The 144,179-nt window shown below is 36.1% G+C and overlaps 12 protein-coding genes across 13 annotated transcripts; 8 read left to right on the forward strand and 4 right to left on the reverse strand.

Annotated features, from left to right (window-relative positions):
• Positions 1-10,461: 10,461 nt before the first annotated feature.
• On the reverse strand, positions 10,462-19,212 carry LOC101888075 (juvenile hormone acid O-methyltransferase). The gene is made up of 3 exons (XM_005184491.4): positions 18,559-19,212; positions 11,259-11,536; positions 10,462-11,184 (listed from the first exon to the last, which is right to left on the reverse strand). Exons 1-3 carry the CDS (start codon positions 18,930-18,932, stop codon positions 10,991-10,993), a joined length of 846 nt encoding a protein of 281 aa, XP_005184548.1. The 5' UTR covers positions 18,933-19,212; the 3' UTR covers positions 10,462-10,990.
• A 17,478-nt stretch (positions 19,213-36,690) lies between these two features.
• On the forward strand, positions 36,691-37,899 carry LOC101894744 (juvenile hormone acid O-methyltransferase-like). The gene is made up of 3 exons (XM_005179511.3): positions 36,691-37,265; positions 37,324-37,607; positions 37,667-37,899. The coding sequence occupies exons 1-3, from the start codon at positions 36,892-36,894 to the stop codon at positions 37,897-37,899; spliced, it is 891 nt and encodes a 296-aa protein (XP_005179568.1). The 5' UTR covers positions 36,691-36,891.
• Positions 37,900-40,321: 2,422 nt separating this feature from the next.
• On the forward strand, positions 40,322-41,641 carry LOC131803426 (uncharacterized). Its single transcript, XM_059124718.1, has 3 exons — positions 40,322-40,759; positions 41,038-41,168; positions 41,228-41,641. The coding sequence occupies exons 1-3, from the start codon at positions 40,626-40,628 to the stop codon at positions 41,530-41,532; spliced, it is 570 nt and encodes a 189-aa protein (XP_058980701.1). The 5' UTR covers positions 40,322-40,625; the 3' UTR covers positions 41,533-41,641.
• A 302-nt stretch (positions 41,642-41,943) lies between these two features.
• Positions 41,944-44,178, reverse strand: LOC101899534 (putative nuclease HARBI1). Its single transcript, XM_059124689.1, has 6 exons — positions 43,885-44,178; positions 43,653-43,829; positions 43,149-43,548; positions 42,990-43,092; positions 42,188-42,732; positions 41,944-42,074 (listed from the first exon to the last, which is right to left on the reverse strand). Exons 2-6 carry the CDS (start codon positions 43,818-43,820, stop codon positions 41,944-41,946), a joined length of 1,347 nt encoding a protein of 448 aa, XP_058980672.1. The 5' UTR covers positions 43,821-43,829; positions 43,885-44,178.
• Positions 44,179-47,607: 3,429 nt separating this feature from the next.
• Positions 47,608-51,893, reverse strand: LOC101891045 (juvenile hormone acid O-methyltransferase-like). The gene is made up of 4 exons (XM_005179488.4): positions 51,788-51,893; positions 48,363-48,836; positions 48,015-48,298; positions 47,608-47,948 (listed from the first exon to the last, which is right to left on the reverse strand). The coding sequence occupies exons 2-4, from the start codon at positions 48,734-48,736 to the stop codon at positions 47,704-47,706; spliced, it is 903 nt and encodes a 300-aa protein (XP_005179545.1). The 5' UTR covers positions 48,737-48,836; positions 51,788-51,893; the 3' UTR covers positions 47,608-47,703.
• Positions 51,894-57,040: 5,147 nt separating this feature from the next.
• LOC101894582 (juvenile hormone acid O-methyltransferase) lies at positions 57,041-58,240 on the reverse strand. The gene is made up of 3 exons (XM_005179510.4): positions 57,781-58,240; positions 57,417-57,703; positions 57,041-57,360 (listed from the first exon to the last, which is right to left on the reverse strand). Exons 1-3 carry the CDS (start codon positions 58,146-58,148, stop codon positions 57,161-57,163), a joined length of 855 nt encoding a protein of 284 aa, XP_005179567.1. The 5' UTR covers positions 58,149-58,240; the 3' UTR covers positions 57,041-57,160.
• A 3,770-nt stretch (positions 58,241-62,010) lies between these two features.
• LOC101894420 (juvenile hormone acid O-methyltransferase-like) lies at positions 62,011-64,627 on the forward strand. Its single transcript, XM_005179509.3, has 3 exons — positions 62,011-62,507; positions 64,044-64,327; positions 64,394-64,627. The coding sequence occupies exons 1-3, from the start codon at positions 62,134-62,136 to the stop codon at positions 64,585-64,587; spliced, it is 852 nt and encodes a 283-aa protein (XP_005179566.1). The 5' UTR covers positions 62,011-62,133; the 3' UTR covers positions 64,588-64,627.
• Positions 64,628-69,295: 4,668 nt separating this feature from the next.
• Positions 69,296-70,849, forward strand: LOC101890875 (juvenile hormone acid O-methyltransferase-like). 2 transcript variants are annotated; one of them, XR_009342553.1, is made up of 4 exons: positions 69,296-69,899; positions 69,954-70,237; positions 70,322-70,609; positions 70,677-70,847. XR_009342553.1 is itself a non-coding variant. In XM_005179487.4 (3 exons), the coding sequence occupies exons 1-3, from the start codon at positions 69,523-69,525 to the stop codon at positions 70,513-70,515; spliced, it is 855 nt and encodes a 284-aa protein (XP_005179544.1). In that variant the 5' UTR covers positions 69,296-69,522; the 3' UTR covers positions 70,516-70,849. The 2 variants fall into 2 exon arrangements, 1 of the variants encoding a protein (XP_005179544.1); XM_005179487.4 differs by having other exon boundaries at positions 70,322-70,849.
• Positions 70,850-77,813: 6,964 nt separating this feature from the next.
• On the forward strand, positions 77,814-81,414 carry LOC101894256 (juvenile hormone acid O-methyltransferase-like). Its single transcript, XM_005179508.3, has 3 exons — positions 77,814-78,334; positions 78,396-78,679; positions 81,138-81,414. Exons 1-3 carry the CDS (start codon positions 77,961-77,963, stop codon positions 81,338-81,340), a joined length of 861 nt encoding a protein of 286 aa, XP_005179565.1. The 5' UTR covers positions 77,814-77,960; the 3' UTR covers positions 81,341-81,414.
• Positions 81,415-84,770: 3,356 nt separating this feature from the next.
• On the forward strand, positions 84,771-85,777 carry LOC101894087 (juvenile hormone acid O-methyltransferase-like). Its single transcript, XM_005179507.4, has 3 exons — positions 84,771-85,170; positions 85,233-85,516; positions 85,587-85,777. The coding sequence occupies exons 1-3, from the start codon at positions 84,794-84,796 to the stop codon at positions 85,775-85,777; spliced, it is 852 nt and encodes a 283-aa protein (XP_005179564.1). The 5' UTR covers positions 84,771-84,793.
• Positions 85,778-91,973: 6,196 nt separating this feature from the next.
• Positions 91,974-110,705, forward strand: LOC101893577 (juvenile hormone acid O-methyltransferase). Its single transcript, XM_005179504.4, has 6 exons — positions 91,974-92,402; positions 96,257-96,537; positions 96,717-96,896; positions 105,289-105,688; positions 110,001-110,284; positions 110,345-110,705. The coding sequence occupies exons 1-6, from the start codon at positions 92,029-92,031 to the stop codon at positions 110,524-110,526; spliced, it is 1,701 nt and encodes a 566-aa protein (XP_005179561.2). The 5' UTR covers positions 91,974-92,028; the 3' UTR covers positions 110,527-110,705.
• Positions 110,706-114,643: 3,938 nt separating this feature from the next.
• LOC101893410 (juvenile hormone acid O-methyltransferase-like) lies at positions 114,644-115,974 on the forward strand. Its single transcript, XM_005179503.4, has 3 exons — positions 114,644-115,176; positions 115,244-115,527; positions 115,593-115,974. The coding sequence occupies exons 1-3, from the start codon at positions 114,803-114,805 to the stop codon at positions 115,859-115,861; spliced, it is 927 nt and encodes a 308-aa protein (XP_005179560.1). The 5' UTR covers positions 114,644-114,802; the 3' UTR covers positions 115,862-115,974.
• The last annotated feature ends 28,205 nt before the right edge of the window (positions 115,975-144,179 follow it).

Raw genomic sequence — 144,179 nt, forward strand, 5'->3', positions numbered from 1 at the left:
CAATATAAACGTGGATTTTTTAAAGAATATTTTTTCAAGGACCAATATAAACGTGGATTTTTTAAGGAATATTTTTTCAAGGACCAATACAAACGTGGATTTTTTAAAGAACATTTTTTCAAGGACCAATACAAACGTGGATTTTTTAAAGAATATTTTTTCAAGGACCAATACAAACGTGGATTTTTTAAAGAATATTTTTTCAAGGACCAATACAAACGTGGATTTTTTAAAGAATATTTCTTTGATAAAAATTGTTTAAAAAATCAACGATTACGGGTTTGTTTGTTCTTGAAAAAAAATGTTAAAAAATCCACGATTATGGCCTTGTTAGTCCTTGATAAAAGTTATTAAGAAATCCACGATTGTGGCCTTGTTGGTCCTTGTTAAAAATTGTTTAAAAAATCCCTTGTCAGTCCTTGATAAAAATTGTTTAAAAAATTCACAATTATAGCCTTGTTAGTCCTTGAAAAAAATTATTTAGAAATCGACGATTATGGCCTTGTTGGTTCTTGTTAAAAATTTTTTGAAAAATCCCCGATTCTAGGCCTGAGAAATGCTAAAAAACCTCGACATTACGCCGAAAAAAATCTAAAAAATAGTCGACTATGATTTTGTTAGTCCCTGAAAAATAATTTTAAAAAATCCATGATTGTATCCTCGTATGTCCTTGAGGATCATGTATAGACCTCTTTCTTTTTTAAAATACCAAATACAGTTTACATTTTTTTCCTTACCAATCCCTCTACTCCTCTTGTTTTTCTTACTGGTCCCGGGGCAACTTAAAGAAGGGTTTAAGAATGTCCTGCATTGTTTACTCATTAATATTTTTTCGTCCTTGTTTTCTGTTTTGCATCGCTTATCCTGGCATTAAAAAGGAATATTGGAAAATTTTTTTTCTCACTGACTGGCTGCTGGATGTGAGTGTGCTGCGCTTAGGGGCTCATTATCCATCCATTATTTATAAAATAATGAAACAAAATTTTTTAATTAATTTTTTTTTCTTCGGCTGGGCCACATCTTTCCCTGCAAACCTGCAAAGGAATAGCAGAGGAACTGGAAGCAAAAAAAATTGGAAAATGTGAATGATATGAAAAACCCTAAAGAAAAAAAAAATTAGAACAGAAATAAGTTTGAGAAGGGGTAAGGAGAGGTGGGGGGGGGGAGTATTGGTGTTGTTTGGATGGGTCAAAATTGTTATTTTTTAATTTTTATATGGATTTGAGTATCGTGTTTTTCCCTCCAACATTGCTTGTCTTCTGGCAAAAAAAAAACAGAAAACTGGATTTTTCCTCCGTTCATGAAAAATTGAATGCTGATGAAAAACAAAAAAACAAAAAAACACATTGGAAAATCTTTTACTTGGATAATTACTTTGTTTCCTCTTTCGTTGCCAGCTATTTGTTCAGCTCTTTTTTTGTTGTTGTGGTTGTTTGATTTTCCTTTTGCTGTGGTAAAATTAAGGTGGTAAGCAGTTTGGTGGGGGATGGGGTTGGTGTACTTTGTGGCTTTACTTATCAGGTGCAATACCGGGCATTAAAGGGAGGGGGCTTTGTTGCCGTTGAAGATTTAATTATTTTCCCACATTCATGGATTGTTGGGTTTTCGGGGGTTCTCTTTGTTTTTTGGTCCCGAATAAAAGTGAACAACAACTTGGTGGTGGGGGGTTGTCGTAGCTGGAAAAACAATTGGCAAACTTTAAAAAACTCATTAATTGATTTTGTTTTTAATATTTTCAGGGGATTCCATGTTATTCTATCTATTGTGGAAAAATATCTGTGAGCTTTTGTTCAGATTGTTATTTTTTTCGAATTTTGTTTCCTCTTCCATTTTAGGAAAAAAAAAAAAACAAAACGAAGGAATTTATAATGGAAGAGAGTTTTTATAAACGAGCCGAAGGGATTCTCTTTAAACGAGCTGAAACTCGTATCTATGGGGACGGAGGTGGTCTAGAGAGAGAAAGAGAGAGAGAGAGGGAGAGAGAGAGGGAGAGAGAGAGACGAGCTGCGATGTTGTCTTTATAGACGAGCATCGAGTTTGTCTTTATAGGCGAGTCAAGGAAAATGTTTATAGACAAGCTGAGGGGAGTCTTTATAGACGAGTCGGAGGGAGTCTTTATAGACGAGTCGAACGGAGTCTTTATAGACGAGTCGAAAAGAGTCTTTATAGACGAGTCGAAGAGAGTCTTTATAGACGAGTCGAAGAGGGTCTTTTTATATGAGCTTCGAGGTCGTCTTTATAGACGAGCTGTGGAGGTCGTCTTTATAGAAGACGTGCTGGAGGTCGTTTTATAGAAGACGTGCTGGAGGTCGTCTTTATACAAGACGTGCTGCAGGTCGTCTTTATAGAAGACCTGCTGGAGGTCGTCTTTATAGAAGACGTGCTGGAGGTCGTCTTTATAGAAGACGTGCTGGAAGTCGTCTTTATAGAAGACGTGCTGGAAGTCGTCTTTATAGAAGACGTGCTGGAGGTCGTCTTTATAGAAGACGAGCTGAAGGTTGTCTTTATAGAAGACGAGCTGGAGGTCGTCTCATATAGCCGAAGAGCTGAAGGTCGTCTCTTATAGCCAAAGAGCTGGAGGTCGTCTCCCATAGAAGAGTCGGAGGTCGTCTTCCATAGACGAGCCGGAGGTCGTCTATTATAGCTAGGGGTCGCCTTTTATGGACGAGCTGGAGGTCGTCTTTATAGACGGAGGTCGTCTTTATAGACGGAGGTCGTCTTTATAGACGGAGGTCGTCTTTATAGACGGAGGTCGTCTTTATAGAGGGAGGTCGTCTTTATAGACGGAGGTCGTCTTTATAGACGGAGGTCGTCTTTATAGACGGAGGTCGTCTTTATAGACGGAGGTCGTCTTTATAGACGGAGGTCGTCTTTATAGACGGAGGTCGTCTTTATAGACGGAGGTCGTCTTTATAGACGGAGGTCGTCTTTATAGACGGAGGTCGTCTTTATAGACGGAGGTCGTCTTTATAGACGGAGGTCGCCTTTATAGACGGAGGTCGTCTTTATAGACGGAGGTCGTCTTTATAGACGGAGGTCGTCTTTATAGACGGAGGTCGTCTTTATAGACGGAGGTCGTCTTTATAGACGGAGGTCGTCTTTATAGACGGAGGTCGTCTTTATAGACGGAGGTCGTCTTTATAGACGAGCCTGAGGCGTTTACGGACTGAAGGCCGTCTCTATAAATGAACTGAAAGAAGTTTCTCTCTGGATGAGCTGAAAGCATTCTCCCTCTTTTCTTCTCTCAATCGGGAGACTTTCTATCTTTCTCTCTGGATGAGCTGAAAGGAGTTTCTCTCTCTCTCTTCTTCTCTCAATCCTGAGACTTTCTGTCTTCCTCTCTCGAAGAGCTGAATGGATTCTATCTCTGGTCGAGGTTCTCCCTAGAGTTGAAAAGATAGAAAGTCTCCTGAGAGAGACTCCCTTCAGCTCGCGTAGAGAAAGAGAGAATCTCCTTTCAACTCGTCTAAAGGAATATCTTTTCGGCAACGGTGACCCGGTCTTTATGGTCTAGCTTCGGCAGCTACTTTTCAACTACTCGCCACTCACACGCTCATATACCCGTGCTTGGGGAGGCGAGTAGTCTCAAAATTATAAGAAGCATAACAAAAGTGATTTTTAATGGATTCACACCCGACTCAACTCAAAAACTACCTCTAAGAACAACAACTCTCCTCATGAAATACATATTTACTCTTCCATATATCACGCTTAACTAGCTAACGGTTGCGAATTGAATGGGTTGGTCGGTAAGCAAATTATTTCAAGTTTATCTATTTACATTTCTTGTTGACGGAGCACGGTTGGGCTATTCACCCAGCTGGATGGATGGGCGGACGGACGGACGTCCTCACAATTGATGCGTGGCAGCAGTTCAGTTAGTTTGTTGAGAAAACAATGTGAAATGCAAAAACTTGGCATATGTTTAAATAAAAATTGAAAATTTTTAGTAAACACAATCCAAAGGGGTGGGTGGAAACTATGGACAAAGAATAACATTGCCTACAACAACAAGTACAACAACTACAACTACTGACAAAGGGGCTTAGTCAAATCTTAGAAAAGATTTCATAACAATCCACAAGGATATGGCAAATATACACTCTAGCAAAATATGTGAGACTAGTGGGACAGTGGGAGGAGATTATTTTTTAAGGACTTAAAAGGATCAATAAACCTGGATTTTTAAAGGAACAATAAACGTGGACTTCTTAAAGAATATTTTTTCAAGGACCAATAAACGTGGGTTTTTTAAAGATTATTTTTTCAAGGACCAAAAGACCAATAAACGTGGATTTTTTAAAGATTATTTTTTCAAGGACCAAAGGACCAATAAACGTGGCTTTATTTAAGTATATTTTTTCAAGGACCAAAAGACTAATAAACGTGTTATTTTAAATATTTTTTTTACGGACCAACAGACCAATAAACCTGGCTTCTTTTAAGAATATTTTTTCAAGGACCTAAGGACCAATGAACGTGGATTTTTTTAAAAACATATTTTTTCAAGGACCAAATGACCAATAAACGTGGATTTTTTAAAGAATATTTTTTCAAGGACCAAATGACCAATAAACGTGGATTTTTTAAAGAATATTTTTTAAGGACAAAATAACCAATAAACGTGGATTTTTTAAAGAATATTTTTTCAAGGACCAAATAAACAATAAACGTGGATTTTTTAAAGAATATTTTTTCAAGGACCAATACATACGTGGATTTTTTAAAGAACTTTTTTTCAAGGACCAATAAACGTGGATTTTTTAAAGAATATTTTTTAAAGGACCAATAAAACGTGGATTTTTTAAAGAGTATTTTTTCAAGGACCAATAAACGTGGTTTTTTTAAAGAATATTTTTTAAAGGACCAATAAAACGTGGATTTTTTAAAGAGTATTTTTTCAAGGACCAATAAACGTGGATTTTTTAAAGAATATTTTTTCAAGGACCAATACATACGTGGATTTTTTAAAGAATATTTTTTCAAGGACCAATACAAACGTGGATTTTTTAAAGAATATTTTTTCAAGGACCAATACAAACGTGGATTTTTTAAAGAATATTTTTTCAAGGACCAATACAAACGTGGATTTTTTAAAGAATATTTATTCAAGGACTAAAGGAACAATATTAGTTGATTTTTTAAAGATTTTTTTTTCAAGGACCAAAGGACCAATAAAAGTAGATTTTTTTTAAATATTTTTTTCAAAGATAAGTAAACGTGGATATTTTAAAGAATATTTTTTCAAGGACCAATGAACTTGGATTTGTTAAAGAATATTTTTTCAAGGACCAATGAACTTGGATTTGTTAAAGAATATTTTTTCAAGGATCAAAGGACCAATGAACTTGGATTTGTTAAAGAATATTTTTTCAAGGACCAATGAACTTGGATTTGTTAAAGAATATTTTTTCAAGGACCAATGAACTTGGATTTGTTAAAGAATATATTTTCAAGGACTAACAAACTGTTTTTAAAAAAAAAATATTTTTCAAGTACCAATAAACGTGGATTTGTAAAAAAAAATCCAAGAAGATTGGTTAGTTAAAAATCTTTTTTTAAGGACCAAAGGACCAAAAAACCTGGATTGTTTTAAAATATTATTTCCAGGACTAACAAGGATAGGTGAGGATGGATTAGTTAAAAATATTTTTTGTTGTCATTTATTGTTGACCAGACAAAAAAAAATTTTCGGGACCAACAAGGATCAATAAATGTGGATTTTTTATTTTTTTTTTTATTTTAAACATAGTTTTTAAATATGTAACAAGGATCAATAAACCTATATTTTTTAAAAATATTTTTTTCAAGCATCAGTAGAGTTGAACTATTTAAAAATATTTTTTCAAATGGATAAAAGTCGATTTATTCAAAGGCCAAAATGTCAATAAAATTGGGTGTTTTCAAAAATGTTTCTCAAAACATTTTTTTAAGAATTTTGTTTTAGGACTAACTTACCCTTGAATTTTTAAAAAACTATTTCTTATGGATTAGAGATAAATTTTCCTTACAAAAATATGACCTTTTTCAGCCACTGTAAATTTCCAACAATAGACCAATTCCACTCCAAACTACCACACCTCAGTCCATACTCAAAGGCCAATGGTTTCCTTCATATGTAAATATACGAAACAAAAAGGATATGCATTTTCTTTGGAAATAAATAAGGAAATGAGTTTTTAATGTCCCAAAAGGGAATTGCCTCAAAAAGTTTAGCATTAGCTGAAGAACTGAAGCATGGGCAGCAAGGTGTAATGGCAGGAAACCGTAATCATGGATGGGATTTTAATTGGAGGATTTTAAAATAAACCGATGATTTGTTGTTATTGATTAGAATGGACAAAGAAGTTCTGGGGAGGTCATACCCTGACTTGGGATAAGATACAAAAGGACATGTGAAATTACCTTCAAGATAATAAACTTTTAATGATAGTGTGGAAAAGGTGAGGAGCATATCTGTGCGTGTGTGTAGATTCTAGATAAGTTTGCTTCAATATTCGTTTTCTTTCAAAAAGGAGCATTAAGTTTGTCGGCTATACTTGAGTTACCCTTAAACGAATCTTCGGCTGCGAAAAGATTTCCAATAAAATCTTATGTTTTAAGTAAACATGAGGAAGGAAGGTTGGTGATGGGTAAAGGTTTTGGCCGAACCCGTTTCGCTTGCACGTACTGGGTGTGGGTAATGATGTTGGTGGTTGCATCCTGATGAGTATTTAAAAAGTTTTCTTTTGTGTTTGATGAATATTTAATTAAGCATAAGACAGTCTTTCCCCGGGCATTGTTGTTTTATCGATAACCTTTTTCAGCAGCAGCAACAAGAAGAAGAAGGAATAACGCGTATGTGGAAAACATACACACAAACATTCATACAGATAATTAAATGTTTTGATGTAGCAATCGCAGATTTTCAAATTAATTTTTAAAATATTTTTGAAGGACCAAACGTGGATTTTAAAGAATATTTTTTTCAAGAACCATCTGACCAAAAATCTTCTATATTAATGCAAGGACCATCGGATCAATAATCGTGAATTATTTTAAAAATATTTTTTTTCAAGGACCATCTAAAAAATAATCATAGTTTTTTGAGATTATTTTTTCAAGGACAATTTGTTTAATAATCATGGATTTTTGAGAGAATTTCTTCAAGGACCAACTGACCAATAATCATGGATTTTTTTTTTAAATTTTTCCACTAATCGTGGATTTTTAAAAATATTAAAGTATATCTTTTTAGGATTTTTTGAGAATATGTTTTAAAAACAATCTGACCAATATTCATGTGGTATTGAAGAATTTTTTTCAAGGACAATTTGACCAATATTCCTGGGGTTTTTAAGAATATTTTTTAAGGACCAACAAGGATTAATACCATAGATTTTTTTAAGAACTTAGTTCCAAGGACTATTTGACCAATGGTTGTGATTTTTTTAGAATATTTTTTTTAAGGACCTTCTGAGCAATAATCGTCGATATTTTAAGATGTTTTTTGTCAAGCATAAGAATTGTTTTCCAAGGGCAACTTGACCAATAGTCGTGGACTTCTTAAGAATATTTTTTCTGAACCAAAAAGGATCAAAAAAGTGGATTTTTAAAGATTATCTTTTCAATAATCGTCTGACCAATAACCATAGATTTTTTGATTTTTTTTAAGACAATCTGACCAATAATTGTGGAGTTTTGAGGATTATTTATTCAAGGACCATCCGACCTATAATCGTCCACTTTTTAGGAATATTTTCCCATGTACCATGTGAGCAATAATCGTCGATATTTTTAGAAGTTTTATAGGGATCATATGAACAATAATCGTGTAGTTTTGAAGAATATATTTTCGAGTACCATCTGACTCTACGACTTTTAGTCAGAATATTTGTTTAAAGAACATCAGACCACTATTCATGTTTTTTTAAATAATTTTCCAAGGACCAACAAGGATCAAAAAACTTAGATTTTTTAAGAGTACTTTTTAAAGGACCATCTGACCAATTGTCCTCGATTTTTGAGAATTTTTTTTTAGAGACAATCTGACCAAAAATTGTGGAATTTTGGAGAATATTTTGTAAAGGACCATCATACCAATAATCCTGGGTTTTTTATGAATTTATATCCAAGGACAATTTTACCAATAGTCGTGGACTTTTAAAACCATCATACCAATAATAATGTTTTAAGAATATTATTCAAAAACCATCTGATCAAAAATCTCCAATTTTTAAAGCCTATTTTTTCAAGGATCACCATACCAACAACCGTCGATTTTTTTTGGAAAAAATTCAAGGACTTAAAGTCGTAGACATTTTAAGAATATTTTTTTAAGGACCATCCGGCCAACAATTGTTGATTTTTAGGATTTTTTTCAAGGCTCATCTGATCGATCTTCATGGACTTTTTTAGAATATTATTTCAAGGACCACTTGACCAAAAATCCTTGTTTTTTAAGGATTTTTTAAAGCACCATCCAACCAATGATTGTGGATTTTTTTAGAAATGTTTTTTATGATTTTTAAGAATATTTTTTTTCCAGGACCATGTGACCAATAAATTTGGATTGTTTCAGAATATTTTTGAAGGACTAAATGTGGATTATTTTTTATTTTCTTAAAGATCATCTACCAAAAATAAAGTGTTTTTATACCCTTATCCGTATGGCTAGAGAGGGTATATATCATTTGATACGGCCAAAACGTGCTTCATCGAAATAATGGTGTTAGACCCTAGGTCTCTGGACCAAATCCGTTTCAGGACATTTGGAGTCGATCTGGCGATGTCCGTCCGTTCGTGTGTCTGGGTGCCTGTTGCGCACGATAACTCTAGAATGGAGTATTCGATTTGGTCCAATCGTGGTACATCATAATACAGGGTGAGATGAAAAAAGTGCAACTAACTTCAGACTGCTGTCATTTCGAGGTAACTCGTCCGACAGCTTTTAAAATTATTCCAGTGACACCTCATTATATTGTTTACAAGCGTACAAAATCATTTTGGTGAGAATTTTCCAGAAAAAAAGTTATTCGCCATGGAATTTAAGCATGATGGTGTGATTTCTTTATATTTGGCTGGAAAACCAAAAGTGGTTATCGTAAGAGCACTCCAGCATTTAAATGTGAATAAATCTTTTGTGTCTCGTACCATCGCTCGTTACCGTGAAACCAGCGTCGCAGTGGCCGAAAAATGGCTCGTGAGCTGAACATATCGCAATATTCTTTTCGGCGAATATAAAAAAGGAGCTCCAGGTAAAGCGATTTAAATTCCAAAAATTGCTAGAACTTACACTGCAGCTGAAAGAAAATAGACTCAAAAGAGCTAAAGAGTTGCTTCGTTGTTGCTTGGCCGAAAGTGGTGAACTGCCGAATTTGATTTTCTCCGATGAGAAAACATTCGTTGTCCAGCAAAAAAATGTAAAAATTATGGCGTTTGACTTTGTTGCAGTTTTTTTTTGTCTCGCCCTGTATTATTTAGATCGAGTTCGGAGATGGGCAATATCGAGTTCGGAGATGGGAAATATTGATTAACTCCTTCTTGTACCTCCCCCACAAAGGGTCAAAATGTTGAATATCCATGGAGCTCATAAAACACGAAATTAACATCCGATTCCATTCAGACTTTGCACATCTCAATATTTCCATAAACACAAGATCTGTTAAAAAGGTGGTACAGAGCGGAACATTTCTTCTGGTACTTTCCCACCAAAGATTTTGAATAACCGAATCGATCATAGACGTTTGGTGTACAATAAAAGGTAAGTCGGACGAAGGTATATATGGATGCTATATCCAAATCCGAACCGATCTCGATAAAATTTAGCAAAGGTATTTCTGAGCTGCATTTGATACATTTCCCCAAATATAGTTGTTACAGAGTGCATATTGCGGCAGCGGAGGACAAAAATAACAAATCGGATGAACAATATATATGGGAGCTACAGCTATATCTGAACCGATTTCGATAAAATTTGTCATACTTATTTTCAGGCCTAATTTGGTTGTATGTGCAAAATTCCATACTATTCTGGCTGATAATACACGTTTGGTGCACAATAAAAGGCAAATCGGACGAAGATTTTTATGGGAGCTATATCCAATTTTTTACCGATTATCTCCAATTTCAATAGGGTTCATCCTTGGGCCAAACAAATGTTGTGTGGAAAAGTTCATCTCAATTGGATAATAAATGCGACCTGCTTTTTTTCACAAGAATACATGCACAGACGGATGGAAGGACGGACTGCCATGCATAAATCAACTCAGAAAGTGATTCTAAGGAGATCCTCAAAAGTAACTATGGGTCTGTCTCGCTCCCTTCTCCATGTTACAAACAAATGCACAAAGACTAATACCCTTACCACTATGTGGTGTAGGGTATGAAAATTGGCTGGGGGTGGAAAGTGGGCTTTTTAGGAATATTTTCTTAAGCATTGTCGGTACATAAACATTTTGGAAAAATACAAATACGAGTATATTTATATTTCAGTTCCTCACATTTTTATTGCACGTTGGGTATCAAAATTTCCATATAACAAAAATTTAAACCTAAATACATACACTATTATTATTAGAATTATGTTAAGTATATATGGCATACAAGTAATATAAGATTAGTTAAAGCTTAATATTGCAATTCTTAATAATAATAGATAAATATTGATTTCTTTTTGCAAACAATTTCTTTGCTGTATCTTATCTAAAATCTAAGTTAGGAAAATAAAAAATGCAATTGAAAATAATTCTATGTTTGATTTTTTTTTAACAAATTCGCTTATCATATGGAGGGTTACGGGAGACTAGTTATTAATAATTTTTTTTGAATGTTTGAGAGAAATGTTTTTCACTCTCTCTTTCTCGTCAAATGCCTCTGCGAATATTCTCCACTATTCCGTTCCCTTAACTAACTTATCTTTAATAAAATTTCTGTTGTTGCTTTAGTTAATCTCTTGCATCAGTGTCACTACTGATTTCACTTATCAGTGCCATGTTACTGTGAGTCCAAACTATCTACGCTGGGGAAGTTTTTTGGCATAGACCACGGCATTGGTGAAATTTAGAGAAAATTTACATTTGGTACCACAGGCACTGGATGCCCGGCAGCCCAGTCTTCGGGCCACTTCCAGGAAGTCAACCATTAGCTTCTCGTGCATTGAGGCGGGGACATGTTTCAAAAATAAGCTACTGGCAGCCATTTGATCTGTAAAAGAAAAAAAAAATGTGATTAGACCATTTGAAAATTAGGGAAAGGAAAGGAGATATTCCTTGACTCACCTGAAAACTCCTGAGGACTATCATAGTTGTACACGTCATAGTTAAACTGCACATGAACATTATAGAAACCAATATCCTGTAGTAATTTCACCAAAGCAAATTCCTCAATTCGCTGTAGAGGACCATTGAAATAATCGGTGTGTCCCAGATAAGGTGCCCAGGTGGCTGAATCTCTTAACGATTCATAAATATCCATAATGGGTACATAGGGGGCAAACGATAGCAAGCAGTCACCACCCTCGGGCCTTATCAGATCGTAAATGTTACGCAAAGCTTGTCTGGAAATAAAAATTGACAAAAAAGATAAAAATTTTAAATTGGGTCAGGTATCTTTTATAAAAAATTATTATCAACTTTCAAAAATATTCTAAACGAGCAAAATAGTATCAGTCGGTTTTGTCGATAGACATATACCCCCAGCCTTGTGTTATGATAATACAAACTGTTGACCCTTTATAGGGGAAGTTCCGAAGCAGTTGGCCAATTCGTATCTGACCTATACTATACCTTTACTTTATATGAAATATGTGCAAATTGTTGGAAAATGTGGATATATGCGTTAGGTAACATATACAGGGTGAGATAGAAAAACTGCAACAAAGTCAAACGCCATAATTTTTACATTTTTTTAATTTTATTGAATAAAAGCAAAAAATGTCGGAAATAGCATTAAATTTTAGAATAACTTTAGATTTGTTCGAATTGGTCATCTTTGGCCAGAATTATGGTCTTCAAACGGCCGATGAAACCGTCACACGCTGCCCGAATGTTGCTCTGTGGTATTTTGGCCCATTCCCACCGAAGCGCTTCCCTGAGGTGATCGAAATCTTGGTATTTTTAGTGCAGTTTTTTCATCTCACCCTGTATGGCTGACTGTCCTTGAAAAAATATTCTTAAAAATCCACAGTTATTGATCGGATGGCCTTGAAAAATAAACCGTTGTTGGCTAGATAGTCCTTGTAAAAACATCCTTCGAAAATTCACGTTTACTAATAACATGATCCCTGAAAAAAATCTTGAAAAATACCCGTGTACTGGTCAGATGGTCCTTGAAAAAATATTCTAAAAATATGACGTTTATTGGTCAGATGGTCCTTGCAAATTATTCTTCAAAAGTTTATTATTTTGTTGGTCAGATTTACCTGAAAAATAATCTTTAAAAATCCACGTTTATTAGTCTTCAAAAAAATATTCTTTAAAAAGTCCTCGCTTATAGGTCCTCTTATCTTTGAAAAACTATTCTTTAAAAAATCCAAGTTTATTAATCCTTTGTTCCTTAAAAAATATTCTTTAAAAAATCCAAGTTTATTAATCCTTTGTTCCTTAAAAAATATTCTTTAAAAAATCCACGTTTATTGGTCCTGTGGTCCTTGAAAAAATATTCTTTAAAAAATCCACGTTTATTGGTCCTGTGGTCCTTGAAAAAATATTCTTTAAAAAATCCACGTTTATTGGTCCTGTGGTCCTTGAAAAAATATTCTTTAAAAAATCCACGTTTATTGGTCCTGTGGTCCTTGAAAAAATATTCTTTAAAAAATCCACGTTTATTGGTCCTGTGGTCCTTGAAAAAATATTCTTTAAAAAATCCACGTTTATTGGTCCTGTGGTCCTTGAAAAAATATTCTTTAAAAAATCCACGTTTATTGGTCCTGTGGTCCTTGAAAAAATATTCTTTAAAAAATCCACGTTTATTGGTCCTTTGGTCCTTGAAAAAATATTCTTTAAAAAATCCAAGTTTATTGGTCCTGTGGTCCTTGAAAAAATATTCTTTAAAAAATCCACGTTTATTGGTCCTGTGGTCCTTGAAAAAATATTCTTTAAAAAATCCACGTTTATTGGTCCTGTGGTCCTTGAAAAAATATTCTTTAAAAAATCCACGTTTATTGGTCCTGTGGTCCTTGAAAAAATATTCTTTAAAAAATCCACGTTTATTGGTCCTGTGGTCCTTGAAAAAATATTCTTTAAAAAATCCACGTTTATTGGTCCTGTGGTCCTTGAAAAAATATTCTTTAAAAAATCCACGTTTATTGGTCCTGTGGTCCTTGAAAAAATATTCTTTAAAAAATCCACGTTTATTGGTCCTGTGGTCCTTGAAAAAATATTCTTTAAAAAATCCACGTTTATTGGTCCTGTGGTCCTTGAAAAAATATTCTTTAAAAAATCCACGTTTATTGGTCCTGTGGTCCTTGAAAAAATATTCTTTAAAAAATCCACGTTGGAAAAAAATATTCTTTAAAAAATCCACGTTTATTGGTCCTGTGGTCCTTGAAAAAATATTCTTTAAAAAATCCACGTTTATTGGTCCTGTGGTCCTTGAAAAAATATTCTTTAAAAAATCCACGTTGGAAAAAAATATTCTTTAAAAAATCCACGTTTATTGGTCCTGTGGTCCTTGAAAAAATATTCTTTAAAAAATCCACGTTTATTGGTCCTGTGGTCCTTGAAAAAATATTCTTTAAAAAATCCACGTTGGAAAAAAATATTCTTTAAAAAATCCACGTTTATTGGTCCTGTGGTCCTTGAAAAAATATTCTTTAAAAAATCCACGTTTATTGGTCCTGTGGTCCTTGAAAAAATATTCTTTAAAAAATCCACGTTGGAAAAAAATATTCTTTAAAAAATCCACGTTTATTGGTCCTGTGGTCCTTGAAAAAATATTCTTTAAAAAATCCACGTTTATTGGTCCTGTGGTCCTTGAAAAAATATTCTTTAAAAAATCCACGTTGGAAAAAAATATTCTTTAAAAAATCCACGTTTATTGGTCCTGTGGTCCTTGAAAAAATATTCTTTAAAAAATCCACGTTTATTGGTCCTGTGGTCCTTGAAAAAATATTCTTTAAAAAATCCACGTTGGAAAAAAATATTCTTTAAAAAATCCACGTTTATTGGTCCTGTGGTCCTTGAAAAAATATTCTTTAAAAAATCCACGTTTATTGGTCCTGTGGTCCTTGAAAAAATATTCTTTAAAAAATCCACGTTTATTGGTCCTGTGGTCCTTGAAAAAATATTCTTTAAAAAATCCACGTTTATTGGTCCTGTGGTCCTTGAAAAAATATTCTTTAAAAAATCCACGTTTATTGGTCCTGTGGTCCTTGAAAAAATATTCTTTAAAAAATCCACGTTTATTGGTCCTGTGGTCCTTGAAAAAATATTCTTTAAAAAATCCACGTTTATTGGTCCTTTGGTCCTTGAAAAAATATTCTTTAAAAAATCCAAGTTTATTGGTCCTGTGGTCCTTGAAAAAATATTCTTTAAAAAATCCACGTTTATTGGTCCTGTGGTCCTTGAAAAAATATTCTTTAAAAAATCCACGTTTATTGGTCCTGTGGTCCTTGAAAAAATATTCTTTAAAAAATCCACGTTTATTGGTCCTGTGGTCCTTGAAAAAATATTCTTTAAAAAATCCACGTTTATTGGTCCTGTGGTCCTTGAAAAAATATTCTTTAAAAAATCCACGTTTATTGGTCCTGTGGTCCTTGAAAAAATATTCTTTAAAAAATCCACGTTTATTGGTCCTGTGGTCCTTGAAAAAATATTCTTTAAAAAATCCACGTTTATTGGTCCTGTGGTCCTTGAAAAAATATTCTTTAAAAAATCCACGTTTATTGGTCCTGTGGTCCTTGAAAAAATATTCTTTAAAAAATCCACGTTTATTGGTCCTGTGGTCCTTGAAAAAATATTCTTTAAAAAATCCACGTTGGAAAAAAATATTCTTTAAAAAATCCACGTTTATTGGTCCTGTGGTCCTTGAAAAAATATTCTTTAAAAAATCCACGTTTATTGGTCCTGTGGTCCTTGAAAAAATATTCTTTAAAAAATCCACGTTTATTGGTCCTGTGGTCCTTGAAAAAATATTCTTTAAAAAATCCACGTTTATTGGTCCTGTGGTCCTTGAAAAAATATTCTTTAAAAAATCCACGTTGGAAAAAAATATTCTTTAAAAAATCCACGTTGGAAAAAAATATTCTTTAAAAAATCCACGTTTATTGGTCCTGTGGTCCTTGAAAAAATATTCTTTAAAAAATCCACGTTGGAAAAAAATATTCTTTAAAAAATCCACGTTGGAAAAAAATATTCTTTAAAAAATCCACGTTTATTGGTCCTGTGGTCCTTGAAAAAATATTCTTTAAAAAATCCACGTTGGAAAAAAATATTCTTTAAAAAAACCACGTTTATTGGTCCTGTGGTCCTTGAAAAAATATTCTTTAAAAAATCCACGTTGGAAAAAAATATTCTTTAAAAAATCCACGTTTATTGGTCCTGTGGTCCTTGAAAAAATATTCTTTAAAAAATCCACGTTTATTGGTCCTGTGGTCCTTGAAAAAATATTCTTTAAAAAATCCACGTTGGAAAAAAATATTCTTTAAAAAATCCACGTTTATTGGTCCTGTGGTCCTTGAAAAAATATTCTTTAAAAAATCCACGTTGGAAAAAAATATTCTTTAAAAAATCCACGTTTATTGGTCCTGTGGTCCTTGAAAAAATATTCTTTAAAAAATCCACGTTGGAAAAAAATATTCTTTAAAAAATCCACGTTTATTGGTCCTGTGGTCCTTGAAAAAATATTCTTTAAAAAATCCACGTTGGAAAAAAATATTCTTTAAAAAATCCACGTTTATTGGTCCTGTGGTCCTTGAAAAAATATTCTTTAAAAAATCCACGTTGGAAAAAAATATTCTTTAAAAAATCCACGTTTATTGGTCCTGTGGTCCTTGAAAAAATATTCTTTAAAAAATCCACGTTGGAAAAAAATATTCTTTAAAAAATCCACGTTTATTGGTCCTGTGGTCCTTGAAAAAATATTCTTTAAAAAATCCACGTTGGAAAAAAATATTCTTTAAAAAATCCACGTTTATTGGTCCTGTGGTCCTTGAAAAAATATTCTTTAAAAAATCCACGTTGGAAAAAAATATTCTTTAAAAAATCCACGTTTATTGGTCCTGTGGTCCTTGAAAAAATATTCTTTAAAAAATCCACGTTGGAAAAAAATATTCTTTAAAAAATCCACGTTTATTGGTCCTGTGGTCCTTGAAAAAATATTCTTTAAAAAATCCACGTTGGAAAAAAATATTCTTTAAAAAATCCACGTTTATTGGTCCTGTGGTCCTTGAAAAAATATTCTTTAAAAAATCCACGTTGGAAAAAAATATTCTTTAAAAAATCCACGTTTATTGGTCCTGTGGTCCTTGAAAAAATATTCTTTAAAAAATCCACGTTTATTGGTCCTGTGGTCCTTGAAAAAATATTCTTTAAAAAATCCACGTTTATTGGTCCTGTGGTCCTTGAAAAAATATTCTTTAAAAAATCCACGTTTATTGGTCCTGTGGTCCTTGAAAAAATATTCTTTAAAAAATCCACGTTTATTGGTCCTGTGGTCCTTGAAAAAATATTCTTTAAAAAATCCACGTTGGAAAAAAATATTCTTTAAAAAATCCACGTTGGAAAAAAATACTCTTTAAAAAATCCACGTTGGAAAAAAATATTCTTTAAAAAATCCACGTTGGAAAAAAATATTCTTTAAAAAATCCACGTTGGAAAAAAATATTCTTTAAAAAATCCACGTTGGAAAAAAATATTCTTTAAAAAATCCACGTTTATTGGTCCTGTGGTCCTTGAAAAAATATTATTTAAAAATCCACGTTTATTGGTCTGTTGGTCCTTGAAAAAATATTCTTTAAGAAATCCACGTTTATTGGTCATTTGGTCCTTGAAAAAATATTCTTTAAAAAATCCACGTTTATTGGTTTGTTGGTCCTTGTAAAAATATTCTTTAAAAAATCCACGTTTATTGGTCATTTGGTCCTTAAAAAAATATTCTTTAAAAAATCCACGTTTATTGGTCATTTGGTCCTTAAAAAAATATTATTTAAAAATCCACGTTTATTGGTCTGTTGGTCCTTGAAAAAATATTCTTTAAAAAATCCACTTTTATTGGTCCTATGGTCCTTGGAAAAAATTACTTTAAAAAATCCACGTTTATTGGTCCTGTGGTCCTTGAAAAAATATTCTTTAAAAAATCCACGTTTATTGGTCCTGTGGTCCTTGAAAAAATATTCTTTAAAAAATCCACGTTTATTGGTCCTGTGGTCCTTGAAAAAATATTCTTTAAAAATCCACGTTTATTGGTCCTGTGGTCCTTGAAAAAATATTCTTTAAAAAATCCACGTTTATTGGTCCTGCGGTCCTTGAAAAAATATTCTTTAAAAAATCCACGTTTATTGGTCCTCTGGTCCTTGAAAAAATATTCTTTAAAAAAATCCATGTTTATTGGTAATTTGGTCCTTAAGAAAATATTCTTTAAAAAATCCACGTTTATTGGTCATTTGGTCTTTAAGAAAATATTCTTTAAAAAATCCACGTTTATTGGTCCTTGAAAAAATATTGTTTAAAAAATCCACGTTTATTGGTCTGTTGGTCCTTGAAAAAATATTGTTTAAAAAATCCACGTTTATTGGTCTGTTGGTCCTTGAAAAAATATTGTTTAAAAAATCCACGTTTATTGGTCTGTTGGTCCTTGAAAAAATATTGTTTAAAAAATCCACGTTTATTGGTCTGTTGGTCCTTGAAAAAATATTGTTTAAAAAATCCACGTTTATTGGTCTGTTGGTCCTTGAAAATATATTGTTTAAAAAATCCACGTTTATTGGTCCTTGAAAAAATATTCTTTAAAAAATCCACGTTTATTGGTCCTTGAAAAAATTATTCTTTAAAAAATCCACGTTTATTGGTCCCTGAAAAAATATTCTTTAAGAAATCCAGGTTTATTGGTCCTTGAAAAAATATTCTATAAAAAATCTACGTTTATTGGACCTTTGGTCTTTGAAGAAAATCTTCTTTAAAAAATCCACCTTTGTCCCACTGTACCAAATTATTTCCCCATCATAATCAAAATAGTAAATTTACTATAAAAATTATTTTCAAATGAGACCAATACCATCACCAACGCCCGTTTTATTTGTTTATTTTTTATTTAAAGACAACACTTGAAAATTGTTGTTAGTTTAGGCATAGAACGTGACTGGGTGGCTCTTTTCAATCGTCAGTTCTCTGTCTCTACCCCCCTCGTTGGTCAGCCTGATTTGTTGACAAACCTTGAACTACGGCGACTCTGCCTCTGACTTTTCTGCGGCTGCTGTCGCTGTAAATGGTCTAATATATATTTAACATGCAAATACGAAACGTTCACACTGGCTGTTGAATTTTTAATGTCTTCCAGATTTGTTTTTGTTTTGTTTCATATATTTTTTGTTTTTGTATTTTTTTTCCATTTCGAATCGCCACTGATAACAACAAAACTTACTCTTGATTCTTTAGCCAATGTAGGCAATTAAACGATGTGACATGATCGAATTGCCCCAAAAGATCGTGTGGCAGTGGCTGTTCGGTGCAGATGTTCAAAACGCGAAATTCACATTTCTTTGGCGAACGATAATAGTTTTGGGCGAATTCAATAACTTCGGGAGCAACATCGGTGCCGACAATTTTCCGATATGTTTTGGCGATGCGGGGTTTAACGATTTCCATTAGGACATTACCGGTCCCTGTGCCCACATCCAGCAGGGTGTCTTGGCCATCGTGGCGCCACTGCAGCCATTTGGAATATTTGCTCCATACCTTGTCGGCAATGTACCTTTGGACTTCGTTATGTTGGTGATACTGGGCCGGGCGATTCATGTTGAGATAGTTTTGAAAGGAATATTTTCTTTTTTTTAAATTTTTTATTCTAACCGCAAATAGATAAGTGGGTGTGTTCGCGCGTTCTATTCTTGTATTACGTTACGTTGGCCCACTCCCGCGTGCTACGTTTCACTTTATAACCCGGTTGAAAACTGGTTAGCTTTTCAATCTGGGTTGGTTGGTTGGTAGGTTGTTTGAATAGTTGTTGGTCGTTCTCCCAGTTGTGTTGATATGAATGCGTTCCACTCGCCAGCCGGTATTGAACTATTACAACAGCAATGCATTCCAGCCTGTTGAACGTGGATCACTTGGTTGTTTGTCGGCCTATCTGCTTAGCCGCTCTCTCTCTCTCTCATTTCTCAAACAAAGCAAACAACGATCGTCTTATCAACAAATGTTTTTCTTTTTGGCTGCTCATTTGTTCTCGTTGGATTTGTTGTTATTCTCTGTTGGTTCTCCGGTTGAGTTTTGATGAGAGGTGTATAGGAAAATTATCATATTCAAATCAGTAATACCCAGCATAGATTTTATTAGAAGAAAAGATAAGTATTTATAAAAGCATGAAGTAAAGGCCAATGTCGGACAGGGCCAACAATTTCATGCTAATAAACGTTTATATTGGAAATTTATGAACCGATTTTTAAAGAATTTGGCAGAGGTAGAGCTGTTTTTGATATGTTTTAGCGACTGACATTACTATGGAGTGCATTGCACGACTTTGGGCGTCATAAATGTCAAATCGAATGAAACATTTGTATGGAAATTATATCTATCTATATCTGAACCCATTAATTAAATTCAAATTCGACGTACTTGGTTCTAGACTATGTTCGGCGTAGTTGCCAAAGGTAGTCTCATTTGGGCCGATTTTGCACATTTGGTGCACAATGAACCAGAAATGGTTTTATGGGAGCTAAAAACTGAAAGTCGTCGGTTTTGGTCAGAAGGTCCTTGAAAATGTTTTCCAAAAAATCTGGATTTTTGGTTAGATGGTTCTTGAAAACCAATTTTAAAGACCCACAATTTTTGCCCAGATGGTTCTTAAAAAAATATTCTTAAAAAATCCCCGATTACTGTCTATGCACTTGCATTGGTCATTTGGGCCGCAAAACCTCTAGATTGTGGGTTAGATGATCCTTGACATAATTTTCTTAAAAATTCCACGGAGATCATACCTACTATGATCGTTTTTTTGAATGCATATTATGACTATGAGGAGCAGTTTAGAGTGGAAGGTATATCCTACTGTGAATCGGCTTCCACTAAATTAGAGAAAAGCATTTGTGACCGAACCGATTTTCACCAAATTTGATTTATTTGCTTTTAGACTGAATTCGGTGGTGTCGGTGCCAAGATTTACTCAAAGTGGGCTGATATTAACCATTTGCTGCACAATAAACCTGGAATCGGATAATAGTATATATGGGAGCTATATCCAAATCTGAACCGATCTTGATAAAATTTGGTATATATATTTCTGGGCTGTATCTGATTTCTGGTAACAAATATCAATCTTGTGGAGTGCATATTACGAGTGTGAGGGATTTAAACACCAAATCGGATGAAATATATATATGGAAGCTATAGCTATATCTAAGCCGATTCTCATCAAATTTGATGTACTTGCTTCCAGACTGAATTCGGTTTTTGGATTGATATTGGTCATTTGGATTGATATTGGCCATTTGATGCACAATAACCCGAAATCGGTTGAAGATAAATATGGGAGCTATATCTTAATTTGAATCGATTCGCACCATTTTCTATATGGTTCGTCCTTGCGCCAAACAAATACTTTTTGGAAACTTTCATCTCAATCGAAAAATAAATACGACGTTCATTTTGTTCACAAAAATTCATGGAAGGACGGAAGGATCATTGAAGGAATTTTCTGAAAAAAAAAACCTTTTGAAGCGAAAAAATTCTGAAGGTCTTTAAACTGAATTTTTTGATGACGCTCGAATAGGAGTGAGCATATTTTCCTCGTTTTTGAGTGGGGTTTTACTCTTGCCTAGCACTCTTTTTTCTCTCTTGTTCTATTTTAAGCGATCCTGCTTCCACCCTTTTATTTCAAACAGGAGTGACTTGATAGCGATGACCCACAAAACAAAAGAGTGAAGAATAGACTCCGTAAATTCCACTCTTCGAGCAATCCTGCTTCCGGGCATATTTCGCTCTCGAGTGAAAACGATCAAATCTGTGCTATGTTATAGACAGAAGATTTCTTTAAGGTCTTTCATACAAAAATACAAAAATAATATTTCATGTATTTTACAACCTGAGGACGATTTACAAGTCTTCTATGGTCAGAAACCCTCATTTCGATCTTCTACAGACTCCTAACTCGTTCTGGTTTTCTATTGACAAAAGTTCTTCTACAGACAGAAGACTTCTTGCAGGTCTACTGTAAAAAAACATATTTCAGGTCTTCTAAGACATAAGACCTTTTCTCGGCCTACTATAAAAAATAGAGCTTTTTTTGACCTCTTGGGGCAGAGGAGTCGTTTTATTTCTTGTAGTGGTGAACTAACTCCTTCAGGTCTAATATATGTAGAAGGATTTTTCCAGATCTTCTTCAGAGAGAAGACTTTTTGAAGTTGATGTTTTTTAAAAATTCACACTTTTAGCTCAAATTATCGTTTAAAAAATCCATGTCTTCGGTTCATAGGTCCCTCAAATATTGGGACTCCAGCGCTATAAATTCAATCAAAACCAAATTTAGTACTTTTCATACAATTAAAGTAGGCAAAATCACCTCAATATCTCAATTGCAGATACTAATAGAGGCCTCAACTTCAAATTTCGTGATTCCAGCCATATCCCTTCATCCAATACCCAATTTATTACCACTTAGTACTTTTTGAACAATTTCCAAAAAACCTCCATATTTTAATTCCAGATACCAACAGAGACCTCAATACCAAAATTGAGGATTCCAGCCCAATCCCTTCACCCAATACAAAATTTCGTACCACTTCAGGACTTTTCGTACAATTATAGGACGCATTTTCGAACCCACCTCCATATCTCAATCCCAGATAACAAGTAAGACCTCAATATTCGGGATTCCAGTTTTATCTCTTCACCTAATAGCCATTTTAGTAGCACTTAGTACTTTTCGTACAATTATAGTACACATTTCCAAAATCACTGTCATATCTTAACCACAGACCAACAGTAAAATATGTATTAAATTTTATGATTTCAGTTCTATTCCTTAGTCAAAGGCCAAATTTAGTACCACTTAGTACTTTTCGTACAATTATAGTACATATTTCCGAAACAACCTTCATATGTCCAGGCTACACATGGACAGCGACCCTAATACCAAATATTTCAAGCAGCCAATGCCAAATTGTAACAAATCTTGTACTATTTAGTTCTGTTCGTACAATTATAGAACACATTTCCAACCCACCTCTTTATCACGAACCTACCATCAACAATGACTCCAATAAAAATTTTCAAAATTCCAGCTTCATCAATTAGCGCTAAACTAAACTGTTCCTAATTTAGTACCATTTAGTACAGTTCGCACACTTGGTACATATTTCCGAAACCATCTTCATATATCAAACTTACTTTCCAGCCTTGATTGTCATACCAAATTTTAAGTTCACATAACATTCGAATTTCCGAAACCCCTTTGGTACATCTGTCCTGCACTCCATCAGGGACTCCATGCAAATCTCAGAATTCTAGCTCATTTGCCCAATACAAGCTATTAAATTTCAGTGCATTAAAGTACTTTTCGTACCCTTCCAGTACGAATTTTCAAAAAACCCAGCCATATCACACGCCTACGTACCTAGACTGATCCGTGTGCAAAATTTCAAGATTCTACCTTCAGTTATTTTACTACTCTTTTATATATGAATATTGGTCTTCTGTAGGGACACGAATTTTAAAAGACCAACTGAAGAGTGTTTTCCGTCTCCAAAGTACATTATTTACAAACATTTCACTGTGTTATAACATACTTCTTCGAGACACACAAAGTTATTCATAATTATACATACATACATACATCTGGATGTAGAACAACGCATGTTGTTCATAGTCTTATCGCCAACATAAGAAACAAAACAATTCTAAATCTGGTGCCGGTAGACATTCCAACTCTTCACTCTTAACATAGAGGGAGAAAAGAAAAAAGAGAGTGGAAGATTCTCTCAGTTGTCCCACATTTATTTCAAAACAAAAAAAGACATTCGGAGAGTTTTCAAAATGCAATGAAAATGCATTTTGTTTGCATTTAACCGATACCTACGAGACGAGAGCGCCTTTTTAGGTTGCATTCAAAAGAAGGTCTATTGTGTTGCTAGACATATGTGAATCTGTAGGTTTGTCCTAATAAGTCGTGATGCGTTTGTGTGTGCGTGTTGGTTCTAAAGATTATTTAAATTTGTTGTTGTTAATCCTTGTATTGTTTAACAACTACCTGCTATGGCTTATCAATGCATTTGGATTTCTGCTACGATTTTGGATTTTCAATCGACGGGTGTCAATAGGTTGTCCCACACACATATGTTTTGAATATTAATTTGGAATTTTTTTTATTGACTTTATGAAACCTACGACAACATGGACAATACCAATTTTAAAGTATTACAATAGGTCTTTTATCTATAGAAAGTCTTCTAATAACTATAGAAGAACTTTAATGTCGTTCGCCTCAAAAAAATAGTCTACAATTAAAGTAGCAGGTTTTGTAACTATATAATAGAAGAAGTTCTTATAAAGAAGATCTTTAACAGTGCGAGATTTGTTAACCTTTAACTAAAGAGGTGGTGATTTTACCCTCTCTTCACATTTTGTTGAGGTTCTCCCTTCCATTGCGATGAATAAAATTACATGCATTGATTAAATGAAAAATAATCTATTTTTATACCCTCTTTGTATTAACTTTGTCATTTTGTTCGTAAAATCCCTAAATATTTGTCGTAGACCCCATAAAGTATATTTATTCACGCTCAGTATAAAATTCTGTCTGTTTGTTGATTACACGATACAACCCACATTATTTGACTTAGAGCTAGACCCGATAATCGATTTTTTGGTGATTTTCAACAATTTTTTTCACGAATTTGTCTAAAAATTGGTATTTGTTGGTCATAATGCTCCGGTGGCGCAGCTTTGTATGTATAGGTAGGTATAGGTTTTCATATAGTCCCCATTAAATGGTGCCTTTGTATATTCAGTATTTTTATTATTTTTGCCAATTTTTTCCACGGATTTGTCAAAAGATTGTTATTTGTAGTTCGTAATGGGCTCTAGCTCCGGTGGCGAAACATAGTATAGCCAAATATAACGGTTTTATGATTTTTGCCAAATTTTTCCACGGATTTCTTCAAAAATTGGTATTACTAGTTGGTGATGGATTCTAGCTCTTGTGGCGGAACATAGTATGTATAGGTCCAGGCTTTAGTATAGCGCACATATAACGATACCCACCGATATTCGGTATTTTGATAATCCCACTCACATTTACCCATGAAATTTTTTAAAATTTGGCATTTAGGAAGATTTGGTAGATGACAATCCTTGAAGTTAAAAATTGTCTATAGAGGTTCCCGTTTTGGTATTGCCTCCATATTACGGCCTCAAGTTTTTACTCATGAAAGCAAACAATTATCAAAAAATATTTTTAAATAAACTTTTTTTATAAAATTAAGAGGGGTAAAATTTTCCAGCACGTAATAAAATACGTCCTAAAATTTCACCTTGACAGTTAAAGGTCGTTGGTCTGAAGAGACGTGTAAAAGGTCTTCTGTCCACGGAAGGACTGTTTCATCTTTAAAATCTTTGGAAGTCCTATCAAAGATATACTGTCTGCAGATGGTTCCAAAATAGTTTCAAACTTTTTTATAAAATCTCTTGAAGGACTTCCCGTTACATACCGTTGGTCTGCAGAAGACATGTGCAAGGTTACATGTTTATGAAAATACTTGCTCAAGATCTTCTGACTCTTGATGACTTGTTAAAGTTTTTCTGCCAATAGAATATCTGTTAAATATCTTTATATTAAAGACCTGACGCAAATATCTTTATATTAAAGACCCGAGAGTCTCTGTTTGTCAAGTTACGTCTTGAGTTATCTTCATCTTCCTTTTATTTTCATTAAATTGAAATATGGATTTTGTACAATTTCAATTTCTCTTCGGACTGTAATTTGAAAGATTTTTAAGGGAACGACATTGGGCGCCATTTTTATACCATTCACCATAGATAGTATGGAGGGTGTATTAAGTTCGTCATTCTGTTTAGAACTCATCGAAATAGTAGTTTTAGACATAAAAAATCAGCGTAAAATTCTAAGACGATTTAGCCATGTCCGTCCGTCCGTCCGTCTGTTGTAATCACGCTAAAATCAAAACGAATAAAGGCAGGAAGCTAAAATTTTTTCAAAGACCTGTCTTTTGTCTGCAGGGAAGTCAAGTTCGAAGTCCACGATATCGTAAGGCCTGTAAAATTCTAAGACGTTTTAGTCCTGCCAATTCGTCCGCCTTTGTAATCACGCTGGAGTCAAAACAAATAATGATAGGAAGCTAAAACTTTGCACAGACCAGTCTATTGTCTGCAGGCAGATCAAGTTCGAAGATGGGCTATATCTGTCCAGGATATTGTATATCCCCCATATCCCACCGGATATTCGATATTTTGATGATTGTAGCTACAGTTTTTAATGGAATTGTCTGGGAATCCACACCTGGAGTTGCTTCGGAGTACTTCACCCTCTGGAAGACAATTTTCTATATTGGTACACGATATCGTATATCCCCCATATAACGGTACCTCCCTGGATTCGGCATTTTCGTGATTTTAGCCACATTTTCAATGGAATTGTCTAAAAATCCATACTAGAAGTTTTTTCTTAGCACTTTACCCTCTGGAAGAGAAATGCCTATATAGGTCCACGATATCGTATAGCCCACATATAAAGGCACCACCCGATATTCGGTATTTCGACGATTTTAGGGACATTTTCACCAGAGTTGTTTCAAATTTCGTAATTAGAATTCGTAATGGGTACTACAGCTTATGACAAAAAATTACGTGTGCAGGCCAACGTCTTCGTATAGCCTCCATGTAATTGTACCTTGTAACGACACGTTTCCCGCCTCCTGCTGGGGTATACTCAGGGTGGCAGGGTTCGTCACAGAAATTTATATTTTGCAGTGACGGAGAGGGAAGAAAATCAAGTTTTTTTTCTATTTTACAAATTCAATGGGTTTCTTTTATTATTATTTTTACTATATATACACACAATGTAGTTCGTCTAAGGACTACTGCTCGTGGTCATCGAAAGCCTCTCTGGCGACAGGTTGTTGCGTGTTGATACCTTCCCCGGATTGCATTCCTCTGTCCAGGCCCCTCGATGGCAAAAGTCGTCAGAACTGGTATGCAGGGAAACCTTTCGATACTTCTAAAAGGGGTTCGGGAGACCTTTCAGCCCTCTAGGTCGTAAGATTTCGAATATTGTAGTCGGGAGACTTCCCTCTCGTATATTATAGTCTCGAGACTTTCGATCCGGAAAACACTAATTTTGATATTCGGGAGACCTTTCGGCCCTCTCAATCATACAAATCTTCAAATGTTAGAGTCGGGAGACCTTTCGGCCCTCTCGATTGCAAGACACGCTAAATTGTATAGTCGGGAGACCTTTCGGCCCTCTCGATCGGAAAACACTAGTTTTATATTCCTGAGACCTTTCGGCCCTCTGGTTTATAAAAAGCTTCCAATGTTAAAGTCGGGAGACCTTTCGGCCCTCTCGATCGGAAAACACTAATTTTTATATTCGTGAGACCTTTCGGCCCTCTCGATCATAAAAATCTTCAATCGTTTAAGCCAGGAGACCTTTCGGCCCTCTCGATTGAAAAAAAACACTAATTTTTATATTCGTGAGACCTTTCGGCCCTCTCGATCATAAAAATCTTCAAAGGTTAAAATCGGGAGACCTTTCGGCCCTCTCGATTGAAGGAAACACTAAGTTTTATCGTCGGGAGACCTGTCGGCCCTCTCGATCGGAAAAAAAAACACTAATTTTTATATTCGTGAGACCTTTCGGCCCTCTCGATCATAAAAATCTTCAAATGTTAAAATCGGGAGACCTTTCGGCCCTCTCGATCGAAAGAAACACTAAATTTTATAGTCAGGAGACCTTTCGGCCCTCTCGATCAAAAAAAGGCACTAATTTTTAGATTCGTGAGACCTTTTCGGCCCTCTCGATAGAAAAAACACTAATTTTTAGATTCGCGAGACCTTTTCGGCCCTCTCGATCAAAAAACACTAATTTTTAGATTCGTGAGACCTTTTCGGCCCTCTCGATAGAAAAAACACTAATTTTTAGATTCGTGAGACCTTTTCGGCCCTCTCGATCACAAAACACTAATTTTTAGATTCGTGAGACCTTTTCGGCCCTCTCGATAGAAAAAACACAAATTTTTAGATTCGTGAGACCTTTCCGGCCCTCTCGATCATAAAAATCTTCATATATTAATCTTCACTTGCACTTTAGGACAGGTAGGGAATTGGATTGGGGTTATTAGTTCCTTAGTAAATTAACTTACCCCAAGATTTTTTTCCACCTGCTTCCAGCACGTTGCTTGGCTTCACCTTTTCCTTGTTTTTTTTTTACCCCGAGTCTTTGGTATCGCAGTCCTGATGTTCTGTCCGCGCGCGATCGACGTTCTTCACTGACTGCCCCCCAATTCGCTCAGCACATCCCCTTTAAAGACTGGGTTCTGCCACGGCGAATTGGTGGCATCGCTGCCATCTCCAATTTTCTCTGCAGTGATCGCCTGACTGCCCATTGGTTACCGTCGTCGAACAACGGTACCTTGTTTACCAACTTTTGATTCTCTCTCTCCCTTTCTCTGCCTCATTCCAAGTGACCGCTGTCCTGACCACTGCCTACCGTCGTCGGACAACGGTACCTTGTTTACACATTTTGCATTCCCCATGACTATTTTGTTGCCTACTGTACCCCAAAAATTATCACTCGAATGCAATTTATATTCTCTGTATTTTACAAGTTGGAAAAAAACAAAAGATAAAAAAAAATAGATTTAAAGGAGGGGAAAAAAAAACAAAAATATAAAAAAACAAAATACCATCCTGGCATTACACTTCTGTGTGGGGGAAAACGAGGTTTAGCGACTTTCCCCCCTCACACTGCTCTCCTCTCCCGGGGAATGACGATAGCGTCCCCCCTTCTATTGATATAAATGCGGAACGCCTGCCCGTCTGGTAAGAACACCACTCTCTTATATCGGCTATGTGGACGGTGGACGGCTAAGGCTTGTTGCACAAAAGGCTCCAACTGCGCGACTGTTCCTGCCGACAGTTGCGTTCTGAATTGGAATAGTGTACCTAAAGGGACGAAAATTTCGTCCTCGTTCTGGGCTTTTCCTGGACTTGTCATCTCGCTCGGGTTCCTTGTTGATGTGCTTGAGGCAGCCGACGGTGAGGTTGTATACAGCGACATCTCCGATGTGAGGGACTGAGAGCTCGACTCGGGTAGAACTCGTCCAACTATCGACTCGGAGCTTATGGGTGAGTAGGGTGGGATGTGTGAGGGTTGGCTTGCATCCGCCACCTCTAGCGCCGAGGTGTGGAATTGCGACACGGGCTCCCCCAGCAATGAGGACGAAGTCTGCAGCACTTCAGGATAAATAGGTGGGCTTGTGGGGGCGAGAACATATTCTTCCACTGACACAATTGGGGAAGGTGTGGTAGGATTCGAGGAACAGCGTGGCGGCGGGGCCTCACATTCCTCATCGCTCGATATCTCTATGACAGAGGAAATCGGCGATGTGATGGGGCAATAACGTTCCCTTTCGGTCTGACGCTGATGTCGGGCTATATCCTCCTCCGTCAGCCGTTCGACCATAACGAAACATGGAGGAAGAGCCTTTCCCATTGGGCAGGTCACATTGTCGGTGTTAGAGGTCACCCGTTGCAACCTGATTTTTAGGCCACTGGCCTCCAACTGGCGCCAGCGTTCTTTGTAGTACGCCTTGGTGTGTGGGGCGGCCTTCATCTGCACTTAATTTTTTTTCGTCACCTACAAATAAACAAAAAGGTCATAACAAGTGGAAAGATCAATTGGGAAGGGTTGGTGGGGTTGGATTTCCAGAGGGGAAGTAGGGCTTGAGTTCGCTTAGGTGGACACTACGAAGTTCTCCTGTTTTCAATTCCTTAACCCTCGCGATAACTGGAGATGGAAAGCTGACCACTTCATATGGCCCTCCAAATTTGGGCGCCAATTTTGCTGCGAAACTCTCCACGGATTTGGATTGTGGATGTTGTTTAACAAGTACCAGATCCCCAATCTGCGGCTTCCACGGACGTCGTCGCAAATTATAATATCGGCGTTGGTCCTCTCCGGCTCTACCCAAATGATGTCGTACAATTTTGAATATTTCTTTCAGCTCCCTTTCCTTGGACGCCGGGTCACGGTGAGTCTCCCCCGTCCCCAATACAACTTCATCAAAAAGTGCACTTGGTAGTCGTGGTTCTCGCCCTTGAACCAGGTACGCTGGACTGTACCCAGTCGTTTCCGAAGTGCTAGTGTTCAATGCCAGTATAATTTCTGGAATACATTCATCCCATCGGTTATGGTGTTTCCCGGCCAGCTGGGCCATCATGGTTTTAATTGTCCTATTTACACGTTCTGTCGGGTTTTCCTGTGGAGTGTATGGAGCAGTGAACTGGTGCCGTACGCCGATGCCCTTCAGAAACTTCCTCACTGTATTGCTGGTAAATTGACTGCCATTATCAGTTATGAAAATCTTTGGGGTTCCGAAGCGGGATAATATTCTTTCCCTGAACGATTTCACCACTCCTTCAGCTGTAGCCTTCCGCAAGGGAACCAGTTCCGTCCACTTTGAGAATCTGTCGAACAATACTAATAGCACGCTGTTCCCGTGTTTTGTTCTAGGCAACGGACCTACGAAATCTGCGCAGACCGATGCCCACGGTTCTTCTGGCACGGTAATTAACATCTGTCCAGCTGGAGCTACTTGATTCGGCTTGAATTCCTGACACAACTTGCAACTCCGGACAAAGTTTGCAACATCCCTGACCATACCGGGCCAGTAGTACCTGTTACACACACGATTAAACGTCTTTCTGATCCCCAAGTGCCCAGCTGCTGGTTGGCAATGATTTTCATTTAGTACTCGCTCTCTAAGGTAAGTTGGCACGCACAGCTTCCATGGCGTGGAGTCATCATCATTAGGGTGCCTAGCAATGTGTCGGAACAATTGATCGCCTATAATTGAATAATCCGAGAACTTTTGTGGGTTTTTCCTGACCTCCTCCATCCTTTTCCGCACCCAAGGACAAACTTCCTTGGCATCGACCACCGCCCGTTGTAGCAACTGTAATGGTTGTCTAGATAGCGCGTCCGCAACGACGTTCTGCTTCCCTTTCCTGTAATGAACCGTAAATTTGTGTTGTTGTAACTCTAAGGCCCATCGCGCCAATCTTCCGGTAGGGTTATCTATAGAGTTCAGCCATTTAAGGGATAGGTGATCGGTTACCACTAAGAACTCGTACCCTTCCAGGTAAGGTCTCATCTTCCGGATGCCCCACACTATGGCCAAACATTCCTTCTCGGTGGCCGAGTAGTTCCTCTCCGCACCGTTCAACGTCCTACTGGCATATGCTATTACGCGCTCCCCCTCTTCGAAATCCTGCGTTAAAACGGCACCTAGTCCATGCTCACTGGCGTCTGTTTGCAACTTAAACATCCTTGCAAAATCCGGGCAAGCCAGGACCGGGGCCTGGGTGAGTCTCATCTTCAATATCTCGAAAACAGTGTGATGATCCTCCGTCCACTTCCAGTGCTTTCCCTTTTTAAGTTGCGAAGTAAGAGGATATGCCAGTGTGGCAAATTCTGGTACAAAGCGCCGATACCACGATACGACTCCTAGAAATCTTCGCAACTCTCTTAAATTAGTGGGAGCTGGAATCTCTTGAATAGCAGCCACTTTATCGGGATCGGTATGTATGCCTTCTCCACTGACGACGTGGCCTAGATACCTAGTCTCACTTTTAAAAAACTCGCATTTTTCCGGATTTATCTTTAAATTGGCAGCCCTTAATCTGCGAAACACTTCACCTAAATTCTTCAGATGCTCCTCTAGTGTTTTCCCCGTCACAATAATATCGTCCAAATACGCAAAGGCGTGTGGTTCCAAATCCGGACCAATGACTCTATCGAGGGCTCTCTGAAATGTTGCCGGTGCCGAATGCAGCCCAAACGGCATAACTCTCCACTGATAAAGACCCCTCCCTGCAACTGTAAATGCCGTGTGCTTTTTGCTACTCTCTTCCATCGGGATCTGCCAATACCCGTCTTTCAAGTCCAAACTACTGACGTATCGGGCTTCCCGTAGCCTATCCAGTATCGCGGAAATTCGGGGTAGTGGGTAGGCATCCGGGTCGGACTTGCTATTTAAGTGTCGGTAATCCATGCACAGACGCCACGTACCATTCTTCTTTTTCGCTAACGTTATCGGAGAGCTGTAGGCACTTGCAGATGGTTCTATGTATCCATTGGCTAGCAGTTCATTGATTTTCCCATCAATAATTGCCTGCATTGCCGGATTTCGGGAGGCGTACCGCAGCTTAAAAGGCCGATCATCGTTGAGTACGATTTTATGTCTGGCCACCGTTGATAATCCATGTAAATCCCTAAACTTCTGCAACTCCTCCTCCAAAAACGTTCGTATCCTCCGTTGCTCTTCTGAATCATGGTCACACATCATAATGTTCCCACCCGAGCTGTTCCTTTCTGTTACATTCGACGTTTTACGGACCTCCGAATCTCCGCCTTGCCCAGCTGTCAACTGTCGATTGATTTCTTCCATATTATGTTGTTCCGCCTCTTTAGTTTCAAACCTGCATGTCAATCCCGCACAGGTGATTTCTGCGTCACACTTCGCAAGGCAATCCAATCCGAGGAGCACATCTTCCGTCGCATTAGGCATCACCAGCAACTTTTCTCGAATATTCCTATTACCAATCCAAATCTCTGCTTCCAATGCGTGATTAATGTGTCGCTGTGATCCATCCGCCAAGGTAACTACCAATCTCTCCGGCATCCACTTGCTCCCATCCGATATCAAACGGGCAAACTCCTCACTGACAAAACATCGAGTGGCTCCCGTGTCAACTGTCGCCTCTGCCTTTCGGCCTCCGATGTTAATCGTAGCAACTAGGCGTGTGGTGTCGAGGTCGAGGAACGATTTCATTGTTGAGTCTGGCTCTCTCCGGGACTCGTAACCCCCCTTTGCATACGAGTCCGATCGCCGTTTCCCGATCGGCGGCGGCAGCATTGGTCTGACCTCAAGTCGCTCTGTCCACATACCCAGCAGAATATGACTGGTTCTCGTTGGCAGTTATATGCGAAATGACCGTCTTGCCCGCAGCGTCTACATGCAGTTCTAGGGTTAATCCGGGGTAACTGCTGTTGCTGCCTTTCTTCCGGGTGCATCCTGCGATGCTGTTCCCGGGGCTGAGTCGTCAGAGGGGGTATGCTCTCCATGTCCTCCGCCATTTCCAACAGGTCGCTTAAGGTGAGGAAATCACGTCTCCTTATATACCATTGATATTCTGCCAATGCATTTCTAAAAATTCGATCCAGTTTTTGTTCCTCACTCAGGTCGCTATGCCTCATTAGATTTTGCATGTGCAGTGTATAATTTTTAAATGTTTCGCGAGGCTTCTGTCTCCTTTTCCGTATTTCGTCGTCCAAATGTTCATAATACCTTCGAGGCAGGAAGAATTTCAACAGATCCTGCTTAAAACCCGGCCATGATTTCCAATTCCGATTGTTGTTCCGGAACCAAATGAGGGCCCTTCCCACGAGGACTTCTGGCATTACGGCAGGTAGTAAATCCTGTTCTATCTCATGCATGGTGGTGAGTTCTTCAAGCCTCTCGATAAATTCCCATGGTTCCCGTTCACCTTCGTATGACACATTCCATTTACGAATTTGCTCTGCTATTCCTTTCATTACCGATCCGTGTGGCGACAGTGAGGCTCCGCTAGATGGGGCCCCCCGGCGTTGATCCGTCATCTCTTCATTGTGGTGTGGGCAACGTTCCCCTATGAATCTTGTATTCTGTTCATTCTGCAAATTCAAAGTTTCCATTTGATGCTCGACTTTTGTGGGAGATAACTCCACCCCCTCGGCCGTAGTCAGAGTGACCACGGGTAAAGTCCTAGGAGACTTAGACCTGGGAGAGGAAGTCGCTGCTTCGTGCTTTTCCTGCAGAATAAGGAGGTTCCGCAGGGTCTTCGGAGAATGTTCTTCCCCAAGAAATTGAGCGAATCTCCTCCTCAGTTCCTCCACCGTACCACTGGTGTCCCGGTCGTATTCACTCAAATAAGTAATAAGTTCTTCCTTGCGAAGGCTGTAAGCCCAGGACAATCGCAACGCACTTTCCATTTGGTAGTACCCTTTATGAATTTGTAAACACTGTTATAACAGTTTATTTCACCTCTCGTGTCCCTGCTCGGGCGCCACTGTAACGACACGTTTCCCGCCTCCTGCTGGGGTATACTCAGGGTGGCAGGGTTCGTCACAGAAATTTATATTTTGCAGTGACGGAGAGGGAAGAAAATCAAGTTTTTTTTTCTATTTTACAAATTCAATGGGTTTCTTTTATTATTATTTTTACTATATATACACACAATGTAGTTCGTCTAAGGACTACTGCTCGTGGTCATCGAAAGCCTCTCTGGCGACAGGTTGTTGCGTGTTGATACCTTCCCCGGATTGCATTCCTCTGTCCAGGCCCCTCGATGGCAAAAGTCGTCAGAACTGGTATGCAGGGAAACCTTTCGATACTTCTAAAAGGGGTTCGGGAGACCTTTCAGCCCTCTAGGTCGTAAGATTTCGAATATTGTAGTCGGGAGACTTCCCTCTCGTATATTATAGTCTCGAGACTTTCGATCCGGAAAACACTAATTTTGATATTCGGGAGACCTTTCGGCCCTCTCAATCATACAAATCTTCAAATGTTAGAGTCGGGAGACCTTTCGGCCCTCTCGATTGCAAGACACGCTAAATTGTATAGTCGGGAGACCTTTCGGCCCTCTCGATCGGAAAACACTAGTTTTATATTCCTGAGACCTTTCGGCCCTCTCGTTTATAAAAAGCTTCCAATGTTAAAGTCGGGAGACCTTTCGGCCCTCTCGATCGGAAAACACTAATTTTTATATTCGTGAGACCTTTCGGCCCTCTCGATCATAAAAATCTTCAATCGTTTAAGCCAGGAGACCTTTCGGCTCTCTCGATTGAAAAAAAACACTAATTTTTATATTCGTGAGACCTTTCGGCCCTCTCGATCATAAAAATCTTCAAAGGTTAAAATCGGGAGACCTTTCGGCCCTCTCGATTGAAGGAAACACTAAGTTTTATCGTCGGGAGACCTGTCGGCCCTCTCGATCGGAAAAAAAACACTAATTTTTATATTCGTGAGACCTTTCGGCCCTCTCGATCATAAAAATCTTCAAATGTTAAAATCGGGAGACCTTTCGGCCCTCTCGATCGAAAGAAACACTAAATTTTATAGTCGGGAGACCTTTCGGCCCTCTCGATCGAAAAAACACTATTTTTTAGATTTGTGAGACCGTTTCGGCCCTCTCGATCAAAAAAAGGCACTAATTTTTAGATTCGTGAGACCTTTTCGGCCCTCTCGATAGAAAAAACACTAATTTTTAGATTCGCGAGACCTTTTCGGCCCTCTCGATCAAAAAACACTAATTTTTAGATTCGTGAGACCTTTTCGGCCCTCTCGATCACAAAACACTAATTTTTAGATTCGTGAGACCTTTTCGGCCCTCTCGATAGAAAAAACACTAATTTTTAGATTCGTGAGACCTTTCCGGCCCTCTCGATCATAAAAATCTTCATATATTAATCTTCACTTGCACTTTAGGACAGGTAGGGAATTGGATTGGGGTTATTAGTTCCTTAGTAAATTAACTTACCCCAAGATTTTTTTCCACCTGCTTCCAGCACGTTGCTTGGCTTCACCTTTTCCTTGTTTTTTTTTTTTACCCCGAGTCTTTGGTATCGCAGTCCTGATGTTCTGTCCGCGCGCGATCGACGTTCTTCACTGACTGCCCCCCAATTCGCTCAGCACATCCCCTTTAAAGACTGGGTTCTGCCACGGCGAATTGGTGGCTTCGCTGCCATCTCCAATTTTCTCTGCAGTGATCGCCTGACTGCCCATTGGTTACCGTCGTCGAACAACGGTACCTTGTTTACCAACTTTTGATTCTCTCTCTCCCTTTCTCTGCCTCATTCCAAGTGACCGCTGTCCTGACCACTGCCTACCGTCGTCGGACAACGGTACCTTGTTTACACATTTTGCATTTCCCATGACTATGTTGTTGCCTACTGTACCCCAAAAATTATCACTCGAATGCAATTTATATTCTCTGTATTTTACAAGTTGGAAAAAAACAAAAGATAAAAAAAAAAATAGATTTAAAGGAGGGGGAAAAAAAAACAAAAATATAAAAAAACAAAATACCATCCTGGCATTACACTTCTGTGTGGGGGAAAACGAGGTTTAGCGACTTTCCCCCCTCACAACCTCCCAATATTCGTTATTTTGATGATTTTAACGACATTATTCAGCGGAATCGTTTCAAATTTCGTATTTAGAGTTCGTTATGAGTAGTACAGCCTGTGACCGAATTTTTTCTATGCAGGTTCAGGTCTTCGTATAGGCCCCATATATCAGTACCTCCCTTTATTCGGTACTTTGACGATTTTAGGAACAATATTCGCCGAAATTGTTTGAAATTTCGAATTTAAAGTTTCTAGTAGGTACGACAGCTTGTGACAGAAAATTGTCTATGCAAGTCCAGGTCTTCGTATAGCCTCCATATAACGGTACTTCCCAATATTCGGTATTTTGATGATTTTAGCGATATTATTCACCGGAGCTGTTTCAAATTTCGTTTTTAGAGTTAGTAATGGGAACTACAGTCTATGCTAGAAAATTGTATATGGAGGTCCAGGTCTTCGTATAGGCCTCATATATCAGTACCTCCCTATATTCGGCATTATGACGATTTTAGGTATAATATTCACCCAATTTTTTTTTTTTTTGAAATTTCTTATTCGAAGTTCTTAATAGGTACAACACCGTGTGACCGAAAATTGTGTATGCAGGTTCAGGTCTTCGTACAGCTCCGATATAAAGGTACCTCCCTGAATTCGCCATGTTGACGATTTTAGGTACAATATTTAACGAAATTGTTTAAAATTTCGTATTTGAAGTTCCTAACGGGTACTAAATCCTGTGACAGAAAATTGTCTATGCAGGACCACATCTTCGTATAACCTCCATATAACGTTACCTATCAATATTCGGTATTTTGATGGTTTTAGCTACTTTATTTACCGACCTTTTTTTTCAAGTTTCGTATTTGAATATTGAATATAACAAAAGTTTCCTGGTCTACGTCTTCGTAGAGACTCCAATAAAACGGCGACATCCTATATTCGGTATTTTTAAGATTTTAACAGAATTTTTAACGAATTTTATTTTTTTAAATTTCCAAATGCGTTTCAAATGGTGGGGGTATTCAAAGTTCGACCCGGTCGAGCTTACTGCTTTTTTACTTGTTTTAATTAAATTATATACCGAAAAAAATAATGACATCTTCTACATAATTTTGCGATTATCTTGAAGTAAAGCTCAATAATAAGTACGACCTTAAAAATAAAATGCCCCCTTCCCATCCTTATCACCATTGAAATCGTTTCCTATTTTTATGAAAAAATTATTTTCATAATTTTTGGAAAAATAACTCTCGAATTAATTAATTGGGGGCACAGTCCCGAATCAGAGCTGGTAATATAAACAATAACAATTTTAATTTAAACTCCTTAAAAATAAAAAAATAATTCATAGCTGAAACTATGAATCATCCTGATTGGTATGACAAGGCCAATGCTGCTCAACGACATGATTCTTCGGAGATTTTTCGCGAATATTACAAACAATTTCAATGGCGTTACGATGGTCGAGATTCGTTGATTGATGTTGGTTCCGGTAGTGGTGATGTTCTAATGGACTTTGTTTATCCTTGTGTACCGTGGAATTTTCAACGTCTTGTTTGTTCTGATATAAATTCCATAATGGTGGATTATGCTAAGCGAAAGTATGGTCAGCTGGCAAAGGTGGAATTTAAAGTTTTGGATATTGGTACGTGTAAAGAGTTGCCCAAGGATTTGAAACATCAATTCGATCATGTTACCTCGTTTTACACCCTAATGTGGGTGCAAAATCATAGGTGGGTGTAATAGGAACTTTCCCTTAAACATGTTTTTAAAATATTTGAGATTTTTCAGACAATGCCTTAAGAATATTTACAATCTGTTGCGAAGAGAGGGCGGAGATTGCCTTTTAGTATTCCTGGCCTCAAATCCAATATATGATGCCTATATGATGACAAGCCGTATAAATAAGTGGTCTAAATATATGTTTGATGTGGAATCTAAAATCTCACCTTTGCAATATGTGGAGAATCCTGATCAAAAATTTGCAGAAATTATGTCAGAAGTTGGGTTTTCCCAATTCGAGGTTAAGTTGCTGCACAAAAATTTCGAATATGATAATTTTGAGGTGTATAGAGGTAAGTAAAATGTAATCACTAATTACATTCTGTAGATTAATAATTTATTGATTTTTTAGCCAATATGAGAGCTGTCAATCCATTTATAGATCGAATACCTGCAACAATGCATGACGAGTATATGGACGATGTGATGTTAATGGTTCTAAAACTTAGGGGCTGGAAACCCCAAAAGTTGGATTTCAAGGCAAAATTCTCAATACCTTACGATCTAATTGTAGCTTCTGGTCGAAAATCTCCATGTTCTGTATATCAACAAATAAAAAAGAATCTATTGGGAAAATGTCCCTAAGATCAAAAATGTGATAATAAAATTATAGATGAAGTGAAACATTATAGTAAAAGTAACGATTGTAAAGGACCACTAATATTATTAAGCCGGAATATAGTCGACTCTGATTCAAGCTATAGATTCAATAGAGAACTTGAACACCAAAGCCGTACGTTCTCTGAGAAGAACTGAGTATGTTCTAAAACAAGTCAGTCGGCTTTGCCGACAGATGTATACCCTCAGCCAAAGTCGATTATTCAAATATATTTTGACTTCTTTTATGATTATTCAAATTGAAGTCGGTTCCAAAGGAATGGACCAATATCGTCCATTTCGCATCGGGCCTAAATAAATATCATATAAATATTACGATGCGCCACTATATTGGTTACTTCCTTCACTTTATATGAGAATTTTGAGAAAATGTTAAAAGGTGCGTGAGTGTAAAAGTCGACCGAAGTATTTCATTCTCATGCTTCATTTAATACAGATAAAAATACAGGGTGAGATAAAAAACTGCAAAAAAGTCAAACGCCATAATTTTTTCCTTTTTTTTATAGTTTTATTAAATGAAAGCAAAAAATGTCGGAAATAGCATTACATTTTAGAATAAGTTAAGATTTGTTCGAACTGGCCACCTTTGGCACGAATTTTGGCCTTCAAACGGTCAATGAAACCGTCACACGCTACCCGAATGTTTTTCTGCAGTATTTTGGCCCATTTCCGGCGAAGCGCTTGCTTGAGGTAATCGACACTTTGGTATTTTTTAGTGCCAACCTTGCTTTCCAAAATACTCCAGACATAATAGTCCAGCGGATAGGTATCCGGAGATTTTGTGTGCTGGAAATGAAGCGAGTCCTGTTGGAATGTCCAAGGTCTGCGACCAAAATGTTTGCGTGCCCAAGGCTTTAATATGCTCTTGAGAACATTTTCGCAATAATATTCGGCATTTATTCTGATGCCACGGTCGATTAATACGAGCGGAGAGCGATCATTGGTTGTTATGTCGGCCCACACCATCACCATGGCCGGCGCTTGAGTTCTGGTGGCCAACCGAAGGTGCACATTTTCAGCTGACCTCTTTGGCAGGAAAACACGATGATTTTGTTTGTTTACAAACTGCTGGGCAACAAATGTTTTCTCATCGGCGGAAACCAAATTCGGCAGTTCACCACTTTCGGCCAATCGAAGCAACTCTTTAGCTCTTTTGAGTCTATTTCTTTTCTGATGCGGTGTAAGTTCTTGCACTTTTTGGAATTTCAATGGTTTTACACCGAGCTCTTTTTCAATATTTGCCGAATGGAGTATTCAAAATGTTGATCCTTTGTGGGGGAGTTACCAGAAGGATTGGACCGATATATATCATCTTCACAGCAGATGTTGTGTTTGTAGAAATATTGGGATGTAAAAAATATGAAGATAGCCGGATGCTTATTTCGGATTTTTTAATTGTTTTAGTTATTCAAAATGTTGACCCTTTGTGGTGGAGGTACCAGAAGAAATGGTCCGATCTTCATCATCTTTTAAACAGATCTTGTGTTGATGGAAATATTGATATGTGCCAAGTGTGAATGAAATCGGATGTAAATTTCGAGTTTTATGAGCTTCATGGATATTTAAAATATTGACCCGTTGTGGGGGAGGTACCAGATGGAGTGGACCGATATATGTCATCTTCACAATGGATCTCGTGTAACTAGGAATAGAAAAACTAGGGGAGGTACTTGACGGAGTGAACTGATATTTTCCATTTTCGCACCTGACCTAGCACTGTTGCAAATATCAGGACTTGCAAAGTAAAAGCAAGATTGGATGATCCTTTCTTGTTCTATGACGTAAATTACTTTCTATAAAAATGTTGACCTTTTGTAGGGAGATATCAGAAGCAGTGGACCGATATTGTCTATCTCCGAACTTGACCTAATTCGATGCAATTTTATACAAGGTTGATATAGACAAACACATGTGTTGCAATTGGCGAAGATGAACTTATAAACACCCTTTTAAATACTTAAAATAAGGGATATTGTTCCCTCCCAAAAAATATATATCAACATGACTAAATGCATACATACCAAATGCATTTCAAAATCGACATACGTGCATACGTAGATATATATGAATGAAGAATTATTCCCCACATGTGAACACTTGCTCGACAAAAATATAGCAAATGCGTACCGACTGCAGTCAATTGCAACGAAAATGAATAAAAATAAACAGCAGACTGCATAGAATATAGAAAATAATGAAACACATTTTTAGTCTAATGAGACCGAAGATCTCGACGCTGAGGCCAATGACCGATTTTGTTGCGAAATGTATATTTATATGTAAATGGTATTTTGTATTGTTTTTATTGTTGTATCAGCTGGCAATCGAGAAAAGTGAAAAAAAATCGAATCGAAAAGACGCAATGTCTACGACCATGTCGTCTCCTTATAGCATGTTCACACGGTAAATTGAATGACGTTGTTTGCTCTCAGAATCACGTACACGAACTAACCTGTTCCCACGATACGTTCGTAGTTACATCTGACAACTTCATTTATGGTTATACACAATTTTTCGTTTTTTTTTTTTAATTTAAAGAAAAATTAATAAAAATGGCTCAATTCGAAAAAAAATGTGAGTAAAAATACTAATATAACCAAGAATAATGTTTTATTGTTTTAGGTATCCGAAAAACTCCCAACAAATGGAGTATAATAAGTGAACGGGCTTTGTTGGAAGTGTGGGGATTATTTATGAGCCAGCTACGTGGATGCCGAAAAAATAGCCACATTCTTCAAGAAATGGCATCCGAACTCGGGAAACATGGGTTTTCGTATACATCCCACGAAATAAAAACCAAGATGCACAACATGGCTGCGAGATTTAGGTATGTTTTTGAACATTTCAATTTGCATGAAGTTTCATTGCCTCCGACTTCGATCATGGTGGGAGGAGCTTATGCGGATGTGTTTCGTTCGATATTATCCAAGGATAGGTACAATATTCTCGGAACTTGTCATTTTAAGTTAAGAATGACAGAAAGTTTGTCTTCCAACACTCTTGTTGTAGATACATAATGCAAGATGATAGCTTCTTTACTTTTGAATATTTACAATCTGTAACGTATGTTTTTATTTACTTTATAAAAACCATGTCTTTTTATAGGAAGGAAAAGCGCCTAGTTGGTACAACCGGAGGTTCACCATCAGATTGGGATCTATATAAAGAAATGGAAATGTTGCTAGCACCTTGCAAGACCTACAATACTGAGTTCCTTGTTTTGGACAGTGTCAATGGTAAGAATCAAATTAATAAAAAATATATATTTGTTATTCTCACGTTGTATATTGCACAGATATTGATGCCATATTGACATGCGAAATGTCCAACTCCCCACCCTCTTCACCAATCATTCCTAGTTCCTCTTCACAATTAAATACAACTGACCTATCGTCGGAATTACCATTCACATCATCATCGAAAAAGAGAAAAAGGGAAAAAGAGCATGCTGAAAAGGTGGAAAGAAAAATTGATATTTTAATAGAGATAGAACAAAGAAAGGAGGCTATAGAAGAGAAGAAAGAGGCTTTGTTGAGAAGCTTTGTGGAAAGGGAAGCGGAAGTACAAAAGGCTTTGGTAGATTTTTTAAGAAATGCTTAAAATTGAATATATATTTATGATATGTAACGACTTTTCTTTTAAACTGCTTATATTTCCTTTAATTATAGTTTGCTCTTACTATCTTAATTAAATACTTTGATTAGTTTTAATTTTTATCGTTTCAATGTTATGCATTTTATTTATCATTCAATGTAACATTTGGTTTTTTCTAAAATTAAAAATATATACAAAAATTATTTTGAGTATGTATGGGCGGAATGCTAGTAGATATGAAAAAAAAATGTATATATATATATATACATATACCTTTTTTTCATTTTCAAAAACAATTAAACAAAATCTTCAAAATGCAGCTTACATATGTATATAGTTATCTAAAAATAACATAAACTATATTAATGAAACATAATGAATTCTGACGAAATAAATGAAAAATGAAAATGAATAATACTAATTTATATCTTGAAAATTACAGGCGGTTTCTCCAGAAGGGAACGTATATTCTTCCTCCACATTTAAAAATGAATTAGCTTCATCAATATTGTACAAGTTATCCTCTTCGTTACAACAATTTTTTTGCGCTTAAAAAATAGTAAAGAATATATATTTAAAAAATGAATGCCAACATATATTTAATGTGCTTATGTCAACTCTTGTTTGACAATAGCATTTTACTAAGAACAATAATACGTACATAAATATATTGAAATAGCATTTCGTATTTCTTCGCCATTATGACCGCTGCTTTGATCTGCAAGAATTGTTATTTCTTCAGGATAGGATCTATTTGCCTCAACTGATTGTAATGCTTTCAACCACTTGTCGTTAACAGCATCATTGTGCTCGCTGAGAAAATTATGAAGAGCACAACAAGATAATATGACTGCATTGGCATACTTTAGAGCATTATCTATGCCTTTTCCGATTCGTCGGAAACGTGCCTTAAGGTGGCCAAAGGCATTTTCAACTACTCTGCGTGATTTTGACAATGCGTAATTAAAGCATTTTTGCTCGAGATCTTGTGATAGTTGAAATGGATAAGGTTTCATCAACTTGTCGCTTAATTTGAATGCCGAATCGCCGATTATAAGGGCAGGAACCTCAACGCCCAAAATATTTCGTTTTACTTCCTTTAAATGACTGCATTCGTTAAGCTGCTGTTTGAGGGAAGAACCTTCAAAGATCTGAGAATCGTTGCAACGTCCTGGACTCCCACAACTAACATAAATGAAACGACATCTAAAATAAAAAAGTATGTAGAAAGCAGTTATAAAAGGATAAAAGTCGGACCGGTCGACTTTATGATACGTTACAATACTGTTGTTATGTGCACCAAATATAATAGGTTTACTTTTTGGCTTAATTCGGCCACTTGTGTCAAATTTCATCCCATTTGATGCACACACAAGTAGACGTCTATCTCACGACACAATACCCTGCACCATAGTGAGGCGTAAGATATAAAAAGTAAAGAAAATGTAAGTGTTAGTACTTACCTCGCATCTACCAATGCAAGGAGTACGACTGAGTACCATCCCTTGTAGTTGTAGTAATCTGTAGCGTCTTCCTTGGATGGATGAACCTCAATGTGGCAACCGTCTGCAAACGTTAACATAATAATAATAATAATTTAAATACAACTTTTCAAAACTCACCCAGAGCACCTATACATTGCGGAAACCCTAGTATTTCAAATTCTTGACAGAGTACTTCTATCTTTTCTCTTGTTAAGGGGAAATTTTTTAAATAAATTGGAGCAAGAATTCTCCAGACCTCATTACAAAACTGCAAGAGTATTTTACACACTGTACTTTTTCCAACTCCAAACATGTTTGCTATTGTGCGGTACTCGGCAGAAGATCCCAAGGTATATAAACCTATTGCAACTCTTTTTTCCAATGGTATTGCCTCTCGCATATTTGTATTAGATTTTTGTAGCCCATTTAGCAATTCACACAATTTATTGAAAACCTCTCTGCTGACCCGAAAGTTATTTTTGAAGCATTTCTCATCTGCTTTTTGGCAATCTATTTCCCAAAAGTATTGAGATCGAAACTGAAAAGATTGCAAAAACTCAATGGTCAAATATTTACAATTCGCAGTTCTCTCAAGAAATACGGATTAATCTTGTTCCGTTGTATCGGACAGACACACATTACCCTTTGCCAACACAATCGTTCCGATTCATACAATGTGTGGAATTCCAAGGCATTCACCAGAGTTAGCAGCTTCCTTACATCGCAACTGTCTTTTTCAAACAAGGTGAAAGACGCGAGCCTTCTTCGACTTATAATTAGTTTTTTCACAAATTTCTTTTTTTTCTCCATTGTACACTCCTATGAAAAAATAACTAATATAGGTTATATGAAAAACGCGTTTTTGTTCGCTCACATTTAATTTATCGTTTCCATTGAATTCACACACATTTTTATTAATTAAAAATTCTTCAATTACTTTCGCAACGGACACAATAATTTGTTTATTTTTTTACAAGCGGTTGACAAATATGACACATTTTCGATAAATGCTCTCATTTTTTAGTGATGGGACATATTTTTTCGTTGTTCTGAGAGTGATTTGATTTGAACAATGTAAAAATATGAGTGTTCGCTCAGGAAATTTTGTGTGGAGAATTAAGTAGTTTTTCCGTAGTTTAGGGCCAAACAACGAATAGAGAGCGAATCAAGTGCCGTGGAAACGCCACATTACATGACTGCATTTGTACATTGTGGTATTCGAAATTCAGGGTTGCGTTATGGCATGATGACTTTTTTGATTGTCAAATTCAGTTATACTTATGGCTACGGGAAAATTATACCCCCCACCACTATCTTTATCAAAGTAAAATACAGAGTAGAATATGTAAGCTTAGAATATCAAAATATTTTAATAATTTAAAATAAAAACGTAACCCAAAAATCGAAACCCATATTATAATCTTCCGAAATTCTGACGGTATCGTTATATTGGGGCTATATTAATTAATAAAATTTCAGCTGATTTGGTTAAAATTGTGGCATAAGCCTCAAACATATCGAAAATCGGGAGGAACCGTTACACCAATTAGTGGACCTGAATCGAATATTTTTTGCTAAAAGACATGAACTTCAAATGAAAAGCTAATTAGGTTGGAAATGCTAGCAAAAACCTTCAAAATACCGTAAATCGAGATGTACCGTTATATGGAGGCTATACCTAAACGTGGACCAATATTCAATACCAATCAGACCGCATAAAATTGTGCCAAATTTCAATGCTCTAATTTAAATAAAGAGGACTTTATCGTGATTTCAAAAGACGGACGCTAAATCGACTTACATTTTTCTGATCAAGATTATATAAATTTTTTGGGGAGACTACGAGAGGATTTTTGTAGGAGACTACGACCATTTCGGTCACTATTTAGATATAGCTTCCATATATATATATATATTCGTCCGATTTGCTTTTTATTGAGCTTTTTATTTGTCACGAGTAGCTCCACTGAATATGAATAGTGGTATCGTAAAGTCCGCCTTACCTGAAAGAAAGTTTTTTTAAGAACCTCTGCACCAAACAATGTATATTTAAAAACAAATTTTTAAGAAATTTTTATGATTTCGTGACCAAAAAGACTGGATTCTCTTTAAATTTTGTGAGGAATTCGTAACCAAAAAATAAGATGTTTTTATTTATTTATTATTATTATTTTTTTTTGAAGAACCTCCCTAAATTTTATATGTTTTTACCTTGAAAAGGAGGGTATATTCATGGTACAATGGTATCAAGGTAGGGCTATGATACCATATGATTTTAATTTTTTTATTTCCTTGGCCTAATATGTCGTCTTTATTTGTTTATGTATGTGTTTTCTTTTCAATAACAAAAAAATTGTTCAGAAAATATTCAAATTCGGGTGTTTTCAAAATGTTTATTTCAACGTATGCATCGACAAAATCTAGAGTTTTTGTAGCGAAATAATCCTTTAGAGATATATAGTACATGATTTTGAAAAGAAGTATTGACCTTTCATTCAGTTATCGCGGTTTTCAATTATTTATTCAAAATAAATGCAACAAGTTGTTTGATTTTTTATTTTTTTGATACTAATTCTGACATTACAAGCCAAACAGGTAGACCTCTATACTTGCAATTTTTTCAAAGTTGACCTACCTTCTCTTTATTGTTCAATGGGTATATTTACTTTGTCATTCCGTTTGTAGACCCATAAAGTATACAGGGTTAGATAAAAAACTGCAACAAAGTCAAACGCCATACTTTTTACATTTTTTTTTTAATTTTATTGACTGAAAGCATTTTGTAACCATTCTTGGGTGGCGCGTGCTGAGTGCGATGGTGCTGAGTCCTGTTGCAATGTCCAAGGTCTGCGGCCAAAATGTTTGCGTGCCCATGCCTTTAATACACCCTCCAAAATATTTTCGCGATAATATTCGGCATTTATTCTGATGCCATGGTTGATTAATACGAGCTGAGAGCGACCATCGGCTGTTATGGCGGCCCGCAACATCACCATGGCCGGCGCTTGAGTTCTGGTGCCCAACCGAAGGTCCACATTTTCAGCTGACCTCTTTGGCAAGTAAACACGATCATTTTGTTTTTTAACAAACTGCTGGATAATGAATGTTTTCTCATCGGAGATGGGAGAAAACCAAATTCGGCAGTTCACCACTTTCGGCCAAGCGAAGCAGCTCTGTAGCTCTTTTTTATTTTTTTTCTGTTGCGGTGTAAGTTCTTGCACTTTTTGGAATTTCAAATGCTTTACCCCGAGCTCATTTTTCAATATTTGCCGAATGGAATATTGCGATATGTTCAGCTCAAGAGTCATTTATCGGCCACAGCGACGGAGGTTTCGATCAAGTCGTTCTTTACTTTTCAAACCATTTCTGCTGATGTTGCTCTTTTATTTTTCGTCCGTTTCCTTGACGTCGGGCTACGCTACCAGTATCACGGTAAAGAGCGATGATACGAGACACAAAAGATTTATTCACATTTAAATGCTGGAGTGCTCTAACGATAGCCACTTGTGGTTTCCAGCGGTACCTCCCGATATTCGGTATTTTGATGATTTTTGTCGCTTTTTTCCACGTATTTGTCTAAAAATTGGTATTTGTTGGTCATAATGGGTTCTAGCTCCGGTGGCAGAACATTGAATATTTAGGTCCACTTAACGATGCCCACCGATATTCGGTATTTTGATAATCCTAGTCACATTTACCCACGACATTTTTTTCGAATTTGGTATTTTAGAAGATTTGGTAGATGACAATCCTTGAAGTATAAAATAGAGGTTCCCTTTTTGTATAGCCCCCATATAACGGCCACCCACTTTATAGTTTTTTGATAAGTTTAACAGCATTATCCAAACGGTCTTACGGGCTTCGTTCAAAGTGGAACACGTTTGAATTCAGATACTTTTATACTTTACCCAATGGTAGAGGGTATTAAAAGTTCGGCCCGCCCGAACTTAATGTTTTTACTTGATTAACAGAAAAAATTTTGAAGGACTTTCTGCTTAAAAGTTATAAATTTTTTAAGAAGATTTCCGGTCAAAAATTTGTGTTTTTAAGAACAGTTTTTACGATGAATAAAAAATTATGATATTTTAAAAATTTTAGGATTAGGATTTCCTTCAAAACTGAGTTAAAATTGTAATTTCCTCCTAGCCGAAATAATGGCTTTGTGAAGACACTCCTGAACAAAAAGTAGTTTTTCAGAGAACATTTGTGGCTTTTTTGGATACTTTTAAGGAATAAACGTATAGTTTTGGACTTGGTCCTGGAAAAAATTGTGGATTTTTAAGAATATTTTTTGTAAATTTTCGTTCTTTGGCACATTTTCTTCCAAAACATTGGGACTCTGATGGAATTCAAAAACTCGCAGCCAAAAAGTTTGTGAATTTTGATTCAAAATATATTTTCGAGGACTTTGTGAAATCAAATTCCATTTGAATAAATAAATAAATGACCCACCCATTTTCAATCTTCTTTTAGGGAAATATAACCAAGCTCCATCTACTTTTCTATAAAATATAAGAATGGCGCATAGTTTTAGGCGTGAAACGAATGGGAAATTTTAAATGTTTTTCTAATATTTAGATGCATTGAAAAATATTAACGGATATATTGCGTAATGTTCTCTCCAAAGAGATGGAAGAATGTATTTTTCTTGCCTCCAGTATTTTTTTCCAATTTTGTTAAATCTAAATATCTTTTATTTATTTTCCGGGCGACACATTCCTAAAACATTCTTTTTAAAACTCTGATACATGGAACATGACGGTTTTCGACCAAAAACCACAATTAACCCATAGGGTATTGAGATTTTTGCCTTGGCATCCTGTTGCTGGGGTGTCAAGCCCTTAAGTTTTAAAACCATTAGCATCAAATCGTCCATGTACTCGTCATGTAATGACACAGGTATTCGTGGCAAAAATGGATTGACGGCTTTCATGTTGGCTGGAAAAGCAATAGACAATTATTTTTTCAACTTTGGAGATATATATAACAATTAGCTCTGCCTACCTTTAAAAACCTCCAAACTATCATAATCAAAACTTTTCTGCAACAGCTTGACCTCGAATTTACAAAATCCTACATCTGTCATTATGGCGGCAATTTTTTCATCCGGATTTTTGACATGATGTAGGGGTGAGATAATGGTATCCACATCCGACATGTAATTGTGCCACTTATCCATTTGACTCAACATCTTGTAGGCATCATAGATAATGTGGGTAGCCAAGAAAACCAAAAGGCAGTCGCCGCCATTCGGCCTCAGAAGATTAAAAATATTCTTAAAGCCTTGTCTAAAAAAATAACAAAAATATTCTGAATTTATTTTCCAAAAAAATGATCTGCCATCGTACTCACCTTTGATTCTGTAGCCACATTAGGGCATAAAATGAGACAACATGATCGAATTGTTGTTCCAAATCTTTGGGTAACTCTTTGTTGGTGGCAATATCTAAAACTTTAAATTCCACCTTGGGCAGATGGCCATACTGGCGCTCGGCATAGTCCACATATTTAGGATTTATATCGGAACAAACGAGACGTTGAAAATTCATTGGCATGTTGGGATAAATAAAGTCCATTAGAACATCACCATTACCGGAACCAATATCGAGTAGGGAATCACGACCATCATAGCGCCATTGAAATTGTTTGTAATATTCGCGAAAAATCTCCGAGGCATCATGACGTTGAACATCATTGAATTTGACATACCAATCTGGTTCATTCATAATTCAGGTTTTCTTAATTTTCAATGGCACAGCGTTATTCTTTATTCGCAAATTGTTTTTTCGGGACTGTGCAAACAAATTTTGAATTGAGGTCTATTCGCTAAAAAATAAAATTAAAAATAAAAACAAAAAACCCGTATGATTATTGATAACAAATTCAAATTATATTTTTTTAAAGGTCATTCTCGGGCCTTTCAAACAAAAAAAAAAAATGACCATTCATATTCAAAGATAATACCTTCATTGTAGAAAAAACGTCAATTCGTGAGATCAGATTTTGGGGAAAAAATTCCACAGGACCTAAAATTGTGAATCTAAGAATATGACAAAAACCTCTCATATATTTGACTTTGATAAGATAAGGGAGAATTTTTGTAAAAAAAATATTGGTCGCAAAATTTGGCAAAAACAAAAAATTTATAAAAATGGAATGTATCGGTCCACCCCACCTTCACCACAAAGGATCGAAATTTTCAATAAATGTGAATTTCCTTACCATTATTTTGTAAAAAGGGCGTATTTCAATAATTCTGTTAATACTAGATATACAATAAAGATGGGACAAGTTTTCCTAGAACACAGCAAAAATGTAGGTAGGGTAGAGGGTATATAGTAGTCAAATGTGCCACTAATCGTAATGACTACCCTCTACACTACCAGTAGGCCAAAAATAATGAGTTATGTGTTTGTTTTTCTCTTTCGAGACGAGCTTAATGATCTGAAATTTGCAGTGAAAAGGAAAGCCAGATAGACACTATCACACACTCACCACTATGCGACGCGTTTCGCCGTTGGTTAAGCGGCTCATCAGGCATATTTGGTGTGGGATGATGGCTTACAAGGGCCGTTCTCTGGAAAGTAGTATATATTTCGAACTTATTGCAAATTAGCATATGCGAATTATACACTAGAAACTCTCCAGGTTCGACTCAAGTTCTATTGGCAGATCTTTTTTTCACAGCAAAGTTTTGTTTTTTTTTATGTTATGCCAAACGATTACTAATATAATAACTTACATTCTTCTTACCGAGTAAGTGGCAGCACAGGCCATGAACAGATCCGAATGCAAAACCTAAGGCTACTGCTCTAAATCTCCAAAATAAGAAAAAATAAGACTTTACCAACACTCTTGCGACTTCGTAACGGAGTATGGGTTGATGGCGTGGCCAATTACCAATCGGCAGATCGTCACACCATAAGGCAGATTTACTTTAAACTTCGAATAAAAATTATATCAAATTTTCAGTCAAGTGCGAAAATATTAGCAAAAACGCCCCCCCCCCCCCCCCCCCCCCCCCCCCCTTTTTTCTGGTAACTCAGCCACAAACTGTCGAATTTTTGAATAATCAAAACACTGTGCAATACATTTCAATTTTTTCACAATTGAAGGAAAAACCCAGTAGATTATGAAAATAGAGATAACCACTAAACAAAAGTCAAAGGTCGGGCGGGATCCTATATGATACCCTACATCACTATGCTTATTTAGCAGAACCACCCGTAACAAATAATCGTTTAGATCTACCAATATAAATAAGCATAGTGATGTAGTTTACATGTAGGAACCTTTAGGAACCTCTTTTGAATGGGTATTGTGGCTTCAAAACAATTATAATCTGGAATCGGAGAAAACTATTTTATGGGTTTCCTCCAGATTTGACAGAAGCATTTGGACTTCTCGTATCAAACAACATTGCTATAGAGTTCATGATATGACTTCGAAAAGGGTTATATAAAAACAAGTAAGCAAAGGCTATAGTAGGACGGACCTACCATCTACTACCCTACAACACTACAATTTGTGCTAAAGTTATTGAGACCCGTATGCTCAAGTGAATCTTTCCCTAAGAAATATCCCCACATCAAATCATCGTAGATGCTCCTCTTTCCTTATAATCATCATAGATCTGGAACGAAGCATATGTTCCTATTACGTCGAATAGCTTATTAGCTCTTTCGGAAATAACAAACATTTCACATTCAAAAATTGTTTTCCATGTTTATTAAAAATTGTATTATGGCTGAGGGCATATGGCTAGAGAGGGTATACATCATTTAATGCGGCCAAAACGTGCCTCATCGAAATATCAGTTTTAGACCCTAGTTCCCTTTGGACCAAATCAGTTTCAAGACATTTGGAGTCGATTTAAGGGTTTTCGTCCGTCTGTATGGCTGGCAGGTGTACACGATAACTCTTGAAGATAGTATCCAATTCGCTCAAAATATCAAAATATTTTTATTAACCCAAAGTCTGGTGTGAAGATGGAATATATTGGTTTACTCCTTCTCGTACGCCCCCCCCCCCCCCCCCACAAAGGGTCAACATTTTTAATACCGATTTATAAAACCCGAAATTAACATCCGATTCCATTCGGACTTTGTACATCTCATTACTTCCATTAACACAAGATATCTTAAAAAGATGGTAGAGATCGGATCATTCCTTCTGGTACCTCCCCCAGAAGGGGTCAAAATTTTGAATAACCAAAGCGATCATAAAATCCGAAAAAAGCATCAGGTTCATGATTTTGAAAAACAAAACGTACATAAAACGGGAAATAAGCATCCAACTCTCTTCAAATTTCATACATCCAAAAATTTTTGCTAACGCGAGATATGTTGTAAAGATGACATATATCTAGCAACCCCTTTTGGTACTTCACCCACAAAGCCTCACAATATGTGCCATAATTTGAGTAACAAGTTGGCGATTCTATACAACTTGCCAGAAATCTGATATGAATATGTGACATATATTTTTATTATCGAACATTGGCTGAGGATAAAATTTTGCACCGATTCTCTTCAAACTTTAAATATTACTGCAGGATATTCGGTTGAAATATGTCTAAAATTGAGGGACAAATGTTTTATGAATCTAACCTATAATTAAAATTGTCACTATTTCTTTTCACAAGTATATATATTTCACTGATTATTTAAAATTTAGAATGGATTGATGGATCAAGCGTCATCAGCATCAAATGTTCCTTCTCTGTATTATTTCACAATGCTTCTGCCATTTATATTTTCATACCAGTTTTTACTTACCCCGTGATATTTTAAGCTTAAACTTCCAAAATATCGGGGAATAATCCTTCGCGTTGCTTGGACTCCAATTAAAAAATTGTGTGTGGCTAGATTCAAAATGGAATAAGCTTTCGCCAAGAAGTTCAAGTTTGACTACCGAAATTAAGCGAAACAAGAAGACAGAATTTTCTTAATTTTAGCAATTTAAGACTGACTTGTTTGTTTAAAAAAGTAATGGCCCAAGGTGGGGATTTCAATCCATGCACAGTGATTCAGAACTCAATATTTTTTGGCCAAAATGTCATTTTTTGTTATCATATTAAATATTTACGGCACTCGATATTGAACATATTATAGTAAATTTAGTAAAAATTAGTAAAAAAACAAGTAAAACAATATCAGTCAGTTTTGCCGACTGATTTTGTCAGATTTGGGCTATATCGACTACTTCCTGTGTGTGCCAATCTTTGGACAATGTGGGAATAGCGTGCGGTAACAGATATAGCGGACCGAAATATTCCATTTTTATATTTCATCTAATACATATAAAAATATTGGCATGTGCAAAATTTGAAGGAAATCGAACATTTATATTTATTTTTATGCGAAATCATAAATTTCGATTAATTACATATTCATATCAGATTTCTGGTTAAGAGAAACATTTAGATCCAGCAAGTTGTAAAAAATCGCCGACTTGTTTTGCAAGTTATAACAGATATAAGTATTGGAAATTGTAACTCTTTGTGGGTGAGGTACAAGAAGGGGTTGGCAGATATACATCATCTTGAATGCTTGTCTCGTCTTCTTTGAGCGTTTTGTTTTTCAAAAAACTTCAACCCTATGTGGGGGAGGTAATAGAAGAAATGGTACGACCTCTAACATATGTATAATAGATCTTTCGTTGATAGAAATATTAGAACGTTAATTTCGGGTTTTAAGAGTTTCATGGATATTCAAAATGTTGACCCTTTGTGTGGGAGGTACCAAAAGGAGTGGACCGCTATATCCCAATTTAACAGCAGATCTTGTGTTAGTAGAAATAATGTGATGTGTGTAATTTAAAGAGAACCGCGTGGTTATTTCGGATTTTATGATCCTTTTTGGTTATTCAATACTTTGACCCTTTGTGAGGCAGATATCAGAAGGAATGGAGCGGTCTCTAACATTTTTATAAAAGATCTTGTGTTTATGGAAATATTGAGATGTGTCAAGTCTATATCGCGTTTTATGAGCTTCATGGATATTCAAATTTTTTACTCTTTGTGGGGGAAGTACCAGAAGGAGTGTACGATCTTCTGTGTTTAATTTGAAGACAATCTAACACTCACATCATACTTTATAAGAGTTATAATTATTCAAAATTTTGTGGGGGAGGTTCCAAAAGGAGTGGACCGATATTGCCCACCTCCGAACTCGATCTAAGTTTGACAATAATATTTCGATGTACCAAGTTTGGATCAAATTGGATACTCCCTTCGAGAGTTATCGTGCGCACCAACCAGACAGACAGACGGAGGGACGGACGGACATCGCTAGATCGGTTCTAAATATCCTGAAACTGATTTGGGCGAAAGAGACCTAGGGTCTAAAAGCATTATTTCGATGAGGCACGTTTTGGCCGTATCAAATGATATATACCCTCTCCAGCCATATGGCTGAGGGTATAACTATCCCACTAAAATCTCATAAGACTTATAGACATAATATGACATAAGTTTATCCCTTCAAAAGCTGGCTTTATTCTCACAGTTGCTACCGAGGCGTTTGTGATCGATTCTGAAGCACGGTGCCATGCGTACGACACAACGTTTAATAAATATTTTTAATTTTTTTTGTTTAATAGTTTCTGTCATAATAATAATAATACTTAACAAACAGCCCATCTGAATCATTAATATAGCGATCACCTGTTTAAATTCGGTTGTTGTTTGTTCAACCTCGCCATCTATTAGTACCTAACATTCCGCGCTGTGATAAAAGTCTTCTGTTCTTGATAACTACTTTGTTTACCATACATAGAAGATATTTCAAAAGCCGTCAGTTGAATTGTTAACATTTTAGAAGCTAACATTTTAGAAGCTAAGTTCGGCCGGGCCGAACTTTTAATACCTTCCACCATTTGGAAGGAACTTGAAAATTTTCAAAAAAGACTTTCGGAAACTACCACTTAAATGAAAACAGTTATATGGAGACTATACGAAGACGTGCTTACGAAATTTTTTTGTCATATGCTGTAGTGCCCATTACGAACGTCAAATACTAAATTTGACAAAATTCCGTTGTACCGTTATATGGGGAAATACGAAAACATTAACCTACATTCGATTTTTTTGTCATAGGCGGTAGTAACCAATACGAACCTTAAATACGAAATTTGTTCAATTCCGGTGGATAATGTCGCAGAAATCATAAAAATACCGAGAATCGCGAGGTACCATTATATAGGGGCTATACGAAGACGTGGACCTGCATAAGAAATTTTTTCCTTAGGTTGTAGTAACCATTAAGATCTTCCAATAAAAAATTTGAAACAATTCCGGTGACGTGGACCTGCATACAACAATATTTGTAATAGGCTGTAGTACCCATTACGAACTTTAAGTATGAAATTTGAAATAATTCCGGTAAATACTGTCGCTGAAATCATGAAAATACTGAATATTGGGAGGTACCGTTATATAGGGGCTATACGAAAACGTGGACCGACATGGCCCATTTGCGAACTTAACCTGCCTATGGTAAGCTATGATGTATGCCAGATTTTAGCTTTCTATCTCAATTCGTTCGATAAATAGCGTGATTACAACAGACAGACAGACATGGCTAGATCGTCTTAGAATTTAACGTTTAATTGCAAGTTTTTGGGGGATAACTCGCAAAAAGTGTGTTTTCAGAAATGCAAGTCGACTTGTACAAACAAAATATGTATTGTTGTATGTACCTATAATAATGATACGAATTTCATAATTAACCACGATTTTTCATTGAATAAATTTGGTTAATAATAACAAATATAAGACATCTGTTTCGATCATATTTGCATACATTATGGAAATTATGTACTCTGCGTTTATTTGGTCTCGTTCTATGCACTCGAAGTGTTCCATCGACAAAGTAAATATTAGTTTGAGAGGTGTTTGTACCCAAAATATGTTTTATTTTTCTTCTTTTCATTGAATCATTGATTGTATTCAATGGCGAAGTATGTTTGCATATCCTCCATGTACCATCCACCATACATAGTGTGGTGGAGTTTTTAGTTCGTCATACCGTTTGCAACTCATCGAAGTAATAATTTTGCTTATAACAATTAAAGAAGCAGAATACCACCAACCATTTGCAACAAATTAGGAAAATTCCACAAAAAATTAGATCCATTCTGTAAAAGTCTTAAAACTACCGAATATCGGAAGGTGCCGATATATGGCGGAATATACGATATTGTGGACCTATACAGACAAATCTATGTCTGGGGGTAAAGTACTCACAAAGAACTCCTTGTGTAGATTTTAAGACAATTCCGTTGAAAAATGTGGCTAAAATCATCAAAATACCCCATATCGGGGGGTACCGTTACATGCGGTCTATATGATATCATGGACCTATATAGATAATTCTCTTCCAGGGGTTAGAGTACCCAGAAGGAACTCCTTGTGTGGATTTTCATACAATTCCGTTGAAAAATTTGGATAAAATCATCAAAATACCGAATATTGGGGGGTACCGAACGTGACCTGCCTACAGACAAAATACATATCTGTGCAAATTTTTCGCTTCCTATCTTAATTCGTTTTTAATGTAGTGAGATTATAACCGACGGAGGGGGCAGGGGGAGATTAACCCAAAAATATATTTTCCTTGTAAAATATGCATAAATATCAGAAAAAATTGATATTTGGGGGGAGACCCGCCCTTATCCTGTGTTCGTTTCTGACCTATTTTATCGTTAGAACTAGTACCTTCAAGACTAGTTTGCAGTATTTAACATATTTGCATATTTAACAGTACAGCCATATGGCTACGGAGGGTATATAACATATGATGCGTCCAAGACGTGCCTCATCGAAATAACAGTTTTAGACCTTAGGTCTCTTTGGACCAAATCCGGTTCAGGACATTCGGAGTTCATCTAGGGATGTCCGTCTGTCTGTCTGGCCGGCTGGGAGTACTCGATTTGGTCCAAACTTGGTATATCGTTATATCGAGAAAGAGAAAGGATAATCCGATTTTCCTCCAACTTTGCTAATCCTTAAATTTACATCAGTGCTAGGTCAGGTACGAAAATGGATACCACGAAATATACATTTTACACCCCACAAAGTATATATAATTTTGATCATAAAATTCTATGTCGATTTTACGATGACCGTCCGTCTGTGTCCGTCTGTGTCTGTCTGTTCGGCTGTGGAAATCACTCTAGCTTCCGAATAAATTGAAATAGGTTTATAAAATATTACTTATATGTGTGTTTGACCTGCAGGACTTTTGGTATTAAAAATGGGCTATATAGGTCCAAGCATAGGTATAGCCCCCATATAACTGTACCTCCCTATATTTGGTATTTTGTTGACATTATTCACCGGAATTGTTTCAAACTTTGTATTTAAAGTTCTTCATGGGTACTACAGCCTATGACAGACAATTGTATATGCAAGTCCAGGTCTTCGTATAGGCCCTAAATATCGGTATCTCCCCATATTCGGTATGTTGGTGTTTTCAGCGACATTATTTAACGGAATTGTTTCAAATTTCGTATTTGAAGTTCTTAATGTGTACTACAGCCTATGACAGAGAATTGTATATGCAGTTTCAGGTCATTATATAGCCCCCCTATATCGGTGCCTCCCTATATTCGGTATTTTGCTAATTTCAGCGACATTATTCACCGGAATTGTTTCATATTTCATATTTGAACTTTGTAATGGGTGCTACAGCTTACGATAAAAAAATTATCTGTGCAGGTCCAGGTCTTTGTACGACTCCCATATATCGGTATCTCCCTATATTTGGTATTTTGCTAATTTCAGCGACATTATTCACCGGAATTGTTTCAAATTTCGTATTTGAAGTACCTAATGGGTACTACAAAATGTGACAGAAAATTGCCCTTTGCAGGTCTACGATTTCTTGTAGACGCTAAAATAATAGCAATTTCTTATTATTTTTAAGATTTTAAAAGAATTTTTAACGGATTATACCTTTTGTTTTTTTATTTTATTTTTTTTTTTTGGAAATTAACAAATTTGTTTTAAATGGTGGAGGGTATTCAAAGTTCGGCCCGGCCGAACTTACTGCTTTTTAACTTGTTTTTAATAGAAAAATTTCCAAATTACCAACAGTAAAGAATTTCTTAATTCTCCCTACAGATTTATGGTCCACTGTAACTGCTGCTTATTTCAGCCCTATTTGTCCCAATTTTCTGGCATATATCACTGCCACCCTATGTGGTATTGGAGATATGGCACGTCGATTCATAGTGTAATAATTTATGCCAATGATTTGAAAGGAATGATACATCAAGTCGTCCATAAACTCGGATTGTAGCGTTTGTGGAATGCGTGGTAGAAATGGACATACCGCTTCCATGTTTGCTTAAAAAAATTATATTAAAAAAAAAACAATTAAAAACTATAAAGGAAAATATTACTTCTGAACACCTCCACATTGTCGTAGGTGAATATTTTCGATTGTATATCCACGTGGCATTCTGAAAATCCACTGCCAAACATTAAATTTTCAAATTTATGCATGGGATTTTTCCAATAAATTTGTGGTGGTATATATGAGTCCATGTTGTACATGTATTTCCACCATTTATCCATGGCTGCCAGAATTTTATACGAAAGATACACGTGATGGTGTATTAGAGTCAAAAGCAAGCAATCACCTCCCGCATCTGGGCGTAAGAGATCCAAAATATTCGAAAGAGTTTGTCTTGAAAAAATTAATCAAATTAATAATTTAAACGTAAACGGAAAATGATTTAGAATTCTGCTCTACATCTTTCCTACCTTAAATCCGATGCATACATCAGAGCATAAAAGGAGGTGACATGGTCAAATTGTCCCCTCAAATCGATGGGTAAATTCTTCCGTGTAGCCATGTCCAAAATACGAAACTCCACATTCTTATGATGACCATATTCATGCTGGGCATAATCAACCATTTTGGGATTGATGTCGCTACCCACTAGCCTTTGAAAATTACACGGCAATGAAGGGTGCACAAAATCCATGAGTACATCACCGGACCCAGTACCCAAATCTATGAGAGAATCCTTGCCATTCCAGTTCAGTTGGGGGAAATATTCTTTGATTATCTGCTGGGCATCGCATCGTTGACAGGCATTTGCTTTGCGATACAGCTCGGGATTATTCATGTTTTGGAAAAAAAAAAATTATTGAGACAAAATATATATTAACTCTATGAATAACGATTCGAAAATGTCGGTAAATAATCTGAGCTTTGAATGTAGACTTTCGATTTTTATAGCTCAACTACATATATATGGTTGATAATTATGTATTAAAAATTATGTGAAAAGCAAAGGTTCCTAGTATGTATTAATTATTGCTTAATTAATTTACAACAATTAAAAAAGGCGATAAACTCTGCCGTCCGAACTTTTGAAGCCATGCATTACGGCGTAATGAAATTTGGGAAAACACATAGTGAGATTTCTAAGCCAATCCTCCGACAGCTGTTGAATTTATTCCAGTGACAGCTCATTATATTGTTTACAAGCGTACAAAAGCATTTTGGTGAGAATTTTTCAGAAAAAAATTATTCGTGATGAAATTCAAGCGTGATAGTGTGACTTCTTTATATTTGGCTGGAGAACCACAAGTGGCTATCATTAGAGCACTCCAGCATTTAAATGTGAATAAATCTTTTGTATCTCCATCAACATCGCTCGTTACCGTGATACTGGTAGCGTAGCCTGGCGTCAAGAAACAAAGCAGCAACATCAGCAGTCAGCAGAAATGGTTCAAAAAGTAAAGAAGCGACTTGATCGAAACCCGCGTCGCAGTGACTGAAAAATGGATCCTGAGCTGAACATATCGCAATATTCCATTCGGCAGATATTGAAAAATGAGCTCGGGGTAAAGCCATTGAAATTCCGAAAAGTGCAAGAACTTACACCGCAACAGAAAGAAAATAAACTCAAAAGAGCTAAAGAGTTGCATCGCTTTGTGAACTGCCGAATTTGATTTTCTCCGATCTCCGATGAGAAAACATTCGTTGTCCAGCAGTTTGAAAACAAAAAAAATTTACTTGCCAAAGAAGTCAGCTGGAAATGTGCACCTTGGGTTGGCCACCAGAACTTAAGCGCCGGCCGTGGTGATAGTGTGGGCCGCCATAACAGCCGATGGTCGCATTCCGCTTGTATTAATCGGCCGTGGCATCAGAATAACTGCGAAAAAATCAGAAATATCGCGAAAATATTCTGGAGGGTGTATTGGGCACGCAAACAATTTGCAGACCTTGAACATTCCAACAGGATTCAACACCATTGCACTCAGAACGCGCCACCTAAGAATGGTTACAAAATGAGGTTCCTCGCTTCATTTCGAGAGCACAATGGCCACCAAAATCTCCGGATACCAATTCGTTGGACTATTGTGTCTGGAGTATTTTGGAAAGCAAAGTTGGCACTAAAACATAGCAAAGTGTCGATCACCTCAAGAAAGCGCTTCGCCGGAAATGGACCAAAATATCGCAGAGCAACATTCGGGCAGCGTGTGACGGATTCATTGGCCGTTTGAAGACCATAATTCGTGCCAAAGGTGACCAGTTTGAACAAATCTAAACTTATTCTAAAAGTTGATGCTATTTCTGAAATTTTTTGCTTTCATTCAATAAAATTAAAAAAAGAAAAACAAACAAAAAGTTCAGCCGGGTCGAAATTTGAATACCCTCCACCATTTGGAACGAATTTGGCAATTCTCAAAAACAAGAAAATCCGTTATAAATTCTGCTAAAATCTTAAAAATGCAGGATGTAACTGTAATATTAGGGTATTTGCGTCCACATGGACCTGCATAGGTAACATTTGTCACTAGCCATTACAATATTCAAATGCGAAACTTAAAAAAAAAAAAAAAACTTGGTGAATAATGTAGCTAAAATCATCAAAATACCGAATATCGGGAGGTACCATTATATTGGACCTGCACAGACAATTTTCTGGCATAGGCTGTAGTATCCATTACGAACTTCAAATGCCAAATTTGAAACAATTCCGGTGAATAATGTCGCTAAAATCAACAAAGCACCGAATTTCGGGAGATACCGTTTTATGGAGGCTATACGAAGACGTAGACCTGCACAGACAATTTTCTGTCTTAGGCTGTAGTATCCATTACGAACTTCAAATGTCAAATTTGAAACAATTCTGGTGAATAATGTCGCTGAAATAATCAAAATACCGAATATCGGGATGTACCGTTATTTGGGGGCTATACCAAAACGTGGACCTGCATGGCCCATTTTCACTACCAAAAGTCCTGCAGACTTAACATACATCTGAGTATAATGTTATCAATATATTTCATTTCGTTCGGATAGATTGATTTCCACAGACAGACACACAGACGGACATCGCTAAATTGACATAATCTAATTTTATTCTGACCAAGAATTTATATAATTTGTTGAGTCTCAAATCTATGTTTCGAGGTTTTACAAACGGAATGACTAACTTAATATGCCTTCCAACCAAACGTTGGAGTTTATAAAAATAACTAAAAATTTCGTTTAGGTGATTAGCTCGTGGCTTAAAATTATATAATCCTCGTCTTGTTATCTGAAACTTGGCCGAAGACATTATATACCTAAATCTAAGAATTCCAAGGAATCTTCATCGGAAATTTTCAAAATATGTTGAAGAAGAGAGAACTTGTCCCCTCTATTTAGTTTACTTTACTCAGCAGATCTACTGAAAGAAGTTTTGCACAGTGTAATTTTCTTGGAAATTTTAATTTTTTTTCTTGGAGAGGTACAAGAAGCCGTGTTCCAAATTTTCCGGCCTCGAAACTCGTGCTAACTTGTATAGAAGTACTTTGTACGTGTGTTGGTGTATCTATCTCCACATTGATAGTAAGGGATAAAACTGCCCACAGACTATCACAAACTCGCAATAAATTAACATCAATTTTGATTTATGCATTGACAAGTGTGCCGTTATAACTAAATGCCGAAAAAGAAAAAAAAGTAAATCCCAAAAAAACCATGCCCAGACAAAATAAGCAAATCGAAACAAAAACAATTCTCAGGGGTCATCATTCTCCAGACACTTTTGTTATCAGAAATATTTCAATAAATATTAAGTCTAAACGATTTTCATTAAAAAAACACAAATTATGCGAATCGAATAAAATATGGAATATTACGAAGACGAATAATAAATGCAGGCGGGCTTCTGTTTACGTTTTTTGCTGCCTTTTCTACATTTTTCTTTGGGTGGACGAGATTGGTGACGAATTGAACAAAAAAAAGGTAATTTAGAACAAAAAACATGTGTTTTGGAAAGAAAAAGAAATTTATTGGAGGGGAGGGTATTTTAAACCTGTTACAAATCGAAGAGCCTAGTCGCTGCTTAACCTGATGCCTTGTCTTGGTAGTGTTAGTAGGGTATGGCCTAATGTCAATAAAGCCTTTCAATTTATTTTTGGAAAATTCGCTCATTCCTTTAGAGTGACAGTTTGAAAGAAACCGAAAAAGAAAAAAAAAATAAATTCCAAAAAAACCATGACTAGACAAAATAAGCAAATCGAAACAAAAACAATTTCCAGGGGTCGTCATTCTCCAGACACTTTTGTTATCAGAAATATTTCAATAAATATTAAGTCTAAACGATTTTCATTAAAAAAACACAAATTATGCGAATCGAATAAAATATGGAATATTACGGAGACGAATAATAAATGCAGGCGGGCTTCTGTTTACGTTTTTTGCTGCCTTTTCTACATTTTTCTTTGGGTGGACGAGATTGGTGACGAATTGAACAAAAAAAAGGTAATTTAGAACAAAAAACATGTGTTTTGGAAAGAAAAAGAAATTTATTGGAGGGGAGGGTATTTTAAACCTGTTACAAATCGAAGAGCCTAGTCGCTGCTTAACCTGATGCCTTGTCTTGGTAGTGTTAGTAGGGTATGGCCTAATGTCAATAAGGCCTTTCAATTTATTTTTGGAAAATTCGCTCATTCCTTTAGAGTGACAGTTTGAAGGCAGGCACGCGAGGTTGTATAAAACCTTTGCCAGGCGAAATAATTCGAAACAAACGCTAATTGGAGTACGAAGCTAACGCAGGTTCTGAAAATAAATAGTTTGAAGTTCGAGTATTTTTTTTTTTCACCGACAAAATGAATCATCCGGAATGGTATCACAGGGCAAACGATGTCCAACGTTACGATGCTGAGTGTATTATGGCCGAATATGCCCCAAAATTGCAATGGCTGCCACAGGGAGGAGATTCCCTAATCGATTTGGGTTCAGGATCCGGTGATGTTTTCTTTGATTTTATTTATCCACAAATGCCGGAGAATTTTCAACGGATGGTGTGTTCCGATATCAGTGCAAAAATGGTGAATTTCGCCCGCAATCAATATGGCCACTTTAAGGGAGTGGAATTCAAAGTTTTCGACATGGGTTCGGAGAGGGGAGTGCCATTGAATATGAAGGGACAATTCGATCATGTGACATCGTTTTATGCCATGATGTACCCGAGGAGTTTGAGGTGAGTGAAGGATCTCAAAAATAATATTTTTGAGGGTCTATCGGGGTTATGAATCGTGAAGTTTTAAAAAAATATTTCCAAAGGACTAGCAAAGCCATTAAACTCCGGTTTAAAAAAAAATATTTTTAAGGACTAACAGAGCTATTAAACTTGGATTAAAAAAACATTTTTTTCCAAAGGACTATCAGAGCCATTAAACGTGGATTTTTAAAAAATATTTTTAAAGGACTATCAGACGTGGAATTTTAAAAAATATTTCTAAAGGACTATCAGACGTGTATTTTTAAAAAATATTTCTAAAAGGACTGTCACACGTGGACTTTTAAAAAAATATTTCTAAAGGACTATCAGACGTGAATTTTTAAAAAATATTTCTAAAGGACTATCAGACGTTAATTTAAAAAAAATATTTCTAAAGGACTGTTAGACGTGGATTTAAAAAATATATATTTCTAAAGGACTATCAGACGTGGATTTTTAAAAAAAATATTTCTAAAGGACTATCAGACGTGGATTTTTAAAAAAATATTTCTAAAGGATTATCAGACGTGGATTTTTAAAAAAAATATTTCAAAGGACTATCAGACGTGGATTTTTAAAAAATATTTCAAAGGACTATCAGACGTGGATTTTTAAAAAAATATTTCTAAAAGACTATCAGACGTGGATTTTTAAAAAATATTTCTAAAAGACTATCAGACGTGGATTTTTAAAAAAATATTTCTAAAGGACTATCAGACGTGGATTTTTAAAAAAATATTTCTAAAGGACTATCAGACGTGGATTTTTAAAAAATATTTCTAAAGGACTATCAGACGTGGACTTTTAAAAAAATATTTCTAAAGGACTATCAGACGTGGATTTTTAAAAAAATATTTCTAAAGGACCATCAGACGTGGATTTTTAAAAAAATATTTCAAAAGGACTATCATACGTGAATTTTTCAAAAAATTTTCTAAAAGACTATCAGACGTGGATTTTTTAAAAAATATTTCTAAAAGAATATCAGACGTGGACTTTTAAAAAAATATTTCTAAAGGACTATCAGGTGTGGATTTTTAAAAAATATTTCTAAAGGACTATCAGGTGTGGCTTTTTTAAAAATATTACTAAAGGACTATCAGTTGTGGATTTTTTTTAAAAATATTACTAAAGGACTATCAGACGTGGATTTTTTAAAGAAAATATTTCTAAAGGACTATCAGACGTGGATTTTTAAAAAATATTTCTAAAGGACTGTCAGACGTGGATTTTTAAAAAATATTTCTAAAGGACTATCAGACGTGGATTTTTAAAAAATATTTCTAAAGGACTGTCAGACGTGGATTTTTAAAAAATATTTCTAAAGGACTGTCAGACGTGGATTTTTAAAAAAATATTTCAAAAATGTATATTTCGAGGTTTACAAACGGAATGACAAACTTAATATACCCTCCATACTATGGTGGAGGGTATAAAAAGTCCAAACACTTGCAATTTCAAATACGTTACAAGTGCAAAATTTTTATGTTATTGATTTTTTTCTTGTCTTTCCAGACAAACATTCCGCAACATATATGATTTCCTAAAGCCCCAAGGTGGAGATTGCCTTTTGGTTACCGTAACATATCATCCCACATTTGAGGCCTATAGGCGGCTAAGTCAAATTGAGAAATGGTCTCAATATATGATTGATGTTGAATCATTTATGCCACAACAAATGTTTTCACCAGATCCAAAACGCGATTTCATAGATTTTCTACAAGAGGCTGGATTTACTGACTATCAGGTGGATATACGAAATAAAATTTTCCCCTACAAAAGCTTGAATGTTTTTCGAAGTAAGAATGAGTTTAAAAATTTTAACTTTATTTCACCATTTAAAAAAAAAAATCATTCTCTTGCAGATAACATGGTTGCTGTGAATCCCTTTATCGATCGAATACCCACAGATTTACAAAGTGATTTTATCAATGACTTTTTGTCCTGTGTCTGTGAAATTTTGGGTTTGAACATAGAAGAAGTGGATTTTAATGACACATTTCCAATACCATATGCATTAGCCGTGATATATGCTAAGAAATCAAATAATATTTGCTGAGTTTTTTAAGAATAAATTTAATTGTGAGATGTACTATTTATTATATATTAACATATTTAAAGATATTTTTTTGATAAAATTTAAGAAGGCGAAATCGTGTATTTATTAGCCCAATTATTTTTATATTGGGTGAAGGATGAGGCTGTTATACATAGGTTTGCGAGGTGAGATTTGTTCTATTTAGTAGCCAAATAGTAAACATCAAAAAATAACATCGATTGACGATTTCTGGCTCTGCTCGTTAAACTAATTCCAGTGGTACCTTCACTTCTGATAAATTTAAGTATCTTACCTATTTACCTATATAATCACAACGTTATACAAAATTTAGTAAATTTGTCTATATAATATCAATACATTTTCTCACCCTACTTCATCAGTCGGTTTTGCCGACAGATGTACACCCTCAGCCAATGTTCGATTATTTAAATATATTTTGACTTGTGTTATAACTATTCTAACAGTTGACCCTCAATGGAGTGGGTTCTGAAGGAATCGTATCGGTCCTAAATAAATATGATATAAATATTCCGACGTACCAGATATGACCGATCGAAGCATTCCATTTTCATACTTCATGTAATACAGATAAAAATATTGACATGGGCAAAATTATAAGAAAATCGAACATTGATGTTCAATTTTATGCGAAATCATATTTTGATATAGCAAGTTGTAAAGAATCGATGACTTGTTATGACCGATAAAAGTATTGCCAATTGTGACCCTTTGTAGACGAGGTACCAGAAGTGTGTCGCAAATAGCAAAAATAAACCCTTAATTTGTCGTTTTTAATTCAAAATTTTGACCATTTGTTGGGGAGGATCAAGGGAAGGTTATAAAGTGGGGCTATATAAAAAGTGTACTTAAACTTAGTTTTCATACCCTATACCACAAAGTGGTAAGAGTATTATGTCTTTGTGTATTTGTTTGTTACTTTTGAGTATCTTCATAGAATCACTTTCTTAGTCGATTTATGCATGTCAGTCCATCCGTCGACCGTCTGTCCAAATATTTTTGTGAACAAAATTCAGGTCGCATTTATTATCCGATTGAGATTAAATTTTCCAAACAATATTTGTTTGGCTCAAGGACGAACCCTATTGAAATTGGTGGTGAGAATCGGTTCAAATTTAGATGTAGCTCCCATATATATTACCAACCGATTTAAGGTTAATTGGGCACTAAATGGCCAATATCAGTCCAAATGACCTGAATTTGGCACATCCCACCAACTTAGGTCTAGAAGCAAGTACATTAAATTTTGTGAAAATCAGTTCAGATATAACTATAACTCCCATATATAGGTTTCATCCGATTTGGTATATAAGTCCCTCACATGCGCAACAATGATCTTTGGTACCAGATATCAGATACAGCCCAGAAATTCCTCTGCCAAACTTTAGCAATATCGGTTCAGATTTGGATATAGCTCCCACATATATCTTCAACCGGTTTCGGGTTAATTGTGCACCCAATGGCCAATATTAATCCAAAAGTCCTAAATTTTGGTACACCCGACCGAATTCTGCCTAGAAGCAAGTACATCGAATTCGGAGAAAATCGGTTCAGATATAGCTATAGCCCCATATATATGTTTCATAAGGTTTGGAGTTTAAGTCCCTCACATTCGTAATATCCATTCGACAACAATGATATTTGGTACAGATATATTATAGAGCTTATCGAGATCGGCTTGTATTTGGATATAATCATGTATATCCTTAATCCATCAGTCCAAATAATTTTTTTAAATAATCCTTCTCGAAGTGATATCATGCACTCTATAGCAATGCTATTTGATATAAAAGATTAAACTGTCTCCGTCTAATTTATTGAAAATCGTTTCAGAATTGGATATGCCTCCCTAGTTCCATCTGAAACCAAAACTATAACTGCTCTAAAGCCCAAGATTGATAGAAGGTATGATCTACTTAAAATAAATGCTTTTGTAATGTGAGCTCTACTAAATATGTATAGTTGTGTAGGGTATCATATAGTCGGCCTCGCCTGACTTTTGATTTTTCCTTGCTGGTTTTTTATAAGGAGTTTACCACACAATTCGTTCAGTTTGTCAACCATTTTTAATCAAAACTTCATACTTTGGACAAAATTTTAAGAGTTTGTACACCAACAATTTTTCAAAATCTGTCGGGAGGAAATTAGCAAAACCATTGCACAATGGACTCACATCCAATTTTTGTGTTCAAAACTATTTCAACGTCTCCATTTGTAAGCCCCAGGTAACAACCGTGACTTCAATATCAAATTTCTGAATTGCATCTCAATCCCAACACCCAACGGCACATTTTGTTGCTAATTATGTTCGAAATTGTGGCAGAAACCTTAAAAATGGTGAAAATCGGGAGGTACCGTTATATAGTACCATTTAGTGGACCTGCAGCGAATATTTTATTGCAGGGAGAGAACAGCTCTACTAAGAATCCCAGATACAAAGTTTCACACAATTTGGTAGGACGTGGCAGAAACTTTAAAATTCAATCTGGAGGTACCATTATATGTGGGCCTTAACGTGGACCCATGTAGCCCATTTTCAATATCAATCAGACTGCATATAATATAAGTCTTTATGCCAGATTTCAGCTCTACATTAAATAATCTGGATTCTATGGCGATTTCAATAGACGGACGGAGAGTCATACTTTTTGGGGTCTCCAAAGAATATTTCGAGGTGTTGCAAAGGGAATGACAAATGTAATAAAGCCTTCATAGTATGGTGAATGGTATCCAAATTTTGTAGAGCATCCTAAAATTGTGCTACAAAAATAAGAAAGAACAAGTTAAAAAGTATCTGCCCGTTTTTTCCGACAGATGTATACCATCAGCCAATGTACGATTTTTAAAAATATTTTGACTTTTGTTATGATTATTCAAATGTTTAACCCCTTATGCAGTACGTTCCGAAGCAATGGGAATCGGATGTTAATTTTGCGTGTTATGAGCTTAATGGATATTCAGAAATTCGACCTGTTTCTGTGCAAATTTTTTTTTTTTTAATTTGGACCTTTTGTGGGGAAGGTACCAGAAGGAGTGGACCGATATATTCCATCTTATAGCCAGACCTTAGGTTGATATTGGGATCTGTGAAATTTAAAAACAATCATCACATTTGATAAAAGTGGTAATTTTTCAAAATTTTGAACCTTTGTGGGGGGGGGGGGGTTGTACCTGATGGAGTTCGCCGATATTATAGCACTGATGAAAATATTAGGATTTACAAAGTACGGGCAAAATCGGACAAACGCTCTTTCTGTGCAGGAAATAAATTTATTTGAAAATTTCGACATTTTGTGGGGAAGGTTGCCCATTTCCGAACTCAATCTAAGTTTGACAAAAATATTACGATGTACCAAGTTTGAACCAAATCGGATACTCCCTTCGAGATTTATCGTGCGCACTAGCCAGACAGACAGACGGACGAAGATCGCTAGATCGACTCCAAATATCCTAAAACGGATTTGGTTCAAAGAGACCTATGGTCTAAAACCGTTATTTCGACTAGGCACGTGTTGACCGTATCAAATGATATATACCCTCTCTAGCTATATGGCTGAGGGTATAACTAGCCATATGGCTGAGGGTATAAAAATGTGGAATAAGTCGCTTAACATGTGACTTTATCATGAAAAAAAACCAGAATTTTGAAAACATTGTCCGGTCCGGGCGTTGACTGCAGCTTAAATGCTGGCCTTTTGAAAGCAACAACATTAAATATTAGGAAAAATTACTAATAAATATATACCTGCATAGAAATCAGACAGGTTAAAAAGCAGTAAGTTCGGCCGGGCCGAACTTTAAATACCCTACACCATTTGGAACGAATTTGGAAATTTTCAAAAAATAAAGTCCTTAAAAAATTCTGTTAAAATTTTAAAATTACCGAATACAGCCTACATAGGCCTTGTCTGTTAGAAGCCATTACCATATTCAAATTCGAAACTTGAAGTAAGCGGTGAATAATGTAGCTAAAATCATCAAAATATAGTATATAGGGAGGTACCGTTATATCGGAGCTGTGGACGAAGACCTGGACCAGCATAGACAATTTTCTGTCACATCCATTACGAACGTCAAATACGACATCTCAAAAAATTTCGGTGGGTATTGTAACAACCGAATATAGGGGGGTACTGATATATGGGGCCTATACGAAGACCTGTACCTGCATAGACAATTTTCTGTCATATGCTGTAGTATCCATTACAAATCTCAAATACTAAATTTGAAACAATTCCGGTGAATAATGTCGCTAACATGATCAAAATACCGAATATCGGGAGGTACCGTTATATGGGGGCTATACGAAGTCGTGGACCTGCACAGACCCAATACCAAATTTGAAACAATTCCGGTGAATTATATCGCTAAAATCATCAAAATACCGAATATCGGGAGGTACGGACAGTCAGACGGACATGGCTAAATCGACTTAGAATTTTACGCTGATCAAGAATATATATACTTTGTTGGGTCTGACATGAGTATTTCGAGGAGTTACAAACAGAATGACAAAGTTAATATACCCTCCATAGTATGGTGGAGGGTATAAAAAACACGTTTTATTTATCTTACGCGTTTTATAGTATCTTATTCCGGTTTGAAATCTATTTCTCCGACACAAAACACGTTTTCCCATTTAAAAAAAAAAAGCATATATAATTATCTAGATACGCGCACAATGGGGTTAACTAGTTCAAACAAATATTTACTGCTAAGATTGATACAGCTATCAAATGCTAATGAAAGGGGATGCGGAATGCTTTCATTTATTGAATTAATGGAACACTAAAACAATTAATGGAACCCGTTTGCATTTGCTGGAAGTTCTATAAAATGAATGGATTGGCGAAACAAGATTGATTTAGTCACAATCTTCATCTAACTGTGTGATCGCTGAGAAATTAATCGTTAGAAATGAATCAGCCTGCATTATACCACAAATCACATCGGGCTCTCAAAGCAGACATTGGAGAAATTATTGCAAAAAGTTTTGAGAAATTTCAATGGAGGGTGGATGGAAAAGATGCATTGCTGGATATAGGTTCGGGTCCGGGAGATGTCTTGATGGAACATATTCTACCCCTTATGCCAAGTGAATTTTCGAGAGTCGTTTGTTCTGATTTATCTGAGGATATGGTGGATTTTGCAAGATCGTATTATGGTCATGAAGATGAGAGATGTGAATTTGAAGTTTTGGATATTGCCATGAAAGTGGGACTTCCCGGTAACTTGCTGGGCCGATTTGATCATATAACATCGGCTTTGTGTTTGCATTGGGTTCAGGATTATAAGTAAGTGGACTTTGCTATATCTTCCATGACTTTATTAAAGTTCTCTCTTTGTAGAACCGCTTTGAAAAACATTTACAATTTTATACGCCCCGAGGGAGGTGATTGTCTGCTGATTTTCATGTCCACCCACAACATTTTCGATGCCTACAATTACACGAGTCAATTTTCCCGTTGGTCGGAATACATGAAAGATTCAAATCGTTGCATATCACCATTGCATTATTCCAACGATCCCAAGGGAGATTTTAGCCAGCTGATGGCGGAGAGTGGATTTTGCGACATTGCAATTGATATTAAATCGAGAATATTTGACTATGGCAATATGGAGAATTTAAAAGGTAGGTTTTGAATATTTTTGCCGCAGTCTTTTTGATTGGGCGCCATATTTAAATTTTAATTTCTATTTTTTTATTTCTTCACAGAAAATGTCAAATCCGTTTGTGGTACCTTAGATCACATTCCGATTTCGTGTCATTCGGAATTTTTAAATGATTTTGTTGCCGTTATGGTAGAATATGCAGCAAATGCCAAGAGAAGCGAAGCCCAAACAAAATATATAATGAAATATGACCTAATTGTAGCCTATGGTCGAAAACCGCCAACTGAAACTAAATAAAATTAATTAAACTATCTAAAAGTAAGAATGGCCTTAATTAAATTCAGGACGAGCAGTTGATACTCTCCACCATGAAGGAATGTAAGCAGTAAGAGTAAGTTCATATGAACCCTCTCCAAATTATTTTGAAACGAAATTTTTGATTCCTATCAATCCTAAAGACTCCTTCAAGTGTCGAATATCTGGTGATAGTCTGTTGAAAGTAACATGGACCTATTTAGAACAATTTGTGTGCGATACTAACAATCATAAAAATATGGTTTAAAACGAGGCGACACCCTAAAAAATACCTAAAATCGTGAAAAAAAAAACTAAAAACCTTAAATTGAATGATGCCGTTATATGGGTGATATACCAAAATGTAGACCAATAAAAACACCAAATATTAAATTATAACCAATATGGAAAAGGCAGTCAAAACCTGAAAAACCTATCCTGTGGGTTCCTCGCAAGGCGGCTATTCCAAATAGTAGACCGATAGGACCTATTTTCATTACCAATGATTCTAGATGTAATCCGAGGAAAAGTCGGGCGGACATGATACCTTATACCATTATGTATATTTATTAGAGCTCCCGTAACAAAATAATTTATTTCAAGTAGATCATACCACCTATCAACATTTGGCTTTAGAGCAGTTACAGTTTGGTTTCAGAGGGATCTAATATATGGGAGGCATATCCAATTCTGAATCGATTTTCACTAAATTTGACGGAGACATTTCTATATTTTATACCAAATAACATTTCTACAGAGGGCATGATATCACTTCGAGAAGGATTACATTAAAACAAGTAAAAAGCTGTAAGTTCGGCCGGGACGATCTTTGAATGCTCTCCACAATTTGGTACAAAATTGTCAAAAAATTAAAATCCATTAAAAATTCTGTTAAAATCTTAAAAGTACTGAACGTAGTCGTATATTAGGGTCTATACGACGACGTGGACCTGCATACGCAACTGTTGTCATAAGCCTCCACAGACAATTTTCTGGCATAGGCTGATCCATTACGAACTTCAAATTCTAAATTTGAAATAGTTCTGGTAAATAATTTCGCTAAAATCATCAAAATACCGCATATCGGGAGGTACCGTTGGGCGCTATACGAGGATGTGGACCTACATGGCCCATTTTCAATACCAAAAGTCCTGTAGACATAATACATATTTGAGTAAAATTTTATCGACCTACTTCATTTTGCTCGGAAGCTAGAGTGATTTCCACAGACGGACCGACATTGTTAAATCGACATAGAGTTTTATGCTGATCAATAATATATATATTTTGTGGGGTCTAAAATGTATATTTCGAGGTGTTACAAACGGAACTTACTAACTTAATATACCCTCCATACTATGGTGGAGGGTATAAAAATAAATATCGGAGCCGAGTTCCGCCAAATGGAAATGTACGTTCCGAAATTCGCTCTATTTGGGCTGATATTGGCTATTATTTGCACAATAAACCTGAAATCGGATTGAGGATATATATGCGTGCTATATCCAAATCTAAGCCGAGCTCGATAAAATTTGGCAAAGGTATTTCCGACCTCTATAAGATGTCTGGTACCAAATATCATTCTTGTGGGTTGCATATTATGAATGTTAGGGACTTAAAGAAAAAATCGCATGAAATGTGTATACCAATTTGATATACCGGCTTCTAGACTGAATTCAGTCGGATGTACTTTAATTCAGGTCATTTGGGCCGATATTGGCCACTTGGTCCACAATTAACTCGAAATCGCTTGAAGATATAAATGGAAGCTATATCCAAATCTGAACCGATGTTAATCCAATTTGGCAGAGGTGTTTCTGGACTTTATTCCTGTGGATTGCATATTACGAATGTGAGGACTAAAACACCAAATCGGCGGAAACATATATATGGGATCTATAGCTATATCTGAACCGATTTTCACCAAATTTAATATACTCGCGTCTAGACTGAATTCGGTCGAAGTTGCCCAAATTCAAGTGATTTGGACTGATATTGGCCATTTAGTGCATAATTAACACGAAATCGGTTGAACATATAGTATATGGGAGGTTTAACTAAATTTGAACCGATTCTCAAATTTCAATAGTGTTTGTCCTTGGGCCAAACAAATATTTTTTGGAAAATTTCATCTCAATGGGATAATAAATGCGACCCGCATTTTGTTCACAAAAGTACATGGACAGACGGGCGGACGGAATGACGGGACGTGGAATTTTATGTAGAATATTTCTTCTCCTGCTACCTTTCGGATAAAATGAAATTGTATGGTACTTTCAGGCGTCATTTCGAAAAAAGTGTGAGGAATATTGATAAAAAAAAAAACATTTATTCTGTCCTTTTTTTTGGAATATCGATGCAAATATTTTTGTGATATATATAGAACAGCAGATTTCTTTTCTGTGACAGCTTGTAGTAAAATTTGATTAAGAATATTTTTATCTTTAATGTCATCCTTGTAATAGTACGGCTTTAAGCCTAAAATGTGGCTTGATTCCTCGTGTCTTTTGATATGCTATTGACGAAGACATCAAAAATCAACGGATAAACCAAATATTTCAAAAAATATTCAAGAGATGGAACTTGTCCTTCCAATCCTACCTAATTATGGTCAACGTTTAGTTCATTCAGGTTAGCCCAAAGGTCTTGTTCTGAATAGTCCAATATTCATATTACTTTTATTCATTCTATTCATCAGACTTCATGTTGATGTCTTACTTTGATGTCGTTTTATCTAAATGACGTGGATCATTGGCAGTATAGATAAAGTACTTAATGGGAGTTGCTGTTGATCGGTGTGTCTCTCTCAGTGATGTTTGTAGATGAACTGACTTGCCCATCTATAATGATCCTTTCCTTGCCGATCTACAAATTTTTAAAAATCCCATAAAATCTCCGAACTTACTGCTTCTATAATTCATAATGTCTTTCTGATCTATATGATCGTGGCAAACAAAGCATTTGTGTTAAATAATCTATTTTAAGCTAAAATCTGTATAACAAAAAAAAAAAAAAAACAAGTAAAAAAGCAGTAAGTTTGGCCGGGCCGAACTTTGAATACACTCCACCATTTGGAACGAATTAGAAAATTTTCAAAAGAATAAAATCCATTAAAAATTCTTTTAAAATCTTTAAAATATCTAATATAGGAAGGTGCCGATATATGGGGGGATATACGATATTGTGGACAAATCTATGTATGCGTGTAAAGTACTCACAAGGAACTCCTTGTGTGGATTTTGAGATAATTCCATTGGAAAAAGTGGCTAAAATCATCAAAATACCGAATATAGGGGAGTACCATTATATGGGGGATATACGATATTGTGGACCTATATATGACAATTCCGTTTCAGGGGTAAAGTGCTCACAAAGAACTCCGTGTGTGGATTTTCAGACAATACGTTTGGCTAAAAAATGTGGCTAAAATAATCAAAATACCGAATATCGCTATACGTTATCGTTAACCTATATAGAGAATTCTCTGTCGGGGGGTAAAGGGCTCACAAAGAACCCCTTGTGTACAAAGAACCCCTTGTGACCATTCCGTTGAAAAATATGGCTAAAAACATCAAAATACCGAATATCGGGGGTACCGTTATATGGGGGCTATACGATATTGTGGACCTATATAGATAATTCTCTGCCGAGGTATAAAGTACCCACAAGGAACTACTTGTGTGGATTTTCAGACAATTACATTGAAAAATGTGGCTAACATCATCAAAATACCGAATATCGGGGGTACCGGGGGTACCTATACGATATCGTGGACCGATATAGTCCATCTTCGAACTTGACCTGCCTGCAGATAAAAGAGATCTTCCGATCTTAATTCGTTTAGACTGTAGCGTGATTACAACAGCCGCACGGACAGAGCTAAATCGTCTTAGAATTTTACGCTGATCAAGAATATATATACTTTGTTGGGTCTAAAATGATTATTTCGATGAGTTACAAACGGAATGACGAAATTAATATACCCTCCATACTTTCTTGGTGGAGGGTATAAAAAAAAATACGCGGAGATTAAACCCCTAAACCCTAAACTACATTAATGGGCGGTGGTTAAAACACACCCATATCACGTTTTATGTATAAATGTGCTTACCATTTATCGCAATTATCTCGACAAAGCTATGTTTTATTTGATGCTGGCCGCTGACTTGCGATGGGTTAGTATTAAACGATCGATGTTTGAAGTTTGCTGCGAGATATAGCAATGATTTCCAGTTCCTTTTGCTCATAATTGCTAGAAAAAATGTTGAATTTAAATGTTAGCTGAAACACTGCTTGGCGTATTATGCATTTCGTACGGCATAAAGATACGCCCATTACTCGACAGAGCATTCGGTGTAGATTTTGGTAGATCTACTAGCCTGTTTTTCACGTGAGGAAAATGGAGACCTGTTGAAATTGAGACGAATATTGGCACTAAATATGAGTTTTGAACGTGTGTAGTGTTGCCAGTTTGGACAGAAACAAGCTGGAAATACCAGATAACAGCCTATGAATTCCAGAATCTCCTATAAAGTACTATATTATATTCCACGAATTTTTACTTTTAAAATTCAACGATTTATGTGTAGGCGAAAAGATTATGTAAATTATTTATAAGGTCATGATACCTGACCGGGAAGTTTGTGACAAAAAAACCGTAAGTATTTTGACCTGCATAATAGCATTATACCCTGCACCACAAGGTGGTCAGGGTATTATGTCTTTGTACATTTGTTTGTGACAGGCAAAAGGAAACGAGATAGACCCATAGTTCATTTTGATGATCTGCATAGAATCACATTCTGAGTCGATTTATGCCATGTCTGTCCATGTATTTTTGTAAACAAAGTACAGTTCGCATTTATTGCCCGATCCAGATGAAACATGTGTTTGGTCCAAGGACGAACCCTATTGAAATTGGAGATAATCGGTAAAAATTTAGATATAGCTCCCATATATATCTTCGTCCGATTTGCCTTTTATTGTGCACCAAACGTGTAATATCGAATAGTATGGAATTTTGCACATACAACCAAATTAGGCCTGCAAATAAGTATGCCAAATTTGATCGAAATCGGCTCAGATATAGCTATAGCTCCCATATGAATTATTCATCCGATTTGTTATTTCTGTTCTCCACAGCCGTAATAAGCATTCTGTAACAACAATATTTGGGGAAATATATCACATACAGCTCAGAAATACCTTTGCTAAATTTTATCGAGATCGGTTCAGATTTGGATATAGCTCCCATATATAACTTCGTCCGATTTACCTTTTATTGTGCACCAAACGTCTAATATTTGTCCAAATGGGATGGAATTTGGCACTTACGGCCGAATTGAGTCTAGAAGGTAGGAAAGTATGTTAAATTTGGTGAAGATCGGTTCAGATATAGCCATAGCTTCCATATATATTGTTCAGCCGATTTGTTATATTTGTTACCCACAGCCGTAATATGCACTCCGTAACAACGATATTCAGGGAAATATATCAAATACAGCTCAGAAATATCATTGCCAAATTTTATCGAGATCGGTTCAGATTTGGATATAGCTAACATATATATCTTTATCCGATTTCAAATTAATTGTGCACCAAATGGGCAATACAAGTCCGAATTTAAAAGATGCAATTGCTTCGGCATATTTGGTCCTTTGAAATTTAAATTATAATTATAATCATAGCGTGTATGATTGAAATCTCCCATATAAACTTTTAATTGTTATGTGGAGCTCTACTGAATTAGCAAAGTGGTATAGGGTATCATAAAGTCGGCCCGCCCGACTTTAAGACTTTCTTTACTGTTTTTTGTTTTACAAGGTGGTCCCTGTTCTTTATGAAATCCATTGCTTTTGGCCATTAACAAATATATTTCCATTCAAATATACTTATAAGGTCCACGATTGAGTCGACAGATATTGTCCATTTTCGCACCTGACTAGCACTGATGGAAATATTAGGATTTGCAAAGTTGGAGCAAAATCGGATTATCTTTTCTATTTCCATAAGGAATGGACCGATATTGTCCATCTCCGAACTCGATCTGAGTTTTATAATAGAGTTATAGTGCGCACCAGCCAGACAGAAGACAGACGGACGGACATCGGTAGATCGATTCCAAATGTCCTGAAACGGATTTGGCCCAAAAAGACCTAGGGTCTAAAAGCGTTATTTCGATGAAGCACGTTTTGGCCGTATTAAATGATATATACCCTCTCTAGCCATATGGCTGGTTAAGATGGAATATATCGGTCCACTTCTTCTGGTACCTTCCCCAAAAATGGTGGAAAATTTCAAATATATATATTTTTGCACAGAAAGAGAAACGATAATACGATTTTACTCCAACTTTGCAAATCCTAATATTTGCGTCAGTGCTAAGTCTGGTGCGAAAACGGACAATATGGGTCCACTCCTTCTGGTACCTCCCCCACAAAGGGTCAAAATTTGGAATAATTAAAACTGTCATAAATTGTGATGTAAGAGTCCGATTGTCTTCAAATTTCACAGATCCTAATATTTATATTAACCCAAGGTCTGGTGTTAAAATGGAATATATCGGTTCACTCCTTCTGGTACATCCCCCACATATGGTCGAAATTTGCAAAAAAAAAAATACATATTTTTTTGCACAGAAATAGAAACGATGGTCTGTTTTTGCTCCAACTTTGCAAACCCCAATATCTGCAATAAAGATGGTAGATATCGGACCATTCGTGGATATCGGACCATTAAAAACAAAACGATGAAAGAAAGCGAAATAAGGATCCAACTCTCTTCAAATTTCATACATACAAGCATTTTTGCTAACACAAGATCTGTTGTGAAGATGCTATATATCTGCGAACCCCTTCTGGTACCTCACTCACAAAGGGACACAATTTTCAATAATTTTATCTGTAATAAATTGCGAAACAACTCAGCGATTCTTTACAACTTGCTATATCTAAATATATTTCTCTCAACCAGAATCCTGAGATGAATATGGAATTAAGATATAAATTTTCGATTTTCTTATATATTCATAATAATATTTATATCATATTTATTTAGGTCCGATATGAAATGGACAATATTAACCCATTCTTTCAAAACCCACTCCATGGAGGGTCAAGAGTTTGAAAATTCATAACAGAAGTCAAAATATGTTTAAATAATCGAACATTGGCTAAGGGTATACATCTGTCGGCAAAACCGACCGATACGTTTTTACTTGTTACTATCGAAATTCACTTAGATATATATTTTGGTTCTCCTTTTCAGTTTTTTTGTTGTGGAATAAACAATTTTTCTGCAAGACGGCAACACTGTCACTTTTAATAAAGTCTTTAAAATTGAACAAGTTGACATTGTTACTTTTCATATAAAATCAACAGCTCCATCAACGGAGTTAAGTGTTTTGCGAAATTCTTTGTTTCGAGTCCAGCTTGACGGATAACCGCAGAATGAATAAACCAGCTTTGTATCATAAGGCACATCATGAAGTCAAACAAGATGTTGGCCGATTAATTGCAAAATTTGCCACAAAACTGCAATGGCGTCCAGAAGGTGGCGATACTGTCATAGATATTGGCACTGGTCCCGGAGATGTTACCATGAAATATATCTATCCCCTGATACCTTCCAATTATGGCAAAGTAGTCTTCAGTGATATTTCGTTGGCAATGTTGGATTTCTTTAAATCTCATTATGAAATTCCGAATAAATGTGCATTGAAATTGTTGGATATTGAAACGCAACAGCCACTGCCCGCTGATATGATGGGTAAATTTGATCATTTAATATCGAGTTTGGTATTGCATTGGGTGCCAGGTAACAGGTGAGTTGGGGGAGAGATTATTCAATAATAATTTAGTAGTAATTTTAGAGTTTTCTTCCAGAACGGCATTGAAGAACATGTTTAATTTGCTACGACCCGAAGGAGGAGATTGTATTTTGGTTTTCTTTTCCTACAACAGTGTCTTCCAAGCGAATCATATGCTGAACTGTGACCCTAAATGGTCGAAATATGTCGAAAATGTTGATCGTTTTGTAGCCCCCTTGCAATTTAGACAGAATCCCACCAACGAATTACGCGATATGATGAAAGCTGCTGGATTTTCGAATATTAGCATGGATGTTAAGCAGGCAACGTATCATTATAAAAATATGGAGGAATTTAGAGGTAAAAACTATAAATTAAATTATTTAAGATTATTAAAAATTCCTGAGAATGGCTTAGCTACAGATAGAAGATAACTCAGGTGGTCTTTTTTGATAGAACACTGCTAAGTTGACCTCTTTATGAGGCTAGAGGCTCGTTTGATACGGCCAAAATGTGCCTCATCGAAATAATGGTTTTATACCCTAGGTCTCTTTGGACCAAATCCGTTTTAGGACATTTGAAGACTGTCTAGAGGTTTTCGTCTGTCTGTCCGGCAGGCTGGTACCCACGATAGTACTCGAAGGTAGTATCCGATTTCATCCAAACATGGTACTTCCTCATATTTTTATCACTTTGGAGATGGGCAATATCGTTCCACTCCATCTGGTACTTCCCCCATATCGATCCACCCTTCTGGTACCTATATGGCTACAGAGGGTATTTATCATTTGATACAGCGAAAACGTGCCTCATCGAAATAACGGTTTTAGACCCTAGGTTTCTTTGGACCAAATCCGTTTAAGGGCATCTGGAGTCGATCTAACCATGTCCTGCGTCAGTCCGTCTGGCTGGCTTTATGGCACGATAACTCTCGAAGAAAATGCCCGATTTGGTCCACACTTGGCACATCGTAATATCATTATCAAACTTAGATCTAGTCCGGAGATGGGCAATATCGGTCCACATCTTCTGGTACCTCCCCCACAAAATGTCGAAATTTTAAAAAGAAAGGATAATCCGATTTTGCTCCAGTTTTACCCCAACTTTGCAAATCCTAACATTTGCATCAGAGCTAGGTCAGGTACGAAAATGGACAATATCGGTCCACTCCATCAAGTACCTCCCTCACAAGTGGTACAAATTTTGAATAATTATAACTCTTATAAAATTGGATGTAAGAGTCCGATTGTCTTCAAATTAAACAAATTGGAAAATTTTTATTATGTCAAGGTTTAGTGTGAAGATGGAATATATCGGTCTACTCCTTCTGGTACTTCCCCCATAAAAGGGTCAACATTTTGAATAACCTTAAAACTCATAAAACACGAAATTAACATCCGATTCCATTCATACTTTGCGCATCTCATTATTTCTATCGACACAAGATCTGTTGTAAAGATAGTAAACATCGGACCATTTCTTCTAGCACCTCCCCCCCAAAGGATCAAAATTTTGAATAATTATAACTCTCAGAAAATGTGAAATAAGGGTCCGACTACCTTCAGGTTTTGCACAGCCCAATATTTCTACTAGCACAAGATCTGCTTTGAAGGTGTTAGATATCGACCCACCCTTTACCTCCCTCACAAAGAGGTCAACATTTAAAATAACCATGCAGCCCATAAAACGCGAAATTAGCATCCAATCACTTTCAAACTCGTAGCATCTCAATTTTTCTACTAGCACAAGACCCGGTGGGAAAATGAAATATATCGGAACACTCCTTCTGTTACCTCCAACACAAAGGGTCAAAAATTTTCATAATCATAACTCTAAAAAAATGCGAAATAGTCATCCGCTTATTTTGAATTTCACACATCCCAATATTTCTATTAGCACAAGACCTGGTGTAGAGATGGGATATATCGATCCACTCCTTCTGGTACCTCGCCCACAAAGGGATCAACACTTCGAATAACCATTAAGTTCATAAAACGTGAAATGAGCAGCCGATTATTTTCAAATTTGAAACATCTCAATATTTCTACACAAGAATAGGTGGGAATATGGAATATTTCCGACCACTTCTTCTGGTACCCCTCACACAAAGGGTCAATTTTTTGAATATCCATGAAGCTCATAAAAAGCGAAATTAACATCCGATTCCAGTGGCACATCTCAATATTTCCATCTGTTATATAGAGATGATAGATCTCTCTCTCTCTCTTCGAATTTCACACACATAAACATTTTTGCTAACACAAGATTTCTTGTGAAGATGATATATATATATATATATATATATATATATATATATATATATATATATATATGTATATATATATATATATATATATATATATATATATATATATATATATATATATATATATATATATATACATATATACAAGCGGGACCCACAAAGGGTCACATTTGTCAATTTTTTTATTTGCGAAATATGTCAGCGATTCTTTAAAATTTGTTGTGTCTAAATTTTTATCTCTACCGGAAAGCTTAGTTTAATATGGAATTTATGAATTCACATAAAATTGTTTAGGTCCGATACGAAATGGACAATATTAGTTCAATCCGTTTTCAACCCACTCCATAGACGTTCAACAATTTGATCGGCAAATCTAGTTTCTTTTTTAAGAAATAGAACCACTCAGGTGATTTTCAATTGAAAAGACACAGACACTAAAGTGACCTTATATGGATAAAACTGTATCCTTCTTAGAAGACCGATGATTATCTAAAATATCGAAATTAAATGGTTGCCTTTAATATCCTCTTTCTTGTATTTACTTCTTTACAGAAAGCCTAATAACGGTCTGTGGCATTTACGATTTTATCCCCGAATGTCGTCAATCGGAATTTTTAGATGGTTATGTTGAAGCCTTTGAGAAAGTTGCCATGGAACGTCGAAATTTATCGGGAGAAGAATCAAAGTGTGTGGTAGTTGCCGATATAATTGTGGCATATGGACAAAAAATGCCCATTGCAATTCCATTTAACTGAAGATTTTATACTAAAAAAATATTTTTCTGATTTTTCGAACTTTTTGACTGTTAATAAAAAATATTGTTATATTATGTCTCTTTTTTTCTTTTTCAGCATTTTATATTAATGCACAAGCATTGTAAACTTGTTTTTTATTTGAAATAATTTCATTTTAATTAATTTCATTTATTTGATTTTGTAATTAATTTTGAACTAATTAGTTTTATATCCTTATTTGTTTTTTATTAAAGTTGCCCTCGAAAAAATAAATAATTATCCTACAACCCTGCAAAAAGTCAGTTGTATTTGTCCGGCACAGTACAGGGTGAGATAAAAAAACTGCAACCAACTTCAGACTGCTGTCATTTCTAAGCGAATCGTCCGACAGCTGTTAAAATTATTCCAGTGAAAACTCATTATATTGTTTACAAGGGTACATAAGCATTTTGGTGAGAATTTTCCAGAAAAAAAGTTATTCGTGGTGGAATTCAAGCGTGATAGTGTGATTTCTTTATATTTGGCTGGAGAACCACAAGTGGCTATCGTTAGAGCACTCCAGCATTTAAATGTGAATAAATCTTTTGTGTCTCCTACCATCGCTCGTTACCGTGATACTGGTAGCGTAGCACGACGTCAAGGAAGTAGGCGGAAGAAAACTGCAACATCAGCAGAAATAGTTCGAAAAGTAAAGAAGCGACTTGATTGAAACCCGCGCTGCAATGGTCGAAAAATGGCTCGTGAGCTGAACATATCGCAATATTCCATTCGGCAAATATTGAAAAATGAGCTCGGGGAAGAGCCATTGAAATTCCAAAAAGTGCAAGAACTTACATCGCATCAGATAGAAAATAGACTCAAAAGAGCTAAAGAGTTGCTTCGCTTGACCGAAAGTGGTGAACTGCCGAATTTGGTTTTCTCCGATGAGAAAACATTCGTTGTGTTGCAGTTTGCAAACAAACAAAATGATCGTGTTTACTTGTCAAAGAGGTCAGATGAAAATGTGCACCTTCGGTTGGCCACCAGAACTCAAGAGCCGGTCATGGTGATGGTGTGGGCTGCCATAACAGCCGATGGTCGCCCTCCGCTCGTATTAATCGACCGTGGCATCAGAATAAATGCCGAATATTGTAGCGAAAATATTCTGGTGGGAGTATAGAGCCTTGGGCACGCAAACATTTTGACCGCAGACCTTGGAATGTCCAACAGGACTCAGCACTCAGTTGGCACTAAAAATACCAAAGTGTCGATCAAGCGCTTCACCGGGAATGGGCCAAAAAACCGCAGAGCAACAATCGGGCAGCGTGTGCCAAAGGTGACCAATTTGAACAAATCTAAACTTATTCTAAAATTTGATGCTATTTCCGACATTTTTTGCTTTAAATCAATAAAATTTAAAAAAATGTATAAATTATGGCTGTTGACTTTGTTGCAGTTTTCATACCCTACAATACTATGTGTTGGGGGCATTATAATTTTGATTGGGCCAAAAATTATGTAACACCTCGAAATATTGGTTTCCCATATAGGAAAGTATATATGACAGCTGAGTCGATGTAGCTATGTATGTCCGTCCGTCTGTCCATGTTAATTTGTAATCAAGATACAGGTCGCAATTATGGCCGATCCTCATGAAATTAAAAATGGAGGTGGGGTTATGGTCAGAATAGAACCCTATTGTTTTTGGAGATGATTGCACAATATTTAGGGGTTGAAATGGACCAAAAACAGAAAAATTTCATGATTTTGCAGTTGCTCTATAAGCCACAATTATGAACCAATCGACGCGGAAATTTACATGGAGTTAGAGTTTAGGACTGGGCAATCGGAGAAGAAATCGGATATATAGCAAAATAAGTACAATATATATGTAAAAGAATAGATCTTATTTATTCTGGGCCGCTGGGCCGATTTTCACAATTCCCATCAATACGGAATGGTCTCTTGCCAGAAACACATCGCGAAAAAAGTTGCAAGAAAAAAGTTGATATCTTTTGTTCTTATTTTTCAATTTTTGTCATATTTTTTATCGCATGCGATTTTTTCAATTTGACTTCCAATTTTGAATTGTAAATTGTTGGAATTTTTACACTCCGCAACACTACGTTTTGAGGGTATTATATGCATGTCGCAATTATCGTCCGATCATCACGGCGGTGGGGTTAGGGTCAGAATTAAAGCCTATTGTTCTTAAGATGTAAATTTAGGGGTTCAAATGGACTAAAAAATAACAATTTTCTAATTTTGTCGTCGCTCTATAGACCACAATTGAAAACTAATCGACACAGAATTTTGCATCAGAAGAAAGTTAAGGACAGGGGCATTATTTTAATATTATTTCAAATACGAAATATTCCAAAATGGACTTGGACATAAGGGGACTTCGAAGCAATTGTAGAGTTGTAGGGTATCACATGGTCGGCCCCGCACGGCTATAGCCTTTTCTTGCTTGTTTTATTTAACCCTGTATATCTTCAACCGATTTTCTAATAACTGTGTACCAAATGGCCAATGTCAGTCCAAATAATCTGAATTTCGGCACATCCGACCAAAATCAGTCTAGAAACAAGTATTTCAAATTTGGTGAAAATCGGTTTAGATATAGCTATAGCTCCCATATATATGTTTCATCCGATTCACACACATGCGTAATGCGCATCCCACAACAATGACATTTGATACCAGACACTGCTCAGAAATACCTCTATTAAATTTTATTAAGATTGGTTCATATTTGAATATAGCCCCTATATATATCTTCAACCGCTTTCGGATTAATTGTACACTAAATGGTCAATATCAGTCCAAATGGTCTGAATTTTGGCACATCCTACCGAATTCAATCTAGAAGCAATTACTTCAAATTTTGGTGAAAATCGGTTCAATTCGGTCCGGTATAGCTATTGCTCCAATAAATAGTTCTTAATATAATTCTTATAGAAGTCATATGATGCACTATACAGCAATGTTATTTGGCACTAGAGGTACAAAAGCCTCTGTCAAATTTGTGGAAAATCGATTCAGAATTGGATATGGTTACCAAATTGTGATTACTCTAAAGGTATGATCTACTTCACATAATTTCCCAATGCGAACTTTTTTTTCAAATATGCATAGTGGTGTAGGGTATCATATAGTCGGCCCCGCCTTACTTTTGACCTTTCCTTACCGGTTATTATTGAATCCGAGCAAAACTGTTGGTTATAAAAAAATGTGTCTTTGGCCAATAAAACGGAATTCTTAATCACTGTAGCTGTCTCCATTTATTAATATACTCCACATTGATAAAATCTAAATAACTTTTAGTGGGATATTTATAAGTTAATAAATAAATAATAAAAAATATAAATAAAAAGATTCACTACCTAAAAAAACCGCTTTAAATTGAAGCACTAACAAACCGCAAGATGTCAGATCGTCGTCGAGTGTTAGCTGGAAAAGGCTATTGTTTTTTGTTTTGCCAAATTATCTAAAATGAATAAGCCGGAATTGTATCATAAATCACACGGCGTGACAAAACGAGATGTTGGCGAACTGCTAACTCAATTTGCCTCTAAACTGCAGTGGCGTCCAGAGGGTGGTGATGCGGTCCTGGAAATTGGTTGCGGACCTGGAGATATTTCCATGAAGTACATTTATCCTCTGATGCGAGAAAATTTCGGAAAACTCATTTTCAGTGACATATCATGGGACATGATGAACTTCTTCAGAGAGAATTATGAAATTCCGTCGAAATGTGATTTCCGACAACTTGATATTGCCGGGGAGAGTTTTGAACTACCCGACGATATGGTGGGTCAATTTGATCATGTTATATCAAGTTTGGTTCTGCACTGGGTGCCAGATAACAGGTGATATATGAAATAAAATAATTAATTCATATGTATTGATAACAATGTGATTTTCTTTGCAGAACGGCTTTGGCGAATATGTATAAACTACTGCGATCTGAGGGTGGCGATTGCCTCTTGATATTCTTTGGTTATAACAGCATTTTTGAAGCCAACAACCTGATGAGCTCCAATCCTAAATGGTCTCAATATATTCAAAATGCAAATCGTTTTGTCGCCCCGTTGCATTACAGCACTGATCCCAAGGGACAATTTCAACAAATGATGGAAGCTGCAGGATTTTGTAATATTAGCATTGAACTGAAGGCGGGAGTTTATAATTATGGGAGCTTTGAAAACTTTAAAGGTAGTCAAGGATATTTAAAAAATATTTCCTATCTTAAAAATTGTTAATTTTTAATATTTAATCCTTTTAGAAAATATCACACCCGTCTGCGGCGTATTGGATTTCATTACAAAATCGCGTCAGTTGGAATTTTTTGAAGATTATTTTAAGGCCATGGCAGAAACTGCTGCGAAAAAACAAGGATTGCCTTTGAAAGATGCAATGTACACAATGGTTTTGGATACGATTGTGGTGTATGGTCAAAAGAAGTCATCTCTTTGAAACCCACAGAAAATAATAATAACAGAATAAAAATGCATGGTAACATTAAAAAATATATAAATTTTAAAAACAAAAATTTTTGTGACATATTAAAAACCAGTAAGGAAACGTCGGGCGGGGCCGACTGTATGATACCCTACACCACTATGCATATTAAGTACAGCTCCCGTAACAAAGGAATTTACACGAAAAAATTTTCAAAAAAATAAAATCCGTTAAAAATTCTGTTAAAATCTTTAAAAAAAACTAACCTCGGAAGGTGCCGACATATCGTGGACTTATATAGAAAAAGCTATGTCTGGAGCATTCACAAAAAAATCCTTGTGTGAAATTTTAGACAATTCCATTGAAAAATGTGGCTAAAATCATCAAAATACCGAATATCGGGGGGTACCGTTATATGGGGGCTATACGATATCGTGGACTGATATAGCCCATCTTCGAACTTGACCTGCTGCAGACAAAAGAGAAATCTTAGCAAAATTTTAGTTTCCTATCTTATTTCTTTTTGACTGTAGCGTGATTACAACAGATGGACAGACGGACGGACGAACAGGGCTAAATCGTCGAATTTTACGCTCATCAAGAATATATATACTTTGTTGGGTCTAAAATGATTATTTCGATGAGTTACCAACGGGATGACGAACTTAATATACCCTCCACACTAGGTATAAAAATATATATATCGGAGCCGAGTTGCACAAAATGGAAACATACGTCCCGAAATTCATTCCATTTGGGCTGATATTAGCCACTATTTGCACAATAAACCCGAAATCGGATTAAGCCTATACATACGGGAGCTATACCCAAATCTTAGTCGATCTCGAAAAAATTTGGCAAAAGGTATTTCCGAGCTCTATAAGATAGCTGGTATGAAATGGCATGAAACATATATATAGGAGCTAAAGCTATATCTGAACCGATTTTTACAAAAATTGATGTATTTGCTTCTAGATTGAATCCGGTCGGATGTGCCGAAATTCAGGCCATTTGGACTGAGATTGGCCACTTGGTGCACAATTAACCCGAAATGGGTTAAAGATATATATGGCAGCTATATCCAAATCTGGTATTTCTGGGTTCTATCTGATATCTGGTAGCAAATATCATATTTGTCGAATGCATATTACGAATGTGAGGGTCTTTAACGCCAAATAGGACGAAAGATACAAATGGGAGCTATAGCTATATCTCAACCGATTTTTACCAAATTTGATATACTTGCTTCTAGACTGAATCCGGTCGGATGTGCCAAAATTCAGGTCAGTTTGACTGATATTGGCCATCTGATGCACAATTAACCCGAAATCGGTTGAGGAGCCATATCTGGTACCAAATATCATTGCTGTCGAATCCATATTACGAATATGAGGTTCTCAAACACCAAATCGTATGAAACATATATATAGGAGCTATAGCTATATCTGAACAAATTTTCACCATATTTGATGTTTTTGCTTCTAGACTCAATTCGGTCGGATGTGCCAAAATTCAGGTCATTTGGACTGATATTGACCATTTAGTGCACAATTAACTCGAAAGCAGTTGAAGATATATATGGGAGCTATATCTAAATCTGAACCGATCTTCAGACAATATTTCCGAGCTCTATAAGATATCTGGTACCAAATATACTTGTTGTCGAGTGCATATTACGAATATGAGGGACTTAATCACCAAATCGGATGAAATATCTATATGGGAGCCGTAGCTATATCTGAATCGATGTTCACCAAATTTGATGTATTTGCTTTTAGACTGAATCCTTTCGGATGTGCCAAAATGCAGGTCATTTGGACTGATATTGACTATTTAGTGCACAATTAGCCGAAATCGGCTAAAGATATATATGGGAGCTATATCCAAATCTGAACCGATCTGGATACATTTTGGCATAGGTGTTTCTGGGCTCTATCTTATATCTGATACCAAATATTATTCTTGTGGCTTGCATATTACGAATGCGAGGGTCTTAAACACCAAATCGGATGAAACATACGCATGGGAGCTATAGCTTTATCTGAACCGATTTTTCAAGTTTAATGTACTTGATTATCATTGTAAAATTTAGATCGAGATTTGGAGATGGACAATATCGGACTCACCCACAATAGGTCAACATTTTCTTGGAAAATAATTTTCGTCTTAGAACAAGAAAGAATCATACAATTTTGTTCAAACTTTGCAAATCAGTGCTCGGTCGGATGCGAAAATTGACTATATCAGTTCACTCCATCAAGTATCTCTCCCAAACAGGGTCAACATTTTAAATAATCATAACTCTTTTAAAATGTGATATAAAAGTCCGATTGTCTTCAAATTTCACACATCTCAGTATTGTTAGCAACACAAGTTGTGGTATGAAGATGGGATATATTGGTCGACTCCTCGTGGTACCTCGCTCAAAACGTGTCAACATTTTGAATAGTCATTAAGTTCATAAAACGCGAAATGAGCGTCCGATTATTTTCAAACTCGGCACATCCCAATATTTCTATCAATACAAAATCAGGTATGATGATGAAATATGTCGGACGATTCCTTCTGGTATCTCCCCCATATCGGTTCAAAATGTTGAATAATTATATCTCTGACAAAATGCGAAATAAGCATCCGATTCTCCTCAGATGTCATACATCCCAATATTTCTATCAACACAAGATCTGGAGAGAAGATGATAGATATTGGCCCAACCCTTCTGACACCTTTTCCACAAAGTGTCAAATTTTAAGTATTTATATCTTTCACAACTTGCGAAACAAGTAAGCGATACTATTCAAACTTGGTATATCTAAATATTTTTCTCAACTACATCTTCTTCTTCTTCTTCTCTTATATATCTATAAAAGAGGAAAATGTTTGTATGTTTGTTTGTTTGTTTGTTTGTTTGTAATTTATGGACTCGAAAACCGCTGAATAGATTTTCCTGAAAATTTCCATATATACTGCAACATCGCCTGAAAGTAACATAGGCTATATACATTTTTGAATTTCCACTTGGAACTGGAGATATAGCATCAGAATCGGAGGTACCTCCCAAAAATTTAGATTTTATATGCACATATATCTATTGATTGGTTGAATATACAGTCTCCAAATTTGTAATACGTAACGGAATTTGGAACAAAAATAAGTTTGCCAAATTATATTGTAATCGGTTCAGATTTAGATATAGCTCCCATATATATTTTCGACCGATTTCGCTCATTTGATGCCTCAATCACAATTTGAATGTTCGATTCCAATGAAATTTGGAATGTGTGACGGGATTTAATCCGAAAATAAATTTGTCAAATTATATTAAAATCGGTTCAGATTTGGATATAACTCTCATATATATTTTCGACCGATTTCATGTAATTTGGAATATGTAACGGGATTTTGATTAGAAAATAAATTAGTCAAATTATATTAAAATCGGTTCAGATTTGGATATAGCTCCCATATATATTTTCCGCCGATTTCACATATTTGATGCACAAAACACGATACGTATTTCCGATTCCAACGAAATTCGGCATGAGTGGCTAAATTTGGTACAAAAATAAATTTTACAAATTATATTCAAATACGCTCAGATGTGATTATAGCTCCCAAATATTGTACTCAGTCGATTTCACATATTTGATGCACCCAAAGCGAGAGAGACAAAATCTGGCACCAGCAAAAATTGCCAAATTATATTGAAATCAGTTGAGGTTTGGATATAGCTAACATATATATTTCGGCCGATTTCATACATATTATGCACCAAAAACGATATATATGACCGATTCCAATGAAATTCAGAATGTGTGGCGGAATTTGGTTATAATAATAAATGTGATAAATTAATTGGAAATTAGTGAAGATTTGGATATAGCTCCCATATATATATTCTCCGATTTCACATATTTGACGCACCAATTTCAATGAATTATAAAAGGTGTGGCGGAGTTTGGTGTAAAAGTAATTTTTTTACTTAAAAATTTGCAGTTTCCTGCGTCGTATTTGCTATGAAATAAATAAATCCAAAGGACAAATCCTTCGTGTATGCATGTCATGTTACTGCTTTTGTAATGATTTTGTTTATTAACGCATTAAATTAGTGCAATATTTTTTTTTTAATTTTTAAATTTGTTTTTCTTTATCTAACATATGTTCGAAAATAAAATTTTGAATGCATATAAAATCAAAAGGGGTAGCGAAGCGCACCGGGTTCAGCTAGTCTGACGTAAATATGGAATTTAGTGAATTACTCCTTTTCATACCTTCCCTACAAAAGGTTAAACGGATTCGAAAAAATGTTAATCTGATTCACGTCTATTCTATTTTTGGCACTTCTTTCACAATACACTGGAATTTCCATTTAGTTATTCAAAAAAAAAAAAAAATAATAATAATAATTTGTCGCATAGTGTAGCGAGATACTAGGATTTAGCGTGTTAGTAATAGTATAATGTCCCAAGTTTGGACCATATAATCTTATCAAACATTGTCAATGAGGATATGAATATAAACAAGTAAAAAAGAAGTAAGTTCGACCGGGCAGAACTTTAAATACCCTCCACTATTCGGAAAAAATTCGGAAGTTTGCAAAGAAAAAAAGTTAAAAAGCAGTAAGTTCGGCCAGGCCCAACTTTGAATACCCTCCACCATTTGGAACGAATTTGGAAATTTTCAAAAAATAAAATCCCTGCAAAATTCTGTTAAAATTTTAAAAATATCGAATATAGCCGTTATAATGGAGTCTATACGACGTGGACCTACATAGGCATTGTTTGTCATAAGCCATTACCATATTCAAACTCGAAACTTGAAATAACTGTGAATAATGTAGCTTAAATCATCAAAATATCATATATAGGGAGGTACCGTTATATCGGAGCTTTGCGAAGACCTGGACCAGCATAGACAATTTTCTGCCACAGGCTGTAGCATCCATTACGAATTTAAAATACGACATCTCAAACAATTTCGGTGGTTATTGTACCTAAACTCGTCAAAATACCGAATATAGGGAGGTACTGATGTATGGGGCCTATACGAAGATCTAGACAATTTTCTGTCATCGGCTGTAGTATCCATTACGAACTACAAATACTAAATTTGAAACAATTCCGTTAAATAATGTCGCTAAAATTATCAAAATACCGAATATAGGGAGGTACCGTTATATGGTGGCTATACGAAGATGTGGACCTGGACAATTTTCTGTCTGTAGGCTGTAGTATTTATTTCGAACTTCAAAAACCAAATTTGAAACAATTCTGGTAAATAATGTCGCTTTAATAATCGAAATACCGAATATCGGGTGGTACCGTTATATGGGAGCTATACGAAGACGTTGACCTACATGACCCTTTTTCTGTTTTATGCTGTAGTACCTATTACGAACTTTAAATGCCAAATTTGAAACAATTCCGGTGAATAATGACGCTAAAATCATCAAAATACCGAATATCGGGTGGTACCGTTATATGGGAGCTATACGAAGACGTGGACCTACATGGCCCATTTTGAATACCAAAAGTCCTGCAGACATAATACACATTTGAGTAAAATTTTATCAACCTACTTCATTTCGTTCGGAAGCTAGAGTGATTTCCACAGACGGATAGACGGACAGAGGGACGGACATATCTAAATCAACATAGAATTTTATGCGGATCAAGAATATATATACTTTGGGGGGTCTAAAATTTATATTTCGAGGTGTTACAAACGGAATGACAAACTTAATATACCCTCCATACTATGGTGGACGGTATAAAAATATGGCACTGAAATGCCCATCCCTGATCTATTTTAAAAATAAGTTAATTCTTTTCTGAGAGAGTGATAGAACTGACAATAATGCTTTGGATTTAATAATAAAATGTTGTTTGATGTTTGAGACGATTATTCAAATAAAATACAGAAGTGTTTCATATTCAATTTCCTGTCTATTATTAATCGCATTGTATTTTCCAATTTGTTGATTTATTGTTTAGCTAAACAAATATTTGAAAATGAATAAAAAAATTAAAATATCACAATTAGACATTCGCACATAAAACGGCTGGAAAACGTGTGTTTGTCCAGCTGATCGGGGTCAAATTTAATTGTAATTCAGTTAGAAGTTAGGCAAACACCTGTATGTATGTACAGGTTGTTACCACATATAAATAAGCATACGGATCATAAAATGTAGTTAGTAACTTGTAAGAGTTAGAAGAAGTTGTATTTTCTATATTTCGGTGAATTTTTAATTAAAGTAAAAAAAAATGGATGATCCCCAATTGTATTATGATGCCCATGAGTTGCAAAAGAAGGATGCCATTGTATTCTATAAACAATTTTCCTCAAAGATCCGTTGGCGTAATGATGGCTCTGATGCGCTCATCGATATTGGTTCGGGACCGGGTGATGTTGTCTACGATTGCATTTATCCCATAATGCCAGACACATATCAACGTCTTGTTTTCTCCGACATTAAGAACAGTATGATGGAGTATGCCCGAGAGCATTATCACCATTTGCCAAATAGCGATTTTAAAGTTTTAAATATTGAATCGCATGAAGAGCTGTTGAATGATTTGAAGGGCCAATTCGATCATGTCACATCGAATTATTGCCTACAGCTGGTGGTGGATCAGAGGTGAGTAAAAAAGCAGTAAGTTCGGCCGGGCCGATATTTGAATACCCTCCACCAATTGGAACGAATTTTGAAATTTTTTCAAAAAAAAAAAAAAAAAAAAAAAAAAAATAATAATAATAATAATAATAATAATAATAATAATAATAAATAAATAAATAAATAAATAAATAAATAAAATTCTGTTAAAATATTAAAAATACCGAATATAACCATTATGTGTGGCTCTATACGAATACGTCGATCTGTATAAGCAACATTTGTCATAAGCCATTACAATATTCAAATACGAAATTTGAAAAGAATCGGGTGAATAATGTAGCTATCGGGGCTATACGAAGACCTGGACGTGCATATATATTTTTCTGTCACAGGCTGTAGTACCATTAGGAACTTCAAATACGAAATTTCAAACAATTTCGGTGAATATTGCACCAAAAATCGTTAAAGTAGTGAATATAAGGAGATATTTATATATGGGACCTATACAAAAACATGGACCTAAATAGACAATTTTCTGTCATAGACTGTAGTTTCCATTACGAACTCTAAACAACTCTGAAACAACTCCGGTGAATAATGTCGCTATAATCATAAAAATACCGAATTTTTGGAGGTACCGTTATGTGGAGGCTATACGAAGACTTGAGCCTGCATACACAATTGTTTGTTATAGGCCCATTACGAATTCTACATATCAGGCTGAAACAACTCCGGAGAATAAAGTCCCTAAAATCGTCAAAATATCGAGTATCGGGAGGTATCGTTGTATGAGGGCTATACTATATTGTGGTACTAAATAGTCTATTCTCTCCCGGGAATAAATTACTCAGATTGAATTCCTTGTGTGGATTTTAATACAATTTCATTAAAAAGTGTTCCCAACATCATAAAAATATCGAATATCGGGAGGTACCGTTGCATGAGGGATACACGATATCATGAACCCATAAAGACAATTCTATTCCAGAGGGTAAAGTACTCAAAAACAATTCCTTGTGTGGATTTTCAGACAATTCCATTGGAATATTTGACTAACATTTTCAAAATAATTCGGAATCCGTGCATTTTAGCTAAAGAGCGTCTTCAGAAATATTATAGATAAAAAAAATACGAGAGTAGAGAATTTAATACCCCTTTGTTGAGTGTTTTAGAATATTTTTTATACCCTAAGCCATATGGCTACTGAGGGTTTTAGACCCCAGGTCTCTTTGGACCAAATCCGTTTCAGGACATTTGGAGTCGATCTAGCGATGTCCGTCTGTCTGGCTGGTGCCCATGATAACTCTGGAACTCGTGATATTTTTGTCAAACTTAGATCGAGTTTGGAGATGGGCAATATCGGTTCACTCCCTCTGCTACTTACCCCAAAAAAGGTCAACATTTTCAAAGAAAATAATTTACAAAAATCGTCAGGCTTAATTCTTTGGTTCCTCTTCTATTGAGCTTACGATCTGGTCACTTGGGTTAAAAAGTTTTTTGTCATAGGAGTTATTTTAAAATAAGTTCTGGGGAGAATATCCCAGGCAAAAAACAAGGGAACTGATGAGGATTGGTGGCTCTTTCCGAAACCTAGGTATTCCCTGCCTTACCCCCTGGTAAACATTACCATCGTTCTACACTAATAAACAATTGTTGTTTTATAAAAACAACAATAATGGGATTAAGCCTGACGATTTTTGCAACAACAAAATACTACGGTATCCCAAACAAACATGCCAACACTGTTCTGAAAATAATTTACTGCACAGAAAGAGAAAGGATAATCCGATTTTGCTCCAACTTTGCAAATCCTAATATTTGCTTCAGTGCTAGGTCAGGTGCGAAAATGGACAATATCGGCCCACTCCATCAAAAAAATTATAACTCTTATAAAATGTGATGTAAGTGCCAATTGTCTTCAAGTTTCACACATCACAATATTTTTATTAGCCAGTGGTCTGGGTTGAAGATAGAAGATATCGGTCCACTCATTCTGGTATATTCCCCACAAAGGGTCAAAGTTTTGAATATTCATGAAGCTCATAAAACGCGGAAATTTACATCCGTTTCCATTCAGACTTGGTACATCTCAATATTTCCATCAAATCAAGATCTGTTGTAAAGATGGTAGAGATCGGACCAATCCTTCTGGTACCTTCCTCACAAAGTGTAAACGTTTTGAATAACCAAAACGATCATAAAATCCGAAACAAGCGTTCGCTACTATTCAAATTACACAAATTACAATATTTTTATTAACCAACGGTCTGGTGTGAAGATGGAATATATCTGTCCACTCCTTCTCGTACCTCACTCACAAAGGGTCAACATTTTGAGTATACATGAAGCCCATAAAACGTGGCAATAACGTCTGATTCCATTCAGACTTGGCACATCTCAATATTTCCATCAAAACAAGATCTGTTGTAAAGATGGTAGACATCGGACAAATCCTTCTGGCACCTCCCACACAAAAGGTCAACATTTTGAATAAACAAAACAATCATAAAATCCGAAAAAGCATCCGGTTTTCTTCAAATTACACGAATCACAATCTTTTTATCAGCCCAAGATCTGAAGTGAAGATGGGATATATCGATCCACTCTTTCCAGTACATCCCCCACAAAGGGTTAATATTTTAAGTATCCATGAAGCTCATAAATTAACATCCGATCCCATTCAGACTTCCTACATCCCAATATTTCCATCAACAAAATATCTGCTATAAAGATGGTAGATATCGGACAATTCCTTCTGCTAGCTCCCCCACAAAGGGTTTAATTTTTGAATAACCAAAACTATAATTAAATCCGATATAAGCATCCGGTTCTCTTTAAATTATACACATCACAATATCTGGTGTGAAGATGGGTCTGGTGTGAAGATGGGATATATCGGTCCACTCCTTGCGGTGCATCCCCCACAAAGGGTCAACATTTTTAAGTATCCATAAAACTCATAAGACGCGAAAATAACGTCGGATCCCATTAAGGCTTAACTCATCTCAATTTTTCCATCAACACAAAAAAAAAAAAAATCTGGTACCTCCCTCACATTGGGCTCAAGATTTTTCAATGAAAGCGAAATAAGCATCCGATTCCCTTCAAATTTCCCACATACAAACATGTTTGCTAACACAACATCTGTTGGGAAGATGTTATATATCTGCAAACCCCTTTTGGTACCTCACCTTTCAGGACTGACGAAACTAGTCGACGATTCTTTACAACTTGCTATATCTAAATATATCTCTTAACCAGAGATCTGCTGAATATGTTATTAATCGAAATTTATGATTTCTCATAAAATTGGATATAAATGTTCGATTTCCTTCAAATATTGCACATACCAATATTTTTAGCTGTCCTAGATGAAGTATGAAAACGGAATACTTCGGTCTGGTACCTCACGCATATTTTCACATTTTCCAAAAATTGCACATATCTCATATAAATTACAGGAAGTAGTCGATATAGTCCAAATCCGTCACGTTGTAATATTTATATCAGTCTTAGGTCAGATACGGATTGGTCAGTATTGGCCAACTGCTTCGGAACCTCCCCCATAAAGAGTCAAGAGTTTGAATAATCATAACTTTAGGCTGGGGGTGTACATCTGCCGGAAAAATACGACTGATACTATTTCAATTGTTTGTTTGACTTAGAACTCGCATGAGGGTTAACAATTTTTACCAAAATAATCCTCGTGGGTTCATGTACAATATTGCCCAAAACACCAAATAATTAAAATAAACGAATTTCTAGGACTCTTAATCCGATAATTTCCAAAACTGTTCAAGATAGGGGAATATCCTTACATCCTTAGTTCACATGTGGATTCACAGTAAACTATTAAAATTTTTCTCCCTTCTTAGACAAGCTTTCACCAATATCTACAACTTGTTGCGGCCTGAAGGTGGTGATATTTTGATCAACACTGCCCCGTATGTATCACTGTTTGATGGCTTTACCGGTCTTAGTCACAACGATAAATGGGCTCCCTATATGGAGGATTTGCAATATTTTACATCACCCCTGCAGCATGTGGAGGATCCCAAGCAGTATATGTTGGATTTATTGGAGGCAATTGGTTTTTGTGATTACCAAGTGGAGACAAGGGACCGGGTGCACACCTACTCCGTAGAGGCGTATAAAGGTAAGGGAAACTCAAGAAGGAAAACAACATTCCAAATCCGTTTTCCCTAAATTTGATTTGTTTTTTCAAATTGAAATTTAAAATTCATTCGTAATTGTGCTTTTCGATCGCATTCGTCATTCAAATCAGTGCCTTAGTTACTTAATTTAAATTCCATTTTTTTTATTTCCCCTTTCCAGCCAGTGTAAAAGCCATCGCCCCCTATATACCACGCATTCCCATTCACCTGCAGGATGATTTTATGAATGATTTCATTGATACCATCATCAACTTGGATTGGGACTATCCTTTGTTTAACAAGGAGGATAATACACTGCGCTTGCCATATAAACAAATGATAATTTACGCTAGGAAACCATGTACTTTGAAATAAATAAATTAGAAAATTTTTATTTCTTTTTTTATATTCTGACTTAATTTCAGTGTTTTACATTTCAAATAATATGCTCAGTTTTCTGCTCGTCGTTTTCCATAGGCCATCATTACATCGGCCACAATAACAGCTTCTGCCGCTTTGCCACTAAGGCCACGTTTCCGTTTGGCAATATCGATCATTACTTCTACGTAGTCATCTAAAAACTCCGGCTGCCTGTGTTTGGGTATTAAATCCAGTATGTCACATACGGAGATAACATTTTCTGGAAATAAAGGATGATTCAAAAAGGAAATCATGATTTATTAAATCAAAAGATTTACAATTACTTGTTTTGGTATGGCAAATTTTTAAATTTTCACGAAAAGTTGGTTTGCCGCAATTACTTTAGCATATTTATGGCATACTTTTCGGCGATTCTATAATACTTAAACTAATGTACTTTGCACAATTACATTAATGCACAATTTGTCAATTTTGACAACATTTTACAATCAAATTTTTATACATCGTTCTAAATGTTCCGACTTTCAATATATTAATCTAGTTTTTCCTATTTCGGAAAGAAAATGTTTACCTTCGACACCAAAAAGTCTTCCAAACCTTTCATTTTGAAGTCTATTGAAGTGGATATTAGTAAAACCAGCTCGGAACCTCATCGGCTCCATATGTAAACCCAAGAAAACAAGAGTGACCTCAATACCAAATTTCAGAATTTCAGCTACGTAGCTTCCCTTATTATCGAATTAAGTACGACCTAGTAAAATTATAGTACGCATATGAAAAAACCAGCTCCTTCTCACAACCACAGACACCAACAGTGGCCTCAATATCAAATTTCAGGATTCTAGCATTATCCTTTCACACAATACCAACTTATTTATTATTTATCCCTTAGTGCTTTTCGAACAATTAAAGTACGCACATCCACAAACACCTCCGTATTTCAATTCTAGATACCAACTAAGATCTTAAAATCAAATCTCGGGATTCCAGCTCTATCTCTTCAGCTAATTTCCAATTTAGTACCACTTAGTACTTTTAGAACAATTATAGTACACATTTCCAAAGCCACCTCTATATCGTTACCACAGACACCAAAAGTGATATCTATATCAAATGTGAGGATTTCAACTCTATTCCCCGACCCAATGCAAAAATTTATAATATTTAGTTTTTTTTACATACAATTATAGTACACGTTTCCAAAAACATCAGCATATCTCAATCACAGATACCAACACAGACCTCAATATCAAATTTCGAGATTGCTGCTCTATCCCATCACCGAATAACAAATTTAGTACCATTTAGTACATATGAGTACGAATTTCCAAAACTGCTTACATAACCCAATTCTACACACCGACAGTAATCTTATTTCCCAAATCCAAATTGTACAAAATTTAGTACAATTTAATAACTTAAGTACAAATTTTCAGTCCAATAGATTTTTTAGCTTCAAATTTCAGGATTCCAACTCTATCAATTCACCCAAAATTTAAATTGTACCATATTTAGCACCATTTAGTACACATAAGTTCTAATATGCAATAAGTCCTATAATGCAATGGTAATCTTATTTCCAATTTTCACTATACCAACTATATTGGTTCTCCCAAAATTTAAATTGTACCAAATTAAGTACCATTGAGTACACATACGTACGAATTTCCAAAACTTCCTAAATACCTCATTTCTACAATGCAATAGTAATATTTTTTCTATATTTCAGAATTCCAGCTCTATCGGTTCGTCCAACTTGAAATTGTACCAAATTTAGTACCGTTTAGTAGCTTTTGTTCACATAAGTACAAATTTCGAAAACTTCCGCCACATCCCAATCATACAATCCGCCAGTAATGATAATTTCAGGATTCCAGCTACATCCGTTTTTATACCCTCCACCATACTATGGAGGGTATATTAACTTTGTCATTCCGTTTGTAACTTCTCGAAATACGTAAGTTCGTAAATGGGCCATGTAGGTCCACGTCTTCGTATAGTCCCCATATAACGGTACCTCTCGATATTCGGTATTATGATGATATTAGCGACATTATTCACCGGAATTGTTTCAAATTTGGTAGTTGAGATTCGCAATGGATACTACAGCCTATGACAGAAAATTGTCTGTGCAGGTCCACGTCTTCGTATAGCCCCCATATAACGGTACCTCCCGATATTCGGTATTTTGATGATTTTAGCGACTTTATTCACTGGAATTGTTTCAACTTTGGTATTTGATTTTCCATTTGATTCGCAATGGATACTACAGCCTATGACAGAAAATTGTCTGTGTAGATCCACGTCTTCGTATAGCCCCCATATAAAGGTACCTCCCAAAATTCGGTATTTCGATGATTTTAGCGCCATTATTCACCGGAATTGTTTCAAATTACGTATTTAGAGTTCGTAATGGGAACAACAGTCTGTGACAGAAAAATGTTTATGCAGGTCTTCGCACAGCTCCGAAATAATGGTACCTCCCTATATACGATATTTTGATGATTTTAGCTCATTATTCACCGTTTATATCAAGTTTCGAATTTGAATATGGTAATGGCTAATGGTAAACAATGCCTATGTAGGTCCACGTCGTATAGACCCCGGCAATATTCGCTATTTTTAAAATTTAACAGAATTTTTTAAGGGTTTTATTTTTTTAAATTTCCAAATTCGTTCCAAATGGTGGAGGGTATTCAAAGTTTGGCACGGCCGAACTTACTGCTTTTTAACTTGTTCCATATTCAAATTGTACTAAATTTGATACCGTTTATACCAAGGTCTGGTGTGAAGATGGAATAAATCGGTTCACTCCTTCTGGTACCTCCACCATAAAGGGTCAACATTTTGAATATTCATGAACCTAATAAATCACGAAATTGACATCCGATTCCATTCAGAGTTGGCAAATCTCAATATTGCCATCAACACACGATCTTTTATATAGATGGTAGAGATTTGACCATTAATTCTGGTATCTCTCCCACAAAGGGTCAAAGTATTGAATAACCAAAACGGTTATAAAATCAGAAATAAGCATCCAATTCTTTTCATATTTCACACATTCCATAGTTTCTACTAACACATCTGTTGTGAAGATGGGATATATTGGTCCACTCCTTCAGGCAGCTTTCCAGAAAGGGTCAAAATGTTGAATTCTCATGAAGCTCATAAAACTTGAAATTTACAATATTGATCCATTCCTTCGGAACCTATTCCATAGAGAGTCAACAAATTGAATAAACATAGCATAAGTCAAAATATATTTAAATAAAATCGAACATTAGCTGTCGGCAAAACCGTCTGATACTTTTTTACTTGCTTAGGGATCAATAGACCAATAACCATGGATTTTTCTTACAATATTTTTGCCAAGGACCATCTGACTACTAATCGTGAATTTTTTAAGTCCCAACAAGTATTCGTAAAGCATCTTTTAAGAATTATTTTTTCATGGACCAGCAGAACAACAATTGTAAACTCTTTAATGAGGCAAACAGGCCAATAAATGTGGATTTTATCACGATTTTTTCAAGGACCAACAATCGTGGATTTCCTCAGAATATTTTTTAAGGACAAACAGACTAATAATTTTGGATTTTTAAGAATATTTTTCCATGGCCTAGTTATCGTGGATACTTCAAGAATATGATTTCAACGGACCAATTCAAATTAGCATGGATATTTTTTTCTAGGAGCAACAGATCAATAAACTTGGATTTTTTAAGAATATTTTTTGAAGGACAAACAGGACCAACAAGCTAAAAATCTTGGATTTTTTTTGATAATATTTTTTTCAAGGACCAACAGACGAAAAACCCGTTGTATGGAATTTTTCCCAACACCGACATACTAACAATCGTGGATTTCCTTAGAATATTTTTTAAGGACAAACAGACTAATAATTTTGGATTTTTGAGAATATTTTTCCATGGACTAGTTATCGTGGATACTTCGAGAATATGGTTTCAACGGACCAATTCAAATTAGCATGGATATTTTTTTCTAGGAGCAACAGATCAATAAACTTGGATTTTTTAAGAATATTTTTTGAATGACAAACAAGACCAACAACCCAATAATCATAGATATTTTTTAAGAATATTTTTTAGGGACTAACAGACAAAAAAAAAAAAAAAAAAAACATGTATGTTTTAAGAAAAAAATTTTAAGGAACAATAGGATTTTTCTACAATATTTTTTAAGGAAAAACAGAATTTTTCCAAAATATTTTTTTCATGGACTTATAAAGTATTTTTCGGGATTTTTTTTTAATATTTTTCTCAAAACCTCTCAAACTATAAATTTCATTTGTCTACAAACCTTTCAAATGTTCAACACTTTCATATCCGTACACCGAATACCTCAGATCGATGCTAATATCACTGAAACCGGCATCCAGCATCATGGAATGGAATATCTCTTTTGGATTTTTTACATTCTGCAGGCATGCAATGTTAGGTCTTACACCTTTAGTGTACTGAGACCATTTGGGACTTGCACTCAATAGGGAATGTACTTCGAATACCCCGTTGTAGGAATAGAAAATCAAAAGGCAGTCGCCGTCGGGTCGTAGTAGATTGAAAATATTTTTTAAAGCCATGCTAAGAAAGAAATTAAAATTAATATCTGAAATAAAATAAATTTTTCTTAACATGTTTTTACCCATTATCTGGCACCCAATGCAGCACCAAACACGACGTAACATGATCAAATTGTCCTTCCAAATTGTTTGGTAATCCCTTTTTCGATTGAATATCAAAGGTGCAGAATTCAAATTTACTTGGTGTCTGATAATATTGTTTCAGGAACTCCAACATGTCCTTGGAAATGTCACTCAATACCAGGCGATTGCATTTGGCTAGGGGTAACAATGGATAAATGTATTGCATGAAAACATCTCCTGGTCCAGTGCCCACATCAATGAAATTGTCACAACCATTTGGATTGAAACTGAATTTCGAAAAGTTTTTACGAATAAAGTCACCAACATCCTCCTTGGCTTTCGCGTGAAATTTGTGATATAAAGCTGGTTTGTTCATCGCGCTTGTGGCGATTGATGTGGTTTGACCGAGAGTTGTCTGCAATATTTTAAACTTCTAGACCACAAGAGGTGGCATGACTTATTTATAGCTTGGCTTAGATGGAGGTTAAATTATCCATAGCTTAACTGGATTTTTCAACGTCATGGATAAAATGCAAGAATAGTTCTTTTCATTTTCAAACAGGTTTATGTTGTTGGTTGGATGTCTGGTGAACTTAGCACGAAATCGATCGATCGATGCCGTTTCCGGTTTTTTTTATTAAGCAGGAAATCATATTTTTTGTCACATAACTGTAATTACCAGACTGTCTGTCACCCCTATAATTTGTTAATTATTTATCGCTAAATAACCAACATAGTTATTAACGTGGTGGTCTGTAGTGTTATGGACAGACGGAGAACAAACGTGGACTTTTCAAGAACTAGCACGCCAATTAGCTTAGATGTTTTAAGAATATTTTTCTCAAGGAACGTGGGATAAACGACAATTTTGTTCCAAGGAACAACAACATGTGTTTCCCAAAAAATATTTTTCAATAACAAAACCTAGTTTTCCAGGATTTTTAAGAACATTTTCAAGGAACAACAAATGTGGTCGCGTTTAGTGAGCTTCGTGATTATTCGAAATGTTGGCCCTTTGTGGGGGAGGTACCCGAAGGAATGGACCGATATATATCATCTTCACAGCAGATTTTGTGTTAGAAATAATAATGGGCTGTGTGAAATACAAAGAGAACCGGATGCTTATTGCGGATTTTATAATGGTTTTTGTTATTCAAAACTGTGACCCTTTGTGGGGAGGTGCCAGAATACATGGCCCGATCTCTACCATCTTTATAACAGATCTTGTATTAATAGAAATTTTGAGATGTGCCAAGTTTTAATGGAATCAGATGTTAATTCCACATTTTATGAACTTCATGCATATTCAAAACTTTGACCCTTTGTGGGGTGGTACCAGAACAAATGAACCAATATTTTCCACCTTTACACCAGACCTTGGGTTAATCAAAATATTGAGATTTGAGTAATTTAAAGACAACCGAACTCTTATCACATTTTATAAGAGTTATAATTATTCTAAAATGTTGACATTTTGTGGGGGAGGTACTTGATGTAGTGGACCGATATTGCCATCTCCGAACTCGATCTAAGTTTAGCAATATTATTACGATGAGAGTATCCAATCGGATACTCCATTCGAGAGCTATCGTCATCATCCAGACAGACAGACGGACAGACATCGCTAGATCGACTCCAAATGTCCTGAAACGGATTTGGTCCAAAGAGACCTAGTGTCTAAAATAGTTATTTCGATGAGGCACGTTTTGGCCCTCTCTAGCCATATGGCTGAGGGTATAAAAATATTTTCACAATTATGTTATTATATTATTTTCTTCCACAAAAAAAGTAAATAACAAAAGTAAAGAAGTAAAGTAAAGAAAATATTAGAACCAATTATGACCCACAAATACCAATTTTTAGACATATTCGTGGGAAAATGTGGCAAAAATCATCAAAATACCGAATATCGTGTGGTACAGCTATGTAGGGATATAAAAAACGTAAACCTATACATACAATGTTTCGCCAACAGAGCTAGAACCTATTATTATTATTATAATTCCAATTTTTAGACCAATCCGTGAAAAAATGTGACAAAAACCATCAAAATACCGAATATCGGGAAATACAGTTATATGGGGCTATACCAAAGCGTGGACCTATACATACAATGTCTCGCCACACGAATTAGGACCCATTTTGACCTACAAATACCAATTCTCAGACAACTCCGTGAAAAATATGGCAAAAATCATCAAAATACCGAATATCGGGAGGTACCGCTATATGGGGGCTATACCAAAACGTGGACCTATACATGCAATGTTTCGCCACCGAAAATAGAACCCATTATGACCAACAAATACCAAATTTTAGAAAAATCCATAAAAAATAGGGGCAAAAATCATCAAAATACCGAATATCGGGAGGTACCGTTATATGGGGGCTATACCATAGCCTGAGCCTACACAAACAATGCTTTGCCACACGAATTAGGACCCATTATGACCTAAAAATACCAATTTTCAGACAAATCCGCGAAAAAGTGTGGCAAAAATCATCCAAATACCGGATATCGGGTGGTGCCGTTATATGGGGACTATACCAAAACGTGGACCGATATATCTCATTTTCAATACCACCCATCCTAAACACAATACAAATTATTCTGTTAAATTTTGAAGCTCTACGTCAAATGTGGCCTGTATCGTGATTTCAACAGACAGACAGACAGACGAACGGACGATATCTTAGATATTAGCATCAATCTGAAGGTTAGAAGTGATATTTTCGTATAATTAAAAATATCGCGGTTTAATAAACATTATGGTTTCACCTGCCAAATACTATTCGATGACCATCCAAGTTGGCCCCATGCTAAATTCCAAGTCGATTGGCCTATAATTGTGACCTCTAGAGCAACTGCAAAATCAAGAAATTTTTCTGTTTTTATCCATTTCAACCCCTAAATATTTTGCGATTATCTCCACAAACAATAGTCTTCTATCCTGACCATGCAGCAATTCGTGAATCTGGGGCCATATTTACGACTTGTAGCATAATAACAATTTAATATGGACTGATAAACATATATCTTGTACCAATATTGTGGGGGTGTTACATAATTTTTGGCCAATCAACACATAGTGTTGTAGGACATGAAGAGCTGCAAATTATTTAGTTCTACCTTTGTCAACGTGAAAATTTGATAAGAAGATAGATTGAAAACCCAAAAACATATTTTTTGAGTTATGCCAGTCTCATTTACTAAACTTTGATTTTTAAGTGAATATATTATTGATTCCAATTGACTTTTGATCCATTTTTTATTTAAGACGTGTGCGGCATAGTGAAATCATGTTTATAGAATGGGCGGCAACCAAAGCCTTGTTTACCCCCCCATGAGAACACTTGTTTCAATAACAATTATTTGGCGGTAATTTCTTAAAAATAAGCATTTCTGTACATCAACAATACCAATTAATGCGTAATTAAAATGATTTGATTAACCCTTAAATCGGTGCAGGGGTATCAACAAATCTTAAAAGTTAGAAAAATTTTGGAATATAAAAGATATTCAAGTTTTTTTTTTTTCAAATCTTTATTTCCCATGTTCATTGTACTTCAATTCAATATATAAAAAAATAGTTTTTTAACTTTTTTTATAACAATTTGGTAGTTTATGGGTTAATTAAACTGCTATTTTTGCCAAAGTACATAAAAAGTGCAATCCAAAGTGCTACATTTTACTGAGTATTCTAACGTTTCCTATTCAAAACGGTTGTGTTGAAAATGGATAATCCAAAACTTTATCAGGAAACAAACGAATTGCAACGGGCAAATGCAGCTTCAATCGCAAAGGAATTTTCTCCCAAATTTAATTGGCGTTCAGAAAAATTGGATACAATAATCGATATTGGTTCAGCCATTGGTGATGTATTTTTGGAAGTGGTTTGTCCTTTATTTGGCAGACAATTTAAAAGAATCGTTTGTTCAGATCTAAATTCGAATATGGTGGAATATGGTCGAAAACATTATGGCAAGAAAATCAAAAATTGTGAATTTCGTGTTCTAAATATTGCCGGGGAATTACCAGGTGATATGAAGGGACAATTCGATCATTTGTTGTCGTTCTTTTGTCTGCAATTGATACCAAATCAAAGGTAAGTTATTAGTTATTATTAAAATGTGTACAGATGCATAAAGACGAAATATGATTTTACGAAATGTGTTTTTGTGTACTAGACATACGAAATGTACTTAATGCGAAGTAGCTATGTCAGAATTCTGAAATTTGTATGACGTCACTATTTGTGAAGTGTTGGTGTGTGTGAAAATTTTGGGAAAACTGTAAAAAATTAATACTTAATCCCAAGAAAGGGAAAAATATTGTAGGTATAAATCTTTCATCCGCATGTGGGTCACTATGAATTCAAGGCAATAGTTTTTAGAAAATGAGTACAAAATAGTGTCATGTTTTTTTTTTAATTCTGAGATTTAGTGCTTGATGTGGGTTCTAAATTTTTACTACTGCATATGTTGTGTGCTGAATTGTGCCGATTTGTATGCCCTACACCATAGCATAGAACCACATTTTGACTCGTCCGTCCGTCCGTCTGTCTGTCTGTCCGTCCGTCTGTCCATGTATTTTTGTAAACAAAATGCAGGTCGCATTTATTATTCGATTGAAATGAAATTTTGTAAATAGCATTTGTTTGGTTCAAGGACGAACTTTATTGAAATTGGTGAAAATCGGTCCAAATGTAAATATAGCTTCCATATATATCTTCATCCGATTTTAAGTTTCATATGCCCCAAATGGCTAATATCAGTCCAAATGGTGTGAATTTTGCTACATCCGACCGAATTCAGCCTACAAGCATGTGCTTCAAATTTGGTGAAAATCGGTTCAGATATAGCCATAGCTCCCATATATATGTTTCATCCGGTTTTGGTGTTTATGTCCCTCCACAAGACTGATATTTAGTACCAAATATCAGATACAGCCTAGCAATTTATAGATCAAATTTTATCAAGTTCGGTTTAAATTTGGATATAGCTCCCATATTTATCTTAATCCGATTTTAGGTTTCTTGTGCACCAAATGGCTAATATCAGTGCAAATGGTGGAATTTTGGCACTTCCGACCGAATTAGGTGTTGTTGTTAAAAATAGAAAGTACTTTAAATTTGGTGGAAATCGGTTCAGATATAGCTATAGCTCCCATATATATGTTTCATTCGATGTGGGGTGTATATCACATTTGTAATATACACCCCACAAAAATGATATTTAGTACCAGATATTAGATTCAGCTTAGCAATACATAATTCAAATTTTACCAAGATCGGTTCAGATTTGGATATAGCTCTCCTATATATATTCGTCCGATTTTAGGTTTCTTCTGCACCAAATGGCAAATTTCAGCCTAAAGTGAGTGAAATGTTGCACTTCCAAGCATTCAAGAAGATTGTACTTAAAATTTGGTGAAAATCGCTTCAGATATAGCTATAGTTTTATAAAGATCGGTTCAGAATTGGATATAGCTCCCATATCATTATCCAATTTCAGGTTTATTGTGCACCAAATGGCTAATATTAGACAAACGTATTTCAACCGAATTTAGCATAGAAGCAAGAACTTCAAATTTTCTTCCATACATATGTTTCACGCGATTTGGTGTTTAAATCTCCATCTTTCGGAATATGCACTTTACCCTAATCATATTTTGTACCAGATATCTCATAGAGCTCAGAAATACCCAATATAAACCTTTCTTTTAAGAGAGCTCTACTAAATATGCATAGTGGTATAGGCTATCATATAGTCGCCCGACTTTTGAGCTTCCCTTGCTGGTTTTTATTTGGAATTCGAAAAAAATTTCTGTGATATTCGAAAATTTTTTTTTTCGAAAAAATCGGAGAGAATACCAATTTTCCGATTGTGCTCATTTGTGCCCTTCATTTTTTTTTGTCGAAAACGACAATTTCGGAAGCTTGCCAGAGTTGCAATTTTTGAATTTCGAAATAGTAAGTGTTGTGCTGGGTTGTGATCGAACTTGTGCCGTCAATGTCTTCAACCGTTTTCGATTTTATTTTAAAACAACCAGCATTTTTCAGAAAAATTCCTGTTATATTTTAAAAATTAAAAGGTCGAAATGCGGTAAAATGTGCTGAGTTGTGCTCACTTAGTACAATTTTTCGTCCATACTTAACGAATGTCTACCTTTACTAGTTAGTTGCTAAAAAATTTAAAATATTGTAGAGCTGTTGAGAAATTTGGAATTTTGGAAATTTGTTGTTGTGTTGATTTGTACTCGTTACTCGTTAAATTCAATATCGCATATTTAGAAGATATTGGAAAATTTAAAATTGTGCTGATATGTGCTATCCTAGCACAATTTTCGTCCATACATTGAAAATTTGTATTTCCACTCGTTACTAGTTAAAATCAAAACAAGAAAATTATCAGGCCGAACTTTTTATACCGTCAACATTTGAAGTTGTTCAAAAAAAATTCCATTGAAAAATTTCGCTCTAATAAAAACCGTTATTTGGGGACTATACGAAGATGTGGTCCTGCATAAGTAATATTTGCCATAGGCTGTAGTAACGGTTCCGAACTTCAAATACGAAAATTGAAACAATTTTGGTGAATAATGTTGCAAAAATCATGAAAATACCGAATATCTGCGGGTTCCGTTATATGAACGCAATGCTAAAACGTGAACCTATATAAACAATTCTCTCCTAGGGCACAAAATACTACGAAAGAACCCCTTGTGTGGATTTTAGGACAATTCCATTGAAAAATTCGGCTGAAATCATAAAATTACCAAACGATATCGTGGACCTATATGGACAATTCTCTTGTCGGGAAAGAAGTAATCGCAAGGAACCCCTAGTGTAGAATTTTAGACAAAAAAGTCAGAAAAATACCGAATATCGGGGGGTACCGTTATATGGAGGATATACGATATACGTGGACTGATACAGCCCATCTTTAAACTTAACCTGCCTGCAGACAAAATACGGATCTGTGCAAAATTTTACAGACAGACGGACGGACAGGGCTAAATCATCCTAGAATTTTACGCTGGTCAAGAATATATATATATAATTTGTTGGGTCTAAAATTCTTGTTTAGATGAGTCACAAACGGAATGACGAACTTAATATACCCTCCATACTATGTATGTATGGATGGAGGGTATAAAAATATATATAGAGGGTGAGATGAAAAAACTGCAGCCAACTTCAGACTGCTGTCATTTCTAAGCCACTCGTCTGACAACTGTTAAAATTATTTCATTGGCAGCTCATTATATTGTTTACAAGCGTACAAAAGCATTTCGAAAAATAAAGAAGTGACTTGATCGAAACCCGCGTGGCCGAAAGATGGCTCGTGAGCTGAACATATCGCAATATTCCGTTCGGAAAATTTTGAAAAATGAGCTCGGGATAAAGCCATTGAAATTCCAAAAAGTGTAAGAACTTATACCGCAATAGAAAGAAAATAGACTTAAGAGCTAAAGAGTTGCTTTGCTTGGCCGAAAGTGGTGAGCTGCCGCATTTGGTTTTCTCCGTTTCCGAAGAGAAAACATTCGTTGTCCAGTAGTTTGTAAATAAACAAAATGATCATGATTACTTGCCAACGAGGTCTCCGCTCGCATTAATCGAATATTAGAATAAATACCGAATATTATCGCGAAAAATTTTTTGGATGGTGCACGCAAACACTTTGGCCGCAGACCTTGGACATTATAACCGGACTCACTACCATCGCACTCAGCACGCGCCATCCTAGAATGGTTACAAAATGAGGTTCCTCGCTTCATTTCCATCGCACAATGACCACTAAAATCTCCAGATACCGATCCGTTGGTCTATTCTGTCTGGAATATTGTGGAAAGCAAGGTTGGCATTAAAAAATAGCAAAGTGCCGATTACGGTTTCATTGGCCATTTAAAGGCCATAATTCGTGCCAAATTCAAATTCGAACAAATCTAAACTTATTCTAAAATTTGATGATATTTCCGACATTTTTCCTTACATTCAATAAAATTTAAAAAAATATAAAATTATGGCGTTTGGCTTTTTTGTTGTTTTTTTATCTCACCCTGTATTTAATTTTTAGTACATTTTAGTACTTTTCGTACACCTTTCGATACGAATTTTCAAAAAGCACGACTTATCGTACGCCTACGTACCAAGACTGAACTTCGTGCAAAATTTCAACATTCCAGCTTCTGGACGTTGATTCAAGATCAGTCAGTTATTCCACTATTCTTGTATACATATAGATAGATGATCATCTATAAAATATCGAAGTTTTTTTTACACAAGATTCTCACCAACAACTTACCACGAATACTTTCTATCCTAACTATAAAAGACCGATAATAATTTTTCATCTATAGAAGACCTTCCTCTCCTATTGTGAATATACATAAAAAAGACATTTTTTCTTTTCCAGAAAAGCTTTTCAAAACATCTACTCTCTTCTACGACCTAGTGGGGGTAATTGCCTTTTGACTGCATTTGCTCGCTCCCCCTACTACGATGCCTATCTGCATTTGAGTAAAACCGAACGGTGGTCCTCCTATATGGTCGACGTTGAAAAGTACACCTGTTCCTGGCATTATGCCTACGATCCAGTTGGAGAAGTGGAGGAAATTTTAGGCGATTGTGGTTTCCACGACGTCCACGTACAGTTGAGACCAACAATCTATACCTATGGCAGCATAGAGGATTTTAAAAGTAAGTTCAAATTTCTTTCAAGTTTTAATTCATATTTAAAATGTATGATTTTCTCCACAGAAAACATGAAAGCTGTCTCACACTATACACATCGTATTCCAGCTGAGTTACAGGATGAATTTATGAATGATTTTGCCGAGGCCATGATTAAAGCTAAACCGCATTTTAAGTTTTTCAATTGTGTACGTCAGGGGGCGTTTAATTTTCCCTTTGAACAGTTGATAATTTTTGCCAGACGATGAAAAGCGAATTTAAATTTGAGATACAATTGTAAATAAAAATAAAACATAACAATTGTATTTTTTGAAATTTTTTTGTATCTGAAATTAATAAAATAATTAAATTGTATTTATAAATTTATTATACACATATTTATATCAACTTATTGTATAATAAAATTCTATATCCCACGTGTCCACTATCCAACAGATTTTTTTGATGATAATCAGTTTTTGAATATATTGAATCTCACACATTTTTACAATGACTTTCAGTTATTCTATTCAATATTGTATTTGAAATAAGACAAAGATATTTTCGAAAGCAATTACAAACTATCACAACAAGGTCAAGTTCAAGACACCATTTTTTGAATATTTTAAAATAATTTTTTGTACAGTTTTAGGTCGATGAACTGCAGTGGGCTGAACGTGTGATACTATAAACAAAAGATATTAGCAAATGATTGGGAATAGATACTTGTGAATGACATTTAGGGTCAATAAATATTCACTGTTTCGATATGGGAAATAATAAAAAAACTAGTAAAAAAGTCCTCCACCATTTGGAACGAATTTGGCAATTTAAAAAAAAAAAATAAATAAAATCCATTAAAAATTCGGTTAAAATCTTAAAAATACCAAATGTAGCCGTCATATGTGTCTAAACGACGATGTGGACCTTCATAGGTAACATTTGTCATAAGCCATTACAATCGGTTATAATGTCGATAAAACCAAAACACCGAATATCGGGAGGTACCGTTATATGGTGGCTATACGAAGACGTGAACCTGCACAGACAATTTTCTGTCATAGGGTGTAGTATCCATTACGAACTTCAAATACCAAATTTGAAACAATTCTGGTGAAAAATGCCCATAAAATCATTAAAATACCGAATATCGGGGAGGTACCATTATATGGGGGCTTAACGAAGAGTTGGACCTGCACAGACAATTTTTCTATCTTAGGCTTCAGTATCCATTACGAACTTTAAATACCAAATTTGAAACTATTCCGGTGAATAAATTCGCTAAAATCGTCAAAATATCGAATATAGGGAGGTACCGTTATATGGGGGCTATACCAAAACGTAGACCTACATGGCCCATTTTCAATACCAAAAGTCCTGCAGACATAACATACATTTGAGCAAAATGTTATCAATCTACTTCAATTCGTTCGGAAGCTAGAGTGATTTCCACAGACGGACAGACGGACGGACATTGACATAGAATTGTATGCTGATCAAGAATATACAAATACTTTGTGGGGTCTAAAATGTGAATTTCGAGGTGTTACAAACGGAATGACAAACTTAATATACCCTCCATACTATGGTGGAGGGTATAAAAATGTCGGAAATAGCATCAAATTTTTTTAATTTTAGATTTGTTTGAATTTGTCACCTTTGGCACGAATTATGGCCTGCAAACGGCCAATGAAACCGTCACACGATACCCGAACGCTGCTCTGCGGTATTTTTGCCCATTCAGGTGATCGACACTTTGGTATTTTTTAGTGCCAACCTTGCATTCCACAATACTCCAGACACAGTCCAACGGATTGGTATCCGGAGATTTTAGTGGCCATTGTGCGCTGGAAATGAAGGGAGGAACCTCATTTTGTAACCATTCTTGGGTGGCGCGTGCTGAGTCCTGTTGGAATATCCAAAGTCTGCGGCCAAAATTATTGCGTGCCCACGGCTTTAATACACCCTCCACAATATTTTCGCGATAATATAGGGCATACAGTCGATTAATACGAGCGGAGAGCGACCATCAGCTGTTATGGCGGCCCACACCATCACCATGGCCGGCACTTGAGTTCTGGTGGTCAACCGAAGGTGCACATTTTCAGCTGACCTATTTGGCAAGTAAACACGATTATTTTGTTTGTTTACAAGAAAACCAAATTCGGCAGTTCACCACTCGAAGCGACTCTTTAGCTCTTTTGAGTCTAGTTTCTTTCCGTTGCGGTTTAGGTTCTTGCACTTTTTATACCCTACACCACAAGGTGGTCAGGGTATTATGTCTTTATGCATTTGTTTGTAACAGGCAAAAGGAAACGAGATAGACCCTTAGTTCCTTTCGACGATCTGCATAGAATCACTTTCTGAGTTGATTTATGCATGTCAGTCCGTCCGTCCGTCCGTCCGTCCGTCTTTCCATGTATTCTTGTGAACAAAATGCAGGTCGCATTTATTATCCGATTGAGATGAAATTTTGCAAACAATATTTGTTTGGCCCAAGGACGAACCCTATTGAAATTGGAGATAATCGGTAAAAATTTAGATATAGTTTCTATATATATCTTCGTCCGATTTGCTTCTTATTGTGCACCAAACGTGTAATATCAGCCCCAATAGTATGAAATTTTGCACATACAACCAAATTAGGTCTGAAAATAAGTATGCCAAATTTGATCCAAATCGGTTCAGATATAGCTATAGCTCCCCTATATAATGTTTATCCGATTTGTTATTTTTGTCCTCCGCAGCCGTAATATACACTCTGTAACAACAATATTTGGGGAAATATATCAAATGCAGCTCAGAAATACCTTTGCTAAATTTTATCGAGATCGGTTCAGATTTGGATATAGCTCCCATATATAACTTCGTCCGATTTACCTTTTATTGTGCACCAAACGTCTAATATTTGCCCAAATGGGATGGAATTTGGCACATACGACCTAATTTAGCCTAGAAGGTAGTATGCCAAATTTGGTGGTGATTGGTTCAGATATAGCTATAGCTCCCATATATATTGTTCATCCGATTTGTTGTATTTGTTACCTACAGCCGTAATATGCACTCCGTAACAACGATATTCAGGGAAATATATCAAATACAGCTCAGAAATATTTTTGCCAAATTTTATCGAGATCGGTTCAGATTTGGATATCTTTATATGATTTCAAATTAATTTTGCACCAAATGGGAAATACAAGTCCGAATTTAAAAGATACAAATGCTTCTCCATATTTAGTCCTTTGAATATTAAATTATAATTATAATCATAGCGTGTATGATTGAATTCTCCCATAAAAACTTTTAATTGTTATGTGGTGCTCTACTAAATTAGCAAAGTGGTGTAGGGTATCATAAAGTCGGCCCCGCCCGACTTATGACTTTCTTTAATGGTTTAATATAATCCTCTTCCAAGTGATATATGCACTCTATACCGAACTATAACTGCTCTAAAGCCAAATGTTGATAGATGGTATGATATACTTGAACATTCTTTTGTTACGGAAGCTCTACGGAATATGTATAGTGGTGCATAGTGGTATCATATTGTCGGCCCCGCCCGAATTTTGAATTTTCCTTTCCTGATTTTAATTTTTATCATGTAGAAACGTTACAACAACATTTAATCGCATAGGGAAAAATAAATAATGAAATATTTTGAAATTCTAAATTGAAGTAATATTTTTTTGAAGATTTATTGATCCATCCATCCCATGGTATGTAAGAGTTCATACACGTGTATACTGTGGAAGGCTGAGAGTCTAAATCTGTCGACAAATCCGAATGATAATTTCTAACTAGTGCTCAGTTCTCAAACTATGTTTCATAATCCGGTACTGATACTTTTTTTAAATCAAATTTTAACATTGCCACCCAATAATTTCCATCTCATTAGAAAATTTGAAAATGAAACATTAGATGGACCTCTGGGACCAATTGTTTAATTTTCAATGCCACAATTGAACAATTTCAAATACAATTTATGGCCCACGAATCAATAGTCGAAAAGTATTAGAAAAACCCATTGACTGATAAGACGACATGTCATGGGCGTAGCGCCGTGTGGGCGATCGATTTGTTTGTAAACAATTCGATTGTAAATGCATTCATTATTGGCTGTCCCCCTCAGGAAAAACAACCCTCACAACTACGCATTGCCGATGCCATTGTCGTTGTCGTTGCTATGGCCGTGACAGTGAAAATTGAAAAGATCACCTCTTGACACATTCTCGCTATGTTTAGATGAACAACAATGGGAGAATGTTTAAAATTCAGCTTCCAAATCGCGTTACATTTGAATACGAATAGAAGGTGAATGAATGAATGAATGAATGACAGCGAATAATGAGAAGCCACTGGCGCGGAACAACGAACGTTTCCAGTGAAATTCGTATAAAAGAAAATATTCCGGGAAGAATACGATTTAATGTCAATCGAAGCGGCCGTCTGTTAACAACGCGTTGTGCTCCCTCCCCCAAACAGAGTCAAGAGAGCGAGAGAGAGAGAAACCTTCAACAACAACAAAATTCATTCATAGCCCTCAGCATGAATCAGGCCTGCCTCTATCAGCGTGCTAATGAGGTACAGCGTTACGATGCGGAAGAAATTCTCCAAGAATATGCCGAGAAATTTGAGTGGCGCCATGATGGCTTGGATTGCCTGCTAGATGTGGGTACCGGTTCGGGAGATGTTCTCATGGATTTTATCTATCCCATAATGCCGAAGCAGTTTCAAAGCGTTGTGGGTTCGGATGTTTCACGGAAAATGATGCAGTTTGCCGAGAAGTGTTATAGCCGAGAGAAGCAGTGTAGTTTCCGGGTTTTGGACATAGCCACAAAGGATAAGCTGCCAGAGGACATGGTGGGGGGATTTGATCATGTGACATCGTTCTATTGTCTACACTGGATACAGAATCAAAGGTAGGTGAGGGGAGGCGGGGAGAGGGAATATTTTCGAAATCAATATTTTTTTTATTTCGATTTTCAGACAAGCCTTGCAAAATATTTACGATCTCTTGCGCCCAGAGGGTGGAGACTGCCTACTGGTTTTCCTGGCCACAAATCCGGTATTTGATGTCTACAAGCTGCTCAGCAAATCCACTCAATGGTCACCCTACATGAAAGATGTACATCGTTTTATTTCCCCCTTACACTATTCCAGCGATCCAAAAATGGAGTACACCAAAATGCTAAAGGAAACTGGTTTCACCGACATCCAGGTGGATCTCAAAGAGAAAGTCTACATTTATGAGGGCTTGGAGACCTTAAAAGGTGTTAAACTGAAAAAAAAAAACGCTAATTTCCATAAATAATTGTTTTTTTTTCGAAATTTTCAGATAACGTCAAGGCAGTTTGTCCCTTTCTCGATCGCATACCCCTATCGCGCCACAATGCATTCTTGGATGACTTTGTCAACATTGTCTCGCACGATCTGGATTTGAGGCACATCGAGGCAAATGGAGAAATTCAAAAATTCATTTCGCCCTACAAATTGTTGGTAGCCTATGCCAAGAAACCAGCTTTGATTGAAAATCTTCTCAACAATTTGATCATCTCGGTTGAAGCGGAAGCCGGCGAAGCAGAAGAGAAGAAAAATATTAATTAGTTTTAAGACAAGATAACATCTGTTTTTTTATGTGATAATAATTAGTTACTACTACTACTTCTATGAACGAACTGTGTAAAATCTCTCTGGGTGAATATATTACGAATATAGTTGCAGAGAATTGAAGTTTCATTCATTGTGTGGTAGACCTAAATATGTTATTTTTTGAAAACATGTCGGTTACACTGTACAACACAAAAAATAATCACGGAGAAAATCCAGCAGAATATGAAAGTAGAGCTAGAAATGGAAGACACGTGCATGGGCTTTTTAAAAGTTTGCATCCCAAAATAACCTAAATAGATGGGGGAGGCCCTGGGCAATCCAGCCAACCCAAGCCATCCAGCAGACATTCTTCCAATTTTTTTTGAAACTAAGATTCTTTCAAATCCATAAATTTTAGGTACATAGTGTCTTCGGCAATATTGCAGAGAAAAATACAAAGAATATTTTAGCAGACAGACTCAAGCGAGTAATTAAATGGGTTTTCTTGGTCCTTTTTTCAAAATATGGTTAAAACTGTCTTTAATTGGGACCATAGCAGGTCTCAGAAGACATCAAAAGTCTAAATCTTACTTAATAGTCAGGATATGAAAGACAACAATATTCTCTACCAATTGGAGAGAATTTGGAAATTAAAAAAAATATACGTAGAAACATACTGTAAAAATAAAACAAGTAAAAAGCTGTAAGATCGGCCGGACCGAATATATAAATACCCTCCACCATTTGGAACGAATTTGGCAATTCTTAAAAACAATAAAATCCGTTAAAAAATCGTTAAAATACCGAATGTAGCTGTCGTCGTAGGGTCTATACGACGACATGGGAACTTAAAAAAGAAATCGGTAACAATGTAGACAAAACCATCAAAATACCGATTATCGGGAGGTACCGTTATATGAACACGTGGACCGGAGCAGACAATTTTCTGTCTCAGGCTGTAGCATCCATTTCGAACTTCAAATACCAAATTTGAAACAATTCCAATATTGTCGCAAAAATCATTAAAATACCGAATATCGGGAGGTACTGTTATATGGGGGCACAGCCAATTTTCTGTCTTAGGCTGTAGCGTCCATTTTGAACTTCAAATACCAAATTTGAAATAATTCCGATGAATATTATCGCTAAAATCATGAAAATACCGAATATAGGGAGGTACCGTTATATGGGGGCTACACCAAAACGTGAACCTACATGGCCCATTTTCAATACCAAAAGTCCTGCAGACATAGTATACATTTGAGTAAAATTTTATCAATCTACTTCAATTTGTTCGGAAGCTAGAGTGATTTCCACGGATAGACGGACGGACATCGCTAAATCGATATAAAATTTCATAATCAAGAATATATATACTTTGTGGGGTCTAAAATGTATATTTCGAGGTGTAACAATCGGAATGACGAACTTAATGTAAAAATTTATATCGGAGCCGAGTTTCACAAAATGGATATGTACGTCCCAAAATTCAAACAAAGATCTATAAGGTATTTCGCACCAAATGTCATTGTTGTCGAATGCATATTACGAATGTGAGGACTGGGATAAAAGGCAATAATTTTATATTTTTTAAAATTTTATTAAAAGAAAGCAAAAAATGTCGGAAATATTATCACATTTTAGAATATGTTTAGATTTGTTCGAATTGGTTACCTTTGGTTCGAATTATGGTCCTCCAACCAACAATGGAACAGTCACTCGCTGCCCGAATGTTGCTCTGCGGTATTTTGGCCCATTCCAGGCGAAGCGCTTCCTTGAGGTGATCGACACTTTGGTATTTTTCAGTGCCATTCCAAAATACTCCAGACACAATAGTCCAACGGATTGGTATCCGTAGGTGGCCATTGTGCGCTGGAAATTAAGGGAGGAACCTCATTTTGTAACCATCCATGGGTGGCGCGTGTTGAGTGCGATGGTGCTGAGTCCTGTGGAATGTCCAAGGTCTGCGGCCAAGATGTTTGCGTGTCCAAGGCTTTAATTCACCCTCCAGATTATTTTCGCGATTATATTCGACATTTATTCTGATGCCATGGTCGATTAATACGAGCGGAGAGCGACCATCGGCTGTTATGGGGGCCCAAACCATCACAATGGCCGGCGCTTGATTTCTGGTGGCCAACCGAAGGTGCACATTTTCAGTTGACCTCTTTGGCAAGTAAACACGATCATTTTGTTTGTTTACAAACTGCTGGACAACGAATGTTTTCTCATCGGAGATCGGTGAAAACCAAATTCGGCAGTTCACCACTTTCGGCCAAGCGATGCAACTCTTTAGCTCTTTTGAGTCTATTTTCTTTCTGTTGTTTTTTTTTACCAATATCACGGTAACGAGCTATGGTACGAGACACAAAAGATTTATTCACATTCAAATGCTGGAGTGCTCTAACGATAGCCGCTTGTGGTTTTCCAACCGTATATACAGAAATTACACTATCACACTTGAATTCCATCACGAATAACTTTTTTTTCTGGAAAATTCTCACCAAAATGCTTTTGAACGCTTGTAAACAATATAATGAGCTGTCACTGGAATAATTTTAACAGCTGTCGGACGAGTGGCTTAGAAATGACAGCAGTCTGAAATTGGTTGCAGTTTTTTCATTTCAGCCTGTAATCGACCGAAGTATTCTATTTTTAAATCTCCACCATAGTAGATCCCACAAAGTATATTTAGCGATTTAGCGATGTCCGTCTGTCTGTCCGTCCGGCTGTTGTAATCACGCTAGCTTTCGAACGAATTGAGATAGATGGCTTAAATTTTGCACACATGTTTATTTTCCAGTAGGCAGATTAAGTTCGTAAATGGATCATGTAGGTTCACGTCTTCATATAGCCCCTATATAACGGTACGTCTCGATATTCGGTATTTTGATGATTTTAGCGACATTATTCACCAGAATTATTTCAAGTTTATTAATTGATATTCGCAATGGATACTACAGCCTATAACCGAAAATTGTCTGTGCAGGTCCAAGTTTTCGGTAGTTTGATGATTTTAGCGTCATTATTCACCGGAATTGTTTCAAGTTACGTATCGTAGTAATGGGAACTACAGTCTGTGACAGAAAATTGTCTATGCAGGTCTATATCTTCGTATACGCCCCATATATCAGCACCTCTCTATATTCGGTATTTTGACAAGATTAGGTACAATACCCACCGAAATTGTTTGAGATGTCGTATTTGAACTTCGCAATAGATGCTACAGCCTGTGACAGAAAATTGTCTATGCTGGTCCAGGTCTTCGCAGAGCTCCGATATAATGGTATCTCCCTATATACGATATTTTGATGATTTTAGCTACATTATTCACCGTTTATTTCAAGTTTTGAGTTTGAATATGGTAATGGCTATTGCAAACAATGCTTATGTAGGTCCACTTCGTATAGACCCCAATATAACATCTATATTCAGTATTTTTAAAATTTTAACCGATTTTTTTAAGAATTTTAGATTTTGAAAATTTCCAAATTCGTTCCAAATGGAGGAGGGTGTTCAAAGTTCGGCCCGGCCGAACTTACTGCTTTTTAATTTGTTAAAACTTTTCTCGCCCTTAAAATACAGAACGCAATCATGCTCTTATCGATTTATAATAATGCCGTACCATTTTGAATCTTTTCATACCCCTAAAGCACGAATTTACCAAAATCCCGCATCATCTCACAATACAGCGTCCTGGCTTTGAAGTTTCCAAGTTGTAGCTATTTTTTCGCTCGATAACCATTTCTGTTTCAATTATGCAATTGAATATTTATTGATTTCCTTAAAGTAAATAACTCTAAGTTTAAAATACCTAATATAACAATTGTTGCACCGTCAAAATGGCTATTTGCTGACCTTATTCCGTACCAAAAGTTTATGGAAAAGTAATTATTCGGCAAAACGTTCGATCCAAACAGCCAACAAACAAACAAATAATTCAAAATTAATTACAATTCAAACTTTTGTTCACTTCAAAGAGACAAGACAATAATTATAAGATATTCAATTGCCCTTGGCCGGAGAAGTGCCCGAACTTGGCAGCTAAGTGGCCAAAAAGTAAATAATTTAACAAAATGTTTGCCTTGTCCTACATTCTTCCCAGAAGAAAAGACAGAAACACTGCTGAGATGATTCTAAGACCAAGTACAGATACCAGACGGAAACCAGTTGTTTTATTAAATTTAAAAAACAAATTTACAAAGTGAAATGAAGTGCAAAAAGAAAATATCTTCCCCCTCCCCAACCCTCACTTTAGCCCCATTAGCAATGAATGCAAAACAAACAAATAAGAATTCCCAAACCTAAATTGAAAATTGGCTGAGAAATGTAGCCAATTAAATACTTAAGATTAAGAAAATGTTACATTAAGGACGTGGCGAGGAGGGGGAGGAGGGGTATATATTCAATTCAGCAAAGGGAACTGGTATTACATGCTTGAATGACGACTGTCATGCTTTCTACTCCGTCATCTGGGATGGATGGTCGGATGGCTGGCTGCCTGGCTGGGGAGACGACAGAAATTCATTACAAACAAATTAACAAATAAATCAAATTTCAATACGAAATTATTTTGTTTTGCTCAAAACAATTTATAATGATTTCAGGAGCGGATAGCTCCCAAGGATAGCTAGGCAAAGAATTTCTCCAACCACAGTTTTTTGTTTTTTTTTTTTTTTATAATGAAGACCAACAACCACTTCAAGTTTTTAAGAATTTAATGGCAAGACTTTTCGATTTCCATGGCCATCAACCCAGGCTCTCGCATTAGAACGGCAGGCCAACTGGTATTGGCATTGATGTCTATACGCACTGCTGCCTTCGAACATTTCCGAAATTCGAAGTAAGCGGTAAAACCTCTTCAAAAATCATTTATCTAAATTAATTCCTGTCGTTTACATTTCGTAAAACAAATCAAAGATTAAGACAAACATTAGTTTCTAACCCGGCATGGCAGAAGAGCGAACATTTCGCTCGCTTCTAAACACCACCCAACTCATGTTCGGCGAGAAATGCTCCATTGGCTCATAAACAGAAGGAAGATTGCTTAAAACAATATGAGGTCGTGAGTGTTAAAATCATTGTTTCTGACGCCAGGAGTGGGGGTATAAATGGGTTCGGAAAGACAGGAAGAAAATATTATGGCAAAGTGAACAATATTATTGTAAACAGAGAAAGTGTTGACAACCTATTCGAAAAAAATTTGATTAAAAAACAAGTAAGCAAAGGCTACAGTCGAGCGGGGCCGACCGTTCAATACCCTACAACACTATAATAAACGATACAGTTTATATAGGCGAGATACTCGAAAGAATTCCACAAGATATTGTGACAAATAACAAAAGAAAACCATCATGTTTCGTTCTCTAATTTTCGAATAATAGCAACTTAAACTAATTTGCTCATTTCCAATTTATTGGTAGATGTTGCACTTAAATGGTCTTCCTAGATCTGGAACCAATATTTCCCAAAGACCTATAATCTCTCAGAAGTGGCAAAAGGTTTGACTGAAACGCATCTATATGAGATACAGACATTTGACTATATTCTTCAACGAAATCAGCGTTAACGAAATAGTCAGAAGTGCGTCTTTCCTGTATTTGTGAATTCTCCAAGAAGTCACTGTAATGGACATTTTCGTATTTTATCTACAAAAGTTGGCAAACTATTTTACATTGAACATTTTTGGATGGCTTTCCAAAACTGCTCTGTTTTGCAATGTCCGGTAACCCCCATTCAAATGTGCGTGAGGATCGGGCGATAATTACGACCTGCTGACAATTTTGCAGTTTTTTGGTCCATTTCAACCCCTAAATATATGGCGATCATCTCCAAAAAGAGTAGGCATCTATTCTGACCCTCATCTTATACCCATGCAAAATTTCGTAAGGATCGGGCCATAAATGCGATCTGTATATGATATCCTAACTACTTAGTTTTGTTAGCTGTAAGAATATTACCAAATGTTTAATTCAAAATGAAAATATGCCAAAAATATGACAAAATTGAAAAAATATGAGAAAATGTTACAAAATCAATATTTTCATCTTTAGAGAGATATTTTTATGCGATTTTTTAGACGTTTTTTCTTTCCTGTCAAGAGGCCATTCTGAATTAATGAGAACTGTCGAAATCAGTTCAGCCGTTCTCGACATATAAGAGATTTTTCATGCATATCTTCTTTGATAAACATATATATCGCAAATATTTTGCCAAATATCCGTTTTGTTGGATGTTAACATCAATGTAAAGATCAGAAGTAACCTTGTCATGGCTTTGTGATTTCGCCGGGATCTAAAATATTCGCGGTTTAATGAAAAATTTTGAATTTTTTCAACACAAAAGATATGGTCTATTTTACCCTCTAAATATTATCCGATGACTACCCAAATTGGTAGGATTCTTCTCCGCTCTAAACTCTAGCTACATGCGAAATTCCGCGTCGATTGGTCTATAATTGCGACCTGTATAGCTACTGCAAAATCCGACATTTTTTCAGTATTTGGTCCATTTCAACCCCTAAACATTTGGCGATCATATCCAAAAACAATAGGGTTCTATTCTGACCATAACCCCACCTCCATTTTCAATTTCGTGAGGATCGGGCCATAATTGCGACCTGTAGCGTGATTACAAATTAACATGGACAGACGGACGGACGGACATACATAGCTAGATCGACTCAGCTCGGCGAGCTAGGAAGATCCATATATACTTTCCTATATGGGAAACCAATATTTCGAGGTGTTACATAAATTCTGGCCCAATCAAACTTATAATACCCCCAACACATAGTGTTGTAGGGTATAAAAACTGGTAAAAAAGCAATAAGTTCGATTGGGTCGAACTTTACGAAATGGAAAGAATATGGAAATTTCAAAAAAAAAAAAAAAAACATGTAAAAAGCTGTAAATTTGGCCGGGTCGATCTTTGAATACCTCCACCATTTGGAACGATTAAGGCACTTTTCAAAAAAAAAAAAAAAAAAATAAATAAATAAAATAAATAAATAAATTTATAAATAAAATCCGTTAAAAAATTCTTTTAAAATATTAAAAATTCCGAAAGTAGCCGTATATTAGGGTCTATACGACCTTCATATTCAAATGCGAAACTTGTAAAAAAAATCTGTTTATAATGTTGCTAAAATAATCAAATTGCCGAATATAGGGAGGTATCATGGGGATTATAAAAGTGGACCTGTACAGAAAATTTTCTGTCATAGGCTGTAGTATTCATTACGAACTTTAAAAACCAAATTTGAAATATTTCCGTTAAATAATGCCTTTAAAATTATCAAAAGAGCGAATATCGGGAGGTACCGTTATATGGGTGCCATACGAAGACATGGACCTACATGGCCCATTTTCTGTCTTAGGCTGCAGTATCCATTACGAACTTCAAATACAAAATTTGAAATAGTTCCGGTAAATAATGTCTCTAAAATCAACAAAATACCGAATATCGGGAGGTACCGTTATATGGGGGCTATGCGAAGATATGAACCTACATGGCCCATTTTCTGTCTTAGGCTGTAGTATCCATTACGAACTTCAAAAATACCAATATTGAAACAATTCCGGTAAATAATGTCGCTAAAATCATCAAAATATCGCATATCGGGAGGTACAGTTATATGGGGGCTATACGAAGACGTGGACCTACATGGCCAATTTTCAATACTAAAAGTCCTGCAGACATAATAAACATTTGAGTAAATTTTTATCAACTTACTTCATTTTATTCGGAAGCTAGAGTGATTTTCACAGACGGACAGACATTGCTAAATCGATATAGAATTTTATGTTGATCATGAATATATATACCTTGTGGGGTCTAAAATGTATATTTCGAGGTGTTACAAACGGAATGACAAACTTAATATGCCCTCCATACTATGGTGGAGGGTATAAAAACAACAGTTTAATAGTATTAGTCGGTTTTGCTGACACATGTATACCCTCAGCCTTGAGTTATGATTATTCTAAATCTTGACCCTTTATGGGGGAGGTTCCGAAACAGTTGGTCAAAATTGTCCAATTCGATTAATTACATATTCATATCAGATTTCTGGCTAAGGGAAATATTTTGATAAAGCAAGTTCTATAGAATCGCCGACTTGTTTCACAATTTATGACAGATAGAGGTATTGGAATTTGTAACCATTGGTGGTTGAGGTACCAGAACGGGTTGGCAGATATCTATCATCTTCACAACAGATTTTGCGTTAGCAAAAATGCTTGGATGTGTGAGATTTTAAGAGAGTTGGATGCTTATTTCGCATTTTATGATAGTTTTGGTTATTCAAAATTTTGACCCTTTGTGGGGGAAGTATCCGAGGGAGATTAGCCTGGACATATGGAAGTGGTTGCGGAAATGCGTACTTAAATTGTACGAAAAGTACTAAATGGTACTACATTTGGTGTTGGGAGAAGGGGTAGAGATATATATAAAATTCAGAAATGTGATATTTGGATTACCGATGGTATTTGTGTTTGAGATTTGGCGGTGGCTTGGAAATTCGTTCTAAATTTGAGCAAAAAATACTAAATAGTACTACATTTGGTTTTCGGTGAAGGGATGTCTCCAAATTTTATTTGTGTCGGTATCTGGGATTGACATATAATGGTGGTTTTGGAAATTGAAAGGTGAGGGTACATAAACAGCTTGAAGTCTTTACATGGCTCATTTTGTGACATATCATAAAGGGATAACAGAGCTGCACTCGAATCCTGCCGTCGTTTCCCTTTATAAATTGACATTCATATGCCTAGCTATGATGCCAAGCTTCTTATGTAGTCTCATCTTTACCATAATTTTACGAAAAGTACTGAATAGTACTAAATTTGGTATTGTGTGAAGAAATAGTACTGAAATCCTTAAATTTGCTATTGAGGTCACTGTTGGCTTCTTGGGTTTACATATGAAGACGTTGAAATAATTTTGGACAGTAAAATTGATATATGATCTATTCAGCAATGATTTTACTAATATCCTCCTCGGTTATCCCTTCCCCTTTGTGGGGGAAGTACCAGAAAGAGTGCGCCGATATATCCCATTTTCACAGCAGATCTTGTATTAGTAGAAGCAATGGATGTGTGAAATATGAAAAGAACCAGATGCTTATTTCGGATTTTATTATCGTTTTGGTTATTCAAAACTTTGACTGTTTGTGGGGGAAGTACCAGAAGGAGTCGCCGACATATCCCATCTTCATAGCAAATCTTGTGTTAGTACAAATAATGGGATTTGTGAAATATGAAGAGAACCGGATGCTTATGTCGGATTTAATAATCGTTTTGATTATTCGATACATTGACCCTTTATGGGGTAGGTACCAGAAGAAATAGTCCGACCTCTACCATCTTTATAACAGATATTGAGTTCATGGACACATTGAAATGTACCAAGTCTGAATGGAATCGGGTGTCAATTTCGTGTTTTATGAGATTCATGAATATTCAAAATTATGACCCATTGGGGGGAGGGGGAGGTACCAGAAGGAGTGGACCGACATATCCCATCTTCGCAGCAAACTTTGTATTATTGGAAATAATGGGATGTGTGAAATATGAAACGAGCCGGAAGCTTATTTCGGATTTAATAATCGTTTTGGTTATTCAAAATTTTAACCCTTTGTTGGCAAGGTACCAGAAGGAATGGTCCGATCTCTACCATATTTATAACAGATCTTTTGTTAATAGAAATATTGCGATGAGCCAAGCCTAAATGGAATCGGCTCTTAATTTCGCATTTTATGAGCTTCATGGATATTGACCCGTTGACCCTTTGTGGTGAAGGTACCAGAAGCAGTGGCCCGATATATTCCATCTTCACCCCAGACTTTGGGTTAATAAAAATATTGTGATGTGTATAATTTGAACAGAAACGGATGCTTATTTCGTATGTTATGATCGTTTTGGTTATTCAAAACTTTGACCCTTTGTGGAGGAGGTAGCAGAAGGAATGATCCGATCTCCACCATCTTTATAGCAGACCTTGTGTTGATGAAAATATTGAGATGTGCCAAGTCTGAATGGAATCGGATGATAATTTGGTGTTTTATGAGCTTCATGGTTATTCAAAATTATAACCCTTCCTTAAAATTATTCAAAATTTTGACCCCTTGTGGGGGAGCCACTTTATGGAGTAAACCGACATTAGGATTTGCAAAGTTGGAGCAAAATCGGATTATCGTTTCTCTTTTTGTGCAGAAAATATATTTTTTTGAAAATTTCAACCTTTGTGGGTGAGGAGTGGACCGATATTGCCCATATCCGAAGTCGATTAAAATTTGATAATAATATTAAGATTATGGACCAAATCGGATACTCCCTGCGAGAGTTATTGTGCACACTAGCCAGCAAGACAGATGGACGGACGGTCTTCGCTAGATCGACTCCAAATGTCTTGAAACGGATTTGGTCCAAAGAGATCTAGCGTTTAAAAGCGTTATTTCGATGAGGCACGTTTTGGCCGTATCAAATGATATATACCCTCTCTGTTAAAATCTGCAGAACGGAGAATATAGTGAGTTATCGTTAAATATGGGGTCCATACGGAAACGTCGATGTGCATAGGCAATTTTTGTCGTGGCCATTATAGTGTTCAAAAACTTGAAACTTGAAACAATTCCGGTGAATAATGTCGTAAAAACAGCTAAATACCGAATATAGGGAGGCACATGGGGGCTATACGAAAACTTGGACCTGTATCGACAAACTTACGCCACAGGTTTTACTACCCATTACGAAGTGCAAACAAGACCTGGACCTGTATTAGTAATTTTCCGTCACATAGTATTCATTGCGAAGTGCAAATACGAAATTTGAAGCCATTCTCCATCCATGTTGTTAAAATCTGCAAAATACCGAAAAAGAGAGATACCGTTATATGGAGGCTATAGGAAAACCTGGACCTGCATACACAATTTTCTGTCACAGGCTGTAGTACCTAATATGAACTTAAAATACGAAATTGAATTGAATTATGCAGCTAAAATTATCAAAATACCGAATGTCGGGAGGTACGAATATAGGGGGCTATACGAAGACCTGGACCTACATGAGCAATTTTCAGACACCTATTTCAGTACCTATAGGAACTTCAAATACGAAACTTGAAACAATTCCGGAGAATAATGTCGCTAAAATCACCAAAATACCGAATATAGGTAGGTACAGTTATATGGGGACTATACCTAAACGTGGACCTTTGTAGCCCATTTCAATACCAAAAGTCCTGCAGACCAAACGTGCATTTGAGTAAACTTTTATAAACATTCATTAATTCGTTTCAAGGATGGATAGATATACAGACGGACTGACGGAATTTTATGCTAATCAGGAATATATATACTTTGTGGGGTCTAATGTATATTTCAGGGTGGGTGTTTGAGAGTTTTCCAATAGGAAAAATTCAATTCAGCCTAGGCTGAAGGAGAGTTTTCTCCAAAGGAAAACCTCAATCCTATGGAAATCTCTCATTCAGCCTTAAAAACCGCTACATTGACATCATTCCCATTGTTATTATATTTCATTGCCTGGGTATTATTGAGGCGTGAGTTTGCTTAAAAATTAAAACAACATCTCCATCGTCTTGATCTCAGGGCAAATAATAAATGACATGATGCCAGAGATTTGATGATGAAGATTTCCAGCTCCAGACGCCGTCGTCGTCGTCGTCGTCGTCTTCATCGTTGATGTCTATCACCAAATCATTACATTCATTCATTTCACCAAGGCGGGAAAATAAATAAAGGGGTTAATCGTGAGCACACACGTACAATTGTATTAACATTCATCCCCTTCCCAACGGCAGGACACCCCGGCTTGAATGATACTTTCCATTACTGCTAGGTATGAAGGAAAGCCTAACGAAAATGGAAAAATTTACATAAACAAATGTTCGCTGGCATTAATAACTCATTTTAAAATTCCGCGGTGACGTGCTGATGTCTACACACATACACACGTACCCTAGGCATGTGTGCCTCTCCAGCCAGCCGGGGCCGGGCAGAGAAAGAGTTCAACTACGGAAATTTTAGACTGTCGTTAACAATTAAAAAATGTATTTTCATGGACGGGGGGCAAAATGAGGACTTACATTTCCATTTGCTTTGGCTGAAAACTTCTTGGCAAGGCCTCATGTCTCCATAATCCTCATTGTTCCTGACATCCGCCGCAGTGCATGCCACATACAGGTTTGCTCTGCGCTGTGCTGCCGTGTAATACTATTTTTCATTAAGCACCAAAAATTATAATTAGAATGTAATATTTTATATTTACTCTTCTCCAACTCCTCCTCCTATTTTTGGGGGCCTTAGCAGCGAAAGATAGAGACAGGCACCAGGAGTGTAGACAACCGTCATGGAAATTCTTCTTTTGCATATCTTGTAATTATTAACCCTTTTTACGAAGGTGAGGAATAACGAGGTAGATGGAAACTAACCTGGGCCTGAAGAAGCGATGACGATATTGATTCAGTTATTTAAATCAATCCCGCCGATTTTATGCCAACCAGCGAGGAAATAATAAACACTAATTATCTTCAAGCAATTTTTAATAAAAATTAACAAGCTGTAAGTTCGGCCGGGCCGAACTTTGAATATTATCGTCAGAGCACTGCAGCATTTAAATGTGAATAAATCGTTTGTGTCTCGTACCATCGCTCCACCGCACCGTGATGCTGGTAGCGTAGCCCGACGTCAAGAAAGTAGACGGAAGACAACAGCAACATCAGCAGAAATGGTTCGAAAAGTAAAGAAGTGGCCGAAAATGGCTCGTGAGCTGAACATATCGCAATATTCCATTCGGCAAATATTGAAAAATGAGCTCGGAGTACAGACTTTGAAATTCCAAAAAGTGCAAGAACTTACACCGCATTGAAAGAAAATAGACTCGAAAGAGCTAAAGAGTAGCTTCGCTTTGCCGAAAATGGTGAACTGCCGAATATGGTTTTCTCCGAATTTGGATGAGAAAACATTCGTTGTCCAGCAGGTTGTAAACAAACAAGCTGATCGTGCTTACTTGCCAAGGAGGTCAGCTGAAAATGTGCACCTTCGGTTGGCCACCAGAACTCAAGCGCCGAGCACCGACCATGGTGATGGTGTGGGTCGCCATAACTTTTCACCATACTTTTCGCCATAACTTTTTCACGGGATCTCCGCTCGTATTAATAGACCGTGACATCAGAATAAATGCCGAATATTATCGCGAAAATATTCTGGAGGGTGTATTAAAGCCTTGGGCACGCAAACATTTTGGCCGCAGACCTTGGACATTCCAAGAGGACTCAGCACCATCGCACTCAGCACTCAGCCACCCAAGAATGGTTACAAAATGAGGTTCCTCGCTTCATTTCCAGCACAAAATGGCCACTAAAATCTCCGGATGGTCGGATGTGCCAAAATTTAGGACTTTTGCTCTGATATTGGCCATTTGGTTCAAAATAAACCCGAAATCTGTTGAATATATATGGGAGCTATATCCAAATCTGAACCGACCTTGATAAAATTTGGCAGAGGTATTTCTAGGTTGTATCTGATAATTCGTACCAAATATCATTGTTGTAGAATATATATTACGAATGTGAGGGACTTAAACACCAAATCGGATGAAACATATATTTGAAGGCTATAACTATATCAGAACCGATTTTCACCTAATTTGATGTACTTACTTCTAGACTGAATTGGGTGGGATGTGCCAAAATGTAGGTAATTTGGACTTATATTGGCCATTTGGTGCACAATTAACCCGAAATCGGCTGAAGATATGTATGGGAGCTATGTCTAAATCTGATCCGATTATCCAAAGACCAAACAAATATTTGGAAAATTTCATCTCAATCGGATAATAACTGCGACCTGCATTTTGTTCACAAAAATTCATTGACAGACGGACTGACATGTATAAATCGACTGCGAAAGTGATTCTATGAAGGACCTCAAAAGTCACAAACAAATGCACAAATACATAATATCCTTACCATTATGTGGTGTAGGGTATAAAACCTAATTATCTTTAAGATATTTGCATAAATCTGCGGTTTCCAATAGAAAATCGTCACTTCTAATTGAGAAATACATATACCACACACACTATTTATGTATTTAGTTGATAAATTGATAATATGCCTAAAAGTATGCTTTAATTTTGAGAAATTCACTTGGTTTTGTTTAAACCAAGTTGTATTAGTGCTCTTCTGTTGATCAACGATTACTACCTTATTTTATTGCTTTACATCTCTTTTGGAATTCCCGTACCCCCTTGTAAACCCCTGTAGATATGAGGAAATAACGGAAGTTTTCAAAACAATTCTCTGCCACATGAAATATTAAAAGAAGATGTTGGCACTGACGCGGCAGTCAAAGAAAACGCCAACCACTGGACCAACTGCGGCACAGAACAAACACCATCGATGCCAATGCGCCAAGTGTTACAAATAGTTTTCCTATGCAAATCCAAACATTTAACCTTTCAATGATGCTCCGCACTCGAAGAGAACATTTTTATAAAATGCAACCTTCACACACAGACACATCCACTATATACAACTTTGGTATTTGGAAAAGAAGTCACATCCGAACATCCGGGTTGGAAACAGACATTGTTCTATGGCAATTTCTTTCCAAAGAATTTCATAATTAATGCAAAAGGCTTTTTCGAATGGATGCAACACCTGTGGTTAGTTTTAGACGACCCCAAGTACTAAACCGCAAATATTTGGCCATTCGATGTGGGATAGTTTTGTCGATGTGGACGTATGAGTGTGTTCATCCATATGGTTGCCCAAAAGGCATTAACAATAACAATTATGTTTTGGCGTTGTAATGTGGTGTTGGAGGATTTTTCTTAAAAGTTTTCCAATAGTTTTCAAAAATTAAAATATGAGTTTGATAGTAAATATTTAAGTTGATTGCAACAAATATCAGTAAAATTCAAATTTCAACGGATTGAAATGAAAGAAAAAAATGTCGGAAATAGCATCAAATTTTAGAATAAGTTTAGATTTGTTCGAATTGGTCACCTTTTGCACGAATTATGACCTCCAAAGGGCCAATGCAACCGTCACACGCTGCCCGAATATTGATCTTTGGTAATTTGGCCCATTCCCGCGAAGCGCTTGCTTGAGGTGATCGACACTTTGACACGACACTTTTAGTGCGAACCTTGGTTCCAGAATACTCCAGACAGAATAGTCCAATGGATTGGTATCCGGATATTTTGGTGGCCATTGTGCGCTGTAAATGGCAATAAAGCGAGGAACCTTATTTTGTAACCATTCTTGGGTGGCGCGTGCTGAGTGCGATGGTGCTGAGTACTGTTAGAATGTCCAAAGTCTGCGGCCAAAATGTTTGCATGTCCAAGGATTTAATACACCCTCCAGAATATTTTCGCGATAATATCTGGCATTTATTCTGATGCCACGGTTAATTAATACGAGCGGAGAGCGACCATCGGCTGATATGGAGGCCCACACCATCACCATGGCCGACGTTCGAGTTCTGGTGGCCAACCGAAGGTGCACATTTTCAGCTGACCTCTTTGGCAAGTAAACACGATCATTTTGATTGTTTACAAACTGCTGGATAACGAATGTTTTTCATCAGAGAAACCCGAAATCCACGAAAACCACTTTCGGCAGTTCACTAAGCGAAGTAACTCTTTAGCTCTTTTGAGTCTATTTTCTTTCTGTTGCAGTGTAAGTTCTTGCACTTTTACACTTTTTTGAATTTTAATGGCTTCGCCCCGAGCTCATTTTTAAATGTTTGCCGAATGGAATATTGCGATATGCCACTGTGACGCGGATGAAATATTGCGATATGCCACTCGATCAAGTCGATTCTTTACTTTTCGTCGAGGCTACTTTTGTCGTCGGGCTACGCTATCAGTATCACGGTAACGAGCGATGGTACGAGACACAAAATATTTATTCACATTTAAATGCTGGAGTGCTCTAACGATAGCCACTTGTGGGTTTCCAGCCAAATATAAAGAAACCACACTATCACGCTTGAATTCCATCACGAATAACTTTTTTTCTGGAAAATTCTCACTAAAATGCACTGTCACTGGAATAATTTTAACAGCTGTCAGACGAGTGGCTTAGAAATGACAGCAGTCAGAAGTTGGTTGCAGTTTTTTCATCGCACCCTGTATAAAATATATTTGATTGTTATGTATCGAATGGTATTGGCCAAAAGTTTGAATTTGAATTTTTGCCTATGGCAACCTATTAAAAAAAAAAAACAAGTAAAAAAGCAAATAAGTTCGGCAGGGCCGAATTTTTTATATCCTCCAAAATTTGGAAAGAAATTCATGTTGATATATGTCTGAGAATGCTGACATCCCATTATTCGAAGAGTCTGGGTTACTTCTAGTATTAGGAACATCCAAAACTATTTTCAAAAAATTCTGCTAAAAAGGTGGCTACAATCATCAAAAAAACGGAAGATCAGGAGAAGGGGGGTTATCTTAAATCGTTGACATATAGAGAAATTCTTCTATAAAAGCAAAAGAGTACATCACGGAATCGAAATATTAAATTATATGTAACTCCGTTAGAAAATGTGGCTAAAATTGTCAAAACACCGAATATTTATATGGGGGCAACAGGGAAACGTGCACTTATATAAACAATATTCTGCTATATCAGATATAATCCATTATGATCTCTAATGCCGAATTTTATGCTATTTCGCTAAAAACTGAGGCTACATCATATGGAATATGGATAGGTACACTTATATGGGGGCTATAGAAAAACGTGGACCTATATAGACAATTTAGGAATTTTAAACTTTTAAATACCGAATCTTAAACTTCTCTGTTAGATCGTGTACGGATATATGCCCTAAGCGCATGGTCACATATTTATAAATAACTTATTTTTGGAACGTAAATATTGGACCTACATATCCGTTGTTTAATGCTTATAGAAATCATCCACTTTGAAGTAAACTGAAAAATAATCTCGCATTTTATGAGAGCTATGATTATTAGCAAGTAAAAAAGCAGGTAAGCTCGGCCGGTCCGATTTTTTTTATATTATAAAACATTTGGAAGAAACTTGAAAAATTTCAAAACAAAAAAAAAAAAAAAAAATAATAATAATAATAATAATAAAAAAATTCGTCGAAAAATTCCTCCCGAATGAAAACCGTTATATGGGGGCTATACCAAGACGAGGTCCTGCATAAGTCATTTCTGTCATAGGCTGTAGTAACTGTTTCGAACTTTATATAAAAAATTTGAAACAATTTCGGTGAATGATGTCGCAAAAATCATGAAAATACCAAATATATGGAGATACCGTTATATGGGAGCTATACGATATCGTGGAATATATAGAAAATTATTTTCTAGCGAATAACGTACTCACAAGAAACACCTTGTGTGGATTTTCAGAAAATTACGTTGAAAATTATGGCTAAAATCGTAAAAATACTGAATATTATTTTTATATGGGGGCTATAAAATATCGTGGACCGAAGGACAGAAGGTCGCATAGGGCTAAATCGTCTTGGGATTTTACTCTGATCAAGAATATATATATTTTGTTTGGTCTTTAATTATTCTTTAGATGAGTAACAAACGGAAAGAACTTAATATACCCTGGCTGGTGCGCCCGATAACTCTCGAAGGGAGTGTCCGATCGATCGAGTTCGGCGATGGGCATTATCGGTCCACTCCTTCTGGTACCTCCCCCACAAAAGGTCGAAATTTTCGAAAAATATATTTTCTGCACAGAAAGAGAAACAATAATCCGATTTTGCTCTAACTTTGGAAATCCTAATATTTGCACCAGTTCTAGCTCAGTTGCGAAAATGAACAATAGCGGTCCACTCCATCAAGTACCTCTCCCACAAAGGGCCAAAATTTTGAATAATTACAACTTGTCTTCAAATTTCACACATCAAAATATTTTTATTAGACCAAGGTTTGGTGTGAAGATGAGATATATCGATTCACTTCCTCTTCTATAAAGTTAATAAAACACGAAATTAACGTCCGATTCCATTCAGACTTGGCAAATCTCAACATTTTCTTCACCACAAGATTCGTTATAAAGATGGTAGACATCGGACTATTCTTTCTGGTACCTCCCCCACAAATGGTCAGAATTTTGAATATTCATGAAGCTCATAAAACACGAAATTAACTTACGATTCCATTCAGACTTGGCACATCTCAATATTTTCGTCAAGACAAGATATGTTATAAATATGGTGAAAATCGGACCATTCCTTCTGTTACCTCTTCCACAAAGGGTTAACATTTGGAATAACCAAAACGATTATAAAAACCGAAATAAGCATCCTGTTCACTTTAAATTATCCACATCACAATATTTTTATTAACCCAAGATCTGGCGTCAAGATGGGATATATCGGACCACTCCTTCTGTTACCTCCCGCACAAAGAGTCAAAATTTTTAATATTCATGAAGCTCATAAAACCCGAAAATAAAGTCCGATTCCATTCAGACTTGGCACATCTCAATACTTCCATCAACACAAGATATGTTATAAAGATGATAAAGATCACACCATTTCTTCTGGTACCTCCCCCACATAGGATTCCAGATTTTGAAAATCAAAACGCTCAAGTATGAGAAATCCATCCATCCATCTCCTCAAATTTTCCACAGACAAACATTTTTCCTAACACAAGATCTGTTGTGAAGATGATATACTTCTGCCAACGCCTTCTGGTACCTCACTCACACTCAAGTGTCACAATTTGCAATAATTATTTATTACATACTTCTCTTCAACTAGAAATATGACATGAATATGTAATTTATCCGAATTTATGATTTCGCATAAAATTGGATATAAATTTTCGATTTTCTTCAACATACCAATATTTCTATCTGTATTAGATGAAAATGGAGTACTTCCGCTATATCTGTTACTTCGCGCATATTTCCACATTTTCCAAAAATTTGCACTTAACTGATATAAAGTATAGGAAGTAGTCGATTTAACCAAACCAGACACGTTGTAATATTTATATCAGTCTAAGGTCAGATAAGAATTGGTCAATATTGGCCAACTGCTTCGGAACCTCCCCCATAAATGGTCAACAGTTTAAAAATGACTCAAGGTTGGGGGTACACATCTGTCGACAAAGCCGACTGATACTATTTTATTTGTTTTTGAAAATATTGACTTTTTGTGTGGGAGGTACCGGAAGGAGTGGACCGATATTGCCCATCTCCGAATTCGATCTAAGTTTGACAATAATAATACAATGTACCAAGTTTGGATCAAATCGGATACTCCCTTCGAGAGGTATCGTGCGCACCAGCCAGAAGACAGACGGACATCGCTAGATAAACTCCAAATGTCCTGAAACTGATTTAGTCTAAATAGACCTGGGGTCTAAAATGATATATAGCCCTATGGCTGAGGGTACAAAATATTGTTACAAAAATAGGCCGTTTCTTGTTATACACTCCATCATAGTATGGAGGGTATATTAAGTTTGTCATTCCGTTTGTAACACCTCGAAATATACATTTTAGACCTCACAAAGTATCAGCATAAAATTCTATGTCGATTTAGCAATGTCCGTCTGTCCGTCTGTGGAAATCACTCTAGTTTCCGAACGAAATGAAGTAGGTTGAAAAATTTTACTCAAATGTGTGCAGGACTTTTGGTATTGAAAATGCGCCATGTAGGTCCACGTCTTCGTATAGCCCCCATACAACGGTACCCCTCGATGTCCGGTATTCTGATGATTTTAGCGACATTATTTACCGGAATTGTTTCAATTTTAGTATTTGAAGTTCGTAATGAATACTACATCTTAAGACGGAAAATGAGCCATGTAGGTTCACGTCATCGTAAAGCCCCCATATAACGGAACCTCCCGATATTGGGTATTTTGATGATTTTAGAGAAATTATTTACCGGAACTATTTCAAATTTAAAATTTAAAGTTCGTAATGAATACGTTTTATAACCCCCATGCTACCTCCCTATATTCAGTATTTTGATAATTTTAGCTACATTATAAACAGATTTTTTTTTTTACGTTTCGCATTTGAATATTGTAATAGGTTGCGACAAAAGTTGCCTATGCAGGTCCACGTCGTCGTATAGAAAAATTGATTAATTTGTACCAAATGGAGGAGGGTATTCAAGGGTATTCGAACTTACAGCATTTTTACTTGTATTTTACTAAAAAGGTACTAAATGTGAAGGAGTAGACTTTAAAATTCTTAACTTTGGCTGTATAAACACTTCTAGCCAAAGAGGTACAGAAATGTAGTATAGCTTTAAATTCGACTAATAATATTTTTAATGGAAAACTAGTACTAAATTTACTTAATACGAGCGGTAGACTTTTAATTCAGAAATTTGACATGAGAGTGATTTCTGCTGTGAAGAAGTGGAAATCGATACTTTGTATTGAAAATTCAACCGACTAAACTAAAAACTGTTAAATTTTAAAAACAACTTTAAAAAGTTCAGTTCAAATTTTGAATTGTTGGTAATTTACGGTCTAAAGAAATCGAAAACAGAATATAGTACACAAATTAGTACGTACCACGATATTTGTACTTGACTCCATAAATATTTTATTATCTTCTAATTATTGCCGTCAGAAGAGGCAATTTGAATATATTGATTGCCACGACATTTCTTTGCTGCCTCCACTTCTCCCACCCCTCCACCATTACAGCCCAATATGACACTCACTCAACTATAAATATGACGACATGGCTCTTTCCCGTTGGTGATTTAGTTTTGTTTACATTTTGAAATTTAAAACGTTTTTCGAAAAAGTTTTTGCTCAAATGGACCAAGTTTACTGGTCTCTATTGAATTTATTGTAATTTCATAACCAGGAGGAGTTCAAGTGAATTGAGTGGTGTTGGTGGTGGGGGTTGAACACTATTTATTTGCCATTTGTCGGACCAAAAGCATTTGCCAACAAAAGGGTGTTTGGAATTTCTCACTTGGAGAGGAACAATGGTAATTTGTCCATTTAATGTCTAGACAAAAGCCTCCAATTACCTTATCCGATTACAAGAAGATTTTTCATTGAAATCGGAAAAACAGAAAATAAAACGAAGTAGAAGAAGAAGAAAACACCAGAACAAGACCAGATGTGAAAGGTATTTGCCAGAAGAATGCAGGGCAGAGCAAACACAAAACAAACGTAAGGTAATGCTGCTGGCCTGTAAATGAAATATGATAAAGTCAAATTGTAGTGATTTATGAGGAGTTCGGGGGGAAACAGGGTGTCAGATTGAACTGGATGTGAAATTACATTCGGTACATAGAAATGTTGAAGGGAAAAATTGATAATTATTAAGTGAAACAAATGGAAACAATTTTAATTAGAGGTTTTCTAGCCTTCTATGAGAAGACCCTTTGGTCTTCTATGAAAGACCATTTGGTCTTCTATGAGATGACCCTTTGGTCTTCTATGAGGAGACCCTTTAGTCTTCTATGAGAAGACCCTCTGGTCTTCTATGAGAAGACCCTCTGGTCTTCTATGAGAAGACCCTCTGGTCTTCTATGAGAAGACCCTCTGGTCTTCTATGAGAAGACCCTTTGGTCTTCTATGAGAAGACCCTTTGGGCATCTATGAGAAGACCCTTTGGTTTTCTATGAGAAGACCCTTTGGTCTTCCGTGAGAAGACCCTCTGGTCATCTATGAGAAGACTCTCTGGTCATCTATGAGAAGACCCTCTGGTCATCTATGAGAAGACCCTTTGATCTTCTATGAGAAGACCCTTTGGTCTTCTATGAGAAGACCCTTTGGTCTTCTATGAGAAGACCCTTTGGTCTTCTATGAGAAGACCCTTTGGTCTTCTATGAGAAGACCCTTTGGTCTTCTATGAGAAGACCCTTTGGTCTTCTATGAGAAGACCCTTTGGTCTTCTATGAGAAGACCCTTTGGTCTTCTATGAGAAGACCCTTTGGTCTTCTATGAGAAGACCCTTTGGTCTTCTATGAGAAGACCCTTTGGTCTTCTATGAGAAGACCCTTTGGTCTTCTATGAGAAGACCCTTTGGTCTTCTATGAGAATACCTCCAGGTCTTCTATGAGAAGACCCTTTGGTCCTCTATAAGGAGAATCTTTGGTCTTCTATGAGAAGACCTTCTTGACTTTTATGAGAAGACCTTCTTGACTTCTATGAGAAGACCTTCTTGACTTCTATGAGAAGACCTTCTTGACTTCTATGAGAAGACCTTCTGGTCCTCTATGAGAAGACCTTCTGGTCCTCTATGAGAAGACCTTCTGGTCCTCTATGAGAAGACCTTCTGGTCCTCTATGAGAAGACCTTCTGGTCTTCTATGAGAAGACCTTCTGGTCTTCTATGAGAATATCTCCAGGTCTTATATGAGAATATCTCCAGGTCTTATATGAGAAGACCCTTTGGTCTTCTATGAGAATACCTCCAGGTCCTCTATGAGAAGACCCTTTGGTCTTCTATGAGAATAACTCCAGGTCTTCTATGAGAAGACCCTTTGGTCCTCTATAAGGAGAATCTTTGGTCTTCTATGAGAAGACCTTCTTGACTTCTATGAGAAGACCTTCTTGACTTCTATGAGAAGATCTTCTGGTCTTCTATGAGAAGGCCTTCTGGTCTTCTATGAGAAGGCCTTCTGGTTTTCTATGAGAAGACCTTTTGGTCTTCTATGAGAAGACCCTTTGGTCTTCCATGAGAAGACCCTTTGTTCTTCCACGAGAAGACCCTTTGGTCTTCCATGAGAAGACCCTCTGGTCTTCTATGAGAAAACCCTTTGGTCTCCTATGAGAAGACCCTTTGGTCTCCTATGAGAAGACCCTCTGGTCTTTTATGAGAAGACCCTTTGGTCTTCTATGAGAATACCTTTTGGTCTTCCATGAGAAGACAATATGTTCTACTATGCGAAAACCCTTTGGTCTTCTATGAGACAAAACCGTTTGGTCATCTATGAGACCAAACCCATTGGTCTTCTATGAGACCAAACACCTTGGTCTTCTATGAGACCAAACCCTTTGGTCTTCTATGAGACCAAACACCTTGGTCTTCAATGAGACCAAACACCTTGGTATTCTATGAGACCTAACCCTTTGGTCTTCTATGAGACCAAACACTTTGGTCTTCTATGAGACCAAACGCTTTGGTTTTCTATGAGAAGACCCTTTGGTCTTCAATGAGAACTCTTCAACTTCAGACTGCTGTCAATATTCCATTCCGCAAATATTGAAAAATGAGCTCGGGGTAAAGTCGTTGAAACTCCAAAAAGTGCAAGAACATACACCGCAACAGAAAGAAAATGGACTCAAAAAAGCTAAAGAGTTGCTTCGCTTGGCCGAAAGTGGTCAACTGCCGAATGTGGATTTCTCCGATCTCCGATGAGTAAACATTCGTTGTCCAGCTGTTTGTAAAATAACAAAATGATCGTGTTTACTTGCCAAAGAGGTCAGCTAAAAATGTGTACCTTCGGTTGGCCACCAGAATTCAAGCGCCGAGCGCCGGCCATGATGATGGTGTAGGCCGCCATAACAACCGATGGCCACTCTCCGCTCGTATTAACCGACCGTGGCATCAGAATAAATGCCGAATTTTATCGCGAAAACATTCTGCAGGGTGTATTAAAGCCTTGGGTACGTAAAGATTTTGGCCGGAGACCTGCGACATTCCAACAGGACTCAGTACCATCGCACTCAGCACGCGCCACCCAAGAATGGTTACAAACTGAGGTTCCTCGCTTCATTTCCAGCTCACAATGGCCACCAAAATCTCCGGATACTAATCCGTTGGGCTATTGTGTCTGGAGTATTTTGGTAGGCAAGGTTGGCACTTAAAAATACCAAAGTGTCGATCACCTTAAGCAAGCGCTTCGCCGGCAATGGGCCAAAATAACGCGTAACAACATTCGGGCAGCGTGTGATGGTTTCATTGTCCGTTTGAATTATAATTCGTGCCAAAGGTGACCAATTCGTAGAAATTTAAATTTATTCTAAAATTTGATGCTATTTCCGATTATTTTGCTTTCATTCAATGAAATTTAAAAAAACGTAAAAATTATGGCGTTTGACCTTGTTGCAGTTTTTTTTTTCTCGACCCGTATTTTCCCTTAATGTGACAAAATTTGAAAAATTTTAGTATTTACATGAAGTCCCTTGAAGATGAATATCCCTTTGATTATTAAGCTTACCTCTGATTTACTCTGGAATAGCATTACCTTTAAAGATCTTTCCTTAATTCATCAAGAAAATATTTTTATTTCATTGCATATTAAACCCATTCGCAACACCCTCGACCACCACCATCACCTCAATCCGGTGACCGTCTAAATGGCTAAACTTTGTAATTGTAGAACAACAAAAACGACCAAAAGTTACCCAAAAATTCATAAGAAATTCTCCAAAGTAACATTTCAAGTACTTGGAGGTTGGTTGTATGGAACTAATTGAAGTTGAGACCCTTTAAATTGAGAGGGTAACGGCCGGTGGCTGTTGTTGTTCTTACTGTTGTGCGTCTGACATCAGGAGAACAGGTGTAAAGTTAAATCATAAAATGAAATTAAAATAAAACACCATTCAGATTTTTGGTAAGAAATAAAGGTAGAAAAGACCAGGTTTTCCTTTGGCACTTCTGGTATAGAAAGAAAGAGAGGGAGGGGAGGGGATACTTTGCCCTCAAAAGGGGTAACATCCCATTTGCAGGACTTTTACAGTAAATGTTTGAGTTTCAAAGACATACAACACAAATGGCACAAATGTCGGTGAGGCAAGGGGGATGGATGAAATGGTAGGGGGAGGGGGTTAATTTAAGAATCTCAAGTTGTTACAAATCAAAAGGACACCTTTGGAGTTTTGTTTGTTTTCAATGTGACTGACTCGTTGTGATGATGAAGACGAAGAATAATGAGAGGCTCTCCAAAAAAAGGGTTGCACTGGCCAAGTCCTTGGAGATTTATCAGAGAATCAAAAAAAAAAAGGAATGTGAATGTAAAGCTTTGGTCATCATTTGCCCTGCTTTGTTTGTGTTATTTGATCCTTTGTTTTATGGAATACATTTTTTTTGTTTGTGTCCTCTCAGCCTATCCGGGATTTCTTTGTGGCATTTACCGAATGGCAACTGCTTTACATAATTAACTGTTTTATGTTATTAATTCGTTTTTTGTGAAGTATAAACCGGCGGTATTTAGCCGTGTAATTACTTATGAAAATGAGAGCAAGGACACAATTTTCTTTTATACTTTGTGTTATTTTTTTGGTTTCTGGCCAACGGAAATGTATTAAAAATTTATGTAATTAAAAGATTTTTGTGTGGTAATTTTGGAAAAAATTTGAAATGTAAATGGGATTATTAAAAGAGGATATAATTCGGACAAAAATGAAAAGGTGGAGGATATATTTTCTATGTCAGCGACGGGGGACTAACAAACACAATTAGAAAGTCTTGGTAATATATACAAAGTTTTTTAAAAGAATATGCTGTGAGATGAGGATGTAGAAGTTATGTTGTTGCTGGCGATTTTGATTTAGGTCGTCTGTGACTGTTTTCGTGCTGGTCCGTCTAAATTAATAATAACATATGCATTGGGCCTGACATCTACTAAGTTCATAAGTTAGTTCTTAAGTATTTTATGTTTTTCAAAAATTATTATATGCAAAAAAAAAAAAAAAAATCAAACAAATCGGCCGGGTCGAAATGTTAATACCTTCCACCTTAGAGTAAAGGAAACATTAGAACCCATTATGACCCACAAATACCAATTTTTAGACATATTCGTGGGAAAATGTGGCAAAAATGATCAAAATACCAAAAATCGGGAGGTACCGTTATATGGGAGCTATACCAAAACGTGGACCTATACCTACAATGTTTTAAACCTCAGCCGGAACCCATTATAACCAAAATATACCAATTTCTAGACAAATCCGTGAAAAAATGTAACAAAAACCATCAAAATACCGAATATCGGGAGGCACAGTTATATGGGGGCTACCAAAACGTGGACCTATACATGCAATGTTTCGCCACCCACTATGACCTACAAATACCAATTTTCAGACAAATCCGTGAAAAAATGTGGCAAAAATCATCAAAATACTAAAAATCGTACCGTTATATGGGGGCTATACCATACGATATATTTTTTATATATCTCATTTTCAATACCAACCACCCATTTGGTACAAATTTGGCAATTTCCAAAAACAATAAAATCCGCTACAAATTCTGTTAAAATCTTAAGAATACCGAAAGTAGCCGTATATTAGGGTCCATACGACGACTTGGACCTGCATAGGTATATTTTGTCATAAGCATTACAATATTCAAAAGCGAAACTAAAAACATCGGTGAATAATGTATCTAAAATCATCAAAATACCGAATATCGGGAGGTACAGTTATATGGGGGCTATAAAAGACGTGGACCAGCACAGACAATTTTCTATCACAGGCTGCGGCATCCATTACGAACTTCAAATACGACATCTCAAATAATTTCGGTGGGTATTGTACCTAAACTCGTCAAAATACCGAATATAGGGAGGTACTGATATATGGGCCCACGAAGACCTACCTGCATAGACAATTTTCTGTCACAGACTGTAGTTCCTATCACGAACTCTAAATACGGAATTTGAAACAATTCCGGTAAATAATGACGCTAAATCATCAAAATACCGAATATTGGGAGGTACCATTATATGGGAGCTATACGAAGACGTGGACCTGCATAGACAATTTTCTATCATAGGCTGTAGTATCCATTTCGAACTTCAAATACCAAATTTGAAACAATTCCGATGAATAATGTCATCAAAATCAGCAAAATACCTAATATAGGGAGGTACCGTTTTATGGGGGCTATACGAAGACGTGGACCTGCAAAGACAATTTTCTGCCTTAGGCGATAGTATCCATTTCGAACTTTAAATACTAAATTTGAAAAAATCCCGGTAAATAATGTAGCTAAAATCATCAAAATACCGTTATATGGGGGCTATACGAAGACGTGGACCTACATGGCCCATTTACTGTTTCAGGCTGTAGTTCTATTACGAACTTCAAATACTAAATTTGATACAATTCCTGTAAATAATGTCGCTAGAATCATCAAAACAAGTAGTATAATAATTTCGGCCGATTTTTCCGACAGATGTATACCCTCAGCCTTGATATTGATTATATACAACTGTTGACCCTTTATGGGGGAGGTTCCGAAGCACTTGGTCAATATTGACCAATTCGCATCTGATCTAAGACAGATATAAATATTACAACGTGCGAGATTTAGACTATATAGACTACTTCCTATACTTTATATGAGATGTGCAAATTTTTTTGAAAATGTGGAAGTATGCGTGAGGTACCAGATATAGCAGACCGAAGTATTCCGTTTTCATACTTCATCTAATAGAGATAAAAATATTTGTATGTGAAAAATTTGAAGGAAATCGAACATTTATATCCACTTTTATGGAATCATAAATTCCGATAAATTACATATTCATATCAGATTTCTGGTTAAGAGAAATATTTAGATACCCTTTGTGGTTGAGGTACCAAAACGGGTTGGCAGATATCTATCATCTTCACAGCAGATTTTGTGCTAGAAAGGTGTATGTATGTGAGAAATTTAAAGAGAGTTGAGAGCATATTTCGCTTTCCTTGAGCTTTTTTTCAAAATCTTGAACCCTATGTAGGTGAGGTACTAGAAGAAATGGTCCGATGTCTACCATCTTCATAACAGATTTTGTCTTTATGAAAATATTGAGATGTACCAAGTCTGAATGGAATCGAATGTTAATTTCGCGTTTTATGAGCTTCATGACTATTAAAAATTTTGACCTTTTGTCGGTGAGGTACCAAAAGGACTTATCCCATTATCCCATCTGATCTTGTGTTAACAAGAATATGGCGATGTGTGAAATTTGAAGACAATCGAGCTCTTTTATCATATTTTATAAGAGTTTGAATTATTTCAAATTTTGTCTCTTTGTGGGGGAGGTACTTGATAGAGTGGGTCGATATTGTCCATTTCCGCACCTAACCTAGTACTGACGGAAATATTGGTATATGTGAAATTTGAAGATAATCGGACTCTTTATTCACATTTTATAGGAGTTATAATTATTCAAAATTTTGCCCCTTTTGTGGGGAAGGTACTTCTTGGAGTAGGCCAATATGTGTCATTTTTTGCACCTGACCTAGCACCGCCGAAAATATTGGGATTCGCAAAGTTTCTTCAAAATCGAATGACCCTTCCTATGAGGTAAGTAATTTTCTTTGGAAAAGTTGACTATTTGTGTAGGCGGGAGTTGGCCGATACTGCCCATCTCCGAACTTGATGTAAGT

The sequence above is a fragment of the Musca domestica genome, unplaced genomic scaffold (genome assembly GCF_030504385.1).
Source record: "Musca domestica strain aabys unplaced genomic scaffold, Musca_domestica.polishedcontigs.V.1.1 3, whole genome shotgun sequence".
Lineage (NCBI taxonomy): Eukaryota > Metazoa > Arthropoda > Insecta > Diptera > Muscidae > Musca > Musca domestica.

Coding starts and splice junctions, on each gene's coding strand:
- LOC101899534 (XM_059124689.1), bottom strand. CDS start 43,820: ATGGAGAAAAAAAAGAAATTTGTGAAAAAACTAATTATAAGTCGAAGA. Junction 43,549..43,652: donor AACGATTGTGTTGGCAAAGG/GTAATGTGTGTC, acceptor CAATCTTTTCAG/TTTCGATCTCAATACTTTTG. Junction 42,733..42,989: donor CTTGCATTGGTAGATGCGAG/GTAAGTACTAAC, acceptor TTTTTATTTTAG/ATGTCGTTTCATTTATGTTA.
- LOC101893410 (XM_005179503.4), top strand. CDS start 114,803: ATGAATCAGGCCTGCCTCTATCAGCGTGCTAATGAGGTACAGCGTTAC. Junction 115,177..115,243: donor CACTGGATACAGAATCAAAG/GTAGGTGAGGGG, acceptor TTCGATTTTCAG/ACAAGCCTTGCAAAATATTT. Junction 115,528..115,592: donor GGGCTTGGAGACCTTAAAAG/GTGTTAAACTGA, acceptor CGAAATTTTCAG/ATAACGTCAAGGCAGTTTGT.
- LOC101894420 (XM_005179509.3), top strand. CDS start 62,134: ATGAATCATCCGGAATGGTATCACAGGGCAAACGATGTCCAACGTTAC. Junction 62,508..64,043: donor ATGTACCCGAGGAGTTTGAG/GTGAGTGAAGGA, acceptor TTGTCTTTCCAG/ACAAACATTCCGCAACATAT. Junction 64,328..64,393: donor AAGCTTGAATGTTTTTCGAA/GTAAGAATGAGT, acceptor ATTCTCTTGCAG/ATAACATGGTTGCTGTGAAT.
- LOC101888075 (XM_005184491.4), bottom strand. CDS start 18,932: ATGAATCGCCCGGCCCAGTATCACCAACATAACGAAGTCCAAAGGTAC. Junction 11,537..18,558: donor CATTGGCTAAAGAATCAAGA/GTAAGTTTTGTT, acceptor TTTTATTTCCAG/ACAAGCTTTGCGTAACATTT. Junction 11,185..11,258: donor TAGTCCTCAGGAGTTTTCAG/GTGAGTCAAGGA, acceptor TTTCTTTTACAG/ATCAAATGGCTGCCAGTAGC.
- LOC101891045 (XM_005179488.4), bottom strand. CDS start 48,736: ATGAATGAACCAGATTGGTATGTCAAATTCAATGATGTTCAACGTCAT. Junction 48,299..48,362: donor ATGTGGCTACAGAATCAAAG/GTGAGTACGATG, acceptor TTATTTTTTTAG/ACAAGGCTTTAAGAATATTT. Junction 47,949..48,014: donor TAGTTTGGAGGTTTTTAAAG/GTAGGCAGAGCT, acceptor TTGCTTTTCCAG/CCAACATGAAAGCCGTCAAT.
- LOC131803426 (XM_059124718.1), top strand. CDS start 40,626: ATGAGCCAGCTACGTGGATGCCGAAAAAATAGCCACATTCTTCAAGAA. Junction 40,760..41,037: donor AACATGGCTGCGAGATTTAG/GTATGTTTTTGA, acceptor GTCTTTTTATAG/GAAGGAAAAGCGCCTAGTTG. Junction 41,169..41,227: donor TGTTTTGGACAGTGTCAATG/GTAAGAATCAAA, acceptor TATATTGCACAG/ATATTGATGCCATATTGACA.
- LOC101893577 (XM_005179504.4), top strand. CDS start 92,029: ATGGATGATCCCCAATTGTATTATGATGCCCATGAGTTGCAAAAGAAG. Junction 92,403..96,256: donor CAGCTGGTGGTGGATCAGAG/GTGAGTAAAAAA, acceptor CTCCCTTCTTAG/ACAAGCTTTCACCAATATCT. Junction 110,285..110,344: donor CAGCATAGAGGATTTTAAAA/GTAAGTTCAAAT, acceptor TTTTCTCCACAG/AAAACATGAAAGCTGTCTCA.
- LOC101894744 (XM_005179511.3), top strand. CDS start 36,892: ATGAATCATCCTGATTGGTATGACAAGGCCAATGCTGCTCAACGACAT. Junction 37,266..37,323: donor ATGTGGGTGCAAAATCATAG/GTGGGTGTAATA, acceptor GAGATTTTTCAG/ACAATGCCTTAAGAATATTT. Junction 37,608..37,666: donor TAATTTTGAGGTGTATAGAG/GTAAGTAAAATG, acceptor TTGATTTTTTAG/CCAATATGAGAGCTGTCAAT.
- LOC101894087 (XM_005179507.4), top strand. CDS start 84,794: ATGAATAAGCCGGAATTGTATCATAAATCACACGGCGTGACAAAACGA. Junction 85,171..85,232: donor CACTGGGTGCCAGATAACAG/GTGATATATGAA, acceptor TTTTCTTTGCAG/AACGGCTTTGGCGAATATGT. Junction 85,517..85,586: donor GAGCTTTGAAAACTTTAAAG/GTAGTCAAGGAT, acceptor TAATCCTTTTAG/AAAATATCACACCCGTCTGC.
- LOC101894256 (XM_005179508.3), top strand. CDS start 77,961: ATGAATAAACCAGCTTTGTATCATAAGGCACATCATGAAGTCAAACAA. Junction 78,335..78,395: donor CATTGGGTGCCAGGTAACAG/GTGAGTTGGGGG, acceptor GTTTTCTTCCAG/AACGGCATTGAAGAACATGT. Junction 78,680..81,137: donor AAATATGGAGGAATTTAGAG/GTAAAAACTATA, acceptor ACTTCTTTACAG/AAAGCCTAATAACGGTCTGT.
- LOC101894582 (XM_005179510.4), bottom strand. CDS start 58,148: ATGAATAATCCCGAGCTGTATCGCAAAGCAAATGCCTGTCAACGATGC. Junction 57,704..57,780: donor ATGTATGCATCGGATTTAAG/GTAGGAAAGATG, acceptor AATTTTTTCAAG/ACAAACTCTTTCGAATATTT. Junction 57,361..57,416: donor CAATGTGGAGGTGTTCAGAA/GTAATATTTTCC, acceptor AATTTTTTTAAG/CAAACATGGAAGCGGTATGT.
- LOC101890875 (XM_005179487.4), top strand. CDS start 69,523: ATGAATCAGCCTGCATTATACCACAAATCACATCGGGCTCTCAAAGCA. Junction 69,900..69,953: donor CATTGGGTTCAGGATTATAA/GTAAGTGGACTT, acceptor CTCTCTTTGTAG/AACCGCTTTGAAAAACATTT. Junction 70,238..70,321: donor CAATATGGAGAATTTAAAAG/GTAGGTTTTGAA, acceptor ATTTCTTCACAG/AAAATGTCAAATCCGTTTGT.